Source organism: Mya arenaria, chromosome 15 (assembly GCF_026914265.1).
Source record: "Mya arenaria isolate MELC-2E11 chromosome 15, ASM2691426v1".
Lineage (NCBI taxonomy): Eukaryota > Metazoa > Mollusca > Bivalvia > Myida > Myidae > Mya > Mya arenaria.
Window position 1 is genome coordinate 15,937,934 of NC_069136.1, and position 144,179 is coordinate 16,082,112.

Sequence of the window (144,179 nt, forward strand, 5' to 3'; positions counted from 1 at the left end):
ACAAGTTATCAGGAACACAGTATTTCGAATAGAGCATGAATATTTTATTCATATTGAGCATATTTATCAGGAACACAGTTATTCGAATAACTTTTCGGTACCATGAATATTTTATTCATATTCAGCATATACAATATTGAAATGCTAGTAATTACAATTCAAGTTAAACGATCCTTCAAACGATCGGTCAAATAAGTTAGAGTACAGACGTCGCGCAAGCGGAAAAAAGTACAATGGTTGCCGAAGATGCATTCGGTTCAATGGCCGCCTAATGTTTATTACATACATGCTAGCACTCATTGTGTAACGATAATTTTTCTGTAATAAGTTTTTTTCTTGTTTCCCAATCGCCGCAAAGGGGACCAACTTATCGCTCATAATCAAATTAAATACTATTTGTAGTTCACCTGTCTAATAAATAAGCTACATAACATTGTAATAAGGAGATTGTAGAAAATGTTATTGATGATAAGCATTCTCCTTTGCTGTCCAAACACGAAAAAGGTTATCGGGAGCGTGTGCTTAGTTCGTGGGTAAATAAACAAAACACACCAAGAAATGTACAGTTTCATACTTGTTTATATCTTATTTTTCAACCATCACATATCTTATTTTAGTTAACTTTTTTATATAATTTTTTTGTAAAAACAGCTGAAGAAAAGGACAGTGTGTACACTGTGAATGGGGAAATGCAAACCTGGTGCCGCAGTGTATTTTACAACCAAAACTATTCTCATGATATCACACTGCAAATGAGATACGCTTGAACAATACCAAAGGTTCGCTTTACTTTATCATTTCACAGACATACAGACAGACAGAGTAGTTTATAGTCGTAAACATGTAAATAACCGTTTCTTGACAAAACATGATATGTCAAACAATAATTGTTATGGTCACAATGATACATGGCAAAATAAGAACGAAAAGAGAAAAAACACACAGATAAAACACAATATTGCTTATTATTTTATACAAATGCTTAATATATGCAATACCAGGATAATTGGGATTTGGGAGGCTAATGTCATATATTTTTATATAGGCTAGATCATATTATTGATCACAGAATTTCTTAAAAGAAATGCTTGGTTTATGTATTTACTTAGATTTCTTATTTCGACTATATTTTGAGATTTCATTAATTCAACAAACTTGTACATACTTGGGTTTCTAATATAGATTGTTTTTATCAACTCCTTTCTGATATTGTTATACACAGGTCATATTTTGACAAAGTGGTATTCGTCTTCTATATCGTTAGAATTACACATAATACAATTACGATCAGCCCTTTCAATTTTATTACGGCTATATCTTTCTGTTTTAATATGTAATTTATGTGACGACAATCTTAGCTTAGACAAAGCCATTCTTAATTTATTTGGTAAAACATCTAGATAAAATTCAATTCCAAAGTGTTCCTTAAGGTATTTATAAGTACATAGGTATTACTGTTGTTAACATTTTCAAACCATGATTGTTTAAATACATCGAGCACTCTATTTTGAAACACAATTATGAAAGCTTTTCAAATTAACAGAGTTTGGGTTTAACCACACATAAGAAAAACCATAGACAAAGTTTTTACATCATTAGCCCAATTATTACGGTTAGCAAGACTGCTTAACATATCACTGTATAGTTTATTCATAATAATATTATCTGAAGAAATAGTCTTACACCAAAATTTCATAATTCTACCATATCTATTTACATATAATGGATATCTACCTTATTCCCCATAAACGGCCATATTGCATGAGCTCGTTTTAACCCCAAGTATGTTTTTGCAAAAGTGAATACGCTCAATTTCTTTTGATTTGGAACCCCCCCCCCCCCCCCCCACACACACACACACTTCACATCCATAATTCAACGTGGCACTTACAAAAGCGTCAAATAATTGGCAAAGAACGCTAGGTTTGAAATTATAATATTTAGTATTATTAATAAGTACATTTAGTGACTTAAGACCCTTCCCTACAATAGTTTCATGGTTCAAAACAAAAGATCAAGTAAAATTAAAAACAGTACCAAGATAATTAAAATTATCAACCGTTTCAATGTACTTATTGTTGTATAGCCATTTTTCATTGTTATGAACCCTGCCCCTTTTACGAAAGACCATGACCTTCGTTTTATCTATTTTAACTTCTAGGCCCCATTTGATACAGTATTCATGTAACGTATTTAGACTATTTTGTAATTCATCGACAGTTTTACCAAAAAACCCATATCATCAGCAAATAACATCAGTATAATAGTCATTTCGTCAATCGTAAGTCCGCATAATGGGTCACCTTCTAAAATAGCTCAAGGTCATCAACGAAAAGGGCAAATAATATCGGAGACAATATCTCCCCTTGCTGACGGCCGACAGCACACTCAAAATATTCGGAAAGCGAACTACTTTTTTTTTAAAACATGATTTTACATTTGCATACATATTTTTAACAATTCTGAGCATTTTTCCATCAACTCCTGATCTATATAACTTTAACCAGAGGCTATTTAAACTAACACTATCAAAGGCGCGTTTCATATCAATAAAGGGACAGTACAATCTTTGTTTATCATTTAACAGCAGCCAACTTTTTCGTTCATATGGTCATTTATGGTAGTTTGCAAATTAAAACATTTGACCATTTATAAGTAATTATTGGATAAGTATTGACGAAACAATCAATGGTCATTGTGATAAACTTTGACCAAACAATAGAATAACCAGAAGTATTGAATTGGCTGTTGATAGATAACGAATCGATAGGTGTTATCCTACTAACAATGAACCGTGCTGTTATTCCGCATCATTATGTGCCACTGGTGTCACGTATATCAGCGCACAAAACCATTCTGCGATTAGCTCGGGAACGTTTCACATCAAACCTGATTTAATTCCAGTGCAAAATGCTACGAAAAAAAGGAGGTCGATATGCCAGACGTAGGATATACACCTAAAGAAAATATCCCGTCGCCCACCGCTTGTGAATACATATTACCTGGCATCCGGACCTCGCATATCTGAGCGATTAACGTATCCTTATATAGCAACATGTTCACCGTCATACATAAAAAATGTGCGACATTTACATATAAGGATGCTTAAAATTCCTCAGTTAGTGTCTACAATTAATGTGTGCTTTATAATAACTTAAACAGTTAGCCTTGTACCCATTTATTATATATAACATGCTATAACTAAACATTTGAAATAATGGTATAGTACAAAAAAGGTGTATTATATAATCAATTGCAGGTTTGTATGTTTAACAATTTGCTTCCTTGTTTGTCAAAATTCATGATGTTTATGTAAAGGGAATTAATACGACCACACCAACAAGACAGGGATTTCAAGAGTAATCCAACTTACGTCAACCAACGTCTTTAAACTGTAGTAATCAGGGCAAGGGAGAGTACAACATAAAACCAACTGCACAACCAAAAACAAGTTGTCTCCCTTTAATCCTAGACCTGGCTATAGACCGGGCTTTAAATAGCATTTTTTATACTTTCAAGGGCCATAATCTAGTCATGCAAGGGCGGATCTAGCTTGTTTTCAAAAGGAACCGAGCTGAAGACTGAAACCTGTTCTCAAGCAATTGTTTACAGACATACTGATGTACGCTTGGACGCACATACGACGTACACGTTACCATCGCATAAGTTCTTCTGGCCTAGTATTCAGATATTAATGGCATATCATTTGACCGAAATGGCTGTTTCTGCTTTTCATAACATTTTCTGTTGCCGGATAATAATAATGTAACATGTGCATGTCAAAAACAAATAATAGTAAACGGATATCCCTGATGTGACAAAACCAGGTTTTCAATGACTGACAGTATTTCAGTGCTTGTTTTGAGATTCAGTTTCAACAGCCTTTTTTCTATTTTTAATAACAGTGACCTTAACCTAAGGGGCCCCAAACACAATCACTTGGAAGTCCTTCATAAACTCTTTTTACATTTCAAGTTTGGTCACACTCTGTCAACCCTTACTTAAGTTTTTAAATACTAACCACTGTTCTATTTTTAGCAACAGTGACCTTGACTCTCGGGGCCTCAAACACAATCCTCTGAAAGGTATCTATACACTCATCATGAAAACGAGTTTGGTTTCGTTACGTCGACCCTAATATAAGTTTTTGAATACCAACTAGTTTTTTATTTATTGTTGCAATGACCTTGACCTTGATCCTTGGGAGTCCAAACGCAATCCCATGATTACTCTCAGTTAACTCTTCCAATAAACCAAGTTTGGTCACTATATATCAATGTAAGATGGTCGTCAATAACTTTTGGAAGTATTAAGTCAATTGAATGAATGGTAGAGAAGTTATTGATAAAAATCCCAATTTGCCCTAAAACTTTAACCTGCCCTAAAACTTTAACTTAACATTCTTAGCTAATCAGGGGCCATAATTTGTATTGAGGATATAGAGTTATGTAACTTCATTGTGTGATGATCCTGAGGTATTTTAAAAGTGAATTGAATGATGAGTATTTGAGTTATAAGTGAAAATGCCAATGACTGCCTTAAAACTCTAACCGGACGCGGAGGCTGGGGCGAGAAGTAAAGCCTCCTTATCCTTCGAATAATGGAGATGAAAATAACATGAAAGTCATGTTTTATTACTTGTCTCATTCTTGAAGTATTGAATTCTTGTCAAATTTTCTGTATGTGTTGCATTAAGCCTGAAATTGAAATTTAACTCTGATTATGCAGTAACTTACTTATATAACTAGTCTCATGACAAAACTATACGCCCCCCTGGTTGATGTTTAATATACTTAACTTCGTTCGGGAAGTTTAAATACAGAAAAGTAGTGCTTGTTTTCAAGTATCAGTTTTTTATTAAAGATGGATGAAAGCAGGTGCTCTTATTGCAGCTTCGGGTAGAACACTGAAAACTCCGTTGTTAAAGATCAACCTTTAAGGCATCAATTCATTTTACTTCATAAATTAGTTTTTTATATAATACATGGTTTAGCGCAGCAGTAAGTATCCATTACTTCAAACAGATAAGAGTTTCCATTCAAATCAAAACGAGACCAATCGTGATGGAGGAATTACCATTTTGTCAAAATACCTTAAAATTGTCATAATTATACTGCGGAAAATAATGTATATCAATGCAACTCTGGCTTTTATAACAAAAGAAATACTTTTTGTGTGCCCCAAACTACAATTCTTGTAAGCCACCGCTGGGATTCGAACCCAGAACTCTTCCCACAAGGTAGAAAGTGTCTTTCTTGAGACTACGTTGGCTGGAATAAGAGCAGTTTAGAGCAATTTGCCGAAACATTTACTTTAAAGGAAAACAAAAGCCAGAAAAGTAATCATAGCTCATAAAGAAAGTGTTAAAAAGTGTCAAATTAATAAAAAAAAAATTATAAGTTAACAAATACAATAACAGCCACACTGAAGAAGCGGGTGGGAGGGAAGTGTTTTTGTTTTTCAAAGAATTTTGGAAGCTAAATAATTAAAGAGAATAAAACAATCTAACAGACTTTATGGATGTTGAGATGGATCAAATTTTACCATTACATGTATACTGTTGAAAACAAGTAACAAATTTAGACAGAAATGAAAATAGTTTCAGTTAAATCTAAGTAAAATTCAATTCGACTGGTGGTGAAGGTCAATATCAGGAATAGATAAATATCATCAATATCGGGGGGGGGGGGGATATGCTGTCATAATTCGGTGGGGGTAACCCAGACACATGGAGTTTTACATTGTCACTATCAGTGAAGGCACTGTCATTTTCAATGCACTCTAAATTGTTAAAACCCTGTCTTGAAACGGCTTCTGTCTGTCTGTCTGAGAGGCTGAAAAGCTGTGTTCCTGGTCCACATTGATCAGAGGGCTGCTCATTAACAGGACAAGCTCCATAGGAACAGGAAAGGGACCTGTGGAACCAGGCATGGGTGGCTCTCTCAAAGTGAGGCCCTGCTCCAAGATGGTTGAGTCCTGGGCCTGAAAGTACACATGGAACATAGTGTGAGGCCTAAGTGATAAAAAACATAAATATACACAATAGGAACAAAGTAATTGTTTAGTTTAATTCTACTGAACTTGATACGGTAGTTGTACCACTTAGTTATGCACCAGTCAATTATAACCACGACCAAACCCCCGGGTCCGGAGAATAGCGAGGACTTCGCCTTTTGGTCCAGCCAATCCCTGGTAAAATCCCCGCCCTGCAGGGACAAACTGCTGCTAAAATCCCTGCTTAATGCTTATTTTTCAAGACCATGTAAACGTTTTTCCATCAGGCACATGATATGTAGATTTAGTGTAGAAAAACCCTTGTTAGATTGAACATCTTCACCGCTGTTAATCTTGCAAACCACTTAAATGCACTCTCAATCCCACATAAGATTTACCACAATTAATACTATTGTTCTGATATTCCAAAAAGGATGAATAAATGTCAAAAACAATGGTTCTTAAGAATGATACCAAGTTTAATTTGAAAGCAATGTGCATAAAACATGGTATTTCTATCTTATAAGACCATAGTAGATTACAGTAAATCTTTTAGCAATCACCAATCATTTAATATTTTTCCATAAATGAGTAAATATGACGAAATTTAAATGATGAATATAAGTAATGACCATGACCTTTGACTCTATGACCTCAAAATCCATAGGACTCGTCAACTGGTCACCCAAAACCTAACTGTCAAGTTTGAGGGTCATGGGTGCAGGCATTGTCAAGTTATCACACAGAAAAGTATTTTTGCGTTCAAGGTCACTGTGACCTTGACATTTGACCCAATGACCCCTTAAATCAAAAAGGGTCATCTACAGGTCAGGCCCAACCCCCAAGTCAAGTTTGAGGGTTATGGGTGCAGGCATTGTTGAGTTATTACTCAAAGAACATTTTCGCATTCAAGGTCACTGTGACCTTGACCTTTGACCCGAGGACTCCTAAAATCAATAGGGATCATCTACTGGTCAGGCCCAGCTTCCAGGTCAAGTTTGATCATTGTAGGCCAGGCATTCTTGAGATATCATTGGGAGAAGTTTTGTTAATTTTTCAGCGTTTAAGATCACTATGACCTTGAACTTTAGCCCAATGACCCCCGAGGGTTTTCTAATAGTCAGGGCCAACCTTTATGTCAAGTTTGATGACCATAGGTCTAGGCATTGTTGAGTTATCACTCCGACAAGCTTTAAAATCCTTTTACCATTAAGGTCACTGTGACCTTGACCTTTGACCTGATGACCGCATAATCAACATGGGTCATCTTCTGGTCAGGCCCAACCTTCATGGCAAGTTTGATGACCATACATCTAGGTATTCTTGAGTTATCACTCAGACAAGCAAAGCAATATACCCCTCTTCTTTGAAGGGGGAGGAGGGGAGGCTTACAAATAAAAACTGCCAATCTGTGAGAGTGCAGCTCTACGACTAAGCAATTAAACTTACAGTAGGAAATTTACAATCCGACTACTGTAATAACATGCGTTTCCGTATTTTAGAACTTGCCACCATATTAAAATGAAGGTACTATTGTAAAGCTGAAAGTGATTACTAAATCCCTTCTTTGTCATTAAGATTTTACTTCATGTGGTGATGTCTTATTACTTTTGCATTTAATTTACACTTACTGGTACTAAAATCTCAAGAGAAAAAGCATCCAGAAATGCAAAAAAAACAAGCATGTAGATGAAAATATCATTTAAAGCTTATAGGAATGCAATATTTGATGTAAAATATGTTAATATGTAAACTATGATGTTTAAATTGTGGTACAATAATGAAGAAATCAGTGTTCAACATTAACAAAAGCCAGATCGCCCATGGCGACAAAAAATGACCAGGGCTATAAAAACTTGTTTTAGATAGCCTGATTGGCGATGAAATCATAAGCCATGTTGGTTAAAAAATCAAATTTCAGACCCAATCCTTTTTTATATAGTGAGATATTGAAGTTTGGCTGGTGTTTTTTATTTAAATAATCTTTGATTATTCACAGGCGGCTTTACTGTTGCGTTGACATGACCCACCCTATAGCTACACCCTCTTCCAAAAAAAAAATCAGTCAAATTTATTTTTTCAGGACCAAAATTATTTGGAACATGATCATCTATCGCAAAACGTTAAGAAACCGTCTAGAATTTTATTTTTGACCAAATTTTCAAGGAGGGGGAGTGGGGGCAATAGCGTAGGTCATGTCAATGCAACTGCCGTCTGTGGGATTATTTAGTTACCGGAAAAAAATAAATAGATGTTAGTAAATAGTAAATTCCTGTCACTTATGCCACAAGTAGCACATGTTGACAGGATCGTCATCCTCCCTTTCATCACCACCATACTTGCATTCATACAACATAAAATAAAATAAGAAATTGTATAGTTACGGAAATCTGGCTAGGGCTACAGAAATCTCATAGTCTGTAGCCCCATTGGCTACCAGATAAAAAAGGTTAATTTTGCACACTGAGACATTTGTATAACGTTTTGATTTTGATATTTATCATTAGTATAATGGAAACATTCTTTTCTCTTTTGTTCTCTTTAGATATTTTTCCTTGTACCGGTAATATGCCATGTATCATTGTGACCATAGTAGTTATATTCTTATGCATATCATGTTTTGTGAAGAGATAATTATAAAAATGTTTAGGACAATAAACAAGTCTGTCTGTTTGTTTAAGGAGTGTTTACAGATATTGGAAATGAAAAAAACACCTTTGAATGATTGAGTAAAAACTTCCTTTTTAAAATTTTCAATGGTAACCCTCATCTAGTACTTATCATAAATGATTTACCAGGCCTTTTAAGCTACGCCTAATGGTCATTTCTACCTACAAGAACTTCTGTTTGATTTACCAATGCATGATCAAGATACCATGTAAAATATTTACTGAACAATGAAAATGCAGATACAGGTTCAATTTTATATAAAAAATCACATTCTAGTCACTCTGTGTCTTCTTTATTATTTAAATGTTACTTTTAACAATACAATATTCTTACTTACTGGTTCATGGCTTGTTTTCTTTTTAAAACTTGAAATTTCATCTTTCAAGACTTCGCTAAACTGCGACAGCATCTGAAAACAACCAGATTAAAACAATATAACACGACCTGTACTGTTTAAAAAAGCACTTTTCCCTGTCAAACCTAAGTAATTATAAATTTACAAATATTTATTACCACATGCAAATAATTCATAAATGTGGTGTTTAATTATCAAATATATAGCAAAATAGTACAATAAAATGTTAAAATTTTCATGTGAGCAAGCTAAATGCTTAGCAATTTCAGGAAATTTGTGCAATAATTAAATTCCTGGGATCAGTGCTCACATTTGCATTGTACAGTATGCATTGACACTCTTTCAGTCAAGTCAAGTATTTATGACAATGGTGTGTTGGCTTATTTATACTCACATTCGGGCCTTGCCAATTTAGCATGCTAAGATCAGATTGTTATGCACCAGTCAATTCTAACCACGGCTCCCCCAGGTCAGGGGAATAACAGGGACTTTGACTTTCGGTTGAGCCAAGCCCGGGTAAGATCTCTGCCCTGCGGGGACGAACTGGAAGTATAATCCCTGCCGAATGCCCCCCGCACCCCAGGGACATTTTAGTCATTTTAGGTTTTTGAAGCATAGTGCATGGAAAAAAATGTTACCCTGGTTAAAGCTTCCCTGATTCTTTAACATGAATGAGTGTTTGGCATTGTACGTCACCCAGGCCCCCATTGAATGTCCCTGCCTGAGGACATTTGTTTTTATTGGTGCAGCAGGGAATCAAACTTTTTACCCCTGAATTGGATGACAGTCGTGTGTGTTACCACTAGACCAAGGATCTGCCACTTGCAAGCTATTAAATCAAAGTCTTAACCAATTCCAGATATATATAGTATTTTTTGCCTTGAAAAGTTTGCATACTCATTTACATACAGTACTGTTGTGTAACACATTTGAAAATTGCATATATAACACTAGTCCAAATAATTTAACGTTGACAAATTTTTTATGATATTTAATATGGCAAATCCTTCACATACAAATTGTTTGTACCAAAAGTGGGTTGTTTATAATCTAACCAGGATTCCGGGTTAATGCACCAGTCAATTGTAACCACGCCCCCCCCCAAAGTTCGGGGAATAGCCGGGACTTTGTCTTTCGTACCAGCCAACCCCGGGTAAAATCCCCGCCGCCCTGCGGGTACAAACTGATGGTTAAAACCCGGCCAAATGCCCCCACACCCCAGAGACTCTAAATAAGGCCCAGTCTCCGCTAAATTTGGCGCAATGACAAAACCACCGCGGTCACCCGGCCCTGTGGGGCCACCTGGAAAGTAAAAATATGGCCCTTTTCCCCTGCTATCCCCGGTATACCCCCCGGGGGGGGGGTGTGGTTACAATTGACTGGTGCATAAAGCATATTGCGTCTATAAAATATAATAAAGACAAGAAATATTACCAGATGATGTTATTTTATTAGTCGCCGCCCGACTATATTTGATATAACCCACAAGTGTCTGGTGCTTTGATTTGACACCCACTCCCCTCTACTACCCACCATTTTTTTTCCAAATCTCTTAGAAATATCCAGATATTGTTTTAACATCATAATATGACAATTAGACATTACATCCAACTTCTGACAATTTCCCATCTGTAACAAAGTATATTATAGAAAAGTAGACATGAAAGACTGCTGAAAATACACATCTACTTGCTATAAACCCCATAACTTTGTCAAAAGTTGGACAATCTGACAAAAAATGGCTCTTTTCGTTGGGAGGACCTAGTACAAATAATTGTATGTTAACGGATTGTTTTTATGATTTTTGATATGGCAAATCCTTCACGTACAAATTGTTTTGTACCAAAAGTGGGTAGTTATTCCGATCGGGATTCCGGGTTAACGCATATTGTGTCTATAAAGTATCAGAAAAAAACAAGAAATATTACCAGATAATATTATTTATATTAGTTCCGTACACAAAAAATCAATTCAACGAATAATTATGAGTTTGACAGGTTTTTCTTCATTTTATTCTGTCAAAACACAACGATATGAAGGGCACCTGCAAGGCTGCAGTTCACAATTTTACAACAAATGGACACTTCGGCCATGGCCAAGTTGTTACGATTGTATTTACGAGGTCTATCTCGAAGCTTGTCAGAGGTGACCGAGTTATTACGATTGGGTCGAGTTGTTTCGCTTGGCATAATTGTTGTCTGTGTCAGTCAAGTTTCATTTTATTGGAATAGTAAATCATGTGTTTTAATGCATTTAATGCTTGTTTTGTGCAAAATAGCTTTGCACTTACATGGTAAAATATGAATATAAACATTTATTATCCATTTCAAACATAAAATACTTCACTTAATACAATTTCAATATTTTATAACCCCCCCCCCCCCGTTTTTGCACAAACCCGTTTAGACGTTAGGGTTGGAAGAATCCTGTATAACACGTCTATTATTTTAGACTAGGGGAGGACCCCTTTATAAGAGTAACCATAAAAAAATACCATCGCTCTTCAAATGCAAACATCTACAGCTCAAATACTTCCAAAATGGCAAAGTTAGAACATATCTGACTGATTTCTAATGGTTGGGTATAAAAGACTGGCCTGACCGGACCAAAACCGGACCAATGGAAATCTCCGAACTGTGTCGGAATTCGTTTGGGAATTTTCCTAATTTTGTGTTGGTATAAAAAACTGGCCGGACCGGATAAAATTAAAATACGCATTGCTATGTTTTATAGATATTTTATTTATTAAAATTATATTTTATTATGTCTGTCTGTGCGCCTGTTTGTGCGCCTGTACGTGCATCTGTATGTGCGGCTGTACGTAAGTCTGTCTGTCTGTGCGTCTGTATGTGCGTCAGTATGTATGGCTGTCTGTGCGTCTGTATGAATGTCTGTCTGTACGTATGTAGGTCTGTCTGTTTGTGCATCTGTATGTATGTCTGTATGTACGGCTGTTATGTGCGTTTGTATGTGCGTTTGTATGTCTGTATGTGAGTATATTGTTCATACGGAATCATTTTCTAAGATTAAATTAACTTATGTATGTATTTAAAATACTATGTAATAATCTGTTTATTTTTGTTTTTATTATAATTTTATTATTTTTATTATTGTAACCTGAAATAATAAAATATATTAATTAATAAATAAAATGTCTATGAAACATAGCAATGCGTATTTTAATTTGGTCCGGAAATTAGGTAAACTTCCGAACGATTTCCGTAACAGTTTGGAGATTTCAGTTGACCCGGATTTGGTCCGGTCCGGCCAGTCTTTTATGTTATACCCAACCTTTCTAATCGCCGATTTGTCCAGAGTAAAAATGCACTTATTTCAACATGTATGTGCCAACGTAATTCAACGATAATTTGGAATGGTTATTGGTGTAACGGGTTCTACCAACTCACTATGACGGAAGTCTATAGTGTAGACTGTTGTGTACATGTAACTACATTTTCCCGTGCTAAAGAAGTTCATTACTTTTATTTGGATTCTAATAAGTATGTTTTACAATGTATACTTCTTTCAATTTCATTTAAAGTTTAAGTCATACTTTGTCATATGATTTTATATTCAGAGTTTACTGTCTGCGTTCTATTAATAACTGTATATGCAAATCTTGTTAGTTTCATTTTGTTCGTAAATGATTCATTGGGAAGTGTGTTTATTATTAAATTAAATATGAAATAGATTTCTTTAAGTAGCTTGTTTGGCATAAAGTATATCATTAAAATGTTCTATAATTAGCAACCTATAGGCTTGTTATAAAGTTGTTTAGCTTTGTCTTTTGGTTGATTTTATAATCAAATTAAACTGTGCTACTTGTATTAATATTCATATTTTATTAACCATACTTGGATTGGTATTTCTTTTTATTTAAAGACTGACTGAATAAGTTTCTAGAAGTTATCTGTCCTCTGACGGTATCTTCACCCTTTTTACATTCTTGGACTCTGTCAAGGTAGTGTGTGGTTTCCCTGTGGGCCACTCACATTTTTCATATAGGTTTTTCAATTTAAAACTTGATTATTGTAACTGAGATGTGAAAGTTTTCTAATTTTTGATAATTAGAAATAAATTACTATGAGTTTAGCTTTTTAAACTGTGTTTAACAATATTTGACACTCTACACAACATAAAGTTGCATTATGGCTTGCCTGAGCAGCTAGGTGTAGCTAGGCATTTGTTAGTTTCATAGTTGTTTTGTTTTACTGTGTTATTTCCATTTGAATATAATTATTGAACTTAAATTCTTGAATAGATTGTATAGAAAAATGAAAACATCTCGGTTGTTTTTCACGCCCAACCTCCCTGTCTTTGCCCTGTGTCGAACCTGAGGGTTTTTGTAACCGCCCGTGCGGCTTTCCACCACTCGTTGAGGTTCGGTTACATTTTGGCGCTGCGAGCAGGGTGAAGGTCAAGGGTTGTTTGGGTTGTGAAAAACTATTCCAGTTCCATTTAGGTTTAGGATATGATTATGTTTTAGATTTATTTAAAGGTTAAAAAAATATTGTATAGGTAACTTCATTGAATATCATAGGGTGAATATTTCTCTTTTCCGAATTCAAGCATGTATAAACACCCCGACACTTCATTTGAGCCCGGCTTCACAAGTACGCCCGCGATGTATAGTAGTTCATGTAATAGGTTTGATTTCTTGTCGACGCCTCTGGATAGAACGTCCGGTACAGCTTTTAATAACATGGTACCAACCACATACAGTGTTTGGTCGAACTCGCTGTCAGATAGAAGTTCTATTATGACCACTTCTACGTCTACCAATCCGTTCAACCAACCGGGTACCACATACACTCAGCCTTTAACGGTCTTAGAACCCCGTCATGTTTCTTTTTCCCCGTCAGTAAGTGTACCAGAATCTAGCGATTTAATTAACTTTGATCGCGCGGATTGTATGTTTTCACAACCCGAAGTTGTAGATGTAGGAAAACTAAACACAACCCAGCTATTACAGGCTGCGCGGCGCGCATCAGATTTAGGCTTGGTTCCGGCAAATGTCTCTGTGCCGGAAATGTCCACATTTTCAAAGTTGCCTAAAGTGCATAAAGATTTTCCTCCGCCAACTTTCGATGGAAAAGGGTCATGGGTAAATTTCATTGGCAGATTTGAGCGGGTAGCAAATTTCTATGGGTGGAATCCTGCTGAGAAGATAGACTATCTTGTAATGTGTATGACCGATGATGCAGGTTTATTCATCGACCGATTAAGGCCATCGCAGTTATGCAACTTTGAACAACTCAAGGCAACTTTGAAATCCAGGTATGACGAACCTAAAAACTCGCGTTTGATTCTGGCCTCCTTTCATAATAGATTTAGGCGTGTCGAAGAAACCATCAGGCAATACGCACGCGATTTGCAGGATTTAATAGACACCGCGATACCCGGTGAGAATAGTGACGCAAAGATGTACATGCTTACCGGTCAATTTATGAGGGGTATAGGGAGTCGAGAGTGTACCGACTATCTTAATCTGAATGTGGACTACTCACGTGTGGATGTTTGGCAAAATCTAGTTGAAAAGGCAGAAATATTTGAATCAATCAAAGGGAGCGCTCTTCACTTTAAAAAACCACAAGCCAGTCAATACAGTGTCTCGAACTCATATCAAGATTTAAGGACTGATGTTGCAAATGCTGTAACAAATGTTCGTTCGGGCCCTCCTCCCATTTACCATGCAGAACAAACGTGCACTTCCGTTCCACCTCAGCCACACGCACAGCCCGCTATGCAAAACACTTTTGGAACACGCACACAACAAAGTATTAATTTATCTAGGTCGGGTTCAGGGGTGATCTGTTTCAAATGTCAGGGTCAGGGTCATATTGCCCGCAATTGTCCATTGAACCAGAATAGCCACCATTTAAACTGTTAGAGGCTGGTGTTGGGTCCGAGACATCAGCCAAAACTCAAAATGATAGGGCCAAAGATCAAACGTCTGTTCCGTTATGTACATTAGGAAATAATGATTCGTTGTCTGAAACATCTGAGTTACCTAGTATGTCCAAAAGCAAAACTTACAAAGAAGATGCAGCTGTAGACGAACCCTACAGTTCTTCTTTTAAAGACATGATATCAGAAGTGGATAAGGCTTGCCAGGCTAAAAATGAAACACATGAAGTTGCGATGAAGCAAAGTAGTTCCGAGTCAAATATTGATCACTCTGACACTAGTACTAGAACTTCCGGTAATGCAACGTTGAGCGATATTTCTAATGCCTGTTGGTATTTTCACGCGAAGATACAAGACGTCGCCGTACCCTTGCTATTTGATACTGGTTCACCTATTAGTATTATATCAAAAAGTATCTGGGAGAAACTAGGAACTTATAAGCCAAAGCTCGAGAGTAATGATTCAAGACTTACGGCGGCCAACGGGTCAAAGATTGATATTTTGGGTCAAGCAACGTTCAAATTTGATACGGAAGCTAAAAGTTATCAATGGAAGTTTTTGGTAGCCAATCTGGAGGGTATTGCGGGTATAATAGGCCAGGATTTTATATCTAGTCAGGGTAGGACTCTTTCATGGAAGACATTAGTTTGGCAAACTAAGGCAGGCCGTGTATGTTTATTTAAACGGGATTCTAGCCATGTAGGACGTATCAGAGTAGAAAAGCGGGTTATTGTACCTCCTGAAACTGAAATGTTGGTCAAGGCCGGGCCCGATTGTCCGTTGTACGGAAAAACGGGGGTAGTGGAACCTTTATCTCGCATAGCTAAAAAGGGTTTATTTGTAGCAAAGTCCGTCTTAGATGGCCAAGGCGAAACCATATGCTCTGTCATAAATGTTACTGATAAGCCCATACGTCTACAGACAGGTGAAATCATAGGAAACATTGGCTCCGTCGAAGATGTTAGCTTGATTAACGCTCCTTTGAACGCTCAAGAAATGTCTATAACGGTACCTTCTCATTTACAATGCCTCATTGACGGTTTACCCGACGATTTAACTGTAGATCAAGTCGATCAATGCAAAAGGTTGATAGTTGATTACCAAGACGTATTTCTGAGTCCTGACAACAAACTAGGCCGTTCTGATGTAGTGACGCACAAAATAGAAACTGGGAACGCAAAACCCATAAAGATACCGCCTCGCCGCTACCCATTGGCTCACCAAGAAATAATCGAACAAGAAGTACAGAAAATGTTAGAACAGGATATTATCGAACCTAGTGATAGCCCTTGGTCCGCTCCAATCGTGTTAGTTAAGAAAAAGGATCAGACTTATCGCTTTGCTATAGACTATAGGGGTCTAAATTCCGTGACTGTGAAATACGCATACCCACTCCCAAACATTCAAAGTATTTTTGATAGCTTGTCGGGTTCGCGTTATTATTCAACGGTCGACTGTGCTTCTGGTTATTGGCAACTAGCCATGGAACCAACTGACAAACATAAAACTGCGTTTGTAACACCTTCAGGTGCTAACCGCCACTATCAGTTTCAAGTTTTACCGTTCGGACTTGTAAATGCTTGTGCAACTTATGAACGCTGCATGGAGAGGATACTAGCTGGCCTTCAGGGATCTAAATGTTTGTGTTACATAGATGACATAATAATTTATGGCAAAGACTTTCAAACTGCTTTAGAAAATCATCGACTGGTGTTTGATAGACTGCGCGCCGCCAATTTCACTCTTAAAGCGTCTAAGTGTTTTCTAATGCAAAAACAAGTAGCATTTCTAGGCCATATAGCCACTGAGGACGGTACCAAATGTGCTCCTTCAAAAATAGAGGCAGTTTTAGACTGGCCTGTACCGACAAACAAATCTGAAGTTAGGAGTTTTCTAGGCTTAGTCAATTTCTACAGGAAGTACATTCAAAATTGTGCCGAAATCAGTACACCTTTAACAAAGCTTACGCAGAAAAAAATCAGATTTGAATGGGACATCCATTGTCAACAGGCGTTTGAGAAACTTAAGGTGGCTCTCACTAGTTCCCCGGTCCTGGGGTATCCTACACGCGATGGTCGTTTCATTCTTGAGTGTGACGCTTCAGGTCTCGCGCTCGGCGCCATATTATCTCAGGTTCAGGACGGGCGCGAAGTTGTCATATCATACGCGAGTAAAGCGTTAAGTAAGTCACAACAAAACTATTGTGCAACTATGAGGGAATTATTGGCCGTTGTGTACTCAGTTAGACACTTCCGTCACTACCTGACCGGAAAACCTTTTGTAATACGAACCGATCACGCCAGTCTGGTATGGTTAAAAAACTTTAAGGACGCGGACGGCTTGTTGAGCCGTTGGTTGAGCATTCTCGGGGCATTTGATTTCAAAATAGAATTTCGGAAGGGTACTAGAATGCAACACGTGGACGCCTTATCCAGAATAAAGTTTAAACGTCAATGTAAGAACGGAAACTGTACGGACTGCGGTAGAAGCGGTGGCCTCTGTCATCGAGAAGGTCACGACTCTGGGGGGTTGAACCAGTCCAGCACGGCAGCCGCGTCCGTAGCGGACACTAAGTCCGCTAAGGTGGAACCGATTTCCATTGCTCACTTACGCGCCGAAGTACCGCCGGGTACTAGTGGCCCGTCTGCCGATGCTAGTGCAGAAAGTGTTTCTACCGAGGAAACTCCTGTAGGAAGTAACTGGATAAAGGCATGGTCGAACGCAGAATTACGTCATTTACAAATTTTAGACCCAGATCTGTCTAGAATAATTGTTTGGCTTGAGTTGGATAAGAAACCTGACAAAATGGAAGTAAATGCGTCTCAACAAATGCAATTACTGTTTCGGTATTGGGATTTATTGGTGATTAAAGAGGGTGTGCTGTACAAAAAATATGAATGTGATGGAAGTATTCATCTCACTCTCGTCGCGCCACCGGATATCCGGTTAGAAATATTTCACCTACTACACAATCATCGCACTGCAGGTCATTTCGGCCGCGACCGCTCCTTTGATGCCATTAAGAAACGGTTTTACTGGCCCAATATTAGCGAGTCTGTACAAAGATGGTTAGAATCATGTGACTTGTGCGCTCAGGTGAAACCAGGACCGGGCTTAGGCACTTCTCCTCTGAAGCAAATCAAATCCTTTCAGCGATTTCAAGTTTGTGCATTAGATATTTTCGGTCCGCTTCCCTTAACCAGTAATAGAAATGAATATATTCTGGTCATAAGTGATTATTTCACTAAATTTGTAGAGGCGTTTGGAATTCCGGATCATACTGCACTTACGGTAGCCGATAAATTAGTCACAGAAGTAATATGCCGGTATGGCGCTATGGAACAATTACACAGCGATATGGGTCGTGAATTCATGTCTCATCTGTTCACCGAAACCTGTAAGATTTTGGGCATTGATAAGACTCACACGTGTCCTTATAGGCCGCAAAGTAATGGATTAGTAGAAAGATGGAATCGAACTCTCAAAACCATGTTGACAATTTTCTGTAATGAAAATACTGAAGATTGGGATGATTTTCTGCCATTTTTACTCATGGCCTATAGGTCGACGGTACACGCTAGTACAAAATGCACTCCTAACCTATTAATGTTCGGTCAGGAAGTACGCTGTCCTATTGATCTAATGTTTGGGTTTCCCCCGGGTAGTGAACCAGATGTTTGTCATATTGAATACGTTGAATGGTTACAGTGCGCCATGTCTGTAAGTTTTTCAAAAGCAAAATTCCATCTAGAAGGTGCCGCGAAACGACAGAAGTCATATTACGACAAAAGAGCGAAAATAGTACAGTTCGAAGAGAACTCGTTCGTTTGGCGCTTTTACCCGCCATCTGCAAATACAAAATTAGGACCGAACTGGATAGGGCCTTATTTGGTTGTAACGAAAGTTTCTGACTTGGTTTACAAAATTCAAAAATCTCCTGAACAGCCAAATATTTCGGTTAGTGTAGACCATTTAAAGCCGTATTTAGGGACAAATGCACCAGCTAGTTGGGTTCTCCGTCCTCATAATGCTCAATCGGAGCAAAACAATACGCTAGAAAACATCGAGATAGGTGTTAACGACAGCTTAGGGTCACCGGAAAGGGAATCGTTAGCTACGCCCGTGTTTACGCGTCGGGGGCGTCTAGTGAAGCCGCGGGATTTATATTCCCCTTAGTAAAGTGGTTGAATAAAACCGGGTGGGGTAGTTATTCAAATATGCTATTCAGGAAGTTTGTTAAAAATGTTTCATAAAGTTTTCTTTGTTTTTCAAGATTAACCATGGCAGACGTAGCCGTTATTGATGTAGAAGATCCTGTTTGTACCTTGAATGATTCTGTTTTTCCACTTTATGGGATGTGTTGCCCCATTCCAGAGTGTAAATGTTTGCAATATTTTACTCACATTGCCTCATACTTAAGACACTACGCAGAAAGACACAGACTTATGATTTACGAATATAAATGTGAACTGTGCTGTGCGACGTCATCGCATAAGAAACAAATAGAGAATCATTTAGGTCATGTTCACAAGGAAAAGAAATCAAATATGTTTAGTAGACGTTTGAGGCATAATAATAAATACATCAACCCTTGCGGGTATTTACCGCCAAGTGTTGCGTACAAGAACGACAATCAGGCTTTGACAAAAACTTTTAGGAGACTTGCCCTGAAAGACAAGCGTAGAGATCTGAAAAATTTGTGTGAGAAACAATTTGAACAGGAATGTAAGATAAAGAAAATTTGTGAGAGTTACGGCTATGGGGTGTTCTAATCTATTGTAGTTCATTAAACATCAATGGAAGAAAATACATAAGTTGCGTCGTATGTGTAAGGTATACACAAGATATGATTCATGTTGTTGATATGTATAAGTTTCCTGTCTTTTTACATCCTTTTATTTTGTCACTATTATACCAGAAGTGTTATTGTGCGTCGGTTATATTATCATGAGGGTTATTAATAGTTTCAGATATTTTATAGTGCATTCTCATAGTAACCTGTTGCGGTAGTCTGAATATCACAGAGTACCACACGTATGTAACGTGGTTATCATTTGTATACTATGGTGCTATAATTGTCTCTGTATGAATTTAAAATGCTGCCAGTTATTATTTTGCAAATTATTTGTAGACTACGTCCTTATAATATATGCATTATACTCGTGCTATGTTTTATTAGGCAATATCCAATGATATATTCCGTAATTACTTGATACCTATTGATTATGTTGTGTTTGGTATACGTATCTATGTGTTGTTGTTTTTTTTGGTTCATAATTGTGTTGTTATACATGTCAGAGCTGTATGCTCTGATGAGATTTACAGTTGGAGATTATTTTTGACTGAGATATTCAGTTGTTTGGGTCATTGTATTAGACTATGATATTATTGAATGATTCTCAGATATATATTTATACTGTGACATTTGTGTTTCAGGGATTGCATTTTTGTTGTCGAGATTATATGTGTTTGTTGTTGTCCACTTTGTGATGTTTGTTGTTGTGTATTGCAATGTAGTTAATGTTGTATTACAGTATTACGGATATATGCTTAGTATGTATTGCTTATCAGACTACGTATGGAGTTGTTGTCATATTATAATGTTGCGACGTCCATTATTTACAGGGTTCTTTAAAATGCGATGTATCATGGCAAAATATAATTGTATGATATCTGAATTCTAAGTCAGTAGTTTTGTTTATACATTTGTTACGTTTAAATCACAAGTTGTAGAAGGAATTTACACTTGTTATGTTTAATATATAAATTGTTATAAAATATGCAATCTATTTCAAGTCAGTTTCTTGTTTCATTAAATTTGTCACAAAAGTTTATTGTATAAACTTTTCTTGGTAGGATGGAGGAATGTAACGGGTTCTACCAACTCACTATGACGGAAGTCTATAGTGTAGACTGTTGTGTACATGTAACTACATTTTCCCGTGCTCATTACTTTTATTTGGATTATAATAAGTATGTTTTACAATGTATACTTCTTTCAATTTCATTTAAAGTTTAAGTCATACTTTGTCATATGATTTTATATTCAGAGTTTACTGTCTGCGTTCTATTAATAACTGTATATGCAAATCTTGTTAGTTTCATTTTGTTCGTAAATGATTCATTGGGAAGTGTGTTTATTATTAAATTAAATATGAAATAGATTTCTTTAAGTAGCTTGTTTGGCATAAAGTATATCATTAAAATGTTCTATAATTAGCAACCTATAGGCTTGTTATAAAGTTGTTTAGCTTTGTCTTTTGGTTGATTTTATAATCAAATTAAACTGTGCTACTTGTATTAATATTCATATTTTATTAACCATACTTGGATTGGTTTTTCTTTTTATTTAAAGACTGACTGAATAAGTTTCTTCAAGTTATCTGTCCTCTGACGGTATCTTCACCCTTTTTACATTCTTGGACTCTGTCAAGGTAGTGTGTGGTTTCCCTGTGGGCCACTCACATTTTTCATATAGGTTTTTCAATTTAAAACTTGATTATTGTAACTGAGATGTGAAAGTTTTCTAATTTTTGATAATTAAAAATAAATTACTATGAGTTTAGCTTTTAAACTGTGTTTAACAATATTTGACACTCTACACAACATAAAGTTGCATTATGGCTTGCCTGAGCAGCTAGGTGTAGCTAGGCATTTGTTAGTTTCATAGTTGTTTTGTTTTACTGTGTTATTTCCATTTGAATATAATTATTGAACTTAAATTCTTGAATAGATTGTATAGAAAAATGAAAACATCTCGGTTGTTTTTCACGCCCAACCTCCCTGTCTTTGCCCTGTGTCGAACCTGAGGGTTTTTGTAACCGCCCGTGCGGCTTTCCACCACTCGTTGAGGTTCGGTTACATTGGTATGACAAACTAATAAACCTACCAATAACGATTTATGTGTCTGTAATCCGTTTGTCGAAAAAAAACGATAAAATAGTGTTGTTGTTTTGCTTTCAAAATAAATTCAATCAACGTCGTCCAGGGGCTTGCTGACTCTGGACAAGTCGGCGATTAGAAATCAGTCAGATGTGTCCTGGCTGAAAAGCGGAAATGCGGACGGCGGCCTGCGGGACCTATGGCTTTCTATTTATCTAAGTGTGTAATGAACCATGCTGTTATTAGCCATATCATTCTGTGCCACTGGTGTTACGTTTATGAGCTCACAAAACCATTCTGCGATGAGCGTGGGAACGTTTCACATCAAGCCTGATTGAATCCCAGTGCAAAATGCTAAAATCATGAAGGTCGATTGCTGATATGCCAGACTTGGGAAATACACCCTTTGAATATATCCCGTCGCCCACCGCGAGTTTTTTACCCGTTACGTGTATTAACGCGTTAACGTATGACCTGCATAGGGTTTCGCTCGTGAATACATTTTACCTGACATACCTTCGGACCTCACATACATGAATGATAAAAGTATCTATATATAGCAATATATACACCGTCGTTCATAAAACATTTTTCGACATTTACATACATATAAGGTTAATCAAAATTTCACAGTCTCTTAAATTAATGCGTGCTTTGTATAAACATCAATAGTTTGCATTGTACCCAATTATTATAACGTAATATTAAATGCTATAAGTAATCAGTTGAAATAATGGTATAGAACGAAAATTGATTCAAGTATTAAATTAAAAAATAATCCTTTCTTCTGATGTCAGTGTAAAGGGAATTAATACGACAACACAGATAAGACAGGGATGTCAAGAGTAATCCAACTTACACTTTTCAATGTAACACACAGGTAACACACTCCAGACTCAAGATAGCGTGGTGGTGGTGTTAATAGTTTATACTCCGGGTCCCGGCGTGAGCACATTGAAGGGTCCCAGAGTGACAGTTCAACCACCGCACCAATCGGAACTCCTCGGCTAGTATCAAGATATGGCCTCGGATATAAAACGGGTCGTAAGAAAATAGTCCATCATGGCCGACCAAGAAGATGTTCAAACAACCAAGAGATATGTTAGTCCAAAGACAGAATGAGGAGCGAACTTTTACCACTTATTTGTGTGTAAGTGTTATTTTTTATACTTATTGTATTTTAATAAAATATAAAAATAGTTTTAAAAGAGCCCTAATGAAAAACTAATTGGAAATGTCATTAATTCTTATTGGGTGGGGTAAATTCTTCTTTCATTTGACAGATTCTAATATAGTAAATAACAATTTTGAAGCTCCAGTGATCAGTGGCAAAAAATAAGAAAACAAATACTCTATTTGATTTTTTTAATAACAAATAAGTCTGAATCTGACTTTACTTAGATCGATAATTGGTTCGACTTTCTTTCTCAGTGTATTTATCTCTAGTCATTCTAAAATGCCGTCCAGGCTTCTTTTTTTTAATGATGGTTAGCCTGGAACGTCATTCATAACAAAATTCGTAAACATGTAAAAACTGTCTATGAAATGAAATGTTCTTCATTTGTATTCTGTTGCTTAAGACTGCCAATAAATACCTTAATTCTTATCAATAACCATATCCATTTTGCAAATTCACAAGCTATTTCTTCAAAAAAGTAATTTAGATACCTGATTTCAGTTGACAGGAGCTTTCTTACTGCCAAAAAGAAAAAAGGGTTACACACAACTATACTTTAAGGTTTCAATCTGAAGTAGTATTTTTAGTATGGATTACCTTCCCCTAACACTATCATTATCAGTTACCACACTTTTGTACTTAATAAATTTGAAAAACATTTATCGTCACATACAGGATTCAAGATCTATTTACAAACTATTCTATGGGCAATGTGGACAATGCATACTATTATACACTTGTATTTAAAATAAGACTAAATATTAAAAAAACATGTATATCGACTAGAGTGTGTTTTATCTTCAAGCTTAAAGCTTATAGGAAAACAACTAGAGTTAGAATTGTTGTGTGTTTTTTTAAAGAACTATATTGGTAAACAGAAGTAAAGCTTATGTGTTTAAGGGGTTAAAACATGACAAAGCCGGGACTCTGTGTGAGAATTGGCCTTCATGCTCTTATAGAATATGCCTCTGGTTGTTATGGGACACTTGTGCAATCCTCGCCGACTTTACATTTAAAATGTCATCTTATAGAAGGTCATATGTCCAGTTTGTAACGTGAAAGCGCCAGCGGTTCAAAGAGACGCTATAAAATTTAACAAAGCTTATAAAGGCAAACCGATAATTTTACCAAGTATTCTAATTTATGTTGTCACAGGGTGAAAAAAGTGTGCAGCCAGACCGGGGCTCGAACCCGGGACCCCTCGCTATCAGGGCGAGTGCTCTACCGACTGAGCTACCGGACCGCTTACACACCTCCTCACCACATGTGTAGGTATCGGTACCGTGACATACTTCCCCGCAAACTGGAAATTCGTCCTCGAATTTGAGGAACACCAGTGCTAAGGAATGCACATAATTAACACTGAGAGCGCATTATGCTGCCAAACAGTGCTGCCACGGTCCCTCGTTGGGCGCCAAATTGAACAGTAAACATAATAATATGTTTATGTAGTAGTGAAATAATATTAATTAAGACATAATCTTAATCAATAGCAAATAAATGGCACATCTAAATAATTGTATGTCTGCAGTTTTATCATTTGAAAACACAGCATTTTTAACCGTTATGGTTTACATATTCAATAATAACGCATTTCAAACACAATAAATAACACAATTTTCAAATTCATGGTTCAATACAACAAGAAAAAAAAATTGAAACAAAATCTTCAGATCTCAAAACTACTATCTCAGAAAACACCGTAATTACTCTGAAATTAAAACCAGTGTCAAACGACCCAATCCTTCTCCATCCATCTGGGTCTCTGACGCACCCTCGCTTCACGTCGCTGCGGTATGACGTATTTCTGGCTGGAATCTGAACATGGTACATGTACCACATTGATACTCTCTCTAGACCTCAAAGCACGAGTACCATCAGAACAACCACCAGAGTCTGAAATTAAAGAAGCTCCCGGCGGGGACGCCATTGTTGTACTTGGTGAAACTACGTCATCTGACTCGCCTACATCCGTTGAATCAAGCCTTTCACCAACACCAACATCAACATCGGCATCGGGACCTCTCAAAGGAATTGCCGAACATGGCAGCAACAAATTCCTATGAAGTGTTTTCACAGGACCCCTGCAAAACTCCTTCCGAAGTGTTTTCACAGGACCCCTGCAAAACTCCTTCCGGACCCGGAAAACGGGAATGTCCTTGTTAGGTTGATCAACCACAACATAGACATCACGGTCCCAGCGATCAGCCAACTTGTGTCTACCTTTTATGCCAACCTTCCTAACCAAAACGTGATCGCCTGGCTCTACCTTACAAGATCTCACACGATGGTCGTATTGGCGCTTATGTCTCCGGCCCTGTCGCTTGGATTCACGACTGGCAGCCTTGTATGCAAAATGCAAACGAGACTTAAGATCTCTGATATATGAGGACTTATCGACAGAAGAAGAAGAACAAGTATCAGGTGTAATGCCTAGAAATGCATCTAGAGCCAAACGAGGGTGCTGCCCAAACATAAGAAAGTGTGGCGTTAAGCCCGTACTCTCGTGACGAGTCGCGTTATACGCGTGCACCAACGTAGGTATATGTGCTTTCCAATTCTTCTTCTCCTCCTCGGTCAAAGTGCCAATCATGTTCATCAGAGTCTGATTGAACCTTTCGGCCATTCCGTTGCCCTGGGGATGGTAGGGTGTGGTGCGGCTTTTCTCCACGTTAGCAATTTTGCATAACTCGCTGATAACATGACTTTCGAAGTTACGACCTTGGTCGCTGTGGATGCGGCTCGGAAATCCATAGTGACAAATGAACTTATCAAACAATGCCCTTGCAGTTGTTCTCGCAGTCTCATTGCGGGTGGGAATTGCTTGTGCGAAGCGCGTGAAATGGTCTGTAATTATCAGAACCTTCTCATACCCTCCAGCGCACATGTCTAAAGTGAGGTAATCTATACAAACAAGATCAAGAGGATGCGTTGAGACAATAGGGACAAGATTAGCAGCCCTCTTCTCCGGTGTCTTCCTCAAAATGCACCGCTCACAGTCACGTACTCTCCGCTCAACGTAATCATCAATGCCGAACCAATAGAACCTAGACCGTACCAATGAAGATGTCCGGCCTCGACCTTGATGTCCAGCCTCTTCATGCAAACCTGTAAAAATGAGATCGTGAAATGCTCTTGGAGCTACCAACTGCTCAACCTTATGCCCATTCACCAAACCTATGCCCATTCACCAAACCATGTCTGTACAACACACCATCACGCACAAATAAATGCGGCCACTCACGAAGCAACTGTTTCACTGGCTCTTCTTCCAGCGCTGTTTGCCGACGTGTAAGCCGATGACCTCCACGCACAATCTGAACAACCCGGTTGATCACTGGATCAATAGACTGCTCGTCTATCCAGTTAACAGATGACAATGGTGTACCCATATTTGATACATCATCATCTGCGTCAACAACCACATCCTGGTCAAACGACACACATTCAAAGAGAGGGAACTCTTCCACTGTAACCATATGGGACTGAAAAATGGCCTTGATGACATCTGGAAACACTACGCACTCATTCACAGAACCAGATGTCGTGCCAAAACCTGGTAGTCTCGACAAAGCATCCGCGTCTATATTCTCCTTGCCGGACCGGTACTTGATGGAAAAGTTAAAGGCAGATAAGGCAGCTAACCACCGATGTGAAAGAGCATCGAGTTTGGCCGTGGTGAAGGCGTACGTTAACGGATTGTTGTCCGTACGAACATGAAACTGGTTACCATAAAGGTAATCATAAAACTTGTCAACCACTGCCCATTTAAGATATAAAAACTCGAGCTTATGCGCGGGGTAGTTGCGCTCACTCTGTCTCAAACCACGGGAGGCGTACGCGACGACACGCTCAACTCCTTCCACCTTCTGGTATAAAACGGCTCCAAGCCCGTCTCCACTGGCATCAACGTTCAAAATGAACGGTTTTGAGAAATCAGCATACGTCAACGGAGCAGAACATAACTTGTCAATAATAGAGTCAAACGCCTGTTGCTGTCTATCGCCCCATTCCCACGGAACCTGAGTTCTGGATTTCTTCTGCTTGGAGGGAACACCAACTAACAGCTCATTCAGGGGTTTCGCCAGCTGTGCACTTTTCTCACCCTGTGACACTGTCATACAAAGTAAAAGCACACATATAGTATTTATAATGTATGGTCGTTTTTAGACGGGAGGCTAGGTGCGTGTGGGAAAGGGGAAAGAAATGTAGAAATGTTTTTATGTCAAAAGATGGCAATCAAAAACCTCCAAATAATTGCAGAATTTCAAACCGTCATGGCAGGTTTTTGTCAACATACATACAAATGGTCGTTCACTGGGGAACACCAGAAAACTAACTCGCCTACTGGTAGGAAAAGGGTAGGGAGGAGAGAGCTCGTACAATCACCAGTTGGTACCTGAGAATGCTCTTACCACAAGTTTGTGACAAGTAGTACTTAATAAAGTTTTGTTGTTGTGTGTCAGATTCTGGATGCTTTAAAAAAAATTATTTAATTATGAAAATAATGATACGAACTGAAAAAAATGCCATGCATGCAAATGAAAATTCTTCCCATACATTGCATGATAACATTCCACAAACTTAATGATATTGCTATTTGATTCATTTTGCAAAAACTAAATGTCCTTGTTCCAATATGCTAACAAAAGTAATAAATGTTTGTAAACACTTCATTTTTAATTTATTTTGAATAATTTACAGGTTTACAATATGTTGCCTTAACAAAACTACTGCCAATGACACTACAGCTCGTACTAAGCTCTACTAAAGTAACTAATAGTCATGTGTAACCTTAAGCAGAGAAAAGAAAATGCATTTGGATATTCTCGGCAACATTCGTTAACAAAAACAATGGTGTTTGGTGAATTTTGATGGTGTTTGAAAATGTATGTTGTTTTAACAATTCGGAACGTGATTATTTTATAATATATAATGCAATTGATGTAAAAAGGATTAGTTTTAACAGGTAAAGTGTTCTTTTTTTGTTTTGATAGACTAAATTGGAATAATTTCAATAAATTTGCGACCAAATTCTGATCGGCATTTTGAACATGTTTACGAATTTTATTATGAATGACGTCCAGGCTAACCATCATTAAAAAAATATGCCTGGACGGCATTTTAGAATGACTATATTTATCTCATACATTTCATATCATTAACTTTAATTTTAATTATTATAATTAAAATTTACATTCTTTTAACCAAGGATGTATGGTTTAAATGTCCGTGAGTGTTGGTATCGAACAACTTAATGTAATGGCACAATTGAATGCCTCGGCCTGCTCACTAATATAGTTCTCTAAATAAATTAGATCTTCATTCTATTGGTTTAACAAAATGAGTTTGAATGCATAAACCAGCACACATTTCTTTCAAGACTAAATTCTATGATATCCACCAGTGGTGGTGATGCAGAAACATTGAAAAATGCTGACATTTTTACTGTGCCAATGAAATGCAGACATTTAAATTTTAATCTTATTGTCATTTCCAGAGAAGAGTATGGTACCAGGGGTACAGCTGACTCTGATTCCCGGCTTTTTCTAATGAAAAAAGGCAGATGAGGTAATGGTTGTGCTATTTTCGAAATTCGGACAATAATTTAACAGTCAAGTATCCTATTGGTTTAAGCCCAAAAGTACCTGCATGTTTGTACAATTAACCAACAAGGATTGACAGTATTAAAATATCAACATTGTTACAATTTATCTACAATTTGTAGATAAATTAAAACATGATAACAATTTCATTTCATATTTTTTAATTTACCAGTAGTCCAGAGCTAAAAGCTGCTCTCTCACAGATTGACAGTTCTTCTTGGTCATTCTTCAAAAGCCCAAAGGAGTAATTGAATTAAATTTACACATATAATTCATTATATGGCTTAAAGCAAAAGCAAAAAAATATTTTCCAAACAATTGAAATCTGTTCTATTATGTGTGACCTTATATGACTAGTTGGAGGAATTTTTACCAAATTTTCAAACTTGTATATGAAAGACTGTGATCTGATATTATGTCAGCAGTCTAATATCACTGGTTTCCACACATTTGCACAATAATTTCCAATTGGCTCGTTTAAAGGTAAAAATAAAAAAGGTGTCAGAACAGTAGAACTGTGAGGATGCAGCTTTAAATTGGTGTTGTACTTAATGTTTTGTGAATACTTTTCTGTTGTTGTACCGGCTTTTAAAATAATTGATCTGAAAATATAATTCCTATTATTGTTGTATTTTCTGTTTTCTATTTCAGGCACTGGAATCCGAATGTAATCAAAAATGCCATTGTATGAGGATTGACCTGCAATGCATGGAAATCATCTAACACAACTGCAACGCCTACCTTGGAAAAATGAGTGCAAGATGGAAACAAAGCATTCAGTGGAACATCTTGTCATCTCGAATATTTGATGACTTACATACTGATGTGAAGTTGAAGATAAAAGTCATCTGTTGGTCCGTGATTATTAAATAAATCCGAACATATATTTTAAAAGGGTAATATGGTAAAGGATATATTTACGCTTAAAGTGTTTTTCCTATATTACGGAGGGAGGATAACTACAAAAACAGAAACAGATGGCATCGGCAGACCAAATAAACTGTTTTGTTCAGTTCAATTTTTAAGACTTCAGAAAATCCGTTAATAGGGCACATCCTTGCAAATGCCATATTGTAAACTGGGCTCTTGTGAAAAGGTGAAAGTGGTCTAGAGGATAAGCCTCAAATTCAAGGTTGTGAGTTCAAGACCTCCAAGATACTTTCTCTTGACCTCAGGAAAAGGATGTCCATACTTGTTTCTACTTAGGCAACAGACTTAAGAGTAATCTTGTAAGCTTCCATAGCAATCTGATAAGGCATAAAATAAGATACTAGCTGACTTGCAAACAGTTTTTCCATTTGTGTTGATTTATTTTTCAGTCTGTTGGAATGTTTATTAGAAGTGATGCGCATTGCTTACTGCAACCACAATTTATTTTCTTTATTAAGTTAAATTTAACGAACACGTAACATGACTTGTGATTTTACAGATACATGTTTATTTCGTTGATTGTATGAGTTTATTTTCTCAAATGATGTAATAAAAGTTATTCTGAATGACTGTCCTTTTTTGTTTGAAGAAAATGTGTTGAGGTTTTGGCATAGCATAGTGTCATCATCATCATCATCATCATTGTTGTCTACAAATAAAACATTCAAAACAATGTAATTAAAACCAAACTGTCAAGCCAAGTACTCAAAGAGGCACAAGGATATTGCTAAAGAAACCGGTAATACATTTAGACAAATAAAATGCAAAGAAAGATCTATAATTCTGACACATGGTAATGCTTTAAATAGTCCTCTCATTGTGTGTTTATGGTTAAAGTGGAGACATACAGTATATTTTATAACGAAGACTTAAATTTGTATGGCAACTTCAAGCCATATCTGGGGATTAAACGCCAGAAATATTGTGAAGTCTTCAAACTCAATGCACTTAAAAGGGCTTGGCACAGAAATGAAAGTAAAAATGGGAGCAAAACCTAATTTATCATTAATTTTACATTGGATTGCATACAGATGGCTCTGTTATTACTTGACTAATATCAAAAATAAAATTAAGAGACATGTTGATCCAAACTGTAATTATTCTGGTTTGCATTTTATGGAGTTGGACATAAAAGAGTCATTTGGTGAAGAGTGATCTAAAGGCTAATTATTCAAAATAGATTAAGTATTATTGAAAAAAGTCTGGTATACATTGCTGAAAAGCTTAGTAACCTGGCTAAATATTTGTTTAAGGCTTTTATTTACAAAAAAATAAATCAGTTGAGTATCTTATCAGTTACTCTTTTGGTGTTGTTGTTTTTAATAAAAAAATGACAATTTACTCAAAGATATTGAGACTAATAATTATAGATTAAGACAAATATAATGTGTAAGGAAACTTCTAATGAATGGGTTTATCCACAGCTTAGGAGGTAATGTGAAGCATGATCTGCCTTGAACAAATACAATTTTAAGACAAGTTCTGTCAACTTAGTGCACCAGTCAATTGTAACCCCCCCCACCCACCCCAGGTCCGGGGGAATACTGGGGTTAACCCGGGGAAATGGGCCGTGTTTTTACCTATCAGGTGGCCCTGCAGTGCTGGATGAATGCGGTGGTTTTATCTTCGCTTAAAATATAGAGGGGAATGGACCTTACCTAGAGTCCCTGGGTGTGCGGGCATTTGGCAGGGATTTTGCCATTGGATCATCCGCGCAGGGTGGGGATTTTAGCCGGGGTTGGCTGTATTGAAAGTCAAAGTCCCCACTATTCCCCAGACCGGGGGGGGGGGGCGTGGTTACAATTGTCTGGTGCATATCCACATGAACGTTGTACTGGTACTCTAACAATTGAGCTTACTGCGTGGATAGTCACCGCCCCACCCCAACCCCACAGAACTGTTTACACAAAAACAATCTGCAGCCCAAACCCAACAATGCTGAAGTAAAGGCATGCATAGATTTCAGCTGGTAAAGCTGACTGGGTGCCAAGCTCACACCCATCCTACCACAACCCACAAAACTCTGCACAAGGCAATCAATGATTTTACAGAATAGTAATGTTGTTTTAATGGCAAGGCATGGTGTGAAAAATAACACGGCAAAGTATGACTTAAAACTTACATTTCATAGGGTATTCCTATAACTGTTGAGAAAATGTTGACATTTAGTCCATGCATGCATTTAATCCGATGTAATAATTCATGCATGCCATGAACCGTATGATCATTTCAATGACTGTCAAGTACATTTTCTGTGTGCTCACGATTTTTCTAGAGGAAATAGAGTGCTTCAACTATAAGGAAACAAGGAAACATCTAAATATTCATAAAACGAACATTCTTTGAGGTTACAATAAATATTTTCTCTTAAACAAGCACATTTAATTTAACACAATCCATTTCCTTGTTGTTACAATGGGCCTTCTTTACGCGGATTGAAAACGGTGTTAATCGCCGGCAGCCGCATCGCACTTTCGTATATCCTTACTACTATTTACGAGGTCTATCTCGAAGCTTGCCGGAGATGGCCGAGTTGTTACGATTGCCACCGCACACCTATCCTGGGCAGAACCAGAACTAGGTGCCTTCACCTCTGCAAGGAACTGTCAACTTCTGTACATGCCAGGGGCAAAAGTATATATCCTGTAGCCCACCGCAAGATAATTTCCCATAACGTTTTTTCGATCGTGCATACCAGTATACGGTTTTTGCTTGTGTATACATATAACCTGACATACATCCGGACCTCGCATTCTTAAACGATCAACGTATCATTATATAGTAGCATGAACACCGTCGTTAATTATACATTTTGCGATATTTATATATTAAGATAATCAAAATTCCTCAGTGTCTTAAATTAATGCGTGCTTTATATTAACATAAACAGTTTGCATCGTACCCATTTATAATAACGTAATATAACATATGTTATAAGTACAATTTTGAAATAATGGTATAGTACAAAAATGGCCAAATATTAAAATAAAATTGCAGGTTTTTATGGTTAACAAAATCCTTCCTTGTTTGTCAAAACTTTAATGAAAAGGGAATTTATACGACCTCACAGATAAGACAGGGATGTCAAGAGTAATCCAACTTACACTACTTGCTGAGGTGGTGATCGCGCGTCAACACAACGGGGGGGGGGGGGGCTACGCTGCGGTTACAACGGAGGCGGATGATCGCCACGCCCAACCTAACAAAGGCTTCATGAGTATACTTATAATCTGAAATACATCCGAACCTCGCTTACCTGTCAGCTGTTACGCTGCGGTTACAACGGAGGCGGATGATCGCCACGCCCAACCTAACAAAGGCTTCATGAGTATACTTATAATCTGAAATACATCCGAACCTCGCTTACCTGTCAGCTGTTACGCTGCGGTTACAACGGAGGCGGATGATCGCCACGCCCAACCTAACAAAGGCTTCATGAGTATACTTATAATCTGAAATACATCCGAACCTCGCTTACCTGTCAGCTGTACGTATCTCTATATAGTAGCAAGTACACCGACATGTTCCAAACACTTTCACACATTTATATGACAGGTAAACAAAAATCGCAATTCTGCGTCTAAAATTAACTTGGGCTTTGTAATGAAATAAACATTCTGCATCATTGTCATGTATTATAACGTTACTTATCATGATTCAACTATCAGGTGTTATTGTTGGCACCACCAGATCAAACAGAACAAAACATGTTAACTTATGTTAAGATAACACTTTTATATCAAATACAAGCATTTGAACAAAATATGATATCTTTGGCGGGTGACAGGCGTTTTGATTTTTTTAAATGTTAAACATTTGAAGACCGATATATTTCTTCGATATTTTTCCGATACCGTGAAAATTGTATCAGTTGTTGTGGTTTGCCATCATTTATTGTTGCGACATTCCATTTAATGTGCTAATTAACAGTTATAAGCGTAATACTATTGATATAGAATTTTATAATTTAGAAATAAACACTTCAAAGAATAATAAATATGATAGAAAAAAAAAATCCTTTCCAATATTTGCTTACCCTAACTCTGCGTAGATAACGTGCAATTATGTCTGGCTTTTTGTCTTACTCGAGGTCCGGTGATCTTAAGTTTCCATCCTAGGTCCAGATTTTATTTCCGATATTTATAAATTACACTGTTGTCAAGAAAATTATTACTGTAAGGTAATTTGCAGAAGAATTTGTCCATATATTCTCGTAGAAGAGCATTCTCGTGCCATTGAAATACTCCAGAGGGACATTGATAACATTAATGCCTTGGTTGTCAAATGGTTAGTGACCTTTAACCCTTCAAAAACTCGAAAATGTCCATGTTCGTACTTAAATATATACACACACTCAAACAATATTCGGCATGCTGTTACAGTTTTTCATAACAACATACAGGGTTTAGCCAGGATTTTAAAAGGGCAGTGTGCTGCAGAAAAGGGACATAGTGCTTAGGGAGAAAAGGGCACATTGTGTCGAGCTGTGAAGAATCGGACTCTTATGAATCTGACAATAAATGATAGGAATTGTGCTTAAATGAAGTAAATATTAGGTGTCAGTTGCCAAATATGACAAGTTTGTATGAATTATTAACCACATCTTAATCAAATAACTGAACTATTTAAACATCTAAGTCTATGAAGGCAGAAGGGTGCCCATGCTGGTCTCCAGGAGGGCAGAAGGGTGCTCCCAAAAAGACAGGATGCAGCACCCTTCCATAACTCTAAAACCATTACATAAACATGGACATGAATCGTATAACCTACGCATACTTCTGCACATCGTGTAATTTAATTCTATGGAGAAACACTGAATGAGCTATGCCTTTGTTTTAATCCGATTCAAAATACTATATGCAAATGTTGTCAGTGTACGAAATATACGTTTGACGATGTGCATAGATGTGGAATAAGATATGCTTAAATCGAACTTTGCTTGTCTATAAATCCTGAAAACATAGTAATGCCGTCAGTAGCCTCTAAAAGTCTTCATGTGCCAGCCAAAATGTTTTACACATAATAGTCTATTACTATCATATGCGTTTTAAGATTCTTATTTTGTTTTTCAGTTTAATGAACTGACCACCGTAGGCTTAGTGATTTCCCTTTTTGGACATTACTTGGTGTCATGTTATCATACATTTTCTTTAAAACGGTAGCACATATCAGATCAAATATTGCCATGTGAATGCTTTAATTATGCTTGTCAAGTCTGGGAACTGTATGGTATTTTTCTAAACTTACTATCTAAGAGTATCCTTTTAATGTGAAGGCAAACTCGTAAGGGCTTTTCCGATCTTTAGCTTCATCTTAGGTTCTTTGTTCTGACAAGACAAGAAGAAGACTACGAAAAAAAAAGCAATCCATTAGGCATATTGTACAGAGCAGGCACTTCTTTAAAACCATCATATGCTGTTGACAGGTTATCGTTACACTAGTTTTGAAATTTAAATGATTTAATTGGGTAATAGGAACTATAAGATCAATATTGACCAATAAATGATATTTATGGATAACAAACTAATTAATTAATTGTGTTCAATTTGATGCATATAGTCAATACATCAGTGTTTTTTAAGTGGACAATGAGCTGTGCTATTAATTCTAATCATTTTGTGGCGCAGGTGTCAATAGTATTAGGGCATTGAAATGATCGCCACAAAACTACGATGAGCATTGGAACATTTCATCCCAAACCTGATTTTATTTCAGAGCAAAATTTAAAATTAAGGAGGTCGATCGTCGATATGCCAGACATAGGAAATACACCTTAAGTATTGATCCTGTCGCCCACCGCGAGAAGCCTTACAGAAACCAGTGATTGACAGCGCGACCGTCTGCTTCCTACATCGCCTGCTGAGCGACATCAAACGCCCGAGGTGGAGATCGCGACAGAACACACCGGGGATATGAGCGAGCATTGTTTAGACCCCGGCAACACACTCCAGATGTGAGCTAGCACGTCTACATTTCCGGTGTGTGAGCTGCGCAGCGGTGCGAAGCGGGGGGCGGAGGATCGTGACCGCTCAAGCAATGGTTAACGAAGACTTCTCGAGTATACGTGTAATCTGACATTCATTCGGACCTCGCATACCTGTCAGATATACGTATCTGTATATAGTAATATATACAACGTCAAGCATTAAACACTGTGCGACATTTACATATTAGATGATTAAAAGTATTGAGTGTGTGCCTTAAACAAACCAATGCTTTAATATAACATAAACATTCCGAATGTTAAATACTTATTATAACTTTGTATAACATGAAATATTTATGCAGTTTAATCAATTAAATAGTACGAAAATATACGTATAGAAAGTTATATTTGCATGTTTGAAATGGGCAATATGGATATAGTTTTGTTTTTGCTTCCTTATCGACGAAAGAACATGACGTTTATTTAAAGGGAATTAAAACAAATATACTACTAAGAAAGTGATGTAAAATGTTACTCCCCTTACACGACTCAAACCAATATTGCTTTAAAAGTTCAAAGAGAAACGCAAACCAAACTACTTATGCCGCAGTGATACGCCTGAACGCTTTATGGTTCGATTTTTTCTCAGTTCTCAGCCGACAACTGTATACATCTTTCACATAGTGTCCAAAGGTTACTGTTATAAAGAATTGTTTACAAATTTAAATTGTCAATAGTAACCATTGCATAAATACAGTGCTTTAACAAATAAATGATTGTTTTGGTTAATTTTGAACAAACAAACGAATTAACCATTAGACTACGTATTGAAAAGTCAGCAGATAGATCAGCGTCATCTAAGTGTCACTGGTGTCACGTATATGAGCGCACAAAACCATTCTATGGTAAGCGTTTGAACGTTTCACCTCAAGCCGGGTTTAGTTTCAGGGCAAAATGTTATATGTACGGAGGTCGATAGTCAGTATGCCAAACTTAGGATACACACATGTAGTATATATCCTGTCGCCCACCGCGATATCCGGCAGCGTTGGTCTGTGCGGAAAGGCTCTAGGCAAGTATGTGACTGCGAACTTATAGCGAGTCAGACCGCGATAAACGATTGAATTTCATCAATCACCCGCCCGGCTTCTCGTGATTACTTTTTCTTTGACATACACATCCGGACCTCTCAAAGATGTGATTTAAATGTATCCTTATATAGTAAGATGCATAGCAAACATGCATTAAACGTTGTGCGATATTTACATATAAAATAATCAAAAATGCTTAGTTTTGTGCATAAAAGTAACTAAAAAGATATGTTTGCAGGTTGGAAATCAGAAACAAAATAAAATAAGGGAATTTATACGACTACCATTAAAACAGGGTTGTCAAAAGTAATCCCCCTTATTCTGATACAATTTTTATCCCCGTCGGATGCTTAAACAGACAATCAAATAGTTTATTTTATGAGACAGGGGTGTCAGAATAGCAACCCTTTCGATACAAAACTCACTATTAATAATCGATATGCTCATTTGTATTTGTTATTTTAGATTATAAATTTACTTCTAAAGACTTTCTTCATAGATGTATGCAAAACGATAAAGCGTTAAAGCGTGTTTAAAGTGTTGCTTATATCGATGGTTTAAAGATGCACTCCTAATAACAAATAAGATTTACCACAATTAGTACAATTGTTCTAATAAACAAAAAAGGAAGAATAATTGTCGGAAAAATGGTTTATATTAAGGTTACCGATTTAAATTTAAAAGAAAGGTGCAGAAAACACAGTATTTCTACCCTATCAGACGATAGTAGATCGCAGTAAATCTATGAGCATTAACCAATCATTTGATATTTTTGCGTATTCAGCTATTTTATATTCGGTTACAATATGTTAACAGTAGATAAAATTTACAATAAATGCATTATTTAGGAGGTAGTTAAAGGTTTATTACTCAAAATTTATGTTTGTTTTACATGTGTATGTATGGACTTTGAATAAGAGTGTCACTTCTGATGGCTACAATTGACTGCGTAAGGCCATACAATAGTTAGATAAAATACTTCCAAGGACTTACATCGATCTTGACTTCTTGTTCAAGTAGCGTGGAAATAGCCTACCATTTATCCAAGGCAAACTGACGCACACAAGGTTACGAATTACCACAAAATTCGGCAGTTGAATACTTTTGAGTCGTATAAAGTGCATAGTACAACCACATTATGGTATTCGTAATCATGGAACAATGTGTCTTTTCCAGGCATTGTAAATTCACCGTGGCTTACCATATTTAAGCAGAACATGTGTTGTATGTTTAGTACAGATACGGTTGTAGGTTTACAGGTTTTTGTATATTTCAAACAAAGTCTATATTTCGCTTCCAAATAAATTGGTAAGAGTTATTATAAATAGTTAATTAAGTAACTTAAAATGCTATTTATTTTCGATTCACAACGATGAATAACGTCTTATACGCTACACAGCCAATCAGGGCCTGTGGCACAACGATGGATAACGTCTTATACGTTACACAGCTGACCAGGGACTGTGGCACAACAATGAATAACGGGTTATACACTACACAGCTGACCAGGGACTGTGGCACAACGATGGATAATGTCTCTTACGCTACACAGCTGACCAGGGACTGTGGCACAACGATGGATAACGTCTTATATGCTACACAGCTGACCAGGAACTGTGGCACAACGATGGATAATGTCTTATACGCTACACAGCTGATCATTGTCTGTGGCACAACGATGGATAACGTCTTATACGTTACACAGCTGACCAGGGACTATGGCACAACGATGGATAATGTCTTATACGCAACACAGCTGACCAGGGACTGTGGAACAACGATGGATCACGTCATATACGCTACACAGCTGACCAGGGTCTGTGACACAACGATGAATAACGGGTTATACACTACACAGCTGACCAAGGTCTGTGGCACAACGATGAACACGTCATATACGCTACACAGCATATCCGGGTCTGTGGAACAACGATGAATAACGTCTTATACGCTACACAGCTGACCAGGGACTGTGGCACTACGATGGATAACGTCTTATACGTTACACAGCTGACCAGGGACTGTGACACAACGATGAATACGTTTTATACGCTACAGAGCCAACCAGGGTCTGTGGCACAACGATGGATAAAGTCATACACGCTACACAGCTGACTAGGGTCTGTGGCACAACAATAAATAACGTCTTATACGCTACACAGCTGACAAAGGTCTGTGGCACAACGATGAATACGTCTTATACGCTACACAGCAAATCAGGGTCTGTGGAACAACGATGAATAACGTCTTATACGCTATACAGCTGACCAAGGTCTGTGGAATAACGATAAATAACGTCTTATACGCTACACAGCTGACCAAGGTCTGTGGCTCAACGAAGAATAACGTTTTATACGCTACACAGCCAACCAGGGTCTGTGGCACATCAATTAATAACGTCTCACAACGATGAATAATGTCTTATACGCTACACAGCTGACCAATGTCTGTGGCACAACGATGAATAGTGCTTATACGCTACACAGCTAGCCAAGGTCTGTGGTACAACGATGGATAATGTCTTATACGTTACACAGCTGACCAATGTCTGTGGCACAACGATGAATATCGTCTTATACGCTACACAGCTAGCCAAGGTCTGTGGCACAACGATGGATAACGTCTTATACGCTACACATCTAGCCAAGGTCTGTGGCACAACGATGGATAACGTCTTATACGCTACACATCTAGCCAAGGTCTGTGGCACAACGATGGATAACGTCTTATACGCTACACAGCTAACCAAGGTCTGCGAAACAATGATGGATAACGTCTTATACGCTACACAGCTGACCAAGGTCTGTGGAACAACGATGGATAAAGTCTTATACGCTACACAGCTAACCAGGGTCTGTGGAAAAAACGATGAATAACGTCTTATACGCAGCACAGCTAACCAGGGTCTGTGGAACAACGATGAATAACGTCTTATACGCTAAACAGCTGACCATTGTCTATGATACAACGATGGATAACGTCTTATACGCTACACAGCTGACCATTGTCTGTGATACAACGATGGATAACGTCTTATACGCTACACAGCTGACCAGGGTCTGTGACACAACGATGGATAATGTCTTATACGCTACACAGCTGACCAGGATCTGTGACACAACGATGAATAACGTCTTATACGCTACACAGTCAACCAGGGTCTGCTCGTGTCTCTTTTGTTCTGCTGCAATGAATCAACCGTAGGTGATTCGTAGTCTATCATCTTATCCAATGTTAATCAAATTTTGTCATTAAAGTAAAGTCTGTTAGTGTTAGATGTATCGTTGTTATACTCGTAGTTGACAGACTGCAATACGTCGAGATTCGGACAAAGTTGAGCGGCTTCAATCCCTGTATTGTTTGAGAAACATACCTCTTTGTGTTTGACGGCCATATGTTTACTTGTTGGATCAGAATGTGCCATGGGTGCTGAGGTGAAACGAGCTCAGGCTTGTTATTGATTTTTGAGATTGATACCCAAAGAAACAATGTTCAAACTAATGAACAAACATCATTTAAATGCATAGCAACACTAAAAGTGTTAATATCTTCTCTCGATTGTGTCTTGTAGTATGCATAAATATATGATATACTTCTAGTTTATATGCCTTTGCGTAATTTAAACTTAATCTAATATACAACGATGTGAAGAAAATTGTATTAACTTATGTTATAAAAGCACTCGGTGGCATGATGTTGTAGGGTCGTGTGGTCTGTACCTAAACCGCTGTTTTTCCCTCACCGATAACTTTTGGTAATGATATTAAACTATTTCAAGAGCAATGTGTGTTCGCTTACGAGTCCCTGTTAAGCCATGTACAATAAAACAAAGTAGATATTAAAAATTGTGTCCGTCACCTAGCTTGGACACTCCAAGTCCTTTGATTGTGTTAAAATAATGATAATAACGAAATTTGATAAATATCGTTCAATTATGTTATAAAAATTAATTCGATAAATTAAATAGGGAATGCGGTATGTTCAGAATCTCCCAAAATCGCAGTTACCCTAAACTTCTGACACTGTTTCACTTTCGTTTCGCAACACAGATCTTTTAGCAGGTCTTTTGAATTATCACGATTGCGATGCAAGTCTTACAAAAAAACAACATTTCAATAAAATGGTTTCTAGATATTGGTACTAGCGATAAAACATCCTTTATTTGTTATCGAAATGTAACTATAAAGAGATTGATATGTCTTAATCAAAGGGATCATAACTCTGTGATAAATGACCTGGCAAGAGCACAATGGTATTTGTATGTGTTTTCATATATAAAAATGTTTCTGAGAGGAATAATTGAAAACAACAGACGAAACGATTATTATATGCGTACCCGAAGCATAAAAGAGTGATTTATACCATGTTTTTAATAATCTAAGTCGTCAATGAACAGTACTGTTGCGGCGTATCTTCGGCGACCATGGAAAGATTCCACCGAACACCTTATTTATTTTCAGGGCTATATGCAAAATTGGGAGGTCGATAGTCGATATGCCAGACATAGGAAATACACCTTTTGTATTGATCCTGTCGCCCACCGCGAGTAGTCTTACCGCAAACTATAGCGAAGGTGTAAGCGTTCACTTCCGAGGTCTCCCGCTGCGCTGCGCCACATGCCAGATGTGGCGATCACTTGTCAACACTACGGAGTGTGGGTCAGGTCATGTGACAAGCCCGACATAGTGTCACCATATCCGACGTATGAGCTTCACAGTGTCGAGAACCGAGGGCATTACGCCACACCCCACCATGCTCACGGTACGACTACTCGTGTATACATATTATCTGACATACATCCGGACCTCGCATTCTTGTGAGTTAAACGTATCGTTATATAGTAATATGTACAGCGACGATGTATAAAACACGGTCCCACATTTACATATTAGGATAATCTTAAGTCTTGATTAAGTGTCTAAAATGAATGAGTTCCTTTCAATAACATTAACATTTCAAATACTAGCTATTACTCATAATGTTATATAATTTGACATGATTAAACAGTTGAAATAATGGAATAAAACATAAATCGAGTGATTTGTTATGTTTGCCGGTTAGCTATGGGCAACAAAATATAAATAGTGTTTAACTTCCTGTTTCAAAAAGTATAACGTTTATGTTAAAGTGACACTCTTATTCAAAATTGATACATACACATGCATAACAAATATAAATTATGAGTGATAAACCTTTAACTACTTCCTAAATAATGCATTTAGGGAAAATATTAATTACTGATAACAAGATTGTAACCGTGTATGTAATAGCTGAAAACTCAAAAATATTAGATGATTGGTGAGTGCTAAAAGATTTAATGCGATCTACTACCGTGTCATAATGGAGAAATACCGTGTTTTCTGTAAATTGCTCTCCAATTAAACTCGGTATCCTCCATAAAACCCATTATTTTCGACATAAGTTTATCCTTTATGGTATATTAAAACAATTGTATTAATTGTAGTAAATCTTATTTGGGTTGAAGTGTAATGAGAGGGATGTAAACATATAACCTTATCTTTCTTTAATCTATATTATCGTAGAATGAAATGGAATAGATATGCCTATTTGTTTTAAAAACATATCATTTAACTTATAAAGGTATAATAAAGCGTGTATTTTATTAACAAAAGCTTGTTTCAAGGGAAGCATAGAGTAACCGTTTCATGCGTCCGTCCGTCGTCAAACCATGCAAAGCTCCAAAAAAAGTTGGTCAGAGCTAAATCACAGTAACCACTCGATTGATTTCAATCAATCCTCACAGAAAGATTCATCAAAGTAAACTAATACGATTGTTTTCTTTCCATGACATTTATGACAGGGTTATGACCCTTTAAATGTCTACATTCTACTTATTGTTATGTTTTAGACTTTGACAGTCAGTCAGAAAACATTAAAGTGACACGTATTCAAAATCAATATCTAAACACGTATAACAAACATAAAGTTTTACTTACTAAATAAAGCCGTTACGGAAAATATTAATTATGATAACAAGAATGTAACCGTGAATTTATTTAATAGCAGAAATTGCAAAAATATTAAACGAATGGTGAATGCTGAAAGATTTACTACGGTCTACTTTAGTCTTATAAGGTCGAAATATTGTGTTTTATGCTTATTTCTTTCAGATTTAACTCGATATCCTTCATAAGAACAATTGTTTATGATATTTATGCATCCTTCTTGGAATATTAAAACACTATTATCAATTGTGGTGAATCTTATTTGGGAGTAAGAGTGCATCTTTAAGGCATCGGCACAACGATGAGGATACAGTACCTGCTCAGTATTATCCAACTTTGAAAAAAAACATATCTGAAGCCCTCAGTTTAATACACTTGCTATAAATATTTTTATAATAACAAAACACATGAGAATATACTTTTTGAATGTATCAGTTTAGTAGAATTTATATATATATACATATCCATACATGTTGTTTAATATCTACAGCATCAGAGCGCTTATACAATGTCAAAAATATCCATTTATTTTGTGTAATTAACATTTGTTCAACAATATAATATCTTATATAAGTTAAATCATTCAAATACGAACAAGTAAAAAATCTATTTTATATTCTTCAGACTGCGAGTGAGCAACCGACAAGACATTATGCCAAACTTTCGCTTAACTATCTCAGTTCTCAACAGTCATTTGTATAAAACCTTCATATGTGGCCACATGTTATCTCTAGATTAGTTTTGTTTAAATGATCTGATTGGATAACAATAACTATGAGATAAGTATTGACCAATATATGAGTAACGGGTGCTACTTTTTCGCATCATTCGCCAGTTGTGTCACATATATGAGCGCATCCTAAACCTGGTTTAGTTTCCGGGCAAAGTGCTAAAAATTAAGGAGGTCGACTCTCGATATGCCAGATATAGGATCTACTCCATTTGTATGAATCCTGTCGCCAACCGCGATAAGTCTTACATTAACCATCAGTTGGTGCTATCGAGTGGCTGCTTCCGATATCTCTCACTTTGCGCCACCAAACACCGGAGGTGAAGATCGCGTTTGACACAACACGGGGTGTAAGCCAGTGTATGACAAAGACTCTCAACGTCTCCGGGGTGTGAGCAGCGATCGGTGAGAACGGTCAACACCAACGAATGGTCTACGTAAGGCTTATCGAGTAAATTATCATGAATCTGACATCCATCCGGACCTCACATACCTGGTAGTTATACGTTATCTTTATATAGTAGCATGTACACCGACATGCATTAAACACATTAATAGATCTACATATAACATAATCAAAGTTGGATTTTGTGTCCTAAATAAACTAGAGCTTTATTAAAAGATGAACATTTCGCATCTCATTCATTTATTATAACGAAATGTAACATGACTAAATGAAACAGTTCAATAAATAGAATAGTACAAGAATTGAGTAATTCGTTAAAAGTTATGTATTCCGGGTTGTAATGGACAATGAAATATATAAATTTTGTTTTGTGTCCTTATCTGACAAAAAAAACATCGTTCATTACTTTTAAGAAAAGGGAATCAATACGACTCTACCAAAGATACATAGTTGTCAAGAGTAGCCCCCCTTAAACTAATAAAATATTTATCGCCGTAAAATAAAATTATTATTTGGATGTATATTTAAAAAGATTATCAATTACATTCTTAAGGTTTTCTTGATAAAATGTGGGCGATACTATTTCCCGGTCCCGGTCTCATCCGGTCCCGGTCTCCTCCGGTCTCTGTTTTCAAAATTTTATTGTAGCTATCGGGCGTGATCGAGAAGGTGTGAATGACAGCGGGGATAATAGGATTACAAAAGATTACAGTTAATTAAAACATTAGATATTTAATGATAATTATTTCACCATTTATTTCATATTTTATATCAATAAAACAAAAAATAAATTAAGGCAAAGATAAAAACATAATATATGCACATGTTCTAAATTAATATACTGAATAACAAACACATTGTGTTTTTTCCTTATTAAATTCAGTTATAAGTAAACTTTTGATAATTGTAAAATATAAATAGAAATGCATGAATACATGTAAATCAAATGTGTAAGTTACTCAGTACTTCATAAATTCTAACATTTTTGTTTTGTTTAACTATTGATTTTGTTACAAGAGATGCAGTGCCACGTCCAGTTCCTGCATGTTCTATTTTCGCAAATCACTATCGACGAATTCTAGCATTTCACATAAACAGAATGGTTAGTTTTTTTAAAGTCTAAGGGATCGCGCCTTTTCATTTTCTTTATGAAACGGGTTTTTATGTTTTCTAGACTGACTAGATGTTCCCTCATTTCACTGACAACGAGTTTGGCATAAGTATTTACACAGTCATTCTTAAACCAAAATTCTACAGCATTCGCAATTGCAAAGACACTACAGGTATGTCCATTTGACGGTTGTTGTAAACAGGCGCGTAGGAAGGAAATTGACATTGGGGCCGCGGAAGGGGTGTGCTGGGGAGGGGTGTCCCCTCCCGTCGAGATTTTATTTCAGTTTTAAGCATTGAAGGACTCGATTTCCTGTGAAATTGCATAAATTAAGACATAATGTTTATATATGTTATTCTTTTTTGTTACATATAAAAGCAAATAAGATTGTAAAATTAGTTTAACAAACATCGGCAACACAATCCGTTGCCTCGGGCCATAAGTTATGAACCGGGAATTATGAGACCGGATGAGACCGGATTTTACGAGGAAATAGTATCGCCCATAAAATGTGTTTAATAAGATGAAGCTTTCAATTGCGTATTTTTTCAACACGTTTTGCTTATATCGTAAGCTAAAATTGAGGTTCACCTATTTTTATCATTTCTAGTAATCTAGAAACAAAAAGCTATGATTATGAACGACTGGTAGCATATTGTAAAGGAGGAATATTTTAGACATTTTTCACATTTTATTGATTTTCGGTTGGTCAAAAGGAATTATTGGATACATATTGGCCAGTCAAAACACAAGAAATCCACAAAGCAATGCACGTGCAAATTGTTCCTTAATAGGGGATACCATGATACAAGGGATATTATATGACGTACAGTATCATGTCGATTTCTGTGTGAAAACTCAGATCTGGCGACCTGATGTCTGCTGAACCAAGACTGCGACCTGATGTCTGCTGAACCAAGACTATTCAAATTTGTTTGGCCTTCAAAAAAGCTATTCAAGTAGTTTGCTTAGTACACACTTAACAACAATAAACACGTTTTTTTCCTTTACTAGTCTTTATTTTGCTTGTGAAGCACATGCCATTAAAGCGATGCTTTTTTCTTATTCACAATAACTACTAACTATACACAACACGCTCAAAAGGTCAGACCTTAAATTGTTACCCCACAGATGAAGACCAATTATTTCCGCCAGTTTTCAATGAAATTGTACTGTATTAGTGCTTGTATTGTTTATGTGTATAGCCACATCGTCATCTGTACGTATCTCGAATTTAATTCAATAACAATTGTTCATGCTCGATTTAGATATCTAATTGCCATGCAATTCACGTGTCATGTTATTGAGCATTTAATACATTCAGCTCATACCTAATTTGTTGCTTGATTTCAACAGCAGACAAACAATGATGCAGCTTGTATTCAAAACTCGATATGTAAATCTTTCCGCAAGTAGCACTTCAATAATATACAAAAGGTCTTCTGCTTCATAAAGATATATTGATAGACTAATGGTCGTATAAACTGTGCGTATTGACAAGATCCAAGTAGTGTTTTAATTTCGGAATTTAACAACTAAACACAATCAAAACAGGGTTTTAGCTATCGGTCTTTCAACAGTAAAACAATATTAAAATAGGGTATTGACTATTGACCAAATTTAGATTAAACAAAATCCAAGTAGGATTTCGGATACTTGTCTTTGAAATAAAATGTTGTTTCTGGCTTATCGTCTTTGCACATTTAGGGTTTTTGCTGTTCGTCTGTGTACATTTAGGGTTTTTGCTGTTCGTCTGTGTACATTTAGGGTTTTTGCTGTTCGTCTGTGTACATTTAGGGTTTTTGCTGTTCGTCTGTGTACATTTAGGGTTTTTGCTGTTCGTCTGTGTACATTTAGGGTTTTTGCTGTTCGTCTGTGTACATTTAGGGTTTTTGCTGTTCGTCTGTGTACATTTAGGGTTTTTGCTGTTCGTCTGTGTACATTTAGGGTTTTTGCTGTTCGTCTGTGTACATTTAGGGTTTTTGCTGTTCGTCTGTGTACATTTAGGGTTTTTGCTGTTCGTCTTTGTACATTTAGGGTTTTTGCTATTCGTCTTTGTACCATGAAACAATATCAAAGCAGAGATTTGCCCATTTGGCCTTTGTACAATGAAAATGATAAAAGTAGGGGTTTTGCTATTGATCTTTGTACAAATAAACAAGATAAAATAAGGACTTTGGCTATTGAGCTTTTACCATTTAACAAGATCAAAGTATGGATTTTGCTAATAAGCTTTGAACTATCAAACAAGATTAATGTTTGAATTTTGCTATCGGCGTTTGTTTCATTATGCAAGATAAACGTTAGGCCTTGTCCATTGTCCTTTGAAACAATAAACAAGATCAAATTATGGATTTTGGCGATTGACCTTTGTACTATTAAACAAGATCAAAGTAGGAGTTTGGCAATGACCTTTGTACTATCAAACATGATCAAAGTAGGGGTTTGCTAATGGCTTTTGGACTATTAAACAAGATCAAAGTAGGGGTTTGGCGATGACCTTTGTACTATTAAACATGATCAAAGTAGGGGTTTGGCGATGACCTTTGTACTATTAAACAAGATCAAAGGAGGAGTTTGGCGATGACCTTTGTACTATTAAACAAGATCAAAGGAGGAGTTTGGCGATGACCTTTGTACTATTAAACAAGATCAAAATAGGAGTTTGGCGATGTTTTTGTACTATTAAACATGATCAAAGTAGGGGTTTGGCGATGACCTTTGTACTATTAAACATGATCAAAGGAGGAGTTTGGCGATGACCTTTGTACTATTAAACAAGATCAAAGTAGGAGTTTGGCGATGACCTTTGTACTATTAAACATGATCAAAGTAGGGGTTTGGCGATGACCTTTGTACTATTAAACATGATCAAAGTAGGGGTTTGGCGATGACCTTTGTACTATTAAACATGATCAAAGTAGGGGTTTGGCGATAACCTTTGTACTATTAAACATGATCAAAGTAGGGGTTTGGCGATGACCTTTCTACTATTAAACATGATCAAAGTAGGGGTTTGGCGATGACCTTTGTACTATTAAACATGATCAAAGTAGGGGTTTGCTAATGGCTTTTGGACTATTAAACAATATCAAAGTAGGCTTTTGCTATTGGCCTTTATGTCATTAAACAAGATCAGAGAAGGATTTAGGTCATTGACCTTGGTGTCATAAAGCAATATCAAAGAAGGGTTTCGCTATTGACTTTTATTATCATTAAACAAGACCGAAGTAGGGTTCGGGCTAATGGCCTTTGCAAATATAATATAAAAAAATAGGTCGGGCTTCTAAGTCTTGTATCTACAGTTTCGCTTGTGTAATCAGGGAAATGAGGAAAAAGAATGAATAAGAAGAAAACCATGTATTAATATCATAGAAAGTGATTTTCAGATACACAGATTCTCCGATTTTAAACTGAATGTACAAAACGAATTATAAGATAATAAATAAAACATATTCGCGACACTAACATTACTGTCTTTATATATGTGTCAGTCCTTTTGAGAAACCCAGAAGAGAACATGAAATGAAAACATTTGAGAATGTACTTCAGACTTTTTAAACACATATAAATTTCGATATTCCGGGTAAAAAATATACGATTTACATTTCAATAAATTATTTATTGATTAATATGTTTAAGCCATTCATATATAATTATTTTGTTGGTCCACCAACATGTCTTCAATCGTCGAGAGTACAGTGAAATTAGAAAATTATTCATTTGCGTATTACGCAATGTTTGAGCATGCTTGTCATGTACCCTTAAACGGCATTTACAGTCAATCTAAAAAATGAGATAAGCATTACTTGTTTTAAAGAAACAAATGTTTGCTTATAACTCATAAGTCATAAATTTGCTTTTAAGATAATAATTTCAAAAGAATATTGTAATAAAAAGTCCTTTCTGAATATACATAAACATATTGAAATGCAATACTCTTTTCTGATATGAAAGCAGTACGCTTTAAGTAACAGTAATTAAATTAAAAAATAATTCCTGAACGATTCACTTCTAATAAATAAAACAATATAAATGATTGTCCAGAAATATCTAGCAATTATCAAACCAATTTACTGATAAATTAAATGATTAAGACTACTAAATTAAACCAAAGTTTCGCTGTTTACACTGATTCCATCAAAGCAAATAAAAAGACATGTTAATCAATATAAAAATAGCACTTTTCATAATCCAATACAATCATATGGATCACATAACAAGACAAACAAGGTTAAAGACTTATCAGATCTTAATAAACAATGAAAGCAGTTTAAATACCAGTTCTCTTACAATTATATTTCCAGCAAGAAGTAGGGGCCGTTTCATTGAAAAATAGCATCATAACACCTACCATATAGGCTTTGGAGAAAACGATAACACCAGCGACCGTTTCAGAAAGAACATTGCAAGTGCAGTGTTCGGTACTTCACAATTTTCTTTAGGTTTAAAGGGAAGTAAACATGATGACTGTGCGAATGTGTACTTCCGGTTTGGTGGCATTCAAAGTTTACTTCCAACGTGCACGTGTTTATAAGGGAAAAAAATCAATATTGAAGTAAAATGTAACGAATGAAACGGTCCCTTATTTATTATATAGTTTTAGTGATATGCATATTCTTGGACGCCTTCTTCTGTGTGTCCAGCTTCTGGGATACATTGCACCACACAATTTATCAGTAACAAATCAAAATCAAAGTATAGTAAAATGGAAATTATTAATGATATTATCACAACGTCTGGACGGAATGTCACCCGAATTTGCAATGCATATAGTAACATAAATGAATATATTAAAATTAGTGTAATACTTTGCAATCGCAATTCTGATATAAGGCACTTCAAATAAACCAAATGCTAATAAATCTAACAACTGCTAGATAAACTAAAGCTACATGTACTAGTTATATAAATGTTTATAAAAAATAAAATGCTTCTGTAAAACTGACCACAGTCACAAGCTACTTTATCTATTTTAAACAAAACTTTCAACAAAAACAGTTAATTGTATTTTGGTCCATTTTTCTTTGGGTCCATATCCATTTCGGTCTAATATTTGTTTGTGTTCTAAGAAGTTTCCATGCTCTGCTGGCCTTCAGTAACAAATGCATGTTCGTCATGGCGTTTTTGTCTTCTTAGCTGCATCTGTAAAGTAGAAAAAAACTGTCAGTTTATACGATTAATACTCTTGTTTCGATTAATACTCTTGTTTCGTATAGATGAAACAGTGGTCTACCCATGGGTAATACTTTTCGTACTATGGCAATGGCATGTTTGTTGTCTAAGGAATAATTGTGAACAGGGCTCTGGACCGTTTATCGTTTGTTATAAAGTCTTATTAAACTTCTAAAAACAATAGAAAAAAGTTAGAAATTAATAAAAATTGCAACAGAAAATCGGTAGAAGTCAACACTTTTCTTTCAGAGAACGTACCCTGCCCAGCCGAGGTTTCATGTAAGAATGTTTAACTCCAAGTATTAGATATCTGAGTACAAGTTTGTTTGTTTTTTAATTAACAAATTTTGGTCATCAACACAATTTACAAATTAAGATTTCCTCGCCAACTCTTGGTCGTTGAACAATCCGACATTTGAAAACCCAAGTGACCCTTTCTGTCCTTATTATTCGAAAAAAAATAATATTATAATTAGTAGTATTCATTGAACAAATTAATATAAAAGTAGAGTTTTGGCCCAAACATAAAACTACTAATAGTTGTATTAACAGTGGCAGAACTGACATATGCATATGGAATATGTCATATGTTGGACAGGGAATATGCATATAAATGACACATTGTCTTAAATAGCATTACGCTGGAGAAAAAACAACAACATACAAATTAATAAAACATTGTTATGCGTTGTTTAACTACATCAAATTCATGCAAAACGAAAACGAAAACAAACATGTTTATCTTAAACAAAAACACACAAGGTATTTTTAACCAAATAAATGTAAATATCATATCACAAAAGTATTTTTTGTAAAATGTCAAATTCATTAAACTTACGAAACTTTAAAATGAATTCTTTTTTAGGTTAAAACATCCTAAAATCAACAAATTTAACTGGCTTACCAATCCTTTCGTCTACCAAGACGTGAAAGTTTTCTCTAACAACATGAGTGTAAGTAAGGATATAATTGTTTATCTAGGGGCTTGTTATAAACACTGTGGACAACTGCTTAAAGGAATCCGACTCACTAATAAGCCTATTCTTAAAGCTATTTTGGTTTGTATGTTTGCTCTTAATTTCAACTAAAATCGGCCATCAAAAAATCAAGGCCAATAACCCTTTTTTTTCTTTTTTTTTTATCCTTTTCTGTTCACAAAACCCAAACAAACTACACCAATATGCCTAAGGACTCCAAGCATCCAATCAAAATGCACATTCTGTGAATCAAATTCCTTAAGCTGTCCTCAGACAAGAGTTAAACTTAATTTTGTCATATGAAGAATATGTAAATATAATTTCATAATAAAGTCATCTATAAACTACAATGTATCTCTATCACTCCAGGAACTTGAGTACTTCTGGTTACAGAAATATTGCTACTCCTACTGCCAGTACATGGACATCATAAGCAAAGCAAACACATACATAATTATTACTATGCGTGGATATATTCATTTACATTCTTAGGCAATCGTGTAAAAGCAATCCTATGATGATACATATAATGCACATGAATGGTACAAGGATATTGGGTGAATACATTACACATGGTAAAAACATATCACATTCATAGATGTATCCATATAAATGCTCAAATAAACAATGAAAAACATAGGTAAGAATCAACTTGTGAACAAACACTATGCATGAAGCATACAAGGGTGATGCGTGGACTCATTGCAAGATGTAACGAAACATATCATGTACATGGATTTAATGCATCAGCATACAGAGATGTATGTGAGCTGTATTCAACTATTGCTTTCCTGAAGTTAATGACAGTTGGTAATTGGTATGAATACTGAAAGCATCTCGGCTGGTCAGCTAGTCAACTGGTATAGAAACCAGTTACATGCATGCAATTTAGTACTAACACATGCAACATGCATATGCATAGTGTCAGCTGTGAGTTTAAAACAAGAATATAAAAGAACGTTTTGTCAGATGGTATTAACACACATTACATTCAAAATTGCATTATCAGCTAGTATGAAAATCTAAAGCAATCTTCCAGCAAATACATTTTCAGCTGGTATAATAACCAATATGCATTTTGTACAGTCACCTGGTATGGAAACATTATCAGCTGGTATGAAAACCTATTGTATGCATTTTTAAACTGTCAGCTTGTATGAAAACATATTGTATGCATTTTTGTACTTTCAGCTGGTATGGAAACCTATGAATACATTTTTGTATTTTCAGCTGGTATGGAAACCTATTGAATACATTTTTGTACTGTCAGCTGGTATGGAACCCTATTGAATACATTTTTTTGTATTTTCAGCTGGTATGGAAACCTATTGAATACATTTTTGTATTTTCAGCTGGTATGGAAACCTATTGAATACATTTTTGTATTTTCAGCTGGTATGGAAACCTATTGAATACATTTTTGTATTTTCAGCTGGTATGGAAACCTTTTGTTTACATTTTTGTACTGTCATCTGGTATGGAAACCTATTGTATGCAAAAAATTTTACTGTCAGCTGATATGATAGCCTATTTATGCATTTGTTCTACTGTCAGCTGGTGTGAAAACCTATTGTGTGCAATGTTGTGTCATAAACTGGTATGAAAACCTATTGTTAGCATATTTGTACAGTAATCTGGTATGGAAACCTATAACACTATTAGCTGGCATAAAATACCTAGCCACTTTTTTATCACCAGGCTGGTATGAACAAAAGAAACATGCATCAATATGTTTACAGTCTGTATGAAATATGAAACATGCATGAATGCCTAGTAACATGGCATGAAAGCCTGCAGCATGGATAAAGCGTGCATGCATTGCTACATAATGTGATATGCCTTCATGTATTATCAGCATCCTTATAAAACTGTTCCATTAACTTGTGTGTTTTCTGATGTTTAATATTGATAACATGTAATACATAAATTGTTAAAAATTTGTTTTTAACTGCCAATTGTTTCAACATGTTCAGAAAACAAACACATTCCAGATGCCTTATAAAGACTAAAGAAAAGGGTAATACTTTTATCTGCATATGTTGCTTATTATACAAAATAGTGTGCTTTACTGATATCCTTCAAAGGGATAAAGAAAAACAAGACAATTACAGAAAAACAGCTTAGAAACAACAAAAGCAATAGAAGGGTGTGTTCTAGTTTACAGTTCTACTTGATGCCACTATGATACAATCAGACATCCCAATTCAAAGTGCCATTGATGTGCACATTAAGCAAAGCAGCAGATCAAAACACCAAGGAGCCATTTGGCATGTGAACCACAGCTGCATTATAAATTGCAATATTTGAAGCTGGACATGTTCTTGATTCCAAAGAACTAAGCCATTTTGAGATGCCAATATTCCCCAAATCGGAAATATTACAGTCAAACCATGCAGAACAGGTAACCAAAGTTTATAATGGTAAGCATTAAATGCAGGAGTTAAAATACAGTAATTGGAGGATACAATATCGACATTACTCAGTTTAAATCATCATAAATAATAAACTTCTTCGTTTAACTACGGAAAGTCAAAATGTAATTTTTAAAATTGTTCAAAATAACAAATTAATAATCTAAAACCTTATAATAGCCATTAACTTATACCTTGACAAAGAAGCCACACCATTACAAACAATTTAAAGCTAAGGGGTTCTAATAACTTATAATTGTCAGTCCTGAAAAATACCCGGCGGTCTCGATTGAGTATGAGGGATTTATTCCCAAGACATGGAAAAGGGGCTTAGACTTTAACTTGTTTCCAAAGTCATTACGATTTATTCCAAGGTACTTCCTACTGTTTTTGATGCAACAGTCGAGCAAGAGAAACAAACTTTATAACTGTGACAAGTCTGAAGTTGAAAGCTTTCAGTTCTGATTTCTGGATAATTCAAGAACTTAAGAATCCCTGAAAGGTCAGTAAACCTTAAAATTCCATATTTTATCTTCAATATTGTTAAGCAACAAGTGCGGGATTAGAGATTTTCATTGGCTTGTAGGCATTAGGGATTTGTTTGCTATAGTGCAGACACTAACTTGTACCATTTTATTTTCTCTGGTGGCTAATTCTAAGCTGTCTTCTTAGCTGGACCTATATGGTTGAACAATAAAACATACACAAAACGTTGAACAAAACAATGCATATCAACAGAACACAGATTGGTTACATCAAATATTTTCATTAAAGCTATTTTAAGGTTCGTTCATTGATTTCATTCAGACTACTTTGGGCCAATTTTCAGCCCTTCTTTTCAATGCAAAAACATATACTTTTTCCCCAATAGGAAAATGAAATTCTCCATTTTTTAATATCTTTTTTTACCTAATGATAGTACCCAGAACTGTTTTTGTATGGAAAAGTTCGTGTATTCTTAAATAAAAAGACTTTATCACATTCTTTATTTTTTCTGTCTATGGTAAAAGCATTCTAAAAATAATTCAGACAAAATTATAATTCTCACTTTCAGTCAAAATGATGCATTTTCCTAATCAGACAGGCCATTGCCTCACCCATTCCCAAAATGGGGAAGAAAATCTAAGTCATTTGATTCCAACAAATGTCAAAGATTTCTTTTACAGGCAATGCTGTTAATACTTTTTTTCTGTAACTTAAGAAAGGCAAGCAGTTATTCCATAATCATTGTGCAGAAATTTAATGACATGCATGTGATTTTAAATTAATGCATGTCATGAAGTCAGTAAATAACACCCCATACGTTTCTTGGTGAATGTATTTTAACTTCAAATTTGCCTTAATTTGAAAGTAATAAAAATGAATGAAAAAGTATCAATCATGTATTTCTGGTATTGATGGAAAAAAGCTACCCTCTGGCATGCTATGTTAGCACGCTATGTTACTGTAACTCAGCAAGCCTCATTATGAGATTTCCCACATGCCCTCGTGTCAGATTTTTCCATCCAAATCAGAAACTCTGTGCTGATGAACGATTCTAATATTCATTAGATGTGAACGTCATTTTTTAAGTGTACAATTAACAGATATTAAAACGAAAACCTACAAGACAGACATAGATTCTCAATTTGAAATACAAACAAAGAGACAGACATGCATCAACAGACAGACATGTATTATTACAGTATACAACATGTTTAACTTAAAATAAAGATATGCCATGAGCAAGATTACAAGATATTCTAAAATCTCCTGGAGCCAAAATTGTATTAAACTACCAAAGCAAATAAGACATTCATTTCTTCTTTCTGATGAGATCATTCTTCTAAAAAATCTTGCAACAAAAAAGTATCATTTTCTTCTTATTTTTTTTTTAAATATGAGTCTTATAGTAAGCCCAGATTACACCATCTTCAGAGACTAATTTGAAGCATAAATGAGGCAGGAAAAGCAAATTTCCTCATCTATTTCAGTATAAACAAGGCAGCAGTTTGATATGTCACAATATATTTCAGCACAAACCAGGATTTCCTCATGTATTTCAGTATAAGCCAGGCAGCAGTTTGATATGTCACAATATATTTCAGCACAAACAAGGATATCCTCATGAATTTCAGTATAAGCCAGGCAGCAGTTGGATATGTCACAATATATTTCAGCACAAACAAGGATTTCCTCATTATTTTTGTTATCTTGTATTTTATAAACTTTTGCTTTATAATTTTGAAATATAGATATTAATTATTTTATTTGATAGTTTGCATGCTCAAGGTAATAATGTTTTTCTAACTGTATTTCATTACTTATTTTAAATGTTAGGCACATGCATATATCCTAGAAAAAGCACAAACTTACATTCAATTCCAAATAACATCTAAACTGCATTTAGCACAGGCTATGATTATATAATTTAATGGTCGCCAAGGCCCAAATATATATCAACATGCATGAAATAAGGCATACAAATAGTATGTTGGTTTCCAGTGACGAGGAAAAGAAGGTAGGTTATAAACCGGTTTGGCATTTTTCTGATCAATAATTTAGAGCTTCAGCTGCTATCTAGGCAACTGTGGCATATAATGATATTTTGATATCCATGTAATATGACGGAGCATCTCACATGAGTGGTCATTTAATACAGAATTTATTAAACGAGTATTCTTAAACTGGTAATTTGCAATTTAAGTAAATGAGCTCAATGAATTTCGTATTGAATAACTACAAATGTGTGATTCTCTTTATTTCATTAATACTAATGGCCATTTTACAGTGTAAAATATATAAAATCTTCACTATAAGTATATAGAGCAGCCATTTTCAATGCTATAACATCACTCTTTTTTGATAGTTATAATACCAGTTCTATATCAAATATATATAATGGATGTTATTTCATGATGGCAACTTTATGTATGATATAACCATAAATGAAATATATCAGTTGAAGAGAAATTGCCACCACTGGTCTGATGTTGTTTTCATTAATCAACAATAATTCAAAGTCAGAATTGTGGACCTTGCTTTACATGTGCACATATTATTTTAATATGCTTGAAGATTTTTTCAGTCATAGACAAGGTTGAACATTTTGCACAAGGATGCAAAGGACAATAAGAACAGATCACAACAAAGACACTTCAAGCTAAGACAATACCTCAATGCTTTTTTGACCAAAAAAATGGACAGCTAAATAAAGGGGACTATGTCTGGAAACTGGAAACAAACACATTTTGTTATGCCTTAAGATATTCTAGGAAAGATCTAGAATGAGACTGTACCTGGAGCTGAAGTTTGTTCGTGTAGAAGAGCCTCTTCCATCCCTCTTTCTCTGCTAGGGCCTCCAACTCCGGTGTAATTGGTGTCTCCACCTCACGACGGAATATCTTTTCCCACACAGCATCACAATTACACAGCTGGAGAAAAAGACAAATATCATTAGGCCATCCTAAAGAAATTGTTTTGTTTGCCTGACCAACCCAATAGATTTATCCCAACACATTTGGTTTACTCCTGGAGTAGAAAAAAAAACTATTTTTGTAACACTATACTCTCTTTTAAGGTATTTGACGTACAATACTGTGGAATTTTGATGCCTGGTGGCCACATACTATTTTGGTAACATTAGAAAGTGTTTATTGTGTTCAGGATGATTATGGAATATTATACAGATCATCTATAAACATGTTACAAACACTTCCGGGTAATATAACAAACACTATGTTTTGACCTTTAAGATGCACTCTCACAGATTTACCGTTTTTACAACTTTTTTTAATTTTTTTTTGTCTTATTTTATATATATTTTATATATATTTTTATACAAAAAGTAAAAAAAAGTTGTCAAAATGTTCAATCTGTGAGCAGTGGCGGATCCAAGTTTCTCAGTTAGGGGGGGCGTAACTTCTGAAATTGATTTCTGTTGGCCGCTAAGGCCCCCATGTGTTTTCATGGTAATTGAGGGGGTCGGAGGCCTTCGCGACGGCCTCAAGCTCTTAAACTATTGCATGTGTTTACTATGGAACGCTGGGGCTCAATGCTTCTTGCGAAATGCGTTATGCAAATGCAATAGTTTCATTTCGGACCAATCGAATGGCCAGGTACGGAATTACGGAAGCTCGTGCTATGTGAAATCTAAATATAGTAACACCTCCTGAATAACGGATTTCCTTCGCATTTCGCATGAAGCATTTTAAAAGCATTTAGCATCTCCCATTTTGCACAAAAATCATTTCCCAAAAAGCATTTCGCATATGGCATAACACAATTAAATTGAATCGAACGAAATATTGTGCACGTTCTGAACTGCTCCCGGCAGTGAAGTGGATGTAAGACATAGGCTACTGATACTGCTACAGAAATATTATTATACGGTGGAAGAAACGATACTCTTTCTAACCTAATGCGTTTACAGCAATATACAGAGTTGCACATCTTGCTATTCGCAATCTAACTTTCTGGCATATTTTCTCTAGGACACCTCTTTACTTTACCGTTTCTGAATATTATATTGTATTGGTGTGTTTATATATGTTATTCTAATGAATAGACACAACAAACGTATTATTTTTCACCTCTATTACATGCAGATAAAAGTATTTTTCAAATTAATGTGTTCCTTTTTTCATTTCATACAAAATGATTCTGCTCAATTTATGCTAACAACGGTAAGAAATATTGAATCGAAGCTTTTCGCATTTCGCAAAAAGAATTTCGGATTAAGCAATTCGCAAAATGCATTTCGCATAAAGCATTAAGCGTTTTGCAAAAAACATTAAGCATTATGCAAAAAGCATGAAGTATTTCGCATTTCGCAAGAAGCATTGCGCCCCGGCGTTCCATAATTTACACTGTTTTTACAAAGCTTGAATTGCGAGAGACACTTTGTAACGTAGTAACGCCGTTAAGCTGATTGTCACCTCCCTATAGATCGAGTTTTTTTCCCCGCATAAATTGAAAGACCTTGGTAAAATTGAAAAAGTAATTCATACAGTTATTGGGCAAACTTTAATGTTTGTTCAGTGACACCGAGTGTAAGTGTCTGCTTTAAGCAAGTAGTCTGCTGAATTCTCGTGTATTTGATCTCTTAAGTTAATCTTGTTTCATATTATCGGATTTGGTGAAAATGTTACTGGATTGCTAAACGGTTTGGATCCGGATTAGACGCCGAGTTACTTGGCATCTGATCCGGATCCAATCTGGTTGAAGACATCACTACGGTCGCTATCGGCATGCTTTGGGTTACAAACAAAACTTTATCTAAATTACCCATTTACTTCATAGATACGCATGTATTAGCATCTCGAGCAGATAGAAATTGACGCCATAGTGGGAAATTGTTATTTTATGAGTTTAAATGAATTGCCTCTCGTAAATTGTCCCTTACCGCTATAAACAGTGTTGACCCTTATCATACCGATCGCGACCATAATAATTTTAAAGTTAACCAGCTTGGACGAAGTAACTCGGCGTCTGATCTGGATCCAAGCTGTTTTACACTCAGTCAACTGTTTTACCAGTTTTCAGACGGACCAAACAAGTTTTAATGACCAAACACATGATAATTCAGCGGACTATTTCTTTGAAGGCAGGATGAGGGTTAAACCATTACAGGTAAATGGGAGCTATGGAAACCGGAATCGGATCTGAATCGAGCACAAAAAACCCCGACAATACTGTGTTCAGGCTTTAAATCTAACGGCATATCTCTTCCGAGCACATCCTTTGAAAATAGCAGTCAAATCAGTTCCAATTCCCAACTGTTTCCCTTAGTCTACATCGAAAAGTGTCGCATGCTCAAAATACATATTTCCTTTTTTTAAGTTTTCATGTAGTTTGAGTGTTAAAAGCTTGGATCCAAATCAAGTACATAGTTATTTGTATAGATAACATAATCATGAAAAATCCAACCTTGATTATTCGAACTTGGATTACTCGAATTCCAGACAATTTAAATTTATAAGCGGAACCAAAATTAAGTTTTTATTGCTTTATGTATTCACATCAAGGTTTGAGCTCACTTTTTAAAAGTCCGAATCATCCAAGTTGCGAATTTGGGTGATTCAGGCTTGTAAAAATAGGCCCCACAATTTGAATAATCGAGGTTTTACTGTTAAATCAGAGGAATAGCCGGTAGCTTACTCTCGACGTATTATGTCGCATGAAGAGCAATATAGAATCAGTGGAAAAGCGCGTTTACAGTGAGAGAAATGCAATTATGTAACACGTCTGCGTAAAATATCACACAGCACCAAGAACATCTACCAAAATTGCCTGTAACTTTGTAACAAGAACAAATGGAGAAGCCTACTCTACATGCAATATAAGCATTGTCATTGCCATACTCATGGCTTTGGGGATCTGACGAAGTATTCTGTCCAAATCAAAATCCAACACTTCATATTTTCATTATACCTTGAAGAATACCTTGCTATTCAGACGGAGGATAGCCAAACGCTAACACATTCTACTGAATACGTCATAATAGATAATTTAATCGATAAGAGCGTTCCACAACGTCTCGGACCAATTATGTTTCGTAAGAGTCCAATGTGGCCAAATAGATGTTCGATACAACCACGGTAAATCGAGATCTATTTTTTTGTGTGGAGCAAATCATAACCTTAAAAGCTATCTACAATGATGGAACGATATTAATAATTTATACATATACTTGGAAAATTTTAGGGGGGGGGGCGCGCTCCGGGTCCGCCCCTCCCTGGATCCGCCTATGGTGAGAGTGCAGCTTTAAAGCTTGAAATATTGGTCATTTCATTTCTGATATCAGTCGCAAATAAAGAACAAAAATACAAACATGCCTTTTATATGTAATGTATTTCCTGTCATTTATATAAGTAATCTGTCAGGCAACTATAAATAATTTACTCTATTTTCATCCTGGCCAACCCCTCATTTTTTCCCCTGCCCCTTTAATTTAAATGACTCAAATAAAAATTGTGAACTAGGATCTGTATTAATTTTGTGTATCGGTCCATTACTGTCCTGGAACTGGTGAAACAGTCGTATAAAAAAATAAATAAAATCCATTTAAAAAAAAAAATGAATTTATATTTGCCTAAGCAATACCCTTTCAAATGACACCAAAATTATATTGGGTTGTCAAGCTTCAAATCCAGATATTAGAAGACTTGAAGAAAAAGAGTGAAAAAAAGATATCCGGTTGCAATACCCTTACTCTTTGCAGAGACAGGTTGGATCTTTAATGTGCTTGGTGTAAAGCACCAAAACCAAAAAAGATATACCATTCCTGGATTTCATTCATACTGACTTCACCATTTTCCCTATACTACACTTTTAATACAGAGCTGAGCGCTAGGCAAGGGAGATACTTTAACCATATTTTAACACCTTCAGTTTGATGTGGCCGGAGTTTGAACCTCCAACAGTCCACATCCCAAACGAAATCTGAGTATGCACTGAATTTTCAGAACTTATGCGTGCATATATATATATATAATTGGAACTTTGGAATCAATTGCTTTAGAGCTAATTCAACAAAAATTTGTAATGACTTCACCCACCCGTCTGAATTTCTTTGACGTAGCACCGAGCCTGACAATATCCTCCAATTCCAGATAGGCAATCATCTTTTCCAGGACATTGTCGGGGATTCTGTCAATGTAATCCACGTGACCCTCCGCTAGACCAATCAGGTACTGGAGGGTTGGGTCACCGGCAAGTCTCTGGATCTCACCTAGATTAGTTCAATAGAACATAATGAAATGGTATTTGAAGCAGTTCATGGTGAGTGTGGTGTATGAGTTTTCGTTTCACCTGAGAGGTTGTGGCATAGTTTTAGACTCAACAAAATGCAGAGCATAATGAACACTGTAGGCTTGTACACATGAATACTACTTTATATTATTATAACTCTAATTGCACTGATCAAAATTAGCACAAGCCGACAAGCCCTACACTGGTAAAATGTTTACCAGACATGTTTAAATTCTAGGCTTCATGAAACAAGGCTTGCTTTGATGTTTTAAAGGGACTCATTCAGGGTTGGACATCCTTTTTTTTATTTCGTGTGAAATGTGAACAAAATGCTTGTACCAATGATAAAACATCTACAGAAGTAAATTGGAAGAGTTGGGGAAAGCCACGAACGCGATTGGATGAAGCGTCAAGTAAAATATTCATGACACGCCTTCTGGCAATCACCCAACCATAACAATAGCAGCTAAGCACATGATTATACTGCTTACATGCCTTCTGGCTATTGGCAAACTATTAGGAAAGTATAAGCTGTGTATTGTCAATACTGTTTTGATAAGCCTCATTGCTGCGGGGATTAAGGCATTTCAATGCAATAAAATGTCTGTGTGTCTGTAAAGAGCCTCGCTATGGGAAGGCATGTGACAGACCCGACAAGCCATAAAGGTCTGGAGAAAGCCCTGAAGCATAAGTAATACTATCAAAAATGAATCATTTTAGGGTTTGATTTACTCAATTCTGTTCAAATGAGGACCCAGCAGTTGATGTTTTGTTTTATGTTCATGAAAGTAAGTAAAATAACTCTATTTCAACCATTTAAAAAGAAATGTTGCCAAAGAAAAATCTGTGAACAAGTCCCTTTAAGCAGAGCGAGTGATAAATTTAACTGCTTTATTGATATTTAACTCAATTTGCTCCCAAAATGTTTGAAATTACCGTACTAGAATACAAAGAATACAAAGAATCAACTACAATTAAATGAAATTGATTTGAGAGACTTGAGCAAAATAATGAACTCACTATGGCAGCGTTCATCATGTAGGAAATCATCATATGTATCTCTGATCTCGAAGGGCGATTGATTGGAGTCAGCTCTAGTTGGTGGTACAATCTTCCACCATCTGAAGATTATCTGCAATACAATCATTGATTATAAGGTACATACTCTTAGTCTGTGTAATCATTTATGTTTATAAATAAAGAAAAGAAAATACTGGTTGAAATAGCATCTAGAACATTTCATATTAACCTTCTGACTTATAGCGAAACATGTCGAGAAAAATTAGAACTCTAAAAATGTAAGCTCAAGTAACCTTCAGAAAATATTTGAATGTAAACCACTTAACCAATTTCGCACCAATTCTTTCAAATTATCCCACATGTAATTGTGTCTATATCTGATCTAAACAAAAATAGCATACTCAGGTTGACAAAATCCAAACAGGACACAAATCCAAAATGCCTCTTAAAACACATGTTTAACAAGCATTTTCAGTGAAAAGATATCCCCCACCAACAATGGCTTGTTTGTGCTTGATGGCTTGTTTGTGCTTGAAGGTTAAACAAAAATCTCAGAAAGAATAAGATAAGCACATTGGTTTTACTGAGAAACGGCTGCAAACAATGATTTTTTAATAAATCAAGGGCAATAACTCTAAGGAATATTGACCAATCCAAAAGAAAAATAGACAGGCATCATCACAGTATGTTGGTTCTTATTTATTCCAAGTGTCATGAAATTCTACCATCTAGTTGCATAGAAAAGGCTGCAAACATGGATCTTTTAATAAATCAAGGGCAAATAATTCATATAGAAATTACACAATCCAAAATATAAATAAACAGGCATCATCGCAGTATGTTGGTTCATATTTATTCAAGTTTCAAAAATTTCTACCAACTAGTTACTGAGAAATGGCTGTAAATGAGTTTTTCAAAAAATCAAGGGCAATAACTCCAAGTACAATTGACCAATCAAAAAAAATAATAACAGGCATCATCCCAGTATAGTAATTCATATTTATTTTAAGTTTCATGAAATTCTGCCAGCTAGTGACTGAGAAATGGCTGTGAATGTGCATTTTTCAAAAAAATCAAGGACAACAACTCCAAGGACAATTGACCAATCATATTTTTTTTGGACGGGCATCATTCCAGTATAGTGGTTCATATTTATTTTAAGTTTCATGAAATTATACCGGCTAGTTACTGAGAAAATGCAGGTGACGGACGGACGGACGTACGGAAGGAAAGACGGACGGACGGACGGACAACGCCATTTTGATATCCCCCTACCTATTTCATAGGCGGGGGATAATAACAGTGATTAATACTTCAATGATCTAGACAAATACAGACCTTAAAATCCTTAAAATGCCATTCATTCTAACCAGCTAAAACATTAAAATGTATCATCTTTGAGGCTACTCGGTTAGAATGTTTAAAAACAAATCTTGCCTGATGTTTGCTCATTGTGTATTTAGCTAACCAGCTTAAAGCTGCACTCTCACAGGTTGAATGTTTTGACAACCTTTTTATTTTTTGTCTTAGAACGAGCCAATTTTTGCGAAGATCTATGGAAACCAATTATATAAGACTGCCGACAAATAATCAGATCGCAGATTTTCATATATAAGTTCAAAAATTGCTGTTTTATGCATTTTTCTTAAACCATTAGTAACCAAGGGAGGGGGGAGGCGGGCAGTATGGGAGTTAATATTGTTTTCCAAAATATGCACTATTTCACTATTTCAAACATATAGATATTGTTAAAAACCACCCTGCCTCACCACTTTTACCAAATAAATTTCAGTTTTGCAGGAGGGACCGTGCATTGGTCAATAGTAACCACCACTCCAATGTCAAATCCGCAAGGTTGACTTTTGACAGGTAATATTATCAAGTTTTTAATGTTATAATCTTGTTTTCAAACTTTGAACACTTTCCTGTTTCTACAGTTCATCATTCTGTTTTAAATGGTGTATATTTTTTTAGAAAAAACAATTTTTTTTGTGCCCTGGAAATGTGCTCTCTATTGCTGATTGCATAAAGGGTGATCAACTGTCCATAAAATGAGAGGTTTCAACATTTTATAAGATTATGAACATGTACTTTGACAAATGTTGACACATCAACCAAAGATGATTTATATGTTGTTGTTTTTTTAATTATTCAAGAAAATTGTAAAATAAATCCTAAAGTGTTTGGATTTTGAACCTCAACCAGTATAATTTGTGTACAGATAAAAATATATCATACATGCCATATCCCCCGGAATTCAGACCCATCCCCTGGTTCTCCGCCGGGGATCCATACCCCCTAGAAAATTCTTTAATTATTGTTTTTTTAAACTGGCTCAAGGTTGAGAGTGGAAGCATCTATAATATTAGTGTGAAAATACATGAAGGACCATGATGACTAAGTCCAAAAATCATTGTAATTAGGGTGTGATTTATTCATATATCATAGATGTAGATGTTGCTCTGAATTCACTGTGTAAAAATGCCCCATTGTAATATCAAAATCCCCTGGAATTCAGAACAAAATCCCCTTGAAAGCCTCTGAGAAATATGGCATGTATGATATATTAGCAATATTTTGACGCTTTTTTAACTAGGGAATTTGTGGCAACAAAGCTATTAATTGGCTACTATTTTATTTAAATATTATGTGGGTTTTTTTAAGTAAAATGGGTAAAACATGCAAAAAAATGCATTCAATTTGAGGTGTTTCTTTAGTGACTTATCTTTCTACATATTATTTTCTATTAACAGTGAATTTCATTTCCAATTTCACTTTTAAAAGTTCAATGACAAATGCCCAAATCTTTTGTTAACAAATCGCATAAGTGAGAGTATGTACTTTACATGCCAATTTTTGCATATTTCAGATTTCGTATTCACCAATGGACAGACTATGCTGCACTAGAGAATAAGAATTCAATGTCAATCTTATAAAGGTACGGTTTGTTTATAATTGATGATAATTTGTTTGCAAAGTGATAGAAGTGTTGAACAAAAAAAAACTTTTAAAATGCGCGTCTGTAAAAAATGATACGAAAATCTTTGGGTACGAAACTTGTTTACGTCTACGTGCAAGTTGTTATTTACTATACTTTTGTAAAACAAATTCAATTATAGTAACCTGTGTTGGAGTCACGAACACATGATAGAAATCTTTGCATGGGGCACAAGCTGTGTCTGAATAATCGACATAAGCTCCGTGTTCATTGAGCCAAACATTCTTTTCTTTTGTGGATTCTTTCTTTTTCAAGTGCGAGTCGCCTTTCTTGGTCGCCATTTTGAAGCGTATTTCGTCACCATCCCAACCTCATCTCGAACAAGAATGATATTTTGAATGGCTTTAAAACCTGTTGTGCCTTTTGTGTTAGCTTGATAACATTGAATTTTAATCATTTTAAATTAATCGAATTAAATCAAATTATAAAAAAACTCTGGGTTGTTGGAAGGTTACCCACCACTATTATCTTAATTTGAGCATTCAAAACTCAGCGCATCGATTACTTCCCTGTACATGCATTTTTATTGGACAAACAATGCGTCTAGTGAAAAAAATAAGCATAATATTTCCTTATCGGAAGATTAATTTATTAAGCATGAAAAACTAAATCAGCAGATGAAATTATGCTGTGAAACTGTTATATTTCTGTAGAAAAAGTAACGTTAGGTACCAGTCTAGGTTCATCCCGACCCGAGCGTAGGGTGTTTTGCGGAAACGAGGTTTACAGAGTATCCGCAAAACACCCTGCACGAAGGTTGGGATGAATCTATCTTACACGCGCGGCTATGGTAGATGCTTTTTTCCACCTCAGTTAAACAAAATTAAGTAAACATGTATTTTTGCTGGGACTCTTTTGTGCGGAGGCACTTTTTTTATCTTTGCCCGTGGGCAAGAATTTTTTTCTAGCATGGTTAAATATTTGGATCTTCTTATCTGAGGTGGGAGAAATTCTTATCCTGCCCAAAGGCAAAGATAAAACAAGAACCCATATGGAATTCCTTTTCAATGATCATCACATTGTAATTATCTCCCTTGTTGAAGACTGTCGTCTGTAGTATCATGGAAACCTTGTCTTGTGGCAATATTTAGAATGCTAATTAATTATTTCTCGCTTCAAATGTCACTATAAAAAGTTTTCACGCACCTTTCAAGAAATAATTCTTAACTCTCCTTAAAACTATTTAAAGACCGATTTGACTATTAACACAATTTGAACCACTGCGCGCATATCTGACAACCAGGAATTATCTCTTATCCATACGCATTTATTTTCACGTGCATGGAACATTGAAACCACTACGCAGTCCAAAATTTTTGCCCTCCAAACTTATCATTTTGATTTTGGTTACCCGGGGGGGTCAGTGTTTATTAACACATATTTGATAATGATCTTAAAGCAACGCACAGAGTTATAAATAATGATTGCCCTGCCGGTACTAAATTTCTAACACATGTTTCTGAGAAGCGAGCTGTAACACTGTATTTTCACTTGTTTTTGTCGTCCAGAACATTTCAGAACAGATTTAAGTGGAAGAATTAATTTTACTGCATTTTTTAAAAATAATAAGACAATTAAAATTTACATACAACATTGAACACTTCAAGGTACATGGAATGATCATTTCAAGGCCAGAGTAGGGGTATTTTATCAATATTCTTTTTTTTTAAGTTCATTTATCTATTTGTACTTTATTTGAGACTCATATGCTATAAACATGGATTACTAAAATTTCAAATACATTTGTACATTAAATTATCACGAAAAGCTATCACACTCTTATTTCAGCTGATACTTTGGAAGTTAATTAACAAATTTTTGAATCTTATTATTTTAAGAATGAAAACAAATCGTGAATATGTGCAGTTTAAATGTTTTCTGACAGGATAACATTTTTATTTCTCTTAAATTACTGCAACATAATAGTGAATATTTACACTTCAACTTCCGTTCCTTAAATGAACTGCCTTTCGGCAATTGCGTTCATCAATCGATGAACGCAACATCTTCGGATATGTTCGGATCGTAATTCATTGCATAACAATATACATGAAAGCTATTGATCTTGTTATTGGTTGTATTGTGTCTGCAGGTCCCGTAAAATATTTTTATAAGAGTAAGTTTATTATATTTTAAATATATTGGTACCAGAAGTGTTTTAATTTTACGTTTTAAAGTGATTTCAAGTGGTTGATCTTTTCCCGCGTTATTGTGACGTTATTTGAAAAAAATGTTTCCGGTTATAGTCGGGTCGTTCTATTTACAGAATGGGTAAGAACGGATTACTGAAAGGTTTTCTTAAATGAAATGAAGTATTTTTTAACAATTCTTGAATGAAATAATGAACTATTGGTGTAAATATAAGGAATGAATTGCGGGGTTGATGTCATTATCGGGGATATGAACGCGGACTTTCGGACTCCACACACATTGACCAACCCAATTGCGTTCATACCCCGATAATGACATCAACCCCGCAATTCATTCCTTAAATAAGAGTTGTAATAAATATTGATATTGATATCTTACGTGAATAAAATTAGCGTCATCATTGTGTCTAATGTTCTTTTCAACACAACCTAATGGCATTTTATTAAAAAAAGTCAATTTTATCAATTACCATAGAAATGCGTCCAAAAATACCACAGGCACAGGTGCAAATTTGCATACTTGGCATAAAAACGCAACATATCGTAATGCTTAGATAACATAACTGTTTCATAATGTACTTCATACGGACATACAATACTACGCATTTCAAAATGAAGGTCAAAAATCAAAATCATTTGAATGTAAAAATGCAAATATGATATCAATATCGACAGCGCTGTTTTGATGAAATATTCGTTTTGTTTGAAGTCATAACATAAACACAATCACAAAACAGCTAATACATATATTTCATCTCTTTTCCCATATTAAAAGTCAAGTCAGCCATACAGTGTCCCTACTTAAGCGCATCCAGTGCTTAACAACCTACATATGAAATGTTTTTATGAGTCTCATGTAAGCCCATTCAGCCAGAAGTATGACCTTTTAAGTCCATTTTGTGTTTTTCCAACCTAATACACAAAAATGAATGTTAATATTCTAGTACCAAACAACCCAATAAACATCTTTCTCCAGGTCGAAGCAGTATTTAGAAAGCAAATCTGTGTTTCTATAAGTCCACTAAATTCCTCAAACCCCATTAGGACACAATTTCAAATTGTGTATTGTAGACAAAAAAGGTCTCCAGCGGCCCTCGGCATCCTTATTGTGGTCACAGACAAGCCGACTTATGATCAAACAAGCCCCAGACGGGCTCTAAAAAGTCAAGCCAGAGCTCATTCAACCTCATTATGGCTACCATCAACCCCTATCTGCCTTACAGTCACCACAGACAGACTGTTCTTAAGTCCACTGTGTGTCCAATAAACAATTTGTGCCAAACAAATAATAAAGGGGCTCTATAAAGCTCTATATATAAAATGCTAAATTGACAATAGTTATGTAATACTAGTACTTGAGACCATTTACTGTAAAGAATTCAAGTCAATGAAGTGCCCTGTAAATCTAAATTCTGCTGCAATGAAGTTTATCTAGTGTCAAACATACCACAGTAAGGCTCTTTTACATCCAACTCAGTTCAAAATAATCACAAATGCAGCTACATTTAAGTCTATCTGGTGTCAAGCAAACACCAATGCAGCATAACAACCGGTATTCTTAACTACAGAAGGCTTCTACACGAATCCATCCAGGGTCTGACGATTCCTTTTGTGGATACAGTCAAGCATATTCATAGATAAACAAACTTCAGAGGGTCTAAACGTAAGCTAGTCCAGTTCTCTTTTTTTTCATTATGCCTACAATAAAGCACATTAAGAGCCAAACAAACGCATGTGTAGCTCTGCTCTTGGTAAGCCTACTTAGTGCTACATTGACCACATTTTGGCAACCACAATGCCCATTTAAACCCAAACAAGCTCATGTGCAGCTGTCATTAAGCATTTTCAGTGCCTAATACACCATATCAGTAAGATTTTTTTTTATAGCAAAGCCTACTTTGTTCAGACGGTTGCTGTGACCTTGGAATAGATAGGTAGGGTTTTAATGGCGACACTTCCTCATACTATGCTGGTCACTTCTGCCAAACATTTTGTTTTTCAAATCCGACCATCAAAATATGGACTTGACAAAAACGAGACAGACTGACGGACACATACTTAGTTTAAAAGGTTGCTGTGACCTTGATCTTGAAGTTAGTGGCGCGGATCTTGAGCGCGACACAACCTCATGCTATGGTGGTCTTTTCTGACAAAACATCAGGACGTGAATGGGAAATATATAAAATCGACAAAAACGGGAAGGAGGGAACGACTGCATGTACCTCCTTTTCAATGACGTGTTTAGGCTCAAGACTTTTGTAATAGACCACAAAAATTTAACTGAGTTCATGTGGAGTTGAAATCCATACTCGAAAGTACCAAATTTCAATGTGTGTCGGCGAGTTGGATGGATTGACGGGCAGGCGTGAGAGTGAGTGAGCGAGTGCCATGCTATCATTCATATGTTTGTTTCTTATTATCACATAAAAGGCATCATCGCTCACAACCATTCAGCACCATTAGTGCTTTGATTATACATGCACTTCATTCATGAAAATTCAATGCTAACATACTGAAATTGGTCAATACAAGAAACATCTGGGAATACACACAGTTAATAGCCCAGCAGGATGACATGCTAAGTGTTGATTATTGACTGGTTCAATTTCATGGACTGATAAGGCCTTTTCTCAAAATAAGGAGTTTGGGAGGCAATTTCCCTGGACTGTACGATTTAACAGGGCATTTCGCTGTTGCTCACTGTATTTTTCCAAGATAGTAATTTTGTTGGTTAACTCACCAAATAAAGTGCCATTTACATTTCAAAGCAAAGTTCTTGTTCAAACAAAGCACTAGTTAAAGTTTCGTGAGTATTTTTTTGATACGGCACAGTGACATAAAATAAATGATAACGTGTTTTGAATTTCCCCCTAATAAATGACAAACGACATTGTCGTCTTTTTCAGATTGGAATTTTAATTTTACAAAGCGTCAACCATTGAATGTAGTGTCTCCATAATGTGTAATCTTTATATTCATTACCAGTCCTGAGCTTTACCAACATAAGTTCCGCAGATAAACAAATAAACAAGTATGAAATTAGGGGCGGTTCCAGGAGTCTTCGTTAGAGGGATGTAACCATTTGACTTGCGCCCCTCCGTCTGAAATGAAATCTATTTCGGTTAAAGTAATGGCAAGGGGGTTTGGGGGTACCCCCCCCCCCCAATGCACCAGTCAACTGTAACCACGTCACCCCCTAGGTCCGGGGGTATACAGGGGATAGCCGGGGAAATAGGCCGTGTTTTTACCTTTCAGGTGGCCCCGCAGTGCCGACTGAATGCGGTGGTTTTGTCTTCACATTAAATAGAGCGGGGAATGGGCCTTACCTAGGGTCCCTGGGGTGCGGGGGCATTTGGCGGGGATTTTACCATCTGTTCCTCCCCGCAAGGCGGGGATTTTAGCCGGGGTTGGCTGGACCGAAAGTCAAAGTCCACGCTATTCCCCGGACCTGGGGGGCCGTGGTCACAATTGACTAGTGCATAAGAAAATAAGAACATGTTAACAATTACTCGTCCGAAATGGTGTATTTTGGGGCGTATTTTATAAAATGAAAGTGTCCTTTATTGAAATAATAAGAGTCACGCTAGTGAATACATGTATGAGCATTGAACGATTAAGTCATTGTAAATTTATAAATTGCAGAACAAAATTCACTAATTTGTCAGTGCCGAGTGGAGTAAAGTCTACAGTTAATGGAACTTTTGGTAATATTAGAATATCAGTTTTCATGCTTTAACTGCTCCGGAGCTCTATTGAACGAATGACTATGGAATGTGGTATTAAACAGGTTATCACGTTCAAGTGGTTAATTGTTAAAGTGACACTCCTATTCAAAATCAATACATACACATGCATAACAAACATCAATTTTGAGTGATAAACCTTTAACTACTTACTAAATAATGCATTTATGGAAATATTAATGACTGATAACAAGATTGTAACCGTGTATTTAATAGCAGAAACCGCAAACAATATTAAATGGTTGGTGAGTGCTCAAGATTCACTGTGATCTACTATTGTCTCATAAGGTAGAAAAATCGTGTTTTCTGCACCTTTCTTTCTAATTTGACTCGGTATCCATCATATGAACCATTGTTTTTGACATTGATTCATCATTTGTTATATCAAACAATTGTATTTATTGTGGTAAATCTTTTTCGGGATCAAGAGAGCATCTTTTAGTGCCAATATTTTTTAATTAAAAAAACAAGCTTTTGCACTGTCATGCATTCCTTCTTTAACAATGAACACCTAAATTGAATGACATTTTATCATGATAGTCGCATTTAGATCGACATTATCATAAACCATAAGCCGAATCATGCTATGCGGTCTTGTGGTAATATGAGTCGAGATTGATAAAAAATCTGCATGTTTGAGCCTGGCCCGATTTCTCGCCCAATCTTTAGTTCAACAGGTACAAGCAAATAAGTTCATTCATTTTATTGCGGTATAATTTGTTTAAAATTTTCATTTTTAACGAATACTTTTAAAGTGACACTCTTATTCAAAATTAATGCATACACATGCATAATAAACATCAATTTTGAGTGATAAACCTTTTACTTCTTACTAAATAATGCATTAATGGAAATATGAATGACTGATAACAAGATTGTAACCGTGTATTTAATAGCAGGAAACGCAAAATATTAAATGATTGGTGAATGCTAAGATTGACTGTGGCCTACTATAGTCTCATAAATAGAAATACCGTGTTTTATGCTCATTTCTTTTAAATTAAACTCGGAATCCGTTATAAGAAGCATTGTTTTCCACATTTATTCATCCATTTTGGAATATTAAAACAATATTACTAACTATTGTTAACCTTATATGGGAGTAAGAGTGCATCTTTAAAACAAATAATATGTACATTATGTTAAAGGTAATTACGTTAAAATGCGGTTTGTTTTGCGAAAATCAAGTTTAAACAAGTAATGATTGCGCCAATAGAAATACTGAGATACTTTAACCTGTTATGCATATGATACTTTTGAAATTGGGGGCATAAGTTTACTGATTGTCAGGAATGATGTATGTAGGCATTTATAAAGTGTGTGTTTCGGTATAATATAGCTATGGCGATAATGTATATAGTAATACATCGTCCTAGATGTATTAAAAGATTCCCAATTTGCAATAAATGGAAACAAATCATCTTGCGCAATATTCTACAATATTTAACAATCTAGCTATCATGACTGGCAAGCGAAGACATGTAGCAGTGTTCCGATTGGCTATGAACTCAACTCAACTTAAAACACGTTTATTTTATATGCTTATGGTACTCCAGCAAAGAAACTCTTGGAATAAAATTAATGGTATTCTTTTAAAGAACGCGGCTATGCTAAGTGTGATATAAATATAGGGACATTCAGTTATTTCAATCTTAGATACTGTCATTTTCAAAACTCTACCTTATAACTGATTAATCAATCCAACAATTCTGTGGTACCAGTAACTTTAATTTTGCGCGTTGTGAAAACGGATTTATCTTCCCGGGAGTGCAAAGTTCAAAACGTTCTATTTCATGTGTTTTTAAACTCAGCGCTTTGTATGCACTTTTTGATTGGTCTAAAATCTACGTAAAAACTTAACTGAAGATAAGAGATTTAAAAGCGAGTATCACATTCCGTCGTCGTTGTTACCTATCCTGTCGTGGTTGATACCCATTCAGTCGCAGTTGTTACTCCTCTGCTGGTAGTTGCTTCCAATACAATCGCTTTACCGTTAAATATAATTCTTTTTATCGCCGTTTTTTCTCCTCCCTACAACGTAGTTACCGCTCCCGCGGTCTTTGTTGCCCCTCCCGTCGTCGTTGTTGCCCCTCCCGTCGCCATTGTAGCGACTCCCGTCGTCTTTGTTGCCCCTCCCGTCGTCATTGTTCACCCTCCCGTCGTCTTTGATGCCACTTCGGCCATCATTGTTGCCCCTCCCGTTGTCTTTCTTGCCACTTACGCCGTCATTTTTGCCCCTCCGTCGCAATTGTTGCCACTGCAGTCGTCGGTGTTGCCCCTCCGCTGTCATTGTTGCCACTCCTGGCGTCGTTGTTTCCCCTCCTCTGCCATTTTAACATCTCACGTCGTCGTTGCCGCGTATCCGTCGCCGTTGTAACCTCTCCCACCGTCGTTGCTGTCACTCCCGTAGTTATTCTTATCACTTCCGTCGTCGTTGTTGCCACTCCCGTTGCCATTATAGCCCCCCCCCCCGTCGTCATTGTAGCCACCCCCGTCGTCATTGTTGAAACTCCCGCCGTCATTGTTGCCCCTACGCCGTCATTGTTACCAATCTCGTCGTCGTTGTTGCACCTCCTTTCGTCGTTGTTGCCCCTCCGCCGTCATTATTACCTCTCCTATCGCCTTTGGTGCCCCCCCCCCATCGTCGTTGTAGCCACTCCCGTCGTCAGTGTTGGCCCTCCTCTTGCCGTTGTTGCCCCTCCGCCATCTTGTTGCCCCTCAGATGTCATTGTTGCTCCTCCTGTCGCAATTGTTGTCCATCCCGTCGTCATTGCTGCCCCTTAGACGTCATTCTTTGCCCTCATGTCGTCGTTGTTGTCCCTCCTGCCGTCATTGTTGCCCCTCAGACGTCACTGTTGGCCCTCCTGTCGTCGTTGTTGTCACTCCCGCCGTCATTGTTGCCTCACATACGTCATTGTTGGCCCTCCTGTCGTCGTTGTTGTCCCTCCCGCCGTCATTGTTGCCCCTCAGACGTCATTGTTGACCCTCCTGTCGTCGTTGTTGTCCCTCCCGCCGTCATTGTTGTCTCACAGACGTCAATGTTGGCCCTCCTGTCGTCGTTGTTGTCCCTCCCGCCGTCATTGTTGCCCCTCAGACGTCATTGTTGGCCCTCCTGTCGTCGTTGTTGTCCCTCCCGCCGTCATTGTTGCCTCACAGACGTCATTGTTGGCCCTCCTGTCGCCATTGTAGCCCCTCCCGTCGTCATTGTTGCCTCTCAGACGTCATTGCTGGCCCTCCTGTCGCCGTTTAGCCCCTCCGCCGTCATTGTTGCCTCCCGTCGCCGTTGGTGCTCCTCCCGTCGCCATTGTAGACATGTCTCCTTTGGTCTCTCTTAGCGGTAGACCATTGATAAACATTTTCGGAAATAAGGACGAAAAAGTCGGTTTCTATGAAGATATATTAAGATTAAGAAATGTATTCAACTTCATTGACAAACAATGGCGAACAGTACTACTCGGTAACTTAGCGACACATTCTTTTTAATTTTGTCGAATCCCGTTGGCTCGAACTCACAGGGACCGGCCAAATACCCCGAGCCTCATAAAATTCGAGCCGAGCGAGATTGCTTACATTCAGTTAATAGAAATCGGTCCTTTATATCTAGTTCGAACCCCCGTGGAGATCGAGCCAAGAGAGTTCGAGCCAACGATGTTCGACTGTATCTAAAATAGTACAGTCTTCATGCTGTAACTTATAACACAATTGAATTTGTTATAATATATACTTCAAGCCTTAATATTCTTGAAATCGAACTCATTCATCAAGTACAAATGATATGATGTTTTCACCTGGCGTTCCACTGAAAAAAGGTTATATGCATCATGTTTTGTTTTCCCGTAAATGGTTGTATATGAACAACTAATGATAATAAATAATATTCAAGTGTAATAATTTCCATACACGTACAATTATAAGTTTATGGGATAAAACTTAAAACATACCCGAACATGTATGAGTTTATTGAATAAACATTACTACATACTAATACATTTACAAGTAAATGGGATATACGTTACAACATACACGTACATTTAGGAGTATGTGGGGCAAACGTTACAACATACACGTACAATTAGGAGTATGTGGGACAAACGTTACAACATATACGTGCATTTAGGAGCATGTGGGGCAAACGTTACAACATATACGTACATTTAGGAGTATGTGGGGCAAACGTTGCAACATATACGTGCATTTAGGAGTATGTGGGGCAAACGTTACAACATTCACGTGCATTTAGGAGTATGTGGGGCAAACGTTACAACATTCACGTGCATTTAGGAGTATGTGGGGTAAACGTTACAACATACACGTACAATTAGGAGTATGTGGGGCAAACGTTACAACATATACGTGCATTTAGGAGTATGTGGGGCAAACGTTGCAACATATACGTGCATTTAGGAGTATGTGGGGCAAACGTTACAACATTCACGTGCATTTAGGAGTATGTGGGGCAAACGTTACAACATACACGTACAATTAGGAGTATGTGGGGCAAACGTTACAACATATACGTACATTTAGGAGTATGTGGGGCAAACGTTACAACATATATGTACATTTAGGAGTATGTGGGGCAAACGTTACAACATATACGTACATTTAGGAGTATGTGGGGCAAACGTTGCAACATATACGTACATTTAGGAGTATGTGGGGCAAACGTTGCAACATATACGTGCATTTAGGAGTATGTGGGGCAAACGTTGCAACATATACGTGCATTTAGGTGTATTTGGGGGCAAACGTTGCAGCATACACGTGCATTTAGGAGTATGTGGGGCAAACGTTGCAACATACACGTGCATTTAGGAGTATGTGGGGCAAACGTTGCAACATACACGTGCATTTAGGAGTATGTTGGGCAAACGTTACAACATACACGTGCATTTAGGAGTATGTTGGGCAAACGTTACAACATACACGTGCATTTAGGAGTATGTTGGGCAAACGTTACAACATACACGTGCATTTAGGAGTATGTGGGGCAAACGTTACAACATATACGTGCATTTAGGAGTATGTGGGGCAAACGTTACAACATACACGTGCATTTAGGAGTATGTGGGGCAAACGTTACAACATATACGTGCATTTAGGAGTATGTGGGGCAAACGTTACAACATATACGTGCATTTAGGAGTATGTGGGGCAAACGTTACAGCAAAAACGTACATTTAGGAATATGTGGGGCAAACGTTACAACATATACGTGCATTTAGGAGTATGTGGGGCAAACGTTGCAACATACACGTGCATTTAGGAGTATGTGGGGCAAACGTTACAACATATACGTGCATTTAGGAGTATGTGGGGCAAACGTTGCAACATACACGTACATTTAGGAGTATGTGGGGCAAACGTTACAACATATACGTGCATTTAGGAGTATGTGGGGCAAACGTTGCAACATACACGTGCATTTAGGAGTATGTGGGGCAAACGTTGCAACATACACGTGCATTTAGGAGTATGTGGGGCAAACGTTACAACATATACGTACATTTAGGAGTATGTGGGGCAAACGTTACAACATACACGTACATTTAGGAGTATGTTGGGCAAACATTACAACATACACGTACATGTACGAGTATATGTACACGTACATATCCGAGCTTATTAGATAAACATTACAACATACACGTACGAACATGTATGGGTATATTGGATATTTTAACAACATGCACGTATATGTACGATTATATTGGATAAACATTACAGCATAAACACATGACTCAACTACGACGTTCAATACATCGACAAAACAGGAACGCATCGAAAAACAACTTCCAAAACACAAATTAAGATTCGTACACATCAATTCAAAATAAGTGTGTTATATTAAATAACCTTTTCTCAAGTCATCTAAATAATAGTATACTACATATGACATGAAAAGGCGTAACATGTTTACCAGTAGATCTATGGATACACGAATATGTTTTATTAGAAAGCGAAACGTAACGTCCTGCCATTCCAATACTTCTGTATAAAATGTTATGATAATCAGGACACTTTGTTTATTTTCAAACGAATTGAAACTGGAACGGCTCGTATTTCCCGTCAGTCTCGTTGCTTAGGGCTCTCGTAAGATGCACGTGATCAATATCCGTTTCGTCGGACAACATCGTCCTCCACGTTCCTGACAAATAATCGTTGGAGTGGATAGTTCCACCTGGTATATATAGAGTGTGCCTAACTGGGATTTTGAATCCAGTGATATGCATCTCATCGTCATCCGTGAACTTTGCAAGTATGAATGTTCCTGAATTTGCGACCAAGGGACAATCCAGATGTGAAAAGTCGTGTTTTTCTATCCCTGCGCCACCATTTGTAGCTGCTACGTACTTCTCCAAATATCCGTTTTCGTATGTGAAATCCTGGATACCATGTCGATATAGTAGGGAAACTTTTTCCTGTTGTTTATCAGCGAAACTACAGCCATAGTACCGGATAAGTTCATTTGTCGCAGTATCCGTGACAATCTTTCCATCAAAATCCTTAGGAAAAATTGCTTTTCCAGACTTTCCAGGAACTGAGCTAGAAACCCATTTCACTCCTTTTATAACGGTATGCGTTGGAATCAGCGGTGGAAGGTCGCTGAAACATGCAAGATCGACTAGATTGTATTGCCCTGGAAGGATATCAGCCACCATTCCATGGCCACCTGTCATGACCACAGTACCGGTTGCTGCTGCACGGCGAAACGTTGCATAATTGTTCCATCTCTCTCGAATGTAAGAAGCTAATTCCCCAGCTTCTGCATCGTCATAGGCTTGTTTTAGATGATCTCGGAAAACATCGGATGTTTCATCTTTCTTTATAGCTTCTCCTATGACCGGCATCAAAAGGTCAGATGCTCCATTTTGTAGGAGCTGCTGAAATTCCGTGAATGAGATTTCATCTGAATTTGATTTGGTTGCTTCGGAAAACATCGTAATTAGTTTCGTCACTCTGATTGATCTTTTTTTGTCCCATATGTACTCTGTGAATTCCCGGAAACTTAGAGTTCCAGAGCCATCTCTATCTGCCTCCATGAAAGCCCTTCTCATGGCGTTGACGCACTCTGCAGAGCTGGCTTCACCCATGATGTGTTTGGAAAAATATAACTGGAACTCGTCGAACGATATATATCCATTGTTGTCTTTGTCGACACTTTTATAAACCATATTTGTTTCTTGTTCTGACATTTGAAGGCCAATACTTTGAAGAAATGCAGCAAACTCTTCTCTGTCTATCAATCCATTTCCGTCTTTGTCCATCTTCATAAAAACAGCTTTTATTTTCTCCGTGCTTGCTTTAATAAAATTTTCTGCCTTCACCGTTTCCTGTTTCTCTTCGTCGTCACCGGTGCGAACCTGTTTCCCCTTTTCGTCTGAAATTATCACTTTGGGGGCTGTAGATGGGCTATTTTCACCTTTCTGGATCTGAACATGCTCGTGTTTCTTGTCAAGACTCCGTCGCTCATTTAATAACCGTTGCATAGGTGTCGTTTTTTCTCTGCAACACAAAACGGCATCTTCAAGGGCCGACAACCATGCCAATCTTTCTTCAGCACTACCAACAGCAATTTCCAAATCAATTTCAGGTTCATTTGATACAATGAATCGTCCTTTCAGTTTGCGAAACAGACTATTGTAATCTTCCAGAGCGAGTACTTTTGTGTTCTCTCTTATCAACAGGGTTCCTTTCGTTTGACTTGACTTTGGCGAAGAACTTTCTTCCTTGCAGTAAATAATTTTATTTGGTGTAAGGATGCACCATCTGTGAACCCAGTTGGTCCAGTTGGCATTCTTTCTGGAGCGTTTGTATGCCCACCCGGACTTCATTACTTCTGTGACAATACTAGTGTACAGAGTAGTCATGCTCTTCTGCATTTTGTCCTGGGATGTCTCATGCAGAACCCTTTCTTCGATCATATTAACGAGATATTGAAAGGAAGCTCCCTCGGTATCGAAGAGTTCGCAGCATTTCCACATCTTACCAATTGTTGTGAACAATTTTTCCATGAACCAGTTCCCCTCTCGCTGACCGATGACTGGTGGGTACGAATTTTCGTCTATCAGACGGTTTGATATCATCCAAAGTTTTCGAATTACTTCTTTATTTAGAGTAGTTTTGTAGTATGGCTGGCAAAGATCCCAACATTTTCTTTCTATTTCATCATAAACAATGTGCAGTGGATATTCCTTATCCCTTAGATGACTTTCAACGTATCGCTTGAAAGATGTGAAATTGACGACATCCGAACTTTCAAAAACTTTTTGGAATGTTCTGTCGGAATAATGAACTGATCCCAGATTTGCTAAGGCTAAAACGAGTTCTTTGACGGCATGCTTTGGTATGTCTCCACTGTTGTTATGAAGACCCTTTGCAAAAGCAGTTTGCCATACACAGGTCAGCTGTTCCCCAGGCATAGCGATGTTTCTGTTACAACAGTAAAATCATCGACTTCATGATGGTTTTGAAAAACAATTTGCGAAAAGCATAACTATATATAAACGAATCAAAAACATGCTAACACCATTTAGTTAGAGTTAAATGTATTACAAATATCAAACCTATTGGATATGGTTTTGTATAAAAAGAAAAAAAAAAGATGCGGTTTTGTATCTTAAAAAGAACGTTTTGTTTTTATTCGTAAATAACGTACCTCAACGACACTCTGCCCACTATCAGTGCGTCAGTTATACAAACAACCTATTCCTTCAATTCCACCTCAACCGAGCTATGAATCTGTAAAACAAAGCATAATTAGAGAAACCGCAATGTGACATAGCAGGTTTTCAAATAGGGCAAAATATATGGGTAATTAAAGATATGGGTGACTTTGATTATAAACGCAGCAATTTTGCTCTATATTGTAATCGTAGCCACTCCAAATTCAGCCCCAGTACACATCTGCATGAGCATGTTACATATCTTGACTCGGTCATTATATTTAAAAAAATGACATTAACCTAGACCCCACATACCCCAAATACAATCCCAATGTACGTCTCCGCTAAAGCTTGCTACATACGAGGTGTCAATCATATACATCACTCATAATTAACGTTATTGAGCGCAATTAATGTTTACTGTGACCTTGACCTTGAACCCAAATGCCATCCCAATTAGTGTCTCTACATTAGCTTGCTACATGAAACGAATTATATTTATGCATCGATCCTAACTAAAGGTTTTGACCCCACATACCCTAAAAGAAATTACAAGGTTCACTTCTGTGGGATGCAAAAGATACGCATGCCTTACAGTGATCACTAATTCTCATAAAATAGGATTACATCAATGTTGTACCCTTTAGTTTTACTTTAAGCTTACTCTTATTTAATAACTTATTTTTTGGCTGAGTGTACGATATTTTAAAATGTTAATTCATTGATATTCGGAATCTATGGAACAAATTCATGTTGCAGAGTACAAAAAGGAGTTCATGAATATGTGCGATTAAGGAAATAAATATAGTGTTCATAGTGTACATAGCCGACTGTGTATTTCTTTTGATCCTTTTTTACATAACCCCAAAAAGCTGACACTCCAAAGAAAAGATAATTGATTACTAAATTACCTTAATTGATATTACTTATTAATCAGTATGATGATTTCTTTTCATAAGGCAAATCTTCAACTAAAGGTTATCAATAAATGTTTTGAATAAATGCATGCTTTATGCCTTTTAAATTGCTTGCCATGTTAACAGGGACGGATCCAGGATTTTGGCGTTAGGGGGAGCGAATCTCCATGTGACAGTTCGCTAACCATGGAGTTTTCAATCGAACCACGTCGGACAGTTTTTTTTCGAAATAATCTCAGTTTACAATGTCAGAATGTTTAGGATTGACCGTTTTGACAACTTTTTATTTTTTGTCTTGAAATCAGCATTTTTTGTGTTAATATGTGGAAACCAGTAAAATAAAACTGCTGACAAAGGATCAGATCGTATTTTTTTGAACAATTGAGATCTGATCTATTGTGAGTTATCTTATATTACTGCATTGAAAGCATTGATGCCAAATCAGCTGATTCTGAGACAATATATTAAAAACATGTCACAACTGTCAATCTGTGAGAGTGCAGCTTTAACTAGATCGTGTTCTAATTCAATTACAAAATACATCTCACTTGGTGCTGTCTAACCTTTTTCATGCAAAACAGTCTCCTGTCTCACACTTAACATAATTTACTGGCAGACAAGAACTTTGTAGTCGTCACCGCAATTTTAATTTTAAGAAACACCTCACTCCCCTCATTCGTAATCATTAAAATATTACTTCATGGGATTATGTCATCTTACTATTATACATTCGACATAATCAAAAATGATAGTTAAAACAATAAATATAATTATATAATCATTAATTCCATTTAAACTTTTGTAAAAAATCTTCGGCATAATGTGTCTATCAAAGCGACTGATACTCTTTATCACAATGTTTTAGTATAGGTGGTATGCAATATGTAACTTCAGTCAAGCTTATGATCATACATGATTTACTTCATTCACTCTATTAGTCAGTAATAAAAACAAGCAATCCGAGTAGCTACAAAGGTAAGACCAATATAGAATACCTACCCTGGTTTGACTATCCCATTTATCGCATTTAGCTATTTGGTCTCCTTTTATGATGGTTTACAAATATTAGAATGGAGGGTTTACTTTTCAATATGCGATAAGTTGAAAGCTAAAGCATGCCCTTTCGAAAGTATGTATTCTAAAAAACACATTCGATTCTTATCTTTTTTTAATTTGAACAGTTTAACAAATATGAACCGCTTAAATTTAATGTGTCCCAACAATTTTACACTGAATTGAATGAGAGAACTTCTGGAATATAAGTTGCTCTTAATTTATTGTCTCTGATGTCTTAATTAAAGCTGCACTCGCACAGATACACCATTTTTATTTTAGTTTTTTATTTTTTGTCGTGGAAAGAGCAGATATTTGCGTGAATATCTGCAAACCAGTGATAAAAGATTGCAGACAAAAAATCAGATCGTTGATTTTCACATTTCCGTTCGAAATTAATGTTTTATGGCTTAAACCGATACTAACGGTTTCAGAAAAATGCATAAAACATCATTTTTTGAACTTAAATATAAAAAACTGCGATCTATTTTTTGATCAACAGTCTTATATGACTGGTTTCCATGGATTTTCGCACAAACTGGCTCGTTCCAAGACAAACAATAAAAAAGTTGTCAAGACGTTCAATCTGTGAGAGTGCAGCTTTAAGCGAAAATATAAATAAAAATAAATATGCAACTACAAGTCACTGGTTACAGCTTGATCAATATGATATAAGTGTTCTTTTTTTTTCAACGCCAACTGATTATTATTATTTCATTTTTCAAATGGTACTTTAATTTTTTTTTGGTCGTACATAATTATACATTTACAGCGTAACAACAAATTTACTCAGGGGCAGATGTTGCTCATATGAACGCCGTATAAAGATATCTAAATATCGTTCAAATTCAAAAGATTTAAACATCTTGCATATCTAAAACCGAATTATAACCAACATTTCTATACAGTCAAACCCCGTTGGCTCGAACTCGCTTGGCTCGAATTCCTCGTTGGCTCGAACGAGATGTAAAGAACCGATTTCTTTATACTGAACGTAATCACTCCGCTTGGCTCGATATTTCCGAGGCTCGAGGTATTTTCGCCGGTCCCTGGAAGCTCGAGCCAACGGGGTTCGACTGTACCAGTATTGCTTAAAGGCTCGGTTTCACTAAGTTTTATTTTTGTTTTTAGAAAAGAAAAAAAAACTATGATAAAGTCTCAGATAATGTTTGATAAAACCGTGAGGTTCCCACGACGCTTTATTAAAAGAAAATGGATGAACATACCAAGGGAATCACTAACTCGACCACTGACTATTTGCTAATGAAGTAGATAAGTAGGCTGAGCATAGTGCTTTGCAAACAGTTTCTGGGCAGTTGCCAGACTTATTTTGAGGATTTAGACTGAAGTTATGACAAGAGGAATACTGAACATTTTAAAAAGACATGTCGCATGAAGAAAATTAAGCTCCTGTTTCTAAAATAAATGTGATGCAAGCATTTCGAATGAAAGATTTCAATGTTGTTTTATTAGTGAAAAATCAGCGATTAAATTTGTCAGTACTAATTGTCCTATTACCGCCCTTCTTTAGTTGAATATAATTTAGTACTCAATGGAAATATTTTATGAAAATAACAGTGTAAGTATGATTATTTTGTTTAAGAAGTATTTAAACCAATATAGTATATAAAGCAACAAATAATGCACTAGTTAATTGTAACCACGCCCCCCCAAGGTCCGGAGAATAGCGGGGACTTTGACTTTCGGTCCAGCCAACCCCGCTAAAATCCCAGCCCTGCGGGGACGAACATGTGGTAAAATCCCCGCAAAATGCCCCCGCACCCCAGGGACCCTAAGTAAGGCCCAGTCCCCGCTATTTTTAAATCGAAGAAAAAAACAACGCATTCACCCGGCACTGCGGGGCCACCTGAAAGGTAAAAACACGGCCCATTTCCCCGGCTATCCCTGGTATACACCCGGACCTTGGGGGGGGGGGCGTGGTTACAATTGAGTGGTGTATAAAGCAACAAATAACTCTTGTCATTTATATAAATAAGTCACGTGATATGCAAAAAAAACATAATGATGATGTGAGAGCTAAATGTATGTTATTGCGTTGCAGATCCGTGTTGAGGTGGTAACACACTTGACTGTCAATCCAGTGGTCGCTGGTTCGATTCCCCGTCGTTACACTAATACTTATCGTCTTCCGGGAGGGACGTTAAATGAGGTACCCGTGTGACAGTGCTATACCTACCATGACTAACAATCTATCGGACCACTCACCGAATGAACCGTACAAATAAACTCAATATATATACATTTTCTTTATCAAACTGGAAATTAACACATGTCAAAAAGGCTAATATAAGTTATTGGGATATACATAAACAAGTAAGTTTACATTACTAAAACATCGACATACTTTAAAGGCCTAGTTTAAGCCTTCCATAAGTGACCTTCCTAAAATTCTTTGTATGGTACACAACTTCTGTGTATTGATCTTAAACTTCATTGCATTGCGCTGTTTATCAGATCTAAGTGGCCTGCTGTGAAGGTTTTATTATAGAAATGAACAAAATATATTGTAGATTAGTTTTTCTGTTGACTTTTTCAAATAACATTAATATTATTATTACATGCTTTAGAATATGAAAACTAGTAATGTTAGCCCATGTTAATAGCCCATAAATATGATTTAATCATGATTCTTCACAATTTGGATATAACAATGAATACGGTATTTACCTATTTAAAACCTTATAACTCTTACTTGGTTAATATTTCTTTCCAATTGGCTAAATTAATTTATACAGTACATTAGCCATGCATTTTTTTATGTTTTAGTAAGACAATGAGATTATCTGCTCTAAATGTTTCAACCCTTAATGGCCTAGCTTGTACACAGGAAATTGACCCATGTGGTCACACCAGAACAGAACAGAACAGAACAGAACAGAACAGAACAGAGAATTCATTGTTAACTTGAACATGTACAGTTCATCGTTATTACAATAGCATAACACATGGCATGGCAATAATTGATAAATACGAGAGTGCATATACATATATAAATATATCAATGGTTTTAACATGTTAAAAGCAATATAGTTAAACATTATTATTCAAAGCGTTATATCGTAGCTTAAAAGTATGCTTGCAATACAAATCTAGTTTTCGTAGACATGCAGTATTTTCAGAGTTTAATAATTGAATAAATTTAAACATACATGGTTTTGCATAGTAACATTTATTTATGCATTTTTTCCTAATATCATTATATTGCGGACAAATCAAAACAAAGAGGTATTCATCTTTAATATCATTATGAACACATAAAACACATTTGCGTTGATTTCTTTCAATATTATTATATCTGCCTCTTTCAACATTTAACATATGAGAGGACAATCTTAACCTAGCAATACTATTCATAAGTCTATAGCTATACAATTTATCTATATACGATGACATATGAATAGTAGATTTTTGTTTTCTGTGAACTTAATGAGTCTATATCATTTTTCCAATGCCCAATAAATGAGTTGATTAATCTTCTAAAAATAGGAATGAAACAATCACACTAATGCAATAAAGAGGAGGTGCACAGCAGGGTGTTAACATGCCAAACATTCCTTTAACTAACACCTAAGCATATCTATTACATCATGCATATCTATTACATCATGCATATCAACAGATCAAGATAACGGTACTATTGCCTTCCATAATATGGCGCAGATAACCCCCGGCACTCCAATGGCTATGGTCAATAGTATAGCCTCTCCCCAACAGTGCATGCAAACTCCGCAGATGTATCAACAGATTCCACTGACGCCGCACGCTCAAGGAAATACACAATTTCTTCCGTACAATGGTACCCCCCTACAACACCAACAACAACAACAGCAGCAGCAGCAGCAGCAGCAATAACAACAACAAGGTAGTCAAGGCAATCAGGGTCAAAAGTATGTTTCAAATGCTGACATTGTTCAATTAATCACTACAAAGTTTGATGAAATGAATGGAAGGTTAGCCAAATTAGAGACGCTAGAGCAGAAAGTTAATGAAGTTGACAATAAATTGAACAAACTATGGTATGACTTAGATTCGCGAGTTCAGAAAAGGACCGACACAGTAGCGTCGCTAGAACGAAAAGTGGATGTTAATGATTTCAACATATACGCCGCTCAGAAAGAAATTATTCAGCTTAAGACGGATAACAGCAAATTAAAAGAGTCTTTAACCGACATTCAAGCCAAAGGAATGATAAACAATATAATTGTGGGCGGCATAGCAGAGAGAGAGAGTCAAGGCAACCCTGAAACGACAGAAGATACCGAATCCGCTGTCCAGGAATTCTTCAAGAAAGACATGAACATTCCAAATGAGATAGTTCAAACGATGCAATTTGAGAGAATCCGACGATTTGGTGAGCGAAGGCACGGAAAACCCAGAAACATTTGCGTTGTCTTTCAGAATACAAAAGATAAAGACACGGTAAAGTCTCACCGGAAGAATCTAGACACAAAGAAAACCGGGCTCTTTATTCACGATCAACACCCCCCTGAGGTAATTGCTCAAAGAAAGAGGCTTGTGCCTATAATACTGAAAGCAAGAAATGACGAGAAAGAGGCTTACATAAAATACAATAAGTTGTTCGTCGATGGTAGGCTCTAAACGAAGGGGAAATACGGTACTGCTGAGTAAGATCCACAGGAGGGCAATGTTAAAATCGACATATGGGACTGTAATGGACTAACAAATGATAAACTAGAAAACAACGAATTTTGTGAGATATTATCAGAATACGATATTATATGTCTATTAGAATCTTGGACAAATAAAGATAGCAACGTAGACATTGAGGGCTATAAAACACTAATTTTTTATAAAAAGTTTCAGCACAGAAGAGCGCGCAGAAATAGTGGCGGGGTTGTTCTATATTATAAGGCGAGTATAGAAAAGGGTGTTCAAATTGTAGAAAATCATTTCGACACATTAATTTGGTTAAGACTTGACAGCGGTTATTTTGAGACTGACGAGGACATTTACATAGGATTTGTATACATATGGGGCGAAAGTTCACCAGCTTATAACGTAGTGAATTGAAGTGTTAGAAACTGATATAACAAAATTTAAACAACTTGGAAAAGTATATGTAGGCGGCGATGTCAACGGTCGAGTGGGTCTTAAAAAGGATTTCATAGATTTTGATGCACTAAATCCAGACTTAGATAACTCGAATTATACACCGGATGTCCACGAAGTTCGCGTTTCCATGGATACTACTGTCAACAATCACGGTCATCAACTAATAGACTTATGCATTGGAACTGAACTCCGTATTTGTAATGGACGAATACCAAATACAGACCGGTATACATTTTGTGGACATATGGGAAACTCGGTTATAGACTACCTTTTGTGCTCATGTAATGACCGTTTAATCTTAAGATCAATGAGGATCAGTGACTTCACCGTTTTCTCGGATCATGCCATAATTGAATTTAGTCTTAATGTACGGGAGATTAAAACTGAGGAGTATATTTGCAGTGAAACAAAGCGAATACAATGGGATGGTAACAGACGAACCGAATACAGAAGGAATCTTATTACAATATTGACATATTTTAATAATATTTTCCGTAATGTACAGAACACGGAGCAAACAACTATTGACAATGTTGCCACACAATTCACTAACCTAATTAATGATGTAGCAAGCCCGTTATTTAAAACATGTTCTCGGAGAGTAAATATTCACCAAGTACGTGGTACAACTTCAGTCATTAAAACAAAAGATTGGTTTGATGCCGAATGCTATACAGCTAAACACGAGTACAACGTAGCGTTAAATACGTTTAACGGAGAAAGAAATGACGTTAACAGAGTAAATTTACTCGAGAAAAAACGGCTTTGTAAACTGTTGATAAAGCGTAAAAATAAACGTTACAAATCTGAAAAAATGAAACAAATTGAAGCCCTGAAAACAAAGAAACCGAAAGAGTTCTGGAAGTATTTTTGTAAGAATAAATCATCTAAAGGACAATCATTGAGAGTAAATGAATTTCACGACTATTTCAAAAACTTGGTCGACGAAATAAACATTGTAACCGATGACGAGAGGATGGAAGGAATTATCGTTCCTGTCTTCAAAAAGGGCGACGACGCGGTGACTAACAACTACAGGGGAATAACTCTTATGACCTGTTGAGCAAAAATATATTCCTCATTAATAAATAAACGACTGAATAGTTGGTGTGAGAAATACAACAAAGTAACGGATGCACAGTTCGGTTTCCTTAAGGGTTTTTCAACCACTGACGCCATATTCTGTTTAAAATCCTTAATTGATACGAGGCTAAATAACGGACTTCGTCTGTATTGCGCATGCGTGGACATGGATAAATGTTTTGACAGCGTGAACAGAAATGCTCTGTGGTTAAAGATGTCTAAAATAGGAATAAATAGTAAAATGCTTAGAACTGTGAGATCTATGTATGCTTTTGTTAGAACTTAAGTTAAACAATGCAATCAATATTCAGATTTTATCGAAATATCGGTCGGTTTAAAGCAAGGTGATATTTGTTCTCTTCTTTTTTGGTCCATCTTTATAGAAGACCTGGAACTATATTTACAGTCAAACATTGATAGTGGAATTACAATTGAGGAAATCAGTCTTATTTTAATGTTGTATGCTGACGATACGGTGGTTTTAGCCGAAACAGTAGAAGACATGCAGCGCAGCTTGGACAATCTTAAGGCATACTGTGATAGATGAGGACTAAGAGTAAATGTTGATAAAACAAATATTATTGTGTTTAGACGTCGCGGTCGTTTAAGAAATGATGAACACTGGATGTATGGTGTCACTTCTCTAGAGATTGACGTTAATTATTTAGGAACGATTTTTAACTGTTATGGGTCATTCAATTCAAATGTACATCTATTGTGTGGAAAGACCTTAAAGGCATTAAACGTGCTGTTGTTCAATTTAAAAGAGTTTAGTTTTACAGCGAAGACAAAATGCCAATTGTTTGATGCGTTTGTAGTGTCTATACTCAACTATTCATCAGAAGTTTGGGGATTTACAAAATCCAAAGAAATTGAGCGTATACATTTGCGTTTCTGTAAACAAATTTTAGGTGTTAAATTGTCTGCAAGTAATGCTGCTATCTATGGTGAACTGGGAAGACGCCCGCTATTCATAAATAGATATTATAGGATAATAAAGTACTGGTTTAAGTTGCTGTGTTCAGAGAATTGCATAATGAAAACATTATATGTATGTTCCTTGAATGATTTACTTAATAACAAAAATAACTGGTTGTCAAATGTGAAAAACTTGTTGTATATATATGGTTTTGGTGAGGTGTGGGAACAGCCATATTTAGTTGATAAAGATATATTTTTACTAAGCTTTAAACAAAGATTATATGATTGTTATATGCAAAACTGGAGAGATGATATAATGAAAAATTCAGTATTAAATGTGTATAAGGAAATTAAGGTTAGCTTTGAATACGAAATTTATCTTAATAGTACTATTCCCCACTATTTGTTAAAATTATTTACACAAATGAGAATATCATGTCACAGTCTAAGAATCGAAACTGGGCGATATGGAAGAAATCGCGTTGACAGAAATCAAAGATACTGTGAACTATGTGATACTGTGGACATAGAAGATGAGTATCACTTCTTGTGCATTTGTAATAAATATAAAGTTATGTGCAAGCGATATTTACCCAAATATTATATTGAAAGACCTAACATGATACCATTTTTAGAGCTGATAAACACAAGAAATGAGACACTAATTCTGAAAATAGTGACTTTCATAAATTGTGCGCGTAAAATACGAACTAATTTGTTAACTCAATGATGTGTTGTTGTTGTTTCGTTGATATTGCTTTTTTGTATCATATATGTTTCATAAAAATAAGAAATAAAATATATAATAAAAAATATTTGTTATCATTGATACAAGTATAATATTTCCTTTGATAATATGTTTTGATGCATGTTCTCCTTAGTAATAGTATATATTTGATATGTTTGTAATGTATTCTAAATGTAATATTAAATGGTATATTGACTATTGTATATATGTATGATCATGTTGATGGATGATGAACTGTATGTTTAAATCCAAATAAACTATTCTTCTTCTTTCTTCTTCTTCATATCTATCACATGATGCATATTTATTGTTATAGCTTGGTTATCTCTCGAGATCTCTATAGTTATACAGCTGGTTTACGACTTTAAGATTTGTTTTATTGACATTTGTAAACTGCTCCGATTGTTATTCAGATAGAGATATAGTTTAAGGTATATGAATGTAGAAAATATTTCCTATTTTAAGTTAATCTTTAAGGTACACAAGAGGTAATTACTTAGTTAATTTGGAGAACATACGCCAAAGAATAATGAAGCTTGTTACAGAAACTGCATGCCATATTTGTTATTACGCTGCCATATACATCGAATACATATTGCATACATCGAATCTTTTGGATTTTTACTACTAAATAGGGGCGCGCGTACCTAGGCATACTTCAGGTCGCCCGGCCGTACAAATACGTTTTGTTTCCCCTGATATGGCAAGTTAAAAAAAGTTAAAAGTTAAAGATAAAAAAAAAAAGATAAGTTAAAAAATTCATGTTTTATGCATTTTTCCTAAACCGTCCTAAACCGTCAGTAACGGTTTAACCCATAAAACATTTATTTTCGAACGAAAATATGCAAGTATGCGCTCTGATCTTTTGTCAGCAATCTTTTATCATTGGTTTACAGATATTTACGCAAAATTTGCCCTTTCCAAGACAAAAAAAAGAATAAAAAAAGTTGTTAAAACGGTAAATCTGTAAGAATGCAGCTTTAAATGTGAAAAAGTCATCAGATTACAGTTTAGTGTACATTGGCTGAATGTTGGTGTTCAAAATGAATGAAAACGATTCTTTCATTACTGAATTATTCAAATATTTACCTACGAATGAGGAAACCTCTCTGCTCCCGTACTAAATTATTTGTTTGGATCAAATTAAAGAAACAATTTTAAAGTTTGCAGTCGCACATTGAAACGTTGTTTAACTATAAAAGCTATAAAAGCTACGCCGTTGTAGTAACCAAATTTAAACTGTTGTTAAGTATAAAAATATATTAACAGTTGCTCACCAATGCCGGCTGGTACGCTAATTCATGGTTGTCTACAAGTATTCCCTCAATTATTTTCCATTTTTGTCAACGTATAATTGTTATACACGTCCTCCACAATGAACACCTAGTCTGTGAATAACGAATGCGCCCTTGAAGGTCGTTCGCATTGATCAATGATCTGTCATTTCTTGTTTAATTTGTAAGACGATATCCAGGATGTTTAAATCATTTAAAAACAGCTTAGATTCCTTGAATTGAAATCTGTTTTGTTTTATTCATAACTGGTATAATTTTGTAAGCGCATTATTTTTCGTATGATGTTATATTTGAGACATAATTGTTAATGTGATGCAGAGAGGGATTATCTCAAATCTTGAGGCGATTTTCAGATTTAAGTCATCTTTTAAAATGGCTATTTCTATATAAATATTTTCCATTAACTTACTTTTATGAAGTGAATTAGTTTTTAACCCGAAAAAACCTAGACAAGATTTGGGTAAATCGGCTTATACTGGCTGTAACTTGGCTTTGCATAGGAGGATTTTGAAAATGTTCACCACGATAAGAAAGAAAGTCCGATAACAAACAGTGAGCAACACTAAAGTGGTGAAGATTCATCGTGTCAGTTTACTACATTTCTACCAGGGTTAGGTTTGCCTTTTACTTTTATCTTTATTAAGGATTGTTGGGATAAGAGTGAGGTTTGTGCACATAAACGGGTTTAAACCCCCAGTAAATTTACATTTTACTGACCGTTCCAAGGCGGTACCTAACAATTCTTGATAAACATACCTATTTGTTTTATATATATATAGTATGTATGCACTGTGTTGTTTGTGGAGTTTTGGGCTGTTCTTCTATGTTTCTTGTTTGTGATTTTGTGTTCTATGTCTTTGGCGTTTGCACAGTGCCACTTAACGGGGTTAATGTTTAAACCTTTTGCTACCGAGCTTGTTTCTGTAGCTTTTTGCATAAATATTGCCATTATTTGATACTCAGGCTAAAATGCATGTTTGAAAGAAGCACCCTATCCTCTTTCGAATGGGATTTTGTTTTAATTTCTGGATTAAGTAGAGTCCCCTATATAGCTGCATCTTGATCCATACACCGCAATTTATTTTGCGCCGGGCATTTTCCATTACATTTTTGTTGTTTGAATAGCGCCATTGAATTCTTGGTTGTGTTTGGGAAAAGCAATTTTTGTAATAGTTTAAATTAGACAAACATTTTCGTAAGCGTATTTAAGATGGTTAGAGTTTTAAACGTCCTGAGGTCATCTCCGTCTCAGTTATTTATAAGAATCGCCATGTAATCTGAAGCTGCCTCTTGTAATAAAACTCTATTGTAGGACAAAAGCTTTTAATATTTCACCAGCGTATAGCGATATATTGAACATAAAAAACATGTCAATGAATTTTGTAATAACTAAAAGAAGACAAACATTTTCTCAAGCGTAAATGAGATGCTTTGAGTTTAAATGTCTTTAGGTCATTTCCCCCCATGGTGAATTATAAGAATCGCAATGTCATTTGAAGCTGTCTCTTCTATGAACAATGTTCTGTTGTGTAAAAGCTTCTATATATATATATAACTCATTTACGGTCGAAATCTAGGCCAAGGTTTCTTCAATACACTTCTCTTGTCATAGTGCGAAGTATTTACAGTGTGTGTTATTAGGATGCTTCATCCGCAGGAAAGAAAATGGCCCGACATTAAAACTTTTTATTAACAATAAAAAAATAAATCATGTCTCATTTATCAATTTTCAAAGGATTTTCATAAAAACAACAACAATACATATTTCAAACCAATTTTATAAATCAAGCAAATCAATAAAAAGAGCAATGTCATAACTGCATGACGTCTTTAGTAATCATGCGAGTGTGTACATGTCATTTGGCGGTTGAAGTTTAAAAAAACAATAAGTTAGCGTAACAGTCGCTTTCAATAGTGCGAATTCGCTCTGTGGCTGGTCGATTAGAGCATGGATTCTGATGGATGTGAACAAGGACATTACCTCCATGAATGAGAACACCAGAAAAAGTGGGATTTGATGTTGAATCAGTGACTGTAACGGTGTGTGAACTTGAGCATTGCTGGCGAACTGCCTTGAATGGGCATTTTGCAAGGAAGTAGACGGGGTATTTTCGCTGGAGTACAGGTGCTGGACATTTCCTTTTGTTGTTTTGGATTTATGTAGCTATATTTGTTTATAGATGCAATGTTTTTGTGTACCGATGTTTGCATAAATAATCTGGTTCACAGGAACATTGTAATCATTCAATTTCTGGCACTGTGATCAGGGAGGTGTTTCTTTGGATTAAGCCCAGCCTTCTTCACATTTCGTTTGATCGTGGAATTGAGTTTGTTGACACCGCTATGATTTCTTTTGAAACAACGTTTCTCATGTATGCTTATATTTTTTGACAGCGCGTATAAATACATTTATATGTGATGCGGTTACCTAATTTGCATAGTTATTACACTAATTATATATAAAAAATATTGCATGGGGTTATGTTATAAATAATGATACTATATTATATTTAGGGGCAGATCAAGGATTTAACATTAGAGTGAATAACCTTATCGGCGATCTCCCCTTTCACGAGAACCCGAACCCCCGCCTAAATAGGGTTTTTAAGTCCTCCTCGTTAGTTTTAGTATTAGTGCATTTTGGTGTTACAAATGCATGTTTTTTTTCATTCAGAACTCCTCGTCCATGAACCATCGAAAACAACCTCGGAGGTAAATGGAAGGGTTACAATGACAACAACTTTATATCTAACAACGCTGAAAGTAGATTGCGTAGTAATTTCAATTCGGAAGTTAAATTTAATGACTTTACCATTGGGAACCATAATTATTTACGGAATAATACACTTCAATGGCAATCAATTTAAACTTTGTATTCTTGCATACCGGACGTGTGTTTCCGGTCATGTGACCAGTGCTGGAAAAAACAGTCTTACATACCCCATGTAAGATGAGTCACGCGCAACAACGCGCCACTTCTTATTTCATTTAGGCCACATCAAATTAATTTTTAGTTCCTCGGATTTTTGCCGAAAAAAAATTGGAGCGAACGAGCGAAAAAATAAATAAATAAAAGTTTGTCAGTTTTCATAAAAACGGAAGCGAGCGAAGAGCGAAAAATATATATTTTCCTTATATTCAATATAAATAAGAAAGATTGTTCAAAATAATTGCCCTAAAACCCATCTTAATGCCATCTTGAACTGAACCTCTAATGGAAATTGGGAAAATGTCAGAAAACATACTATTTATTCATCCGTGTTTAGTACAAACATTATATGGATAAATCTAATTTCTTATATAATCAAAACGTACTTTAATATGACGATCATTCATAATAGTAAATAACCCTGCTTTTAGTAAAAAGTTTGAAACGACTTATATAAATCTATCTGAATCAGTTTAACATCATTATTATGCAACTTTATTTAGAGATAACTTAGGATTGATTTTGGATTTGTAAAAAATGATCACTTACACAGGCATCATCAAACATCAGACTCCATATAACATCGACTAAATTTTGTTTTTATTGTCACAAGAAATGCAATGACATGTGCTTATTAAAACAAAAAGAACAGGGGTATTTTTCAGAGTACTTTTTTATTATTTAGATGTTTTTATGCACCAGCCCTTTGACTTCCGGTCTCTCAAAAACCGGGTAAAATAACAGACCTGCAGAGACACACTGCTGGTAAAATCCCTGCCAAATGGCCCCGCAACCCCGAATACCTATGTGAGGCCCATTCCCGACTATTTTCAATATGAAGACAAAACCACATTCACTAGGCACTGCAGGGCCACCTGAAAGGTCAAAACACAGCCCATTGCCTCTGTTGTCCCCGGTATACTCCTGGAACAAGGGCAAGGGGTGGGCGGGGCAGTGGTTACAATTGACAAGTGCATTATAGTCCCAGATTATACTGCAAATAAAAACAAAATATAAGGTGATAAACATAGGCTTACTTATGTTGAGGTATATCCAGACCAATGTTTATATCGCTATTTGTGAAAAGCTAATTGTTCAAAACTGTTGTTTTGTCAGAATTTGATCAAAAATGAGCTTGATACATCAATTTGGACCAAAAAATGACTCATGTTAGAGTTAAGCTGACCACCTGTCCGATTTCCATTCAAAACGAGTCACTAATTACACAATAAAATCGCTACCAGTCTCAGATACACATGCTTTATTGCATAATGATTGCTTTAAATAATGATCATTTAATTGATGAGACGATCAACAATGACTTCAAGCATGCTCAAAACATATTTATTATCAAAAATAAGATTTAATTTCCAAAATTCGAGCCACATTGTTTATACCGGAAGCCGCCATTTTGATTGAATTTATTGAAACTCATGCTAAACCGATCGATATACAGTATAAAAACACTACGCATCGGTAACTTCCCTTTACAAAAACACAAAAACTAGCGTAGAAAAATGATACTTGATTATTTTTAGCCTTTTAATAAATTATTACCTGAAAAAAAATCCGCGGAACGAAATATCAATTTGGTGTGGCCTTAGTGTATGCTTTATGAAAGATATCGTATGCCATTTCAATAAAGCGCCATCAAATATATATGTTTGCAAGACTTTTAATTAAAATTGAAAATAATTCATCGTAAAAAACGCTATTTTTAGTTATTTAAAATTACTGCGCTCTATGACGTCAGTAAACAACGTCGCACGCGCTTTTTGGTGTATTTGTTTTCTACGTCATTTTTTCCACAAATTCATAATTTTAGGTATGCAAGAAAAAATACTAGTATTTAAAATCTATTGATGCACCGGCAATCATCCAAGATTGTTTTCGAAGGAAAATAACCGAGGTGTACCCAATGTTGTTTTTTTCACTGTATTAATACGGGCTCTAAACCGAGCGAAGCTCGGCAGAGCCCTTTTACTGTTATGCATAGCACTACTTTCGTTCAAAAGTTGCACATACTATCAGCCTGAAAAAAAGACGTAAAGGTGATGGAACCAGTATTTTTTCTGTTCATAAACTATATTGAGCGCGTGCATGCCGGACACCAACGTCATCAGAGCGTGACGACACGGAAGAAAATAGGCCCATGAAATTTAAACTATGCGATGCGGCGAAATAGCGCCCCACTAGTTATTAAAATAATTCAAAATATGCTTATAAGCAATTACTATGAATACTTTTGGTAAACTCAAAAAGACAAATAAAACATATTTCTATAGATTGTCTGAGATATATACTTTGTTTTCACTTGTTTATTAAAGATATTCATACGCATTGTTTACCATTCTATACGAAGGTCACACTTGACAGTTAGTAGTTGTCATTTTAGGCTTTACAATATCGATACTATTTAGATGTTTGACAGTTGTTGATCGGATAGAAATTGCGAAGAATTAATTCCTGTTGGATTACCGATTTAATTACGACCATGGATTATACCGGTACACATAGCAGAGCTTGTCACGTCAGCCAGGTACAGTATGATTATTTTGTAAAAACACTTTTCAGTAAATCATACAATGAAGATATCAATTTCATAAACTTATGACATGCGGTTGACCAGTTCAGAAATCGCTATGGCTGAGCGAGATATTGTCACTGAAAAGATGGATGGGGTGTACCGTCTGTGAACCTCAACAATGGATGAGTGAGATGTTTTGACTGAGATCAAAGGATGGGAACACCTTTCAATTACCAACACGCTGGTTGAGAGATTGAAACTAAAAAGATATACAGGAATTGTGTGACAGGTTAACTCTTGTGCCATGCAACACCACTTTTGTGTAAATTAAGAAGTTGGGCGGGGAGGGTGCGGGAGGGGTATCCCCTCCTGCCAAGTGAAACCATGGCGGAGCGCAAGATTATGACTGAAAAGATCAATGGACGGTTGCGGTCCGACACCATGTGAATGATAAAGATTGTATGTAATATTAAAATATTTAATATGTAAAAATATACGACCAAAAGTGGATTATTTGTTTATTATATGTATCATATATTTTTTTATAATTCTCAGACCAAGAGATCACCCAAGGGACCGAATCGCCCCAATCAGATAGCTCGACTGGCCACAACTGCAGTCCAAATACCAGGTAACTGAAATGCAACACCACTTTTTTGTGACAGATGTTATTAAATTAAGAAGTTGGAAGGGGGGTGCGGGAGGGGTTTCCCTCCTGCCAAAAAAACCATGGCGGAGCGCAAGATTATGACTGAAAAGATAAATGGACGGTTGCGGTCCAACACCATGGCTTTGTGAGCTATTGTGACTGTAAAGATGAATGGTTTTGCTTTGATCCACAGATTGTGTGAAAGATTGCAAATAAATAGTGCCGAGCAACACACTATGGGAGATGAGAGATTGTGACTGAATATGTTGAGAGGAAGGCTGACACCATAAGAGTGCAAGATTGTGATTGAAAGACAAATCGGCAAATGCGGGTTGATGGTTTTGCTGTGGGCCACAGATCGTGTGAAATATTGTAACTAAATAGTCAGTCCAGGGTGTGGAGAAGGTGAAACATCCTGCCAAACAACCCCATGACTGAGTGAGAGTTGCCATACCCTTACAATGAAACAACATGGCTTTGTGAGAGAATCATCAATGTTACTAAAACACTTACTTTACAGGTGCACCTGTATGTTATCAAGCTGTGCAATTCTTTATTCATACGTTCTGTTCTATATATATTTTAAAACTTTAAAATGGAGGTGCACCTCTTACATAAATACAACTGCACCTCTATATTTAAGATGGAGGTGCACATCTTTAATATACAACTGCACCTCTATATTTAGACCGTCATGCCTTTTCTTAGACCTGCACCTTAAAAAATTAGGTGCAACTCCATTTTTTCAATTTACATCGCCGTTTAGTAATTTTTCACCCAAATGGTAAGTCAAACTGTACTGGCTTGCTCACACTCAATTTCATGGTCAAGTTTGTTAAAATTGCCATTGTGTCAAAATTTCTGCTTGTTAATAAGTAAAAAAGTCTAAATGAGATGCCTAAAGAAGTTTGTGTTGTTGACAGTAAATACTGTAAACACTCTCTGCGATTCACTCAAATCTGCATGCGATAATGCACCAGTCAATTGTAACACACCCAGGTCCGGGGAATAGTGGGGACTTTGACATTTGGTCCAGCCAACCCTGGCTAAAATCCCCGCCCTGTGGGGACGAACAGATGGTAAGGTCCCCGCCAAGTGCACCCCAGGGACCCTAGGTAAGGCCCATTCCCGCTATATTTAAAGCGAAGACAAAACCACCGCATTCACCCGGCACTGCGGGCCACCTGAAAGGTAAACACACGGCCCATTTCCCCGTCTATCCCCTGTATACCCCCGGACCTGGGGGGGGGGCGTGGTTACAATTGACTGGTGCATAAGACCCCAGCTTCTCGATAAATCTTAAGCGTAACGGACTTAAAAAGCTTGAACCTGTTATAAAATATTTCCATAAATTGGGGCAAAGAAACATGACATACAAAATAAAAAAGTCATGTACATACAGTGTACTAATGCTCAATAGCAATATGTTTGGTCATAAAGAAGTTGTGTTACTATAGTTTAGATTTCAGTGTAAATCACTTGTAAATGGGATATGTAAGATTAGCACAAATTACAGACTTTTTTGTATTTCAGAATGCATCCATGCCACCTGGTTTTTGACATTACTGCTGTGGACAGATTTTCAGCAATGCAGGTATTGCCATGTTATGTATTACTGGAGGCAATAAGTTTGGAAATAAACCAGACTTTTGTCAAGGTTTCCCTGAAATAAATTGCCAGTATGTTTCTTGCTCTTTGATATTAACATTCGCTTGTTATGACATCATGATCAGTGTTTATTTCAATAGCTCATTGATGAACTGTTTCTTTCCGAATTGAATTTCTTTCATGCCGTTTTTGTTGCGGCTTTGAGATAATATCATTTTCTAATAAAACTGCTGACCTTCATTGGTCTTTGGACTGTATTGTGCATCTATTCGCACATTTTGTTTGCTCTTTTAAGCAAACATTGCATTAATTGCAAACAAGTATCACAACTTACTACACATGATGCAGAATTATGTTTCATTTAGTGCGCATATGATTTTAAGCTTATGAACATGAAAAACATCTACTTAAACAATCACAGCAACACAATGAGATCCCTATCTAAAGAAATATTGCTACTTTTTTTGGGTGTTTTTTTTTGGTGTTTTTTTTTTTTTCATTCATTAATACTGTCAATCATTCATGAATACATTCATTTACTTGGAGTTAATACATCGATAAAAATTACATCTCTGATGGCAAAAGCAATAAAAAGTGAGCAGGGGGATTGAGATTAGTACCTTTTACCTTTATGCATTAAAGAAAAAACCTAAATACACTCAAAATGCCTTAAAGGGTACACCAGATTGGCACCAAAAAGATTATTTTCTGTAGCGAATCTCGGTACAATTGTTTCATAAAATTTGATCAAAACGTTCAATCTGTGAGAGTGCAGCTTTAATAAATTATAACACTAATTTATTGTTTATTTAATATAGCCATCCTGGTTGCTGAAGCCACAGAGGTATTTTCAAGGACAAAAACCAATGCTGATCAAAACATGGTCTAGTGATGGAATTCCATACCCGTTCTTGGCAAGGATTTTTTAGAAAGGAATATTGTCTGCAAGTAAGAAAGATTTCTAAGAAAGTCTGGTTTAAAGGCTTTCAAAATGCATCTGGGTACTCGATTAGTAAAGATTAACCTTTGAGTTGTTAAAAATGTTATTGCAAATCGTCCAAAAGACTTTATATTTAATATTTTTTTGTCATAAAATTTTCGGAATTAATGAACTTTTCTGCACATTTATCGCATTAATGCACCAGTCAATTGTAACCTTGGACCCTTCAGATCCAGTGGTAAACCGGGGATAGCCGGGGAAAAGGGCTGTGTTTTTACTATTCAGGTGTCCCTGCAGTGCCGGGTGAATGCGGTGGTTTTGTCTTGGTGCAAAATATAGCAGTGCAGGGGCATTTGGTGGGTATTTTAACATCATTTCTTTCTCTGCAGGGCGGGGATTTTACCCTGGGTTGGCTGGACTGAAAGTCAAAGTCCCCGCTATTCCCCGGGCTTGGGTGGTGTTTACAATTGACTGGAGCATAATTCCTACATAAAAGGTTATGTATGTCTCAAATGAGTGTTTACAGGCATTTTTCATACTTTTACAGTAGAAGAAGATAGTCTTATTCTGTGTCAAACATTGATTTCGTGTCTTGCTTGCAGAATATGATGTGCTAATAAGCTCCAGTTTGCTGCGGCTTTTCGCCCATGGCAGTGGTCCTGCAATCTAGATCCAGGAGTTGCAGCTCTGAATCTAATATTTCAGAATGAAGATGTAAGTTAACTTTGTAGTACTTGTTTATGTGTAAATGATTCCAAAGAGTGAGATTTATACTAATCAGGTGTAAATAAGCAACTTATAGACACTGGTTAAGAGCTGTAATCTAAATTTTAAGGCAAATCTAGTCTTCAAAACAGATACTTTAAGCAATTTTTTTTTAAACTTAGCATAATTATGCTATCACTGCATTTTCTACATCATGTAGCCATCTCATAAATGAAAACACTAGCAGTTGTCATGAATCTTTCAGTTTTGGTGTTTTTTTGCCATTTCCTTTGCTGCGCCATTTGTCCCTGGAAGCATTTCAGTTTGGCTCTATGTCATTTTTTATATAAACGCTAAGCTGATAAAGTGGAAAAAATCTTATTTTGCTTTAAAAATCTTAATAGAGTAGGCAGGCCATTTTTATGATGCTGTCTTATATATATATATATAAACTTTTCTTGGTCAGATTAATCCAATGCATGGGGAAATAATGGCTCTTTAAACGTTTGCGGCTTACCGATTGATGGAAATGGCTATTTCTGCTTTTTATGAAAACACCACAGGTGCTTATACTCATTCTAAAAGCGATTAATATATCATTGCCAAACTTTCAGTATGTGTTGCATACAGCCTGAAATTGAACTATAGAAGTTTTGAAGTCTGTTTTTGCAAAAATATTATATGAAAATACTGTTTTGAAGAGATACATTGTAAGCTTGGTTAGTGTCTATATAAAACATATAGTTAGAATAACTGTGGTCTTAGGCCATATTTACATATTTTTAACAACGGTGACTTCATTTGTTAGTGTGATAGTCTCTTCATCTGCGTCAATGTAAACAAATTGACCCTTGTTTATTATATTCTGAGTTTAAAATAGGTGTTAATCTGTTTCAGATCGGAATTCATCACAATAGTACCGTATTTACCAGTAAGGTTTTATCCAGGATACCAGAGTGGCATCTGGGATTGATCTCGTCAGTAAGATGGATTCACCAGTAACGTTTTATCCAGGATACCAGAGTGGCATCAGGATTTGATCACTTCAGTACTGTATTCACCAGTAACATTTTATCCAGGATACCAGAGTTGGTATATGGGACGATCACTTTAGTACCCTATACCAGAGTGCATTATGTATCTTGGATCGATTACTTCAGTACTGTAATCATCATGAACAATTGAAATAAGAGACAAGAGTTGCATATGTATCAAATGCAGAGAAATGTGTCAATTTTCTTGGAGAGTATTCCCCTATCAATAGATCAATACATCATAGTTTATTACAGTCATCTTGTCAGTAGGCTGCTAAACTCTTGCTGGGGGGGAGGGGGCAATTTACTATGTCTAAAATACAGTGACATTATAAAAATTAAAACAAAGCCTAATACGTTCTGAACAATTAAGTGTATTGGCAAAGTATATACTTTTTGTAGTTTTAAACTGAATGAGCTTATGAATGAGCTAATGTAAGCATAATTATAGTACATTTTTGTTCTGATAATGTTGTGAACAAAGTGCTCAAGGTGAGCTATTGTGTCCGTCATCCGTCGTGTCCGTCGTCGTCTGTCGTCAACAATTTGACTGTTAACACTCTAGAGGTCACAGTTTGGGCACTATCTTAATGAAACTTGGTCATAATGTTACTCTCAATAAAATCTTAGACGAGTTCGATATTGGGTCAGCTGGGGTTAAAAACTAGGTCACCCGGTCAAATTAAAGGAAAAGCTTGTTAACACTATAGAAGTCACATTTATGAATCTCTATCTTCAGGAAACGTGGTCAGAATGTTAATATTGATAATCTCTAGGTCAAGTTCGAATCTGGGTCAAGTATGGTCAAAAACTAGGTCACCTGGTCAAATTGAAGGAAAAGTTTGTTAATACTCTATGCCCCAATTTCTCGAAACTTCTTAAGCTTAACAGGCTTAAGTAGCTTTTAATATTTCAATTACTCAAAATACATACTTGAATGGAATTTTGATAAATGAAAAAGAAGTTTCGAGAAATTGAGGCCTGAGGTCTCATTTACGACTGTATCTTCCTGAAAGTTGGTCAGAATGTTTATATTGATTAGATCTAAGCCAAGTTCGAATTTGGGTCATATGCAGTCAAAAACTAGGTCACCAGGCCAAGTAAAAGGAAAAACATGTTAACACTCTAGAGGCCACATTTATGACCATATGTTCATGGAACTTGATCAGATTGTTATTCTTGATGATCTGTATTGGATAAGATGCGTGATACAGGGCCGTCAGTGCCCTCTTGTTTTTTTAACTGTTATAGATGTATAATTCAGTTTAAAGACTCATACTTTGAATAATTAAATATTTTCATACTTTCTGCATACATCGTTATATTCAATGATGGAATGGTGCTAACAACATTAACTACAGGGAATTTTTATTCATTTTAAACTGCTGAGGTGGTCAAACCATTTTTCCAGGTTATTTGCAGAACCTTAAAAATCTAAAATATACACAACGCTGTTTTACATATTAAAATAGTTTAGTACAGGTTAATTGTCAGATAACTGTAATAATTAGTTTTAAGTAAACTCAATCTGTTTCGTTTACCTTGTTATGTTTAAAGTAGGAATCATTTATTTGTACTGTAAATGCTTGTATGATATTCAGTATTAGGTAAATTAATATACTTGTGTTTGTTATTATGAGTTTTTTGAAACATTAAAATATTAAATTTGCTTTGCATTGCCTTAACCTTACTTGTTATGCACCTTAATGATCTAATTGGTGTAGTCAAAGTCATAGTATGTCATATAAAATGAATTTTTGCCTTTGACACTTGTTTACCTAAGAAAAAATGTACTGCATAAGCAGTTTCTGCAGTTGATAACATACCTAGAGCCCGCCTAAGGCAGTGCCTTATTTCATATTACGAATACTGCATAGCAAATCAAATTGAGGTTTTTGACGGTCTATGCTAATATAGACATTAATAAACCCTATGAAATATTTGATAAATTGTGTTCAAATGTTTGCATAATAAACCTTTCTATACATGGTGATTGGCATTCTTCGTATTACGTTTTATTACGTATATTAATTGTATTATTTTCCAATAGCAGCATGGTAGCTATGTGAAATAGCACGCCAGTGGAAAAAAAACCAGCACATAAAGGAACTTGTCAAGGAAATTACTTTGAATATAAAGATTTATGAGTCTCTCTGTATGTTTTAAAGTAAACATTAAAAAATCTACATTGTATCACCAGCTTAACAGATCTGATCTCACGCTCGGCTGGTGTGAATGTTGGGTTTCGAAAAAAATATAATTTATGTAAAGTTTTCACTCAAGATTGAATATAAGATTAACTTGAAGCCTTTGATAATGTTTAATGGAAAGACATTTCAAAACATTAATCTTTATGATTCTGAGGCAATTGCGAGAATTCGTAAATAAACAGTAATAAAAAACCCACATCAATAATAAAAGAAAACAATTGTCTTTAAGATGCTAATCTCGCACGCGCTAAAACAATAAGTAGGGAGGTCTGAATTTTCGAACGTTTTCGAATTGTTCATGTTACCTGCGTGTGTGCCTGCGTGTGTGCCTGCCTGACTTCCTGCCTGCCTGTCTGCCTGCCTGCCTGCCTGTCAGTCTGCCTGCCTGCCTGCCTGTCTCATGGTTGCCTGCCTGTCTGGTTTCCTGCATGCCTGGTTGCCTGCCTGCCTGTCTGTTTGCCTGTCTGTTTTGTCTGACTGCCTGCCTGACTGCCTGTCAGGCCTTTGGTTTTTATTCTGGCTTAGCATATCTTTGTGAGCGGGTGTAAAGTTTGATTGCCGTTTAAGCGTAATGTTTCATTTGAGGACAATTTGAATGATATATTGATTTTACATGTTCACCTTTGAAAACAACTTGCTAACGCAAATATATTGTGCTGGACGTGTATTTCTTGAATAACCATAACTGTTTTTACTGACCACTCTCATTTTTATATTTAAATACATGATTTACTTACTGAGCGTTAAGATATTTGCTGTCATTAACAAGCCCGATTAAAGTATCCCGTCTGTTGCAAAACTATGTTTGTGTTCATTGTGTATTATAATCCTTAAGGTAAATAATAGAATATTTATTTTTGGAATGTAATGGAATAAATAGAAGAAAAGCATAATACAACTCAGTCATTTCGCACTATCGAGGAAAGCATTATAACACCTTTATCCTAATTCATGCAATACGGTCAGTTTTAAGGCTGGATTTTTCATTTTGGACAGAACGTGAAGCCGACATCGCTCCAAAGTACAAAATGCTTACAACCAGGGCACTGTTTTCACCCATCGCAAAAAGCCGTGTATAACCAGAGCTAAAACGGTGATATTGCCTGATATTATGTTGGTCTTACCAAAAGCAATCCTTGCCTTCATGTAAAAACGCACATTTAACTCATTTCAAGATGGAAAAACAACTTTTAAACCACTTATAGTTGAAAAAAACACTTTTAACCAACAAGCTGAGTTTATTGTGAGTTAGTTTAAACATCAGCGTATTCACAAAAATCATAAAGACAAACAGAAAACACATGTACAATCTAGAAAAGGATTAGAACGAAAGATAAATATATCTAAAAAAGTTCTTCTCAAATTATTGTGAGTCAAATTTGGGTTTTAAGAACCCCGCATCAACGCGATTACCGGTATGTTGGTTTTTGTGGGCTAAATGCGTGCAAACGGTGAGTTTTTGGGCATACAATTTCACTTCTATTAAATAAGCGAGCTTTTAAACCTGCTAACACCCTCTTACCGGTAAAACGGTTTTATTAAAGAAACGATTTTTAGACCCCACAAAACCCACTTACCGGTAAGATGATGTGGGCTAAGAGCGAGCGTATCGTGAGTTTATAAACAAAAAACCCGTTTTACTTTAGAAACGATTTTAATACCCACTATAAACCATACATTTTCTTTAAAAATCTCACTTTTAACCACATACCTGTAAGTGAGCAGAATGTTAGAAATACAAATAATAATACTGTTCTGAAAGAAGCGGGCTTTTCATAAATACGTTATAATTGCTAATAAACTTTAATAATAAATAAACAACTAAATGGGGTAACAAAGGTTATAGTTTGAATTATGTTTTGTTTTTTTATATTCAAATTGTCATACTCGCAGAGATGTATCAAATGTTATTTGAATAAGACTTTAGAATAAGATTGGTCAGCGCATTTTAAAATGAATAATACATTGAAACATTAAATCAACTAGAAGTCATATCATATCTTTAAAGAAAAAACAATAAACACATACAATATAGTATACATAAAATGTATTTTTAAACCATAAACTCTTACAAATAAATATTTAAGGATTTTAAGTACAACTCAGATGAAGTGATGTATAAAAATGTTCAACAAATGAGTATATTTACTTCAAAAACAATTAAAAAATAAGGCAGTGAATACAATATTTAAATTCATATGTCTACATAAATTTAATACAGCATTTTATAATTCTTTTTACCATATTTCTTTTAGTTTGGAGTATTGATGTTTTTCATAAATAGTAACATTTGATTAGCACATTTTTTTATATTTTAAACAAATAAAGTCTTTTTAAATATACAGGTATTTCGAACAATTTTACACAAAGCATTTTGTATATCAAAAGTACAGTCTTATTTGTACATTGTCCTCAGCATACGCAGGGCTCCACGCATCTTTTCTTCCAATTGGGCAACTCGGGTGGGTGCTGAACACTTTATAAATGACATATAAAATGACATATGTTTTTTACGCAAATGATACATAGTCATAATCTCAAATTGGTGTTGTTATTTATTTTGACAATGCCCACAGATGACTTATTATTAAAGTCTTAAATGCTTGCTTTTACACTCAACATGATCATAACATTGTGCTGGTAATAATCTAATTCATAAATGGATATATATTTATATATCAAAAGAATTAGTACTAATCATTCTGCAAAGAGCAACTTGGACGTATAAAAGAGCGCATGGAGCGAACGACATATGCTGTCTGTTATTCTCTAGCACAATTGAAGACATTGCCACACACATGACCGCATTGTCTCTAGCAACATACGTAACATAAAAAGTCAGCAACATCACAATGGCTATGACAGTAAATTGCCTGTTATGAAATTATGAACAAATACTTTTAATAAAGTTCCGATGACAAAAATCTACCGTTGGGTAATAATGTTGTTTTTTTATATATTGCACCAGTTTAAAGCGATATATCGAAAATGAAACTCACAACAGCCAAAACATAGATCATATAACACAAACGATAAAAATAGATAAGATCGACCCGATCAAAATTTTAGGTGTTTCTACGTATTAATCCGTGTTGATGTTGTTGTTGTTGTTGTTTTCAAGTCTGTTCCTCAGAAATGTACGCGTTTGCATCAGTCTCATAAATTATAATATAGAACTTACAGCATATATTTCCATTTAGAATATCAAACTGCAAGTTGGATAAAAAGTTGAAGTATGAAGAGTGTCTCTGATTTGATGTCTCGTTGTGTGCCCGTGGTTGTGTGTCTTGTTGTGTGTCTCGCGTTTTGTCTCTTGCTGTGTACATCCGTTGTGTCTCCCGAATAGTAAAGTTGTGTCTCTCGTTCACTTTCAATCTTGAACGTCATGTCTCTAATCCAAGTTAACGTCAATTTTAAGACTGATGAATTGCATTCTTTATTTTCCATTGTTTATTACAGCGACGAGGGCGTGCGTAGTACAAACTTAAGACAGTCGACCGACGATGGGCGTCCAGTTATTTTTATTACCAACCTTTTTGCGATGTAAGATTCAACCAGGGGCACGTTTCAATACATATCCCGCCGTAATAATCGAACTGTCATACTTATGTTAATTTGCTACAAATATTTATGCAGATCAACTTTTTGACCCTTGTGACGTTTTATATTTTATAAATATAAGTTTATTGAAGACTGCGATCCTTCGATGAAAGGGTCCCAATCTATAGAAGAAGAAGAAGGTTTATGGTGACGCCCTTAACGACTCTCGTAACACTTTATCCCATTTCAGCATGATATATATCAACTCACTCGTTCGACTGAAATGATCAGATATTAAATAATCTGATAAAATATATGATGATAAACTTACACTTAAATTGAAAATAGCGTGCATTGGTTAATGCAATTGACCAAATCAAATTAAAACTATTTGATAGAATATCCAAGGGAAACATAGCATTCTAGAAAAAATAACGCGTAACAAAACGGTTCATCTCTGCTGTCAATTCGCTATTAAAATAATATAATTTCTTTATAATGTTATCGATGTATTTGTTTTTTTGAGGAGCAAAACGGTATAAAAGACAATCCGATCCCTTCGTTTCGTTTATTAACGAACAACCTTAACTTGTACCTCACCATCAAAAATGAATTCAATGCAACGTAATGCAACGGAAAGGACTGAAAGCGGCGATCCAGATTACTGGAAACTACAACTTATATCCTTCTTCTTTGGTATCGCAAATATTCCAATGGTTATTACCGGATTTGTTGGTAATGCTTTGATTATGAAGATAATTCCCAATCGAGGAACAGGCATGACCTCGCCCAGCGTCCTCTTCTCCATTCTAGCGGTGATCGACATGTATATGATTTGTCTTGGACCATTCTGAACGCGTTTATTCGGTATGATGACCTAAACACGGCCGCGAAAAGTATGCTCTTTGAGTGTGTCACAGTACGTGTATTAATTGCATTGAATAAATAAATAAAATATATTAAATTTGCACTAAGTCAGGAGTATTTGTATTTATTACATCCATGATATTCGTATTATTCTTATTTCCTATATTTCTACTTTTGTCCTTACCTTGATCCAACTTAACTCCGCCCTAGGTGTCCTGTGATAATTATTTTACACTACCATTGTTCATACTAACCTGTCACGCGTGATTGGTCATCAGGTGCCGAGTGTGTTAATCTTTGCACTTGCCATCCTGATTTTATAGTGACCAGTCACATTAATACAATAAAATATCTAGGATATTTTGATTTGTTACAGTGGTTACTCTGCACAAACGGATCCTAATTAAAAATATATGCCGACTGGACTACGTCGACACTCTTTGAGTGGGGGATAGCATGTGGTCTGGACATGTCTACGTGGTCGCTGGTCATCATCACCACCGAAATACTTTTCAGTGTTCTATTTCCCTTACAAGTCAAGTTTTTGTTTAGAGTAAAAGATGTTGTTGTCCTAGAATTCGTCGCTTTGGTGATCCTGGCCGCATTGCACGCAGTTAGAATATATATTTTTACATACCAATATTATAATGAAGACTTCGGAAAATATGTTATTTTTCACTGAATAAGAAATGGACTTCTTTTCTACTACTGGTCGGAATTTGTCCTTACATATGCCGCGCCGTTCCTGATATTCGGTATTGGAAGCATCATCAATTCTCTGAAAATAAGGAGGATGAAAGGAAGCCTTACCGCGCAACATAGTGCGCGAGTTATCTCTATAACAAGGAATCTGATATGGGCAAATATTACATTTATTGTCACAAACACACCGTATAGAGTCATAAACTTTTTATATGAGGCTCACTATTTAGACAATTTGACGAACGTCCAGTTAGCGGTCGTTGTAAGCATGTGCATCTGTTTTCAATTTCTGGGTCAAGCCATAAACTTTTTTTGTGTACGTGCTAAGCGGACAGACGTTCAGGCAGGAAACGAAACGTCTGTTTTGTGGAAACGAGAACAAGAAACACATACACACTTCAAAAGAGAAAGCCAACAAACACGAAATGAACTGATCAAGTGGTGAACTAATGATGAATGTGTGACAATCTGATGAGTATGTACCCGGCTTGGAAAAAGGTTTATGTCTGTGACAGGTTAAATATTCCATAACACTTTAGTATGCTATCGATAAGTTCAACTACTTTAACTGAATAGAAAATAATAAAATGTGTTCTATCTTAATCAGGATATTAGGATATTAGTAAATAAATAAAGGTATGACTTTTCTTGTGAAGGGAAATGTGTAGTATTGCAAAGTCATGTTAAGTTTTGATAATTAGTGCCACTTTTCGTTAAGTTTTAACCCCACTGATTCGTATATCCTATTTTTGCCAAAAGTATTTATTCCTGAAGTATTTGGTTTGAACAGTATTTATTTTTTATAACAAACAAACATTTACAACATACACATATGATATATAGAATTGAGGAGAAAGCCATAGGCTTGTATGAAACTTCTTTTCTATTTTCTGTAAACAATACTATAAATAAATTAATTAATTTCAGCAAAACACGTCTATACTGTGTAAATTGGTATATCGATAGTTAGGGAAAATGAAATAATGAATTATTAAATATGTTTAACATATGAGAAACTATATATGTCAGTATAAATCTGGTTGGAGAGATAATAAGTAAAATTTAAAAAGCTAATCCATTGACAAAGATAGTTGCGGATACAGAAGGTAACTAGTGCAATTCAAGTCAGATAATCATGTTACAAAATTACATATATATTATACAAAATGTATGTGATCGCGTTGCAAATAGTGTAGTGAACTGCTGAAGTATTTCGAGTTGAAGTAACATGAAGGGGCTCTGTTTGTTATTGAAGTCAAATATTGAGACAATAGGTAAAAAAGGAAGTGAGAAGAAGACAGAAAGTAAGATAGTAAGGTCGCCCAGCCCAAAGAATTGGTGTAGACCTTGATGGAAATTCAATTCGCAGTGGTAATTAAGTAACATATGGAGTGAAACGATCAGTTGCTTTAATAAAACTATGCACTTCGTTGCAAATAGCCACGTTTGACTGCTCGTCAAGACTGGAGTCACCGTACATGAGACGGTCAGTAGAAATAGGAATAAAAGCTTGAAGGTTCTCAACCACTTCAGATCTTTGTTCTGCGTAGTTAGGACAATACATAAGGAAATGTGCAGTTGTCTCAATTTCGCCACATGTACAGAGTGGGTCATCGATAATGTTTTTTGAGAAGAGATGCTCTTTCAAGTTGCTACAATGAGTCCTTAACCTGGCATGCTGAATATTGAAAAAACGATTACCACTGTAGAAATGGGGTGGAATTAAAGTTTTACCAAAGTGAACGCTGACTTTTGATTTGAATACTGATACGCTTTCTGAGCCGCGAATCTCAGGAGGGAGGTCGTTCCAGGACACAATAGTAGAGGGTAGAAAAGACTTTGAATAAAACTGTGTACGGCATCGTGGAACACGGATATCCAGTGGGTTTCTTGTGTGATATCGTGTCGCTTCTACTTCTGGTATTAAAGATGCTATTTGTGCAGGAGTAAAGTTGTGTTTCATTTTGTAAAAAAGAGTTAATTTATGCATGAGTCTTCGTGAGCTAAGAGTAGGAAATCCTGTTTCTGCGTAGAGTTTTGTTAGAGAAACCAGACGTGTGTTACCCGAGATAATTCGCAGTGCCTCTAGTTGGATTTGTTCCAAATCGTGTTCTTCGGCTTGTGTTAGGTTTACCCAGACGGCATCAGCGTATTCGGGAATAGGACGAACAAAGGTTGTGTACATTATTTCAAGAGAGCGTCTATCAAGTGTGAATTTTAGTGAACGAAGTACATTGATACGTTTCCATGCCTTCTCTTTGATCTTATCGAGGTGTGCATGCCAACGACCATTGCTAGATAAAACGACTCCAAGATGTGTATGTGTATCAACTTCAGAGTTAGTTGTATCGAACATTGTCAAGGGTGGATGTTGTGCTTTTAGTATGCTTTCGAGAAATGACAAGCGATTCTGTTTTGCTTTGATTGAATGAAACCAACCACTGATCAGCCCATTCGGATATTTCAGAAAGGTTGCTGTTCAACTTAGTCGCAGCGGAAACTTGGTCGTCGAATAGTACGTATAGACTGGTGTCGTCTGCAAAGAGACGGATGTTAGATTGTACATCTTTAACAATGTCATTTATGAATATTACAAAAAGAAGCGGACCAAGGATTGAACCTTGGGAACACCGGCTTGAATTGGAAGAATGTCTGAATAGTGACCATTTAGGACTACGCATTGCTGTCGACCATGTAAATAATCAGATAACCATTCGAGAAGAGATCCTGATATACCTTTTTGTGATAATATGATATATGTACGAAAGCTGATTAACGGTTGAATCATTCGGAACAAAACCAGATTGCAAGGAAGAAATGCAATTGTTGGCAACGAAAAGATTGAACAAGTGCTTGTGAATGACCATCTCAAGTACTTTACTTATACAACTTAACAATGAGATAGGGCGATAGTTCCCAACTAACTGTGGGTCGTTTTTCTTGTGAACAACACATACATGAGCTAATTTCCACTTTTTAGGAACTTTGCAAACTCAAAGAGAGTAATTGAAAAGGGTGCATAGAGGCTTTCTAGTTCAGTTGCCAATTCTTTCAATATACGATTATTTAATTGATCCGGACCTAACGCCTTTTCAGTTGATAGAGATTTAAGTACAGAAAAAACCTCTAATTCAGTTATCAAAATAAAGCTTAAGTTGTGTTGGTAATTACGGGGACGATATTCTGGAAGAACTTTGTTAGAGTCGTCAAGTATTGTTTGCGACTGGAAAAAAGTATTAAGGATATTGGCCTTGTCAGAATGCTCAGTATAAAATTGATCGTTGTGTTTAAGAATAGGAATGTTCTGGTTGGATGCGGAAGACCTCGTAAATTGTTAAATAATTTTCCAGAAATTTGATGATGACCAGTAATCAGTTCGAAGCCGCTCTGCTAGTTTCTCAATGTGATTAGATCGTGCTTTTTTAATAAGTGAAATCGTTTCGTTACGTATTCGATTGTAGCTAGCCCAGTCTTGATGTAGATTATTCCATTCGCTTTGTCGAAAGCTCTTTTCCTTTTGAGTATGTTGAGTCTAATAGAGTTGTTCATCCATTCGGGATCAGATTTCCGAACGGTTATTATTTTATTAGGTATAATAACGTTACATAGTTCTAGAAGGCTAGTTGTAAAATTGTCAACATAGGTATCAATACAGGTATCAAAACAAGAGTCCCAGTGGAATTCAGAAACATTTCCTCTGACCATATTGCCATATTCTCCTTTTAAAAGTCGAATGGCTAGGTTTAGAAAATTTGAAACAACAGTATATAGGACAATGATAGCGCATATTTTGATCTAAAAAGGGTTCACCAACGCCAGACATAGTAACAAGTAATGGATTGTTTTTGTATTTGTTTTCTTAAACTCAATCTATGAAAGTTATAGAAAAACTTCTTGCGAATGTATTTTTTTTCTTTAAGCATTGATTTAATGCTTTTTGTATTTCAATCATCTTGAGACTTATGATACATACTTTTATTCCGAAATTTAATTATAGAAATCTTAAACTGTCAATAAACTGATCTGGCTTGGCTTTCATGATTGGTTTTAACACCCGTCATAAGACAATCTATAGTTTCAACTGCGGATGGTTAATTCGACTATATTCGAACCTTAGATATATGTTTTATTTTATTTGATGTATTTATAGTGCAATCAATGTTGCTTGAGTGTTTTTGTGTGTCTATTTGTCTACTGTGTTGTGCTCCTGCCAATATACAAGGTTTTTTTCTTTTAATTTCGTTAGATATAATATACATATAACTAGAAACGAGGCTATAGGGAATGTCGCTGTTGACCGAGCAGCCTTATTAAAACTGTAACAACTAAAGAAATCGCAAAAGCATGAACTTTTTATCAATTTAGAGTTCTTGCGCGTGCCCATGGTTTGCATCATATGATTAATCAAATCAAAACAAAAACAAAACATATGATTTAGGTACAGATAAAAATATTTGCGATATTTTTGCGGTTTTTAGCCTTAGTAGCCATTTATTTCATTATTAATGTAATAAAGGCCCATTACATAGGTATTTGTTTTAATTGTTAATGCATAATGGTTTTGAACTACCATTTATTTTTATTTTTTGTTTATCTGTAAACAAACTGTATTGTTTGTTTTGATCATTAAAGTCGAATGAGTTAAAAAAAAATGCACTACAAGTTTTAAATGGATATTGGCAATCACCTATATAGTGCACCTTCTGAACAACATCAATCAATCCAACAAGACGATTCATCAAAATGATCGTAACATAATGTGTATAAGGTAATGTTAGAAGTTTTGATACTAATGAATTGGATGATAAGACATCATGAAAATAGTTCCGGTTGTTCCATCAATTCTTTTACAATTATGTGGCTTGTAAAATTATTTTCTTTCGGAAAAAACTTAATTTTGGGCAAATTAAATAATGCTTTTCAGTTTCTAATATGCCTTAAAATGATTTTACTGCTACAGTTTGGTTTATTTCGTGAAATGTTATCTAATTTGAAAGTGAACTATGGGTTGAATTTGTATCCTTACCAAACTATATCATCAAAAAGGTCAGAAAACTAGAATAGGTAGTTTGCAAAAACATATTAAGTATTGATTTCGGTTAGAAATGTTATTAAAATGAACTACAGTGATTGATTGTGTTTTTCTGTAAATATTTCTGCCCTGCAGAGTTACTTTTAGCTAAGGCTGAATGAAAGTTGTTTGCGGATGGTTCCCTGCTGGCATTGAATGATCTGCGTTGCAACAGGAATACAAAGCGTAGCGAACGAGCCTTTCTTAATTATGAAGATATTACTTAAGGGTATCAACTTCATTTAGAATACAACCTCATTGGCTGACACATTGTAAACGCAAAATCTGACGCAGTGAATGTGAATCGGATGAGTGGCAGTAAGCGGACCTTTAAACTCCCGCGAATTGAAATCTGAATTATTTGTGCCTAATACTTAAAAAATTGCCAATCTGCAATAACGTTGGTCGAAAACGTAGGTTGTATTCTAATTAAGGGTTTGCCAGTAAATAGCCTTGCTCTTTGAACAACACAATACATGTAACATCAAAAACAAGTCCATTATGCTGCCGGCAATTATGTCATACGTTCTTCATAAAATATGAAAAGATAGTTAATAGAACATTTAGATGAAAACAAGTCCTTATCGCGGTGAGTAACGCTTAATTTATACTTTCTAAAACCTAAAACTGTAGAGTATTGTTCAAACTCACAACTGAAATCACATCAAACTTTGTGTACATGTAGGCACAATGGCAAAAACAGTCAACTTGTCCAACTAGGCTAAACCAAGCGGCTAAACCGATCGTACAAAGCCATAGATTTGGCTATGAAAGATTGGACACAACAAAAAAAAACCAACAATGAGCAACACTAAAGTGGTGAAGATCCATCATGTCAGAAATGTACTACATTTCTACCAGGGTAAGGTTTGCCGTTATTTGATATTCAGGCTAAAAAAAGGCATTTCGGCGTTCGAAAAATGCACCCAATCCTCTTAGGAATTGGATTTGTTTTAATTTCTGGATTAAGTCGAGTCCCCTATATAGCTGCATCTTTATCAATACACCACAATTTATTCTACGCCGGGCATTTTTCGTTACCTTTTGGTTGTTTGAAAAGCGCTATTGAATTCTTGGTTGTATTTGGATAAAGCAATTTTGTAAAAGGTAAAAGCATACAATCATTTTCTCAAGCGTAATTGAGATGCTTAGAGTTTTAAACGTCATTAGATCATTTCCCCTATGGTGAATTATAAGAATCGAAATTTCATTTGAAGCTGTCTCTTCCATGGACGCTATTTTGTTGAGTAAAAGCTTCTAATATTTCACCAGTAAAAATTGCAATGAATAAAGGTGTCATAAACATTTAAAATGCACTCAAAGAAGGCAAGATATATATATATATCATATAATTACACAAAATATAATATCGCTAAGATTGTCCCTCACGTTTTAACTTGTGCAAACAAATTAATATGTTTAACACGCGAGATCTCCTCTGAAAGACAATTTATTATTTAATTTTATTGTGATGTGTTTTTTTATATAAATGTTATTCACGAATTCACGCTATCGCCTCATAATTATTTACATGGATCATTTTAAGAAATATTTCCATTAAAATATCAAAGGATGTCAAAGAAATCTATAATTCAATCTTGCGTGAAAAACGTATATAAAATATATAAATTTTAATTATCTAACAGTCCTGATATCCTTTTATAAAATGGATTCCTCATGATTAAAATATTATCTCACTTTAGGCTTTTGATTGAAAGGTTATCTTAAAATCACAGTTACTGTTATATAACCTTGTAACGCAAGATTTGTTTGCAAATAGCGAGAATATGTGAATAAAAAAAATAGACGATCAAATGAGATTAATTAATTAAAATGTCTAGCCTCACAAGCTAGAAATAAATTAAGCCTTAACAAACGATAATAGTCGGCATCATTTCTGCTGGTAATTTCAAGCAAAATCATAATTTCTTAATGATGTTATCATATGTCTTTGTATTCGTACAGTAGAAACACTATAAAAAGCCGGCTGATCCCATCGTTTCATTTACCTACGTACAGCCTAAGGCTTTACTTCACCATCAAGCATGAATTCCTCTTTAAACGCAACGGAAAGAATCGAACACGGCGATGGGGAGTACTGGACTGTATCACGGGTAGTGTCCTTGTTTGCTATCGCGTATGTTCCATTGGTTATTTCTGGAGTAATCGGTAATGCTTTCATAATCAAGATCATGCCTAATCGAGGAACCAACATGACATCAACCGGCGTCCTCTTCTCCATTCTGGCGGTGATTGACACGTGTGTGATTTGTCTTGGACCATTGCGATTAGCTGTTCTTGGGCTGTTCGACTACTTCGACCTTAACACGGCCGTTAAAAGTATGCTCTATGAATGGGGTATTGTAAGTGGTTTGACCTTGTCCACGTGGTCACTGGTCATCATCACCGTCGAAAGACTTTTCAGTGTTTTATTTCCCTTAAAAATCAAGGAAATGTTTACAGTGAAAGGTGTAGTTGTCATGGAAACTGTTGTTGTCGTGATTCTGGTCGCATTACACGCAGTTAGAATATTTGGTATAACATTCCAATACTATCATGAAGGCTACCAAACATATCTTATTAAACCCAAAATAAAAGATGGAATGAACTATTATTATTGGTCGGATTTCGTCCTGACATATGCCATACCATTCCTGGTAATTTGCATTGGAAGTATCATCATTTCTCTAAAAATAAGGAGGCTCAAAGGAAGCGGGACCGCTCAACATAGCGCGAGAGTTATGTCTATAACTAGGAACCTGATTGGGGCAAACGTAACGTTTATTGTCACAAACACACCATTTAGAGCCTTGAACTTCATATATAATGCCCGCTACTTGGACAACCTGACGAGCGTTCAATTAATGGCCATTGTACGCGCATGCATTTATATTCAATATTTGAGCCAAGCAATGAATTTCTACGTGTATGTTCTCAGTGGACAGACTTTTAGGCAAGACACAATACGTTTGTTGTGCGGAAAATTGATCAAGAACAGCAATGAAAACCACAAAAAGAAAGTCAACAAAAACGAATTAAAATGATCAAATTTTGGATCAATGTTGCATACGACACAGTCTCAGGTGTTTATGTACCCTGATGGGAAAGTTTGACAATTTGATTTGCTTTTTTTGTTGAAATAATATAACAGAATAGAAAAATTAAATAAATGTGATAATACTTCAGTTAATCTTATTGAGGACATTAATGGAAAAAACCTTGTTAGCAAAATCGTTACTTTTCTAGTGTATTGAAATATATTCTATGTGAACTAAGTTTTGTTAAACTATTCCTTTATTTTATGTACATAGAAATATATTATTTTCTTTTTTTGCCTCTCGATTATGCCATCCACTGTACAAATAACTAATATGTGTTTATTCATCATATACTCGTATATGTGTTTTATGTGCATTGACAAAATTCCGTCAAAACACAATTGACAGATTTTTACCTTTATCTTATTTTTGTGTTGTATTGTAGTAATTTACATTCTGAAGTCTTTACTTCCGTCAGGGGAGTAGCTTGACGAAAATATATGTGTAGGCAACATTCTAGGGGGCTACGAGGGCATGCAGCCCCGGGATTTCGTTTCAGCTAGGTGATCGTTGGTGCGTTTTGACGTATAGTTCGTTGTTATAAAAACATCAATGACAGCAACAATATCAATATCAAATGAAGACATTGTACAAGGTTATTCTGAAGTACTCAGATCCTGTTTTGCACCTAAGGATTTGCTCTATTTTGATGTCGACCAACTCTTCTTGGCATTGATGGTTTAATGTCGAAGCACGAGAGCCTTGAGCCCACGATATTGTTCAGACATGTTGGCGGCACTGCCGTAACACTGAGCTCTTCAATATATAAAGCTTGACTTCTTGCAAAAATCTATTATATTTGCGCATAGTGCAACCCCTTTGATAAAAGGGCACTCAATGATCGCCAGGAACATAAAATGTTACATAGTCTTAAAGATGCACTCTTACTCCAAAATAAGATTTACCACAATTAATACTATTGTTTATATATTGTTTAAATATTCCAAAAAGGATGAATGAATGTCGAAAACAATTGTTCTTATGAAGGATACCGAGATTAATTTGAAAGAAATGTGCATAAAACAGGGTAATTCTACCTTTTGGTACTATATTAGATCAAAGTAAATCTTTTTAGCATTCACTTATCATTTAATATTTTTGCGTTTTCTTTATTAAATATAGGGTTTCAAACTTGTTATCAGTAATAAATATTTCCATTATTTAGTAAGTAGTTAAAGGTTTATCAGTCAATATTGATGTTTGTTATACATTTGAATGTATTGATTTTGAATAAGAGTGTCACTTTAATAAATTTCATTTTATCTAGATTAAACAACTCTAACGTGTTAGAATAGTTATAAAAGTCTTCAATGTGTTTCTATGATATACGAATACATCAAATAATCATTCATCTATTTATAAGCACATTATCTAACCCGGATGGAAATTGAGTACGAAAGCATGATTGCAAAGTTTGTTTTAGCAGTTGTTGTCTGGTATCTATTAAGGTCAAAGTGAGACATCCAAAATCAGGACAAATACTAAATAGGACTATGTTCGGCCATATTGGCAGCAGACTGTTTACAATTTCAAAAAATAAATCACCCGCAAACTTTTACCAAGCCGATTGGAAATGTTTTAGGTGATGTACGGCGTCAAAGCGCAGACAACTGGCATGCAATGTTCGATAAATTATATACGGAATATTAATGTCGTGTGAATATGTATTTTAGAGCAGAGGAAAACGATAGATTTGAAAAACCTGGTTTCCGATAGCGCATTTATCGGAATTTCATATTTAAGCACCTAACCCCCCTAAGCCTTCAGTTTTTATTGCAGATTTGGCATTTTCATTTTTTCGATTTTTCTGAAAAATGTGTAGGCCGCGGCCTACACGGCCTATAGGCAGCTGTGGCCATGTCCGTGTACTCAAATATTGATTCTAGTAAAAATTCCCAATGAGTTCATTTTTCACTGTTTGATAATTACGATAATTTACATTTTTGTCAACTTAAGACGCAAAAACTTAATATTTCATATAATAAACACAGTATTTTACATAATGCATTCTGCCTTTATTTATCTAATCTAGATATTAAATTGATGTTTGGCTCACTCCCGTCATAAACATTGTATGTCCTTTTAACACTTTACATAGTTTTCTAAAAGCAAAAAAACTATTTGACAACCAGATAGATAAATAAATAAATAAATAAATGCGTGATGCCAAAGAAGATGACCTTTATAAGCGCTTAGCTACCGATCATTTTTTTAAAGATTTGTATTGAAATATACGTTATCATTTGGAACCTTTTTTGAACCACTGTTGTTTTGCTATAAGAACACACGTTTAAGCTTTTCATTCAAGTAAACATTGCAACCGATATGCTATTTATGTAGAGTAAGTAAAACAGTAATTTATTTGAAATTATAACATAACTTAAAGCGTAGGAGTGATTTAACCACATGCAATATTGTTCATATATAACTAGTGTAATAACTATGCAAATTAAGTAACCTCTTCAATGAAATGTATTCATATAAAGAAAATTAGAAACGATGTTTCAAAAGATAAAATGGATGGTGAAGAAGGCTTGGCTTTATCCAAACATACAACTCCCTGATCATATCGCCAGAAACTAACCTTAATGTGCAGAAATTGAATGACAACAATGTTCCTGCGAAACAGATTATGCAATTATTGGAACACAAGAACATTACATCTATAAACAACTATAGCCACGTAAATCCACATCAACACAAAAATATCCACCATCCTGTACTCAAGTGAAAATACCCCGTCTACTTCCATGTAAAATTCTCGATCCATGTAGGTCGCCAGCTATGCTCAAGTTCTCTGGTGGATATTACAACATTTTTGGTGCTCCATTTCACGGAGGTAATAGCCATGTGCACATCAGGAAAACTGACAAATATCTATTCTGTAATCAACCAGCTACAAAGCGAATTAGCACTATTAAAAGCGACTCTGACGCGGACTAACAGTCTTTTTAAACTTCAACCGCCAAATGACATGAATACACTCGCGTGATACCAAATGACGTCACGTAGTTATGATATTGCTCGTATTATTGGTTTGCTTGATTGAAATGGATTGACATATTATGTATTTTTGTTGTTTTTAAGTGAACTCTTTGAAAATCTGTAAAACAATTGATAAATGAGACATGATTTATGTGTTATATTGTAAATAAAACGTTTTACTTCGGACTATTTCCTTTCCTGCGGAAGAAGATTCCTAATAACACACAATGTAATTATTCGCACAATGACAAGATAATGTGTTTATACACTTTGACCTAGAATTCGACCGTAATTGAGTGATGTTATAAATAGAATCGAAAATTCGTGATCATTTTGTATCACTTTTTTACACTCGTCTTTTAAAAAAACGATAAAAATTCGGCAGAGCCTCGTATTTATCGCGTTAAAATAAACTTGTATGATGAATTCGATACAAAATAAACACTTATTTGAGATCCTCTATATCTACAAGGTCAGTAGCGCTACATTTATTATTTACAGTTAATTGATATTAGATCTTTAATTTTCAAATCTTCAAAGGATGAATGTGCGCACTAGGTATATGTCACAGTTTGATATGATCTAAAAGGATATGTTACTTAAGTAATATTTCCTATTTGGATTTATGGAAAATTAAAAACCATAGACAAAAGAATATGAATACATGCAAACAAAATATTGTTGGAGTCAACAAACTCAAATAAATAAATATCAAGCTGATAAATTTGACTATTAGTACCTACTTTACACTGATGGTTCAATTTCAAATGATCTAAACTATATATTTGAATGAAATACGGAAGACTGGACTGTCATTAATCCTTATTTCGACATCAGAGGGGTTTGGAAACACTACTGATACGGGAACGTATTCATTTGGACTACTTGTTGTGTACTGCTTAGCCCAGGTATGTGTTCAAGTCTAAAATGGCGTGTAAAAAACATGAAATAAAATTCGAATTTCTGAAAACTACTAATACTCATATCAATACTAATACATTTTGAAATTCCATGAAAAATAATATGAAATATTGATATGTGAGACGCCGTCAGGTACGGAAACAGTATCAGAATGTCTGCCAGAAAGTACAACATGTTGTTTTCTGTCGTTGAGATAATCAGTTAGCCACGAGAGTTATACGCCTGAAATGCCATTTTGTCGAAGTTTGAAGAGAAAACCATTTTTATCAAACGCGACTAAAAGTTTAAGAAATGTCACAAAAAGAGCCCTGATTGAGTACGTGATAAAACAAGTTAATTAGTCCTCACTTTTGGAGAATTAACCCAGACGGAAAAGAAGTAAGGAATTTGGTATTGCGAACGAAATTTTAAGATGTATTTGTGTAGGATTCTTTTTATACTTTGCTGATACTTTATATTAAATGGACGATAATTTCCGGCGTCTTGAAGATCAGACGTCTTATTAATAACACAGGCATTTCCAAAGACAGGACACTTGACCAGAAAGGGCAGATTGTTTGAAGAGGTTTTGAAGAGGATGAAATATTTGAAAACTTTTCCTTGTAGAATATAGCTAATAACGAAATCAGATCGTGTTGCTCTTACGATCTTAGAACCTTGATGGAGTCAATGACATACTGACATTATATATCAAATACAGGCATGGTTGGCGTTTCAGTACCTGTAGCATTCATGGTACAATTCTCAGGAATATTTAGGGTTCATTGTAATATGAAAAGGTTAAAAACAGAGGTTGAGACATGCGTCCGAAAATAGCTAGAAATCTACTGGGACTTACCGAGAACAGTACGGTATTAGCTCATACAGTGCCGGGCTAACATTCGGAAACTACACACAGCCTCCTGCAAGTCACAACAGGCAGCCGGGCGATATCGGATATGGGACCGTAATAAACTTTTAATTATTATGGATAAAGTACCAGTGAATGATTTACTTAGATTTATTGTGTGATTTTGAAAGAACTGTCTTGATTTCTGTTTTTTCAATATTTACATTTTTTAATAACTTACGTTAATATCTTTTTAAAAAACAACATAAAATCTAACTATTTCCAGAATTGCGTTAAAGATTAACATATAAGAACACATGTATAGTTTTGCTCCGTAGAAAGCACTGATTCTTTTAAGGAATGAATTGTGGGATTGATGTCATTATTGGGGTATGAACACAATTGGGCTGGTTAAAGTGTGTGGAGTCTCCACGCGTACTTTGACCAGCCTAATTGCGTTCATATCCCCTATAATGACATCAATCCCGTGATTCATTACTTATATTTACACCAATAGTTCATTATTTCAATCAAGAATTGTTAAAAAGATACTTAATTCAATCTCAACCTTCCAGTAATCCTTTCTTACCCATTCTGTAAATAGAACGACCCGACTGTAACCGAAAACGCTTTATCAAATGACGTCACAATAACGCAGGAAAAGATCAACCACTTGAAATCTCTTTTAAACAAAAAACTGAAACACTGACAACAATACGTTTAACACATCATAAATTAACACTTTCTAAAATGTTGATTTATTTTACGGGACTTTCTGACACAATACAAACATTAAAAAGAACAACAATGTTCATGAATATTGTTATACGGTGATTCGCGATCAGAACATATCCAAAGATGTTGCGTTCATTGGATGATAACCGCAATTGATGAAAGGCAGTTCATTTAAAGAATGGAAGTTGAGGTGAAAATATTCGATCTTCAACGCTCTCTCACGGTTAGGTCTTCTACGACGATCATCTTGTCTAGCCCCAACAATACACGAACACATACAATACCCGATGACTGATGACATTGCCTTCCAATAGCAGCAACGAAGTGAACAAAGCCAAGCCAACAATTCGCATGATTTACTACGCTTTCTTTGTCCATCCTGTGACAGATTGATGCATGGGACATTTATATCGTAGCTGCATTTAGTAATGCATCTGTAAAAGCGTTCATGCAACGTTCTCGTTCGTTATATTTTTTCCTTCAAAAACAACCCCGGATGTATATGGACGGCTTGCATTGACAAGAAATTAATATTTTAGTACGCTGAAAGGAGATCGAGTAGTAATTTCAATTTTGCAGTCAACTTAATGGCTTTACTCATGGAAATCATAATCATTTATGCAATAACACACTTCAATGGCATTCCATTTAGACTGTGTAATGTATAATACACGTTATATCAATGCAATGAATTAATACTATAATTAAAATTCTGATGTACCGGCATACGTCCTAGGTTGTTCTCGATGGGAAATGGCAGAGGTGTTCCGGATGGTATTTTAACAAATAACACAGCTTACTATACATGATGTTTGGCACATTTAGTATCAAGTTTCATTACGTATTTTAATTTTATTATTTTCAGATTGCAGCATGGTCTTGTTTGAAATAGTTCCCCAATGACAAAATATCTATATTCTTCATCTCCTTAACAGATTTGATCTCTCGTTCGGCTGCTGTGACTGTTGGGTTTGAAAAACAATCTCAATTTATATACACTCAAGATTGAATATACTATTTATTTGAATTCCTTTGATAATTTTTAATAGAAAGACATATTATTATGATGGATCTTTATGATTTTGCGGGAATTGCGTGAATTCGTGAATAAACAGTAATAAAAACACCACATCAATGATGAAATAAAACAATTGTCTTTAAGATGATAATCTCGCACGCTTAAACAATTAGTAGGTAGGTTTAAGAATTATGTCTACTCGATCGGAGTAATCATATCCACATTGTTGTTCAAGTGTTATAAGATATATGTTTTGCTCTTTTTGCGTGCATTTAAATTGTTCATGATACCTGTCTGCCTTCTGGCCTGCCTGCCTGCCTGCCTGTCTGACTGCGTGTCAGGCTGTGTGTCTGTCTGTCTGTAGTAAACACGTCAATAAATAAAGGTATCATAAACATTTAAAATGCACTCAATGAAGGCAAGATATATATATTTCTTATTATAGCACAAAAAAAGATTGTCCCGTTCAAAATTTCAAATTTTAATGTGTGCACACATATTAATATGTTAAGCACGCAAGATCTCACTCTGAAAGACAATTTATTATTTAATTTTATTGTGATGTTGTTGTTGTTTTTATAAATGTTATTCACGAATTCACGCTATTGCCTTATAATCATTAAGGTGGGTCATTTGAAAAAAAAAATCCATTCAAATATCAAAGGATTTCAAGGAAATCTAATCACAGCTACTGTCATATAACCTTGCCACGCAAAATTTGTTTTAAAATTGCAGTGTACTCATTTGATACGCAATTAAAATAAATTGTTTGATGATTAATTCACCTGGAAATGAGAAAATGGCGTGAAACTGCGAATCATAATAAATAGACGATCAAATGAGATTAATTGATTAAACTACCTAGCCTCACACGCTAGAAATAAATTAGGCCATAACAAACGATACTATTCTGCTACAGTGAAAGGTGTGGTTGTCATGAAAACTGTTGCTTTCGTGATTCTGGCCGCATTCCACGCAGTTAGAATTTTTGGTATAACATTCCAATACTATCATGAAGGCTATCAAACATATCTTATTCAACCCAAAATTAAAGATGGAATGAACTATTACTACTGGTCGGATTTCGTCGTTACATAAACCATACTATTATTGATAAACAGCATTGGAAGTATCATCATTTCTCTGAAAATAAGGAGGCTCAAGGGTGGTACCACTCAACATAGCGCAAGAATTATGTCTATAACTAGGAACCTGATTGGGAAAATATATTTACATTTTACATTTGTAGTCACAAACACACCATTTAGAGCCTTGAATTTCATATAAAAATGCCCGCTACTTGGACAACCTGACGAGCGTTCAATTAATGACCATTGTAAGCGCATACCTTTATATCAAATATCCAATATCTGAGCCAAGCCATGATTTTCTACATGTATGTACCCAGTGGACAGACGTTCAGGCAGGACACAAAACATTTGTTGTGCGGAAAAATGATCACGAACAGCAATGAGCACTGGCAATAAAAAGACAACAAAAACGAATTAAAATGTTTTAGCAATGTTGTATGCGACACAGTTTGATGTTTATGGGCCCTGATTGAAAAGTTTGAATTTTGATATGCTTTTTAGTTGAAATATTATAACTGATTAGTAAATTTAAATAAAGGTGATAACTCATTCAGTTAAACTTAAAGTGGACATTATGGGACACACTTATGTGAGCAAAAGCGTTAATTTTCAAGTGTATTGAAATATAATTTTATTTCATGTAAGTTTTGTCAAACTATTCCATAATTTTATCTGTATAGAAATATATGTATATGAATTTCGTTTTTGCCGCTCGATTATGCCATCCACAGAAAAAAAAATAATATGTGTTTATTCACCATATATATACGTGTATTAATGTCCATAGTCAAAATCCGGTAAAATACAATTTACAGATTTTCACCTTCTTTCTTTTTTTAAATAGTACAGAGGTAATCTCGAATTACTTAAAACAACTTACGCTTATATTCATACTAATACACTTATACACTTTCAACACCATGACGTGTATGTTGTTACGTATATCAAATACATCCGTGCATTTACTCGTATGTTGTAAAGCTTATCCCATACGCTCGTACATGTACGTGTAGTTTGGAACTTATAACCTACACACTCGTACATGTACGTGTATGTCGTAATTCTTATTCGAAGCACTCGTACATGTACGTGTATGTTGCAACGTAGCGCCCGTATACTCGTACATATACGTGCATGTTGCAACGAAGCACACGTATACTCGTACATGTACGTGCATGTTGCAACGTAGCACACGTATACTCGTACATGTACGTGTATGTTGCAACGCAGCACCCGTATACTCGTACATGTACGTACATGTTGGAACGTAGCACCCGTATACTCGTACATGTACGTTAATGTTGCAATGTTGCACCCTTATACTCGTACATGTACGTGCATGTTGCAACGTAGCACCCGTATACTCGAACATGTACGTGGATGTTGCAACGTAGCACCCGTATACTCGTACATGTACGTGTATGTTGCAACATAGCACCCGTACACTCGAACATGTACGTGTCTGTTGCAACGTTGCACCCGTATACTCGTACATGTACGTGTATGTTGCAACGTAGCACCCTTATACTCGTACATGTACGTTAATGTTGCAATGTTGCACCCGTATATTCGTACATGTACGTGTATGTTGCAACGCAGCATCCGTCACCCGTATACTCGTACATGTAGGTGCATGGTACAACGCAACACCCATATACTCGTACATGTACGTGGATGTTGCAACGTAGCACCCGTATACTCGTACATGTACGTGCATGTTGCAACGTAGCACCCGTATACTCGTACATGTACGTATATGTTGCAACGTAGCACTCGTATACTCGTACATGTACGTGTATGTTGCAAGGTAGCACCCGTATACTCGTACATGTACGTGTATGTTGCAACGTAGCACCCGTATACTCGAACATGTACGTGTATGTTGCAACGTAGCACCCGTACACTCGTACATGTACGTGTATGTTGCAACGTAGCACCCGTATACTCGTTTATGTACGTGTATGTTGCAACATGGTGCAACGCAACACCCGTAAACTCGTACATGTACGTGGATGTTGCAACGTAGCACCCGTATACTCGTACATGTACGTGGATGTTGCAACGTAGCACCCGTATACTCGTACATGTACGTGTATGTTGCAACGTAGCACCCTTATACTCGTACATGTACGTTAATGTTGCAATGTTGCACCCGTATATTCGTACATGTACGTGTATGTTGCAACGCAGCATCCGTCACCCGTATACTCGTACATGTAGGTGCATGGTACAACGCAACACCCATATACTCGTACATGTACGTGGATGTTGCAACGTAGCACCCGTATACTCGTACATGTACGTGCATGTTGCAACGTAGCACCCGTATACTCGTACATGTACGTATATGTTGCAACGTAGCACTCGTATACTCGTACATGTACGTGTATGTTGCAAGGTAGCACCCGTATACTCGTACATGTACGTGTATGTTGCAACGTAGCACCCGTATACTCGAACATGTACGTGTATGTTGCAACGTAGCACCCGTACACTCGTACATGTACGTGTATGTTGCAACGTAGCACCCGTATACTCGTTTATGTACGTGTATGTTGCAACATGGTGCAACGCAACACCCGTAAACTCGTACATGTACGTGGATGTTGCAACGTAGCACCCGTATACTCGTACATGTACGTGGATGTTGCAACGTAGCACCCGTATACTCGAACATGTACGTGTATGTTGCAACGTAGCACCCGTGTACTCGTACATGTACGTGTATGTTGCAACGTAGCACCCGTATACTCGTTTATGTACGTGTATGTTGCAACATGGTGCAACGCAACACCCGTAAACTCGTACATGTACGTGGATGTTGCAACGTAGCACCCGTATACTCGTACATGTACGTGGATGTTGCAACGTAGCACCCGTATACTCGTACATGTACGTGTATGTTGCAACATAGCACCCGTACACTCGAACATGTACGTGTCTGTTGCAACGTTGCACCCGTATACTCGTACATGTACGTGTATGTTGCAACTTAGTTCCCGTATACTCATACATGTACGTGTATGTTGCAACGTAGCACCCGTACACTCGTACATGTACGTGTATATTGCAAGGTAGCACTCGTTTACTCGTATATGTACGTCTATGTTGTAACGCTTATCCCAAATTCTCTTACATTCACCAGTATGATGTAACGTATATCCCATGTACTCGTTTATACCATATACTCGTTCGTAAAGGTGTATGTTGTAACGTTTATCCTATACTCATTCACGTACGTGCATTTTATAACGTTTATCGTATACTCACGTTTATCCTATACTCATTTAAGTACGTGCATTGTGTAACGTTTATCCTATACTCGTTCATGTACTTGTTTGTTGTAATGTTTATTCCATAAACTCATACATGTTCGTGTAAATGGAGATAATCAGACTTGCATATCATAGTTTCTCATGTGTGTGTGTGCGCGTGTGCGTGCGTGCGTTTGTGTGTGTATATATGTGTATGTGTGTGCGTATGTACGTATGTGCGTGTATGCGCATGTGCGTGTATTGTTTTGTGTGTATGCGTGTGTGCGCTTGTGTTTGTATGTGAAGTCATGTAAACTCATGAGGTGTTTTGAAAATTATATACCATAGATGCATACCTGTGTATTAATTATTAAACAAGCAATGCGCTGAATACATGAAAGATCATATAACCTTCTTGAATAATTAAACATACGATTAACGATCAAATAAGATTGTAATTGATTATAAGAAGTAACAGGAGTGGAAGTTTCTAAAATTGTTATTATTCTTGTCTCATTTCGATTATTTTTTATATTTGTTGTGTCTATATATATATATATATATATATATATATATATAATATTTACTGAAGGTATCATTGTTTGACTTTTTTCATGTAAAGTGTATGAGTGTATAACTATTAATACTATTATTAGTTCCCCCTTCCCGAGACCCTCAACGCCCCCGCGAAAAATATGTTTCTTTAGGTCCTCCTCGTTAGTTTTAGTATTAGTGCATTTTGGTGTTGCAAATGTATGTTTTTTCCATTCGGAATTCCTCGGCCATTAACCATCGAAAACAACCTCGGAGGTATATGGACGGGTAACAATTACAAAAACTTTACATCTAACAACGCTACAAGTAGATCGGCTAGTTATTTCCATTTGGCAGTTAAACTTAATAACATTACTCTTGGGAATCATAATTATTTATGGAATAATACAATTTATTGGCAATCTATTTATACTTTGTAATACAGAATACACGTTAAATTGCTACAATTAATTAAAACTAGTTATTTAAAATCTACTGACGTACCGGCAATCATCCAAAGTTGTTTTCGAAGGAAAATGACCAAGGTGTTCCGAATGTGTTTTTTTTTCTCTTCACTGTATTAATACGAGTACTGCATAGCAAATAAACTTGAGCTTTTTGACGGCCTATGCTGGTAAAGACAGTAATACAGCCTAAAATATATTAAACAAAGTGTGTTCAAATATTTGGCATATTTCGTATCACGATTTGTTACGTATATTCATTTTGTTTTGTTTCAGATATCAAATTGGAAGCTATATGAAATAGTATCCCTAAGAAAGAGAATCACATAAAGGAACTTGTCAAGGTAATTACTTTGAATAAAGAGATTTAAGGGACTCTTTGTTTGTTGTAAAGTAAGAATTAAAAATTCTACATCTTTCGCCACCTTGACAGATCTGATCTCACGTTCTGCTGCTGTGAATTATGGGTTTGGAAAAAAAAATGTAATTTATGAAAAAAAAATCACTCAAGATTGAATATAAGATTTGATAAGATTTGAAGTAGACGGAACTTTCGTTCAACAATCGCGTAATAAGTATATCTATTTGTCAATACATTTGGATAATTACAATATTGCTGGCAGAAAAGGTCAACTATGTTTGAATAGTGTTTTAGATGCCATTACATAACAGAAATGTGCCTTGTCTGGATCACCAGAATTCTAACTATACAATTTATATTGGCGGATGCCATCAAATTGCGGACATAAAAAATAATGAAACTAAGTGACTATATTCGACCATTTCTTTCAATATAAAATCTTCCTATTTCTTTATGTAGTTAATGACGTGACAATCTTAATAATTATAAAAAAAATATTTCAGTCATGTTACAGTAAAATGATGAACATTTCTATCAATTATATTAGAGTATATGGAGTTATGACTAGACATTCATTATACTAATAGCTAATCATTTCTATAAAAGAAGCGGTAAACTGATAATAATTTCTTTCCATATTAAAGTTTCTACCTATTTCTAAATGGAGTTTATGGAAGACTTTCTTTATACTAATGTTTAGGTCTCTTAAAACATTTAATATAGACATTAAACATGAAGAACTTCTCACTGACCAGGATTCGATTCCTGGCAAGGGCGAATGTGAGTTTGGTTGGTGGTCAACAAGCTGGACAAGTGGTTTTTCTCCGGGTCCTCCAGTTTCTCTCACAATACCATGCAACATTCTCGCGCAACATAGTGCCAACGAGAGTGACTTAGCATATTAAGCATATATAACTTTCTTAACAATCCTTGGTAAATAAATAAAGTTTAAACAACGAACTCACTAAATCACCATTCGTTATTGCCTACAACAAAATCGATTGCAGTTTTAAAATGATACAATAATACAGTTATATTATCAACATCCTGAACAATCCGAGCGTTACCAACAACATAATAAAAAACTTATCTGTTTGGATTACCAAGGCACGTCTTCGTTAATTATCAAGAGTATTAATTATAACATAATTATGCAGCATTTCCAGTAAATCGACCTTCCTAAATATGTTATCTGAGCCAGCATTTTAGTCATTTTGACGGTACTTAATTGTAATTAATGGTAATTGTCAACATTAAAGTGGCACTCCTATTCAAAATCAATACAACACATGTATAACAAACATCAATTTTGACTGGTAAACTTCTTGCTAAAAAATGCATTGATGGAAAATATTATTTACTGATAACAAGATTGAAACCGTGTATTTAATAGCAGAAAGCGCACAAATAATAAATGATTGGTGAATGCTAATATATTTAATAATGATCTACTATAGTCTCATAAGGTAGAAATACCGTGTTTTATGCTAATTTCCTTCAAGTTAAACTCGGTATCCTTCATAAGAACCGTTGTTTTCGACATATATTCATGCTTTTTGAAATATTAAAACAATATTATTAAATGTGGTAAATCTTATTTGGGAGTAAGAGTGCATCTTTAATCTTAAGCAGCATAATAATTTACATAACTCTTAACACTGAAAATAATCAATAATAATTACAGAAAATCAATATTGGGACCAAAGATAGCACTTTCGGGATAATGGATATATCGTTTAAAACACAGGATGTGGACGAAAAATGCTTAGTCTATGTCGAAAAAATCTCGTACAAAAACATGCGAAGATTATTTGAATTTTGACGTGAACGTTCGTTGCTAGCCCATACTTTTATATTACATTTGAAGCTTTTATGTGAGTTAATGGATTTTAGAATTTGAGGCTCCGTGCCTTCAAACATTGAGAATGACTGTTTTTTCGTATTGAAATGTACGTTGTATATGAACAATACATGTTAAACATTGCTATTTTTAACGATCTTTCTAGATCCTTCTGTCATTAAAATGATTTATCTCATGAATATTGACGTTGATCGGCAATTAGCAAATGATAGTGTTAAAACCCTTTCAAAAAGAAGAATAACTCCATTTCTATAATGTTTACTTTTTTTGCAATATATTGTATTTAAGTATGATGTATTTTTCTAAAACTGTATATGTCCCTTAATTGTACAATGCGAAAACAATTATGGTAAAGCTATGGAGCATAAGTAGTTACACTATTTATTAACATATTTACTTAGTAAAATTAAAACCACAACTATTTATAATGCAGTGAACACGTTCAAAGATGATATGCAAATGTTAAAGATCGTGTTGATAATTTTATTGAGGTGTAACATCTTTTATGTCTGAAAACACAAATTGAGTAAAAAATGACATATTTGTTTTACCAAACACATGTTTGTTTGCTTGAAGGTCATAACATTTACTGACTTATAAGTATAAGTCAAATAGTAAATCAAGCCATTTCTACAATAGTTTTCAGATTTAAAGTATGCCATAGATTTCATTTTTAAATCAAGGAATCAATTTTAAAAAGTGAAAAACTAAAGAAACAAGCTCAGTAGCCAAACGTTTAAACGTAAACCCCGTTTTATGGCACAGGGAAAATGCCAAAGATATAGGAAACAAAAACAGAAAATCACAGACAAGAAACATGAACAGCACAAAATTCCACAAACATCACTGTGCATATACATATTTTATATAAAAAAACTAGGTATGTTTATTAAGGATTGTTAGGTACCGCCCTGGAACGGTAAGTAAAATGTAAATTTACTTGGGGTTTAAATCAGAATTCGTGCATAAACCTCACTCTTATCCCAACAATCCGGAATAAAGAAAAAAACGAGAAAGGTAAATCTTATCAAAGTATGCATTAACTTGAGGAAACTTTATAATAAACTAATAGGTAAACCCCAAGTACTTCAATGGTTAGCGATCCCAACACGAAAGAATACAATTCAGAGTAACTAATGCAAAACATTTTCAGGGATACGATGCAGTTATTGTTTGAAACTATGAACATCACAAACTTACCTGAGATGATTAACTTTCAAAACATGCTCGTCATGGCAAACATGAAATTAATTTATCTTTTTTTTTATTTTGAAAACAGCGTCCGGCTTGAATTTGTAAATCCGGAATACTGGCAAACTTTATCCCCCTATTTGTAACAACAACTTCAAGGCAAGTGTGCATGTGAGTTGGTCACCAAGCTAGACAAGTGTTTTTTCTCCGGGTTTTCCCACAACATACTGCATCAGTCTTTCGCAACATAGTGTCAACAAGAGTGACTTAGTATATTTCAATAAGTTAATATAACGTTCTACACAATCATTGATAATTTAATAAAGTAAACTCAAGCACTACTTCAAGGAAGTATACCTAATTTGTAAATACCACTCAGAAAAACTATTCAATATATTATAATCTGTTTTTGAAACAGGTACACACGAAATCGAGCACCTTAGCGTTGGTCAAAAAAATCTCGTCAAAAATGTCATAACAAACGTTTGAAAAGCCATTAACATGCGCGAATGAGTCTTAGGAACAACAATCAGTGATGTACACGTGTTTTCAGAAACTCAGATTGTAACCAATCATGATGAGGTTTAATAAGGCTGGGCGAGAAATGATCAAATGATCTGCTTTCTATTAGTGAATAGTGCAGGAGGCTGCAATTAACCAGACAGCACGGTTGTGATTGGAATTGAAACCGACTATGACGTCTCCCTTCCATAGATCGACGCCGATAAAAAAAAAAATTACTAGGTGACGTTCTCATTTATTTTCGGGGTTCTTTTGAAATATATACTCAAACGGAATATCTAAATAAACTGTTCAAACAAGAGTACGTTTTACACACTGTTATAACAGTTTGAATATCTGCTCTTTATTTCAACTGAGGTCCTGACGTACACTGACATATTTTGCAATCTTTGAAGACCAATAAAGCATTTTTGGTTACTAGTATAATATTTTCGGTATTTCTTCTACATTTTCTTTTTCTTAACACAACACCCTTTCAAATAATATCTAAACAGTATGGGCTTACTGCATCCAACATTCATACATTTGCGGGTCTGATACCTTATCAAAACCATTAAGTTTTACGTCGCCAGCAGAAAAAAGTGTGCAAAAATACATACCAATGTTTTTAAACAATACATCATCAGCCTCCTCGTTAACGAGATTACATATTGTTTTGTGTGGTTATGATTTGTTTTGCATTAGCCGATAAACGTTTTAGATGTAATCAGCATTAAAAAGTTTACTAAAATGGCTTCTTTAAAATAAAATGGAACATTTTTTGGTTTTCTAGTTTGACAATAAACATTGTGACATGTAAGTTTGAAAGATATTTGTAACAATGCTTTATTTTTGTTCTTTGTTCTTTAATTTGTTCTAACAACTTGCGAGGAAGTCAACGAATTTAAGTGAAGTGGACACGTTTATGCTCTCTAATTAATGAACAACATGAAAGTATTGAGTTAAATAATAAAAACAATGCAATGTAGAGAGACAAATGAATTAAAGAACATATACGATGTAAAGACATTACCTTTTTATCATATTCAAAAAACAGAATATAGGATATCGGAGAATAGACGTTCTTAATAATCATCGCACAATTGTAGTAATGTAACGGTAAAATGATGAACATTGTTATCAATTATATAAAAGTATATGAAGTTGATGACTAGACGTTTTTTAAATTAATATCATTTTTCCATAATAGAAACTAAAAACCATTTTTTATCAATTTATTAAGCTTTCTACTGATTGCTTTATGAGGTTTATGACTAGTCTATCTTAATACTCGTAGCAAATAATTTTCTTTTATGGAACGATAAACTGATGTTCAGATCTCTTTAAAAAAATGATATCGACATTAACCATGTTATAGAATAACAACGTGAATAACTACTCACCAAGGCGACCAGGGTTCGATTCCCGAACAGGGCGCATGTGAGTTTCGTTGGTATTCACCAAGCTAGACAAGTGGTTTTTCTCCGGTTCTACGGTTTCCCCAAAACACAATTCGACCTTCTCGCGCAACATAGTGTCAACGAGAGTGACTTAGTCAATAAAATTTGTATAACTCTCTTCACAATCATTGGTAAGTAAATACAGTTTTAACAACAAACACCTTAAATCATCATTCGTTTTTGCCTTCAACAATAAAAAAAGTGCAGTTTTATAATGATACAATAAGCTATTTATATCCCCAGCGGCCTTGGAAATCTAAGCGTAAATAAATATGTTTATAAACACTTATCTGTTTTGATTGCCAAGGCACGTCCTCTTTAATTAGCACATCTATCATCCGACATAATATTATTTATTCTCACCAAGGCGACCCGGGCTCGATTCCCGGCCTGGGCGTATGTGAATTTGGTAATTGGTGACCAAGCTTGACAAGCGGGTTTTCTCCGGGTACTCCGGTTTCTTACACAATACAAGACAGACTACACTCTCACGCAACATTGTACCAACAAAAGTGACTTAAGATAAGTTATCATAACTTTCTTCACATTCATTGTAAAATATATAATGTTTAATCTACATATGTTCTTATAATTTGCAAAAACAAATCGGCGAAGTCAAGTGAAGTCAACACGTTCATTCTCTCTAATTTATGATTAACAATGTAGAGGGACAATTTTTTTATAGAACATATATGATGTTAACACCTTACCTTATTATCATATTCAAAACACAGAATATTGGATGTCGCTATTTATCAATGTTAACGCGAAATAGAATTCTTACAACGGCACTTTTCTCTACAAAGCGAACAGCATAAATATAATGTTCTATCAAAGCGAAAATCAGCGCTAGTTTTCAGTACAATAATGAAATATCAGGAAAAGTAAACGGATACGACTACCCTATCAAAGCGGCCAACGGTGCAAGACCACCCTATCAGAGCGGCCAAAGAAACAGGATTAGCCAAACATATCTGTCAACGGTACAAGACTACCCAATCAAGACTACACTATCAAAGCGGTCAACGGTACAAATCTACACTATCGACCGTACAATACTACAATATCATAGCGATAAACAGTACAAAACTACACTATCATAGCAATCATCGGTACAAGCCCACACTATAATAGCAGTCGACTGTACAATACTACACTATTATAGCGATAAACAGTATAAAACTGCACAGTAAAAGCGGTCAACGGTACAAGCTCACACTATAATAGCAGTCGACCGTACAATACTACACTATTATAGCGATTAACAGTACAAAACTGCACAGTAAGAGCGGTCAACGGTACAAGACTACACTACCATAGCGGTCCACCGTACAAGACAACACTATCATAGCGGTCAACGGCACAAGACTACAGTATCATAGCGGTCAACAGTACAAAACTACACTATCATAGCGGTCAACGGTACAATACTACATTATCATATCGATCAACGGTTCAAGACTACACTATCATAGCGGTAAACCGTATACGACTACACAATCACTCCGGCCAACCGCTCAAGACTTCATTATCATTGCGGTCAATGGTACAATACTACACTACCGTAGCGGTCAACAGTACAAGACTACATTACCATAGCGGTTAACGGTACAAGACTACACTATCATAGAGGTCAACAGTACAATACCACACTATCATGGCGGTCAACCGTACAAGACTACACTTTCATAGCTGCTAACAGTACAAGACTACTCTAGCGTATCGATTAATGGTACGAGACTAACCTATCATAAAGTTGTTCAGAACCAGGAAACACAATAATGGCAGTCAGCGGTAAATGCTCCCCTATTATAGAGGTCAACGGTACGACGCTTTACTATACTAGCAGTCAACGGTGAAATACTTCCATATCATACCAAACCAGTGTACGAGACTACGTTGTCCGAAAAGTTGATGGTACAGTGTAATGCTTTCATGGTGGTCAACGGTAAAAAACTACCCCTTTGGTGGTTACCAAGCCGAACATATGGGTTTTCACTAGCTACTTAAGTAGCATCGTGCCGTCAATAGTGATTGATACAATGTTGTAGTAACTTGTTTCACAATTGTTTTCAAATAAATAATTTTAAACTGAAATTCTACCCTGTAATAGCAAACAACGGTTCGAGACTGTCCTATGATAGCGGTCAACGGTACAGGACCCTTTTATAGCAAGCAACGGACCATCCAGTCATAGAGGTTAACAAGAATATCCCATCATGTCGAACAACTGCATATTACTGCCCTATCATAGAGAATAACGGAACAAAACATCTCTTTTTGCTATCTATGGTAAAAGACTTCCGTAGCGTAACGGTCAACAATACACTACTACACTATCATATCGATGAACAGTACAATACCCCAATATCAAAGCGGTCAACATTACACTACCACACTATCATAGCGGTCAACATTACAATACCACACTATCATAGCGGTCAAGACTACAATATTACACTATCATGGCGGTCAATCGTACATGACAAAACTATCATAGCGGTCAACAGTACATGACAACACTATCATAGCGTTCTACAGTACAATACTACACTATCATAACGGTCAACAGTACAATACTGCACCATCATAGCGGTCAACATTACCTATACTACCATAGCGGTCAACAGTATAATACTAGATTACCATAGCGGTCAACAGTACAATACTACACTTTAATAGCGGTCAACAGTATAATACTTCACAATCATAGCGGTCAACAGTACAATACCACACTAGCATAGCGGTCAACAGTACAATACTACACTTTAATAGCGGTCAACAGTATAATACTTCACTATCATAGCGGTCAGCAGTATAATACTACACTATCATAGCGGTCAACAATACGATACCACACTATCACGGCGGTCAACAGTATGATGCCACACTATCATAGCGGTCAACAGTATAATACCACACTATCATAGCGGTCAACAATATAATACCACACTATCATAGCGGTCAATAGTATAATACCACACTATCATAGCGCTCAACAGTACAAGACAACACTATCATAGCGTTCAACAGTACAATCTGACTCAAGCACATCAATCAACGGTTCAAGATTACTTAATAATAACGCTCAACGGTATATTTCAATAAATACACGTTCTGAAGTCCTAAAATAACATCGCATCGAATGTACACCTTTCTCTAGTGGCGGATCAATGACCTATGTGTTAAACACTTGTCCATCAAGCTCGTGGTTGCAGCAATGCACAGTGGATAAGAGGGATGGGCGAAATGAACTATAAGCCTAATAACAAGCAATCAAGGGTTCTGGAATTATTTGATTTTCACATTAAATTTTGACGACACAATTGTGCTTGCGGAAACAAACTAGGACGGTGTGCCTAGAAACAAACTAGGACGGTGTGCCTAGAAACAAGCTAGGACGGTGTACATAGAAACAAACTAGGACGGTGTACCTAGAAACAAACTAGGACGGTGTGCCTAGAAACAAGCTAGTACGGTATACATAGAAACAAACTAGGACGGTATACATAGAAACAAACTAGGACGGTATACATAAAAACAAACTAGGACGGTATACATAGAAACAAACTAGGACGGTATACATAGAAACAAACTAGGACGGTATACATAGAAACAAAGTAGGACGGTATACATAGAAACCAACTAGGACGGTATACATAGAAACAAACTAGGATGGTGTACCTAGAAACAAACTAGAACGGTGTACATAGAAACAAACTAGGACGGTGTATCTTGAAACAAACGAGGACGGTGTACCTAGAAACAATTTAGGACGGTGTACCTTGACATAAGCTAGGACGTTGTACATAGAACAAACAAGGACGGTGTACATAGAAACAAACTAGGCCGGTGTACCTAGAAATAAACTAGGACGTTGTACCTTTGTTCAAATAAAGGTTTACGAATGTCCACAGTGATTCGGTGGAAACTCTCCAAAATGGGAGCAAGTTAACAGAAAGCTGAACAAAAATAACAATAAAATTGATACCTGGCGACACAATATGATTTGTGTATCATTTGAAACATATTTTGTTGCTGATAACTTATATGTAAGCTAAATAACATAAAGTACGTTTTACTCACAGTTATTACAGTTGATGTATTTGCTCCTTGAGTGCTATTAATTTCCTATTTTCTTTTTTTTCTTTATTTTCCTCTTCTTAACACAACACCCTCCCAAATAATACCCAAACAATATTGGTTCACTTCATCGCACATTCATACATTTGGGGTTCTGATACCTTAAAGTGACACTCCTATTCAAAATCAATACATACACATGTATTACAAACATACATTTTGAGTTATAAACCTTTAACTACTTACTAAATAATGTATTTATGTAAACTATTTATTACTGATAACAAGATTGCAACCGTGTATTAAATAGCTGGAAACGCACAAATATTATATGATTGGTGAGTACTAAACGATTTATTGTAATCTACTATTGTCTCATAAGGTAGAAATACGGTGTATTCTGCACTTTTCTTTCAAATTAAACTCGGTATCCTTCATCAGAACCATCGTTTACAACATGTTTTCATTTTTTTTTTGGTATATTAAAGCAATTTTACTATTTGTGGTAAATAGTTTTTTGGGAGTAATAGTGCATCATTAAAACAATCATTACGTTCTACATCGCCGGTAGACAAAAACGTGTGCATAAACACATACCAATGTTTTATTTAATTAATTCATCATCATCATCATCATCCTCGTTAACGAAATTACATATTGCTTTGTTTGTATAAATAGTTTTGCCCTTACCGATAAACGTTTTAGCTGTAAACAACATTAAAATGGTTTACTAAAATGGCTTGTTTTAAAGTAAATGGAAAGTTACTTGGTTTTCTTGTTGCGTGTTTGACCGTGAATATTGTGACAGGTATGTTTGATATATATTTGTCGGAATTGTTTGTTTTTTGTCTTTGAATTTTTGATATGTTCCGATGTTAAATGGGGTTGTCCGGTTAGCGCACTCGCTTCTCACTAAGGCGACCCAGGTTTGGTTAGTGGTCTCCAACCCGGACAAGTGGGTTATCTCCGGGTTCTCCGGTTTTCCCCACAACACAATGTACACTCTTGCGGAATATCGTGTTAACGATAGTGACTTAGTATACGATATAATAAATTTCTTCTCCATCGTTGTTAAATATTTAATGTTTAATCTACTAAATATGTCCTTATATTTATGTTATTTTATGTTCTGTAATTTGCGAGAAAGTCTACGAGGTCAAGTGAGGTCAACACGTTTATTCTCTCTAATTTATGACTAACATGAAAGTATTGAGTTACATAATAAAACAATGCAATGTAGAGGCACAAATAAATTATTGAACATTGATGTAAACACATAACCATATTATCGTATTCAAAATACATAATATAGGATATCGTACTGGATCAGTAGGTAATATTATATTATTCGATTGTATGCACAAACATGCCTTTCGATTTGTAAAGGCTATGGACAGTTTTCGTTGTTCCCACGATAAAGCGAACAATAAAATTATAATGTCCTATCCTAGCGAATCTCACGGTAATTAATATCGTAGCAAACATCGGCACTAGACGATCCAGACATAGTGAACAGAGCAACAATGCCAGACTGGCAACGGCGTTTTACTACAGTATGATAGGGACAATATGTTATGCACACAACGATACACGCCTAACACATTCTAGCCGTCAACGTATCGAAGTGGCTTATTAAACACGACTATCTTATCAAAATGACAAAAGAAACAGTGTAAGCCTAACATATCTGTCAACGGTATAAGACTACCCTTTTAAAGCGGCCTAAGAAACAGGATAAGCGGGCAATGTTACAATACTGGCCCATCATTACGGTCACTAGAACAAAGACTTCACTATCATAGCGGTCAACAGTACAAGATTATACTATCATAGTGAGCAACGGTACAAGACTACAACATTAAATCGGTATAAAAATGCATGACTTCACTAGTATAGTGGTCAACAGTACTAAACTGCACTATTATAGCGGTCAACAGTACAAGACATTTACATACTAAAATACCAAATACCAATATGTCTGTAACCACCTTCGTTTCACTGGCAACTGCTGTCGAATACAATAGCGCAGCGGGAAACGAATTCGAAAATAATGGCACTCAAAGCTAAAATACATTTCTGATTCTAAATCGTCCAAAGGTGCTGTATCTCTACATATGCCCAAAATGATTACGATCTTTTTCAGGATGGGCCTGGTGGGAGGCTCTTGTCGGTAAGTCAGTTAAGATATCGTGAAAAACAACTTTTAACCTCTTAGCAATACTGGTTTACTATCGAGAGAAGGTTCTTTTAGCAGGAATTAAAGCCACGACCTCTTTCGGAGGACACTTTAACACCTCACTTTGATATGATGGTGTTTTATTCAGGTTATATTATACAACTTATATTTTCGCTAATATTTTCGCTGCGATGTGTTTGCTATTTCAAAATATAAAAAGCTAAAAGTTGTTATTTCTGTAATGGAAAAATGATATGCAATATGCAATGTTTATAAAGTAATAAATACTAAATATATCTTGTACGGTCGAAACGTTCAAACACTGTAACAAATTTATTGTCTATTTATTACTTTCGTCTTGTGTTTTTTTATTGAAGCTAGTGGGAAACTCGGCTGTCAAATCGACCATTTCTGACGAACACTTCTGGAAGTATAGGGTGGATTAATAAAATGTACGGATCACCGGTGACGTGCGGCACGAACATAATCGCCCCACACGGTCGATATATATGCATAAATCCAATACGTTTAGCAGCCAATTTTAGTATGAACGTATTTGACACCGGGATAAAAAACACGTCGGCCGTCTTGATTGCAAGGTGAATATAACTAGTTAAACATTCATGATGATGATGATGATGATGATGATGATGATGATGATGATGATGATGATGATGATGATGATGGAGAGGGCGATACTGATTATGATTTTCCAGGTTGTGGGGTTGATGATGGTGTGGTAATATCATGACAAACATTATTTACTTTTGTCCGATTCTATCATTTAAGTTTACAAAACTATTCTGAAACACTTGGGATCTGCTCGGAATCCAACTCAATGGCGATAGAGTTCACTGTTGAAGGCTATCTGTCTGCATCTTTCTTCACACAGGAATCAGGTATTTGAACACTAGTTAACAGTTTGTGAGGTTGTGCTTTACCTATATATTTTCTTTATTGCCTTCAAAATTAAATAAATTTAACCCCCTCAAAGGTGAAAAAAATTCAGTGCAGATTGTCAGAAATTGTAATTTAGCTGGCGCTGAATTGAATATATGTGGTTTAAATACCCTTTGGTAAGTGCAATTACCTTTAAAACTTATTTTCCATTCAAGTCTTCTGTAAGCATCCGAAATTTATGAACATAAACCAAATATCAAACAATTTTTTTGTTTGCCCAATTTTGTCACAGCATCGGGCAGTCCGCCAAGCTGTGGTGGGACATTCGTCGAACGTCGTGGGAGTCTCAGTTCTCCAAACAATCCGTCGTCCTTCAACGAAAACCAGGCTTGCTTGTACAACATTTCCGTCACTGGTGTGCTCTCAGTGTGTCTTGAAATAGAGTACATACACGATGTTAGGCTCGTTCTAGAAGTGACCGAAATTGAGCGATCTCACTCAAGCAGGGACTCGGCTGGAACTAAAGTGACAAGGTGTGTACCGGACACAAGGTTATTACTGTCTATTCACTTCATTGCGCAGAAAAAAATGACCTGAAATTTTGTCTGAGAAAGTTCATTTCTGTCAACTGGCGACTATCAAGTAATGATCACAAATTAAAACTGCAGATATGTTTGTGTTTTATCTTTACAGAATTAACATCCGCAAGAAAGGCACATGGTGTTCCCAAAACAACAAGTTGTTAGTGTACCAAATGAACAGATCATATTCTAAACGAGCAGGATTTCGGGCAACTTACAGATCATTTCTTCGGTAAATATGCTCATCCTGTTAAGTTTTATAATGGTGCGTTATTCTTATCACTTGCAGTGTAACATCATTTTACTTAATTAATGTGAATGCGATATTTGTTATTATTGCCATACATAATAAGGTACTGATATACAATCGGGTTCGGCAACAATTATAAAACAGCATTAAAACGGCATTCCCTTTAATGTGTCCTAATAATGCCTGGACTGGAAAGTAATGATATGATCATTTTTTGCATACGCATAAAAAACATACATTTGGTACAACACAGTCATGCTAATTTGTTTTAAGTGACTGAATAGCATGACATAGAAGAAGAAAGATAGATTAAAGAGAGATAGACAATAAAAATAAGAAAATATGTTTTCGCAAAATCCCTGTATGCCAGTATGTAATGTATATTTTGAAGCCAGAACTTCAAATGTCTTAAAACCTTAAGGAAGCAACTATGTATTTCTGTTCTCGTTGAAACATATATTCAATCCTCTCTTTGATTTCCATAAGTCTAACTGTACAGTAATATATGAGTACCTATTAGCTGGTATTCTTTTAGGGAATTACTTGTGTCTGTTGCAGTTAACCGAATACTTTTCAATAGGAAGTGTTCTGGACAGCATATAAAAAAATACGGATTTAACATATAATGCCACTCTTTTTGGACATATATTTCAGTGAGGAAGCACCAAATGAATGGGAAGATCATGTCGGTAAGTCAGTTTTAATATCTGACATAAAACTATGGAATTTATGGAATCATACTTATCTTCTTTAGTAGAAAGTAACGCTGGAATCCATTTTAAATGACACTTCTGGTAGGGATCGAACCCACGACATATTTAGGGAAAGACCAATTCCTTTTAAGCTTGATATGAATGCATGTAATGCCATTCAACATTAGTCTGATACGATGGTTTCATGATGTCATAATTTACGCCAATATTTCCCCTTTATCGTTTGCAATGTTTCCTAATACAAACAACTACTGGTTATATTTTTTGTTATGAGAACATTTGTCATGCATTGTTTCAAAGATTAAACAATAGTAAACATTACTTGAACCGTCTCAACTCTCAAACAGTGTAGCTCAAGGCAGCGACTCATGTTTCACTGTGTATGTGGTTGTCATGCGGAACCTCACATAATAATTATATTCATGCTGTGTTTTAATTGAAGAAAGTGGACGCCTCGGCTGTCAGGACGGACAGTTGTTGACAAACACTTCCGGAAGGATAAGGCCGATATATGCGCCGTTCGGACCCCAAACGACGTGCATGAAATATATAGTAGTCCCATATGGGCGATACATATGCATACAGCCATTGGGTTCATCAGTAATATATAATATGAGCGTATTTGATGTCGGAAATAGCCAGTCGTCTGTCTTGATTGCAAGGTAAAGGCTACTCATTTATCATTTTAAAATCTTTAAAATTTGACACGGTAATATTTTTAACCATATTCTTTATAAATATTCAATAAAACATATTTTTGGGTAGCATAGAATACGATGATAACGTTGATGACGACGATATCGAGCGCGATGGGGATGACCATGACGACGACGACAACGACGATGAAGACAATGAAGATAATGACGATGATGATGATGATGATGATGATGATGATGATTATAATGATGTAGGTTAAAATATTGTCTTTTTTAAGTTTACAAGATATCGATTCCGAAACGGTAGGCGACCCACTTGGAATCTGCTCGGAAACCAACACGATGGCGATAAAGTTCTCTGTGCAAGGCTATCTGTCAGTCTTTTATTTCACCCAGGAAACAGGTATTTGTTCACCAGTGAAAAGTTTGTGCGGCAAGGCTTTCGCTATTCCGGTTTCCGACAGATGCGGAGATCGGTATTTGTTTCTCCATTGCATTTGTCATTCAACTTAGATACCCTACTTAAAAGCCTAGTAATAAAGGACAATGATATTGGAAGAAAGTCAAACTAAATGTCGTTGAACACAAATTGTGTTTTGTTAGCGCAGTCAGTTTTTTTTAAGAAGTCTTTTTTTACTAAATGTCGTTAAACACAAATTATGTTTTGTTAGCGCAGTCAGTTTTTTTAATAAGTCTTTTTTTAGAGCTTCTGTAAGCATACGCTTTTTATTGACCATAATAACATATGATAAATAACTGCTGACTGATTACTTTCGTCATAGCCACGCGTAGTCAGCCAAGCTGTGGGGGGACATTCGTTGAGCGTAATGGAACTTTCACGTCTCTAAACTATCCGATGTCCTACAACGAAAACCAGGTGTGCGTGTACAACATTTCCGTCCCCGGTGCGCGCACACTTTGTCTGGATATAGAGCACTTGGACATTGGTGACATGGATACGCTGCTTTTACACGTGACTCATCCGAGAGGGACTTGGAAGTG

General features: G+C 35.8%; 3 protein-coding genes, 2 long non-coding RNA genes and 1 other non-coding gene across 9 annotated transcripts in view; 2 read left to right on the top strand and 4 right to left on the bottom strand.

Moving 5' to 3' along the window:
- Positions 1-5,702: 5,702 nt before the first annotated feature.
- LOC128220147 (uncharacterized) lies at positions 5,703-21,922 on the bottom strand. Its single transcript, XR_008258725.1, has 3 exons — positions 21,816-21,922; positions 9,002-9,073; positions 5,703-5,982 (listed from the first exon to the last, which is right to left on the bottom strand). It is a non-coding gene; the product is annotated as an uncharacterized LOC128220147 (long non-coding RNA).
- A 2,233-nt stretch (positions 21,923-24,155) lies between these two features.
- On the bottom strand, positions 24,156-24,228 carry Trnas-uga (transfer RNA serine (anticodon UGA)). The gene has a single exon. It is a non-coding gene; the product is annotated as a tRNA-Ser (tRNA).
- Positions 24,229-48,096: 23,868 nt separating this feature from the next.
- Positions 48,097-65,364, bottom strand: LOC128220143 (F-box only protein 36-like). Of its 3 annotated transcripts, none has more exons than XM_052928417.1 (6): positions 65,189-65,364; positions 62,066-62,177; positions 60,853-61,025; positions 56,593-56,727; positions 53,938-53,992; positions 48,097-49,896 (listed from the first exon to the last, which is right to left on the bottom strand). In XM_052928417.1, exons 1-5 carry the CDS (start codon positions 65,342-65,344, stop codon positions 53,948-53,950), a joined length of 621 nt encoding a protein of 206 aa, XP_052784377.1. In that variant the 5' UTR covers positions 65,345-65,364; the 3' UTR covers positions 48,097-49,896; positions 53,938-53,947. The 3 variants fall into 3 exon arrangements, with proteins under 3 accessions (XP_052784377.1, XP_052784376.1, XP_052784375.1); XM_052928416.1 differs by having other exon boundaries at positions 53,944-53,992; positions 65,189-65,362; XM_052928415.1 differs by lacking the exon at positions 53,938-53,992 and having other exon boundaries at positions 65,189-65,362.
- Positions 65,365-74,900: 9,536 nt separating this feature from the next.
- LOC128220142 (uncharacterized) lies at positions 74,901-90,850 on the bottom strand. The gene is made up of 3 exons (XM_052928414.1): positions 90,716-90,850; positions 79,616-79,698; positions 74,901-79,389 (listed from the first exon to the last, which is right to left on the bottom strand). Exon 3 carries the CDS (start codon positions 79,377-79,379, stop codon positions 76,989-76,991), a length of 2,391 nt encoding a protein of 796 aa, XP_052784374.1. The 5' UTR covers positions 79,380-79,389; positions 79,616-79,698; positions 90,716-90,850; the 3' UTR covers positions 74,901-76,988.
- A 5,021-nt stretch (positions 90,851-95,871) lies between these two features.
- On the top strand, positions 95,872-100,399 carry LOC128218715 (uncharacterized). The gene is made up of 5 exons (XR_008258433.1): positions 95,872-96,201; positions 96,745-96,820; positions 98,372-98,432; positions 99,265-99,394; positions 99,989-100,399. It is a non-coding gene; the product is annotated as an uncharacterized LOC128218715 (long non-coding RNA).
- A 38,177-nt stretch (positions 100,400-138,576) lies between these two features.
- The window catches only part of LOC128220383 (cubilin-like), a 6,591-nt gene continuing 988 nt past the window's right edge, over positions 138,577-144,179 (top strand). Inside the window, exons 1-11 of one of the 2 annotated variants that reach the window (XM_052928756.1) lie at positions 138,577-138,709; positions 140,045-140,071; positions 140,455-140,676; positions 140,867-140,976; positions 141,270-141,510; positions 141,671-141,790; positions 142,463-142,497; positions 142,964-143,066; positions 143,118-143,183; positions 143,456-143,580; positions 143,960-144,179. The exon at positions 143,960-144,179 is cut by the window's right edge and continues 30 nt beyond it. In XM_052928756.1, coding sequence (XP_052784716.1) covers positions 140,528-140,676; positions 140,867-140,976; positions 141,270-141,510; positions 141,671-141,790; positions 142,463-142,497; positions 142,964-143,066; positions 143,118-143,183; positions 143,456-143,580; positions 143,960-144,179 — 1,169 coding nt within the window. In that variant the 5' untranslated portion in view covers positions 138,577-138,709; positions 140,045-140,071; positions 140,455-140,527. Of the gene's footprint in view, positions 138,710-140,044; positions 140,072-140,454; positions 140,677-140,866; positions 140,977-141,269; positions 141,511-141,670; positions 141,791-142,462; positions 142,498-142,963; positions 143,184-143,455; positions 143,581-143,959 lie in introns of both variants that reach the window. The other variant, XM_052928755.1, reaches the window with a different exon arrangement.

Coding starts and splice junctions, on each gene's coding strand:
- LOC128220143 (XM_052928415.1), bottom strand. CDS start 65,344: ATGGCGACCAAGAAAGGCGACTCGCACTTGAAAAAGAAAGAATCCACA. Junction 61,026..62,065: donor ACATGATGAACGCTGCCATA/GTGAGTTCATTA, acceptor GAACTAATCTAG/GTGAGATCCAGAGACTTGCC. Junction 56,728..60,852: donor CGTCAAAGAAATTCAGACGG/GTGGGTGAAGTC, acceptor CTTTTTCTCCAG/CTGTGTAATTGTGATGCTGT.
- LOC128220142 (XM_052928414.1), bottom strand. CDS start 79,379: ATGCCTGGGGAACAGCTGACCTGTGTATGGCAAACTGCTTTTGCAAAG.